At 44.1% G+C, this 114,564-nt stretch overlaps 3 protein-coding genes and 3 long non-coding RNA genes across 10 annotated transcripts; 2 read left to right on the top strand and 4 right to left on the bottom strand.

The window, feature by feature from the left end:
• The first annotated feature begins 4,577 nt into the window (after positions 1–4,577).
• LOC134418572 (uncharacterized) lies at positions 4,578–18,739 on the top strand. Of its 5 annotated transcripts, XR_010027814.1 has the most exons (8): positions 4,578–4,592; positions 5,708–5,753; positions 6,380–6,541; positions 13,671–13,793; positions 15,061–15,177; positions 15,784–15,994; positions 16,383–16,536; positions 17,632–17,756. XR_010027814.1 is itself a non-coding variant. In XM_063157043.1 (6 exons), exons 1-4 carry the CDS (start codon positions 9,923–9,925, stop codon positions 15,881–15,883), a joined length of 555 nt encoding a protein of 184 aa, XP_063013113.1. In that variant the 5' UTR covers positions 9,890–9,922; the 3' UTR covers positions 15,884–15,994; positions 16,383–16,536; positions 17,963–18,739. The 5 variants fall into 5 exon arrangements, 3 of the variants coding, with proteins under 3 accessions (XP_063013113.1, XP_063013114.1, XP_063013111.1); XR_010027815.1 differs by lacking the exons at positions 4,578–4,592; positions 5,708–5,753; positions 6,380–6,541 and adding exons at positions 9,967–10,137; positions 17,963–18,739; XM_063157043.1 differs by lacking the exons at positions 4,578–4,592; positions 5,708–5,753; positions 6,380–6,541; positions 17,632–17,756 and adding exons at positions 9,890–10,137; positions 17,963–18,739.
• LOC134418573 (uncharacterized) lies at positions 13,277–17,790 on the bottom strand. Its single transcript, XR_010027816.1, has 3 exons — positions 17,680–17,790; positions 14,275–16,007; positions 13,277–13,570 (listed from the first exon to the last, which is right to left on the bottom strand). It is a non-coding gene; the product is annotated as an uncharacterized LOC134418573 (long non-coding RNA).
• A 20,707-nt stretch (positions 18,740–39,446) lies between the features above and the next one.
• On the bottom strand, positions 39,447–43,471 carry LOC134419026 (uncharacterized). Its single transcript, XR_010027936.1, has 3 exons — positions 43,343–43,471; positions 42,506–42,580; positions 39,447–39,702 (listed from the first exon to the last, which is right to left on the bottom strand). It is a non-coding gene; the product is annotated as an uncharacterized LOC134419026 (long non-coding RNA).
• Positions 43,472–54,908: 11,437 nt separating this feature from the next.
• Positions 54,909–91,339, bottom strand: LOC134419025 (uncharacterized). The gene is made up of 5 exons (XR_010027935.1): positions 91,244–91,339; positions 90,889–90,957; positions 56,359–56,484; positions 56,168–56,263; positions 54,909–55,038 (listed from the first exon to the last, which is right to left on the bottom strand). It is a non-coding gene; the product is annotated as an uncharacterized LOC134419025 (long non-coding RNA).
• A 283-nt stretch (positions 91,340–91,622) lies between these two features.
• On the top strand, positions 91,623–93,907 carry MAD2L1 (mitotic arrest deficient 2 like 1). Its single transcript, XM_063157040.1, has 5 exons — positions 91,623–91,713; positions 91,884–92,030; positions 92,113–92,233; positions 92,489–92,592; positions 93,083–93,907. Exons 1-5 carry the CDS (start codon positions 91,632–91,634, stop codon positions 93,253–93,255), a joined length of 627 nt encoding a protein of 208 aa, XP_063013110.1. The 5' UTR covers positions 91,623–91,631; the 3' UTR covers positions 93,256–93,907.
• A 436-nt stretch (positions 93,908–94,343) lies between these two features.
• Positions 94,344–98,298, bottom strand: RPL7L1 (ribosomal protein L7 like 1). The gene is made up of 7 exons (XM_063157039.1): positions 98,248–98,298; positions 97,988–98,096; positions 96,266–96,429; positions 95,986–96,123; positions 95,637–95,746; positions 95,244–95,456; positions 94,344–94,985 (listed from the first exon to the last, which is right to left on the bottom strand). The coding sequence occupies exons 1-6, from the start codon at positions 98,262–98,264 to the stop codon at positions 95,248–95,250; spliced, it is 747 nt and encodes a 248-aa protein (XP_063013109.1). The 5' UTR covers positions 98,265–98,298; the 3' UTR covers positions 94,344–94,985; positions 95,244–95,247.
• Positions 98,299–114,564: the final 16,266 nt, after the last annotated feature.

Here is a 114,564-nt window from a genome sequence, read left to right as displayed (position 1 = left end):
CAGCTCTCAAAGGTATAGCTGTTTTACCGAAATTCAATTAATGAAGAATAATATTTAGGGAACAAGAGAAAACACCTCTGTTGCATGTGGAGTGCTAGGAATAGATGGAAAGTTGCCTGTACAAACAGTTCAGCAACTCTGGGATGAATTATAGGAGCATTTGTATGCATGATTGCCCATCTGTGTAAAACAACACGTGCAGTCACACACAGGAATGATGTGCAGGGCAGACCTGCACATGGGGCTGTTATTAACTTGCTCCCGGACAAGCCGTGTCCCATCACATCCGAGTGTGACCCAAGGAAGTTGAGATAAATCTATGGAAGTAACTAAATAGAGGAGGAGGCCTCACTGGGAGGAAACTCAAGGTACGCTATCTCCATCTGTGTTTCTGTGTTTGGGGTTTATTTAGACTCAAGTCAGATTTTGGACTGTTACTTCTCCACTTGAAGTTTTTTTGGCAGTTCCAGGAGGGCTGGAGGCTCAGATCCAGCGGGTTCCTTCCAGCTGTGCAGCCCAGCGGGCACTGGCAGGGTGTGGGGAGCTGCAGGACTTCAAACCAGGGGTGCTGTCAGGAGCTCTGCCTTGCACAGCTCCCCCCTCAAGTACCAGCTGCAAAATGTCAACAGCACCTTCCTCAGAGAACACAATTAATTAGAGAGGCCTAATTAATTAGTGTCAGGAAAGCAGATGTAGCGATTATGGCAGAAGTAAACAAATGTACATATTGTAAATTGTTCTGCAAAGGATTTGTTCTGGAATCCCTGTAGCCCTTTCACTTCTCCCCAGGATGCTATTGGGAAGGCCATCAGGGAAAATGTAGAGATAAACTGCAAATTGATGAGGAACTAACGTACTTTTGTAAGTTTATATCTCAGGAAAACAATCAGCAAACAGACTCCTTTATTAACCCCTTGGGACTTGGGGGTGAAATACAATCCCAATATTTAATTTCCAGATCGTGCAACATCATGTACCACAAATAAGTCAACTGTTTAAAGTCTGTTTAATGTGAGTGTGAAAAAGCAAATGTGGAGCCACCCCTGACTGGTGTTTGAGAGGAGCCTTTAGACTTTGTAAAGGACCTGCACTGAATGAAATCTCTTATACGTTGTAGATAAGAGGATGCTCCAAGCTCAATATAACAGACACTGGAATAGTGAAACACACTTGGAAAACTCAGATAGAAAAATTTCTGAGCTGCCTTTCAAAATTTCTTCAAGATGATAAAAAGGACAAATTAGACTGGTTAGGGATATAGCTGTAGAAGCAAATGGGACTAATGTACTGGAAGAACCAGTCAAGATATTAAAAAACCAAGAGTACTGTGTGTGAAAGAAAATGCATTGCACAGCCAGTGCCATGCTGAGGGGAGCAGTCCCTTAGGCAGCCAGGAGCAGTCACCTCAACAGGGATTTTTACACATTTTCTACACCTCAACAGGGATTTTTACCCTTCACTCTGTGCTATTGTTTGCTCTGCAGGTAATGAGGGCTTTGGTGCAGAGAGGATGGGAGCTGGGATGTACTTCAGGGTAGAGCCAGCTCACTAATTCGTGCTGTGAAGGTGGAAAACATCTCCTTGCCTTGGTGAAGAATTAAAGGATTAAGGTAGGCAGCAGCAGCCTGTGAGCAGGGTGCTGCAAGAGGGAAGTTGCCGTCAGAGGCCACTGCTCTTCCACGTCCTTGTGGTTCCCTTTTCCCCCAGATGATGCTGATACAGGTCAGAAAGAGAGGCTTCCATGGCCCATGCCAGGATATCTCCTTTATTTGTTCAGGTGACAGCATTTCCTGTGCAAAGGACTGCCAGGTGCTGAGCTGCTCATGAATGCTGCTCCCCACCAAGGTGAGTGCATTGCCCTGCTCACAGGAAATATTTGTGGATTTGGGGTTTTGTATTATGGGCTTTGTGCTTATGTGAGCTTCTCCTTGCTTCAAAAGCCAGGATTTAAAGGTGAGTACCTCTGTTTTATCATGGTGCAGTGAGTTGCCAACTTCCTGAAGGAAATGAGCTTGGTTTCTGTTCACAGACATTCACTTCTTTAGTGCTTGTCTGAAACAATTTTTGTTCCAGTGAGTAAATGAGCAGTGAAACAAGTAATGAGAGGAGTGAAGGTGCAAACAGAATAGCTAGAACAAAGTTTAAAAATCATTCCAAACAAAGGTACCCATGGTAGGATGTGTGAGAAGAGGAAAGGCAGCCTGTTCCTGTGCCCAGCCATAGGATGGAGAATCTGTTCAGGCAGCTGACAAGGCAGATGGATAATTAGTGCCATGGGTTAGGACCTGGGCAGGCACTGCTGGTGACCTGGTAGTTGCTTTTGGCACTTTATTTGGAAATCTCTTCCTCCTGCTTTAGGTATTGGCAGAGTAGCATGAGACCGTCTTGCATGAGGGACTAGGGCAGCAGCAAGACTGCTTGACTTTTTTGAATCTTAAAAGGAAAACAAAACCTTTAAAACAATGTTTGAAATCCCCCTTTTTAATTCTCTCCTAAAGTCTGAATTCTCCCCTTTTAAATGGGACAAAGGGCTCTTTTTATTCTTCTCTCTCATTTAAAAAATTACTTTTTTGTGTGCATTCTAATGCATTTTAGAGTTTTTACACGACACCTCTGCCAGCTGTCAGCTTCCAGCTAGAGCTTCTATGATCTGAGCACCTATTCAGGCAATGGTAATTTTACATTAAATAGTCAATGACAGGTTTTACACAAACAGAAAATATAAATAACATCTAGGGATTTAATGCACTAAAAGCCAAGCAGTTCTCTCTAATATCCCATTCTATTGTACTTGTTTGTATTGTAGATAACACTTAAGAGGTAGGGGGGTAATTAAGGTAGTTGAATGAAATGCTGTGATAATAAAGAACATTTTCTTGTTTGTAAGAAGTCATTGGTCAAATCATACAACACTACCTATGCAGGAATTCTGAGTGAGTCTAGCACCTTTACTGCATTTCAGAGCCCAGGCTCATTTGTGGAGCTTGTACCAGTAGATGTCCACAGGCATCACCTTTCCTGCCTCTTCCATTTGCCTGTCCTCGTGCTGCACCCACACAATGCTGCCAGTGCCTTTCCAAACCCCTGTTCTTTTTCAGCAGTCAGTGAATGACAAGCCAAAAGCAAATGGTATCAAATTTGGCTAGGCAGGGCAATGTCAAAATGAGGCCCAGCAGGGTGGTGTGGCTGCAGTCTTTGCTACCTGCCTGCAGCTGAACAGGTTCCATCCTCATATCCTGTACATTCAGCTTAATTGGCCTGGCCCTTCCAAAGAGAGGCAGCAGCACTGATTTACTGCACTGTATAAATGTGTTTATAGCTTGGCACCAACACACGCTCACTATTTTCCAACATGGATTTCCAATAAGCCCTTTGCTCAAATGAGTCTATTAACTTTAAAGTGCCTGAAGGTGAAACTGAATTATGAGAGGCAAGCTTTGGGGATTGAAGCCCAAAGCAGCTGGGAAAGGCTCCCAGAGTCTTCTGTTAGTACCTGTTGTGGTTGATATTTATATTAAGGAAAAATAATGTAGAAAGTAAAAGCAAACCTGGGACACACATGGCCTCAGCCTGAGCTGCCTTTCACTTCAGCTGGCACTCAGACCCATCCCATTCCACAGAATATTAGAGCAGCTCCTGATTTAAGCCAATGTGCAATCAGAACATAACCCATTCCTTCCTCCCCTTAGGAATTTAACTTGCAAGAGTCACATTGCCCTGTTTCTGCAGCGGGGCACCACAGCCTGCAGAGAAGCTCATCTGGCCCTGGTCCCTTGGGCAGTGAATTTCACAGCTCTGTTTGGTGTTCTGCAGAGCTGGGACACACTTCCCTCTCCTCTCCCAGCCTGGGGGCTGCACACAGCTGCTCTTGGAGCCTCTCAGTGCTGCCCTGCTCGCTGCCAGAGGGGCTGGGATTCTTCCATGTGGAACACCAATTACCATCCCTGCAGGGACAGGAAATCAGGCAGAAAGTTTTAGTGGACCCCTAAGTACAGTCCATAATTACCTACCTGTACTTGCTCAAGGTTACATCTCCCCAGCTAAGGAGTAAGACTGATTTCTAGTTGCTAATAGCTTGACTTTATCTGCAATAAGAAAGGAACTCCTTAATACCCATGGAGGGAAAAAAGATTAGTAGAGAATGGAATTAAATTATTAAATTCGGAAAAGTAGAATTTTGGATTAATGTCAGGGGTAAAACTGCCATAGTCATATCTACTAAACTGTGGAATGATCTCCCAGGGTGAGTGAGTGATGGAGCCCCTCAGTGTGAAGAATGAAAACAGCATCAGGCAAAGCCTCAGGAAATCAGAGTCTGAGGAGGCAGCATGACCTTACTGTGGCAGTGCAGGGACTGTGCCTGTGTGGGAATGTCCATTGTCCATACACAGAACCTGTTCCTGTAAAATCTGTTGTGTTGCTCAGGTGGCTGTGATCTGCAGAGCTTTAAATCCTGCTTGCAGTTAACCTGTTGGGAATCTTACAGGCTGATCCAGCAGCAAGCCCTCCGAGGACACCAGTGACTCTGGCTGATGCTCCCCTGTCCCATCCTCATGATGTGATGCCTTAAAAATGCTTCAGACTTGCATGAGGTAGAACATGGGTGTTACTGGGCATTTCTGCTTTAAGAAAAAGTCTGCTTTTGCTTTTACAATTTTTTAATCCCAAGTTATGGGTTGATCCAAGGAACTGTGGCTGCTCTGTCAGTTGGGAACTGCTCCCTTTCCACTCCAGTTACTTTTTGTGCCAGTAAACTGTTTGTGTGGCAAGTGAAGAAATGTCTGTGCACCAAGGTCAGGTGCAGTCTCTCTCTCCATGGAGATCAGCTTGCATTGCCTTGTTTCTGGATGACATCCATATGAAAGACTTGCAGACGTAATGAGAGGATACAGGTTTTAAATTTAAAATTATGATATGCTGTTGTCACATTATTAAACAGATTGAATTTGTGGATTTTTGTAGATTACCCAAATTTAGGAAATAGTATTTCTTAGTGCAGTATTTCTTGGACCTGCTGTGATGAGTAAATACTGGATTGCATAGAGAGTCATTCAGATTAAAGACAGTGGGATTAGATGAGGGAAAATTCACAAACTTGCTTTGTGTAACACTCGGACACCTCACAAGGTGTGAGAGATTTTACCATCCAAAACAAAGGTGTGGACACATGATAGTCATGACCCTTTTAGCTCTTCTCTGGAAATTCTTGTTTCTGCATAAAAGAAGAAACAGGAGCAGAGAAGCAGCGAGTGAGGAAATGCTCCCTCTCCAGTCTGTTTGGACTAAGTGTGGGGGGAGCAGGGCTGCCTGAACCTCACCTAGTGTGTGCAAACAAATCCATCTCCTGTGGCTTTCCTCCCCGTAGACCTGGGGAGAGAACCTCTGCAGGTAAGCAGGACTGCTTCAAAGATATGTGGTGGCAATTCCAGTTTTCCTTTGTACCACAGAATATGTGGAGCCCCTGGATTTTGTCCAGCCTCTCAGAACAAGGCATTCAGTCGCCTGTCTTTAGCTCCCTGGCACCAGTCATGAGGCAGTGCTGACAGACTCTTCTAAGTCTCGTGGTTTGGGTCTGTTCAGGGAAAAAAAAATAGTGTCTCTTGCCACTCATCAGATATGCTGGAGGGCTCAAAAAATAGACACGGAAAAGCAATGGCCATGGCTACTGTCCTGGCTCTTCACAGATGTTGGCTTTCCCATTCCTCAGGTTAAACTGCTGCTGCTTCACAGTGCACTTCATCTCCTGGAATGAGGTTGGTGCCATTCATTTATCATCTGTATTTCTTTCTATATTTGGGATTTTTTATAGTCTGGAAAGCTTATCCCCTATGATTTTTGGTTTTACTTGACTGGTTCCATTTGCATGGTAACTCCCTTCCAATATTTCCCATTGTGGCTCAGAATGGCTAGGGAGCTGCACCAGGTGGGAGAGCCAGGATCTCAGAGGAGCTCTGCAGCACAGGTCCAGCAGAGATGTCTGATCCAGCAAAACTCTGCATCAGCCTGGGGCACAAAATAGAGCCTTACAATGGAATCTTTCATTTGCTCTTCATATTTTCTGCCCTTGCTTTGGGTTTGTTTTCTTCTCTTTTCTTCCCTTGCAATTGTCAAGGCAGCATCTGGGAGTTTTATGAAACAAATGTTACCCATTAAAAGCCCATCACTGCCTGCCAGAAAGGAAAATGGCATCTTATTGAAAACAATATGTAATGGTTATTGCTGTCTTGTTGCAAGTTATGCCCTTGAAAAATATTAGGGACTTATTTAATAGCAACTGATGGTGAGGAAAAGCCCAACTAAACAGAAAATTAACTATTGTATTATCTTTTACACAGCTTCAAACACCATCCTACAAATGCCTGCTTTGTTGTTTTCATAGCTGTGTTTACAGTTGCCTCAAGGACAAGGAACAACACTTCTCCATTATGCTTCTGTTGCCTCAGTGTTGGAGTCACAAATAATTCCTGTCTGGTTTCACATACCAGCCTTGGAGCAGCGATGGAGACACTGGTCCTGACCAGGAGAGCACAGCTTCAGCCATGTGAGTAAGAGGGCTAGAGAACGGGGTCTTCTGCATGAGGAGTGATCTCTCTGCAGTCTTGGAAACACTGTCTCACAGCTGGTTTGAGTTTCTGATTCATTTTGACAGCACCTGACACATTCCTGCCTTAAAGGCCAGAGCTGCTCCTTGCCAGCCCCATGTGACAAATGAGAATATCCATGATGGGTTAATCTGCTCTTCATCAGCTGAGCCTGAGAGCTGCTCTTGCAAAGGGACTGGGGACATTCAGCACAGGCACTTCTGGGGCTGTCAAAAGCTCAGCCTGAGCTTTGCTGAAGCAGACCAGAACTGATGGATGTCATAGCTGAGAAACACTGGGGGATCAAGGCAGGTGCCAAGTTCTCCCAGTCACTTGGGATTACTCTGTCAGTGAACCTGACTGCATAACTAAATCTGCACAGGTGCCCTCCAGACAGAACAGGTTTTGCAGGACCTCACTGGCTAAAGAGCTCCAAAAAACATACTTTGTGTTGTTCTAATCTGTGTTTCTGGAGCTGAAAAACAGACAAAGGAATTTGAAAATATTTTGAAAAACCCTAAACCAACTCAGTTTATTCCATGTATGTCCACAGTGGCACCGCAGGTTTGGCTGGAGTGTTTGGCATAGTAAAATTAATATGGATGTTTGGGCTTCTCAGAGTTTGGGAATCATAGAATCATAGAATCATTTTTGTTGGAAAAACCCCTTATGATCACTGGGTCCAGTGGTGAAATTCTAAATGGGCTTTGGGCTGCCCCCAAAGGAATGACTGCCTTGGGTCTCGGTGGCGCCGTGCACTTGGGGCTGTTCAAAGCTGAGCCCAGCTCAGGAGTGATGTGACACATCATCCTGTACAAAACACTAATCTAACTCTACAAAGGTTCAATCTAAAACTGGTACACAGAAAAACCTAACTGGCTACTTGATAGGTGATGCTCCAGCAAACCAGGCATCCATTGGAATTCCTTCCTGTAGCAGAGCGTTCAGGGGGAGTTCGGTCAGAGCCGTGCCCCGGTGCCCAGAGCCCTCAGGCAGAGGCTCTGAAAGCGCTGGATGGGGTCCGTGGAGTCCCTCTGCTGGTGAGGTGACACCCGCAGTCCTGTGGCAGTGAATGCCCGCAGTGTCAGAGCCACCGGGGACCGGGCTCCTCTCCCCTGGCCCAGAGCTGTGCCGGAGCTGCAGGGACACCAGGGCAGGTCATTGCCCGGTGCCACCGCCCGCCCAGCCCTGGGATGTGACATCCGGCAGGGCACGGGAACTGCAGGGAGCGAGTGAGTGAGTGAGTGAGGGCTCTGCTCTGCTGGTCACAGCTACAGGCAGGGCCCTGTGGGAGCAGCAGGGGCTGCTCTGGGACACAGACACTGCAGAGGGAATTCCTGTCCTTGTCAAAGTCAATTCAGTTGATTTGGATGGGGGAATGAATTCCTCCTCCGAGTCCTCCTCTGTGCAGTCTGTCACAGTTGCTCACGCTGTCCCTGCGAGAGGCAGGGCAGCTGCCATGGCACGGGAGCGCGGCCATCCTTGGGGAGCTGCAGGGGGAGCTCCCTCAGCCTGAGCTCAGGGCCCGGGCGGGAGCGCCCGGATCGTCACCCGCTGCTGCCCGCTCCGGCCTGGGCACCGGGCACCCCTCCGGTTCGCCCGGGCCGAGCGGATCCGTGGGTGCTCCTGCGCCGCGGGAGCGCCGGGAGCCACGAGCGGCATCGCTCCGTGAGCCGGAGGCGGCACAACAAACCCGGCTGGGGATAACAGGATATCACACTGCTGGGCTAACACGGTATTGCAGATAGGCTGCGTTCTATGGCATCCTTTCAGGGGAGGCTCCCTGCCTTCTTATCCCACCTGTGGTTTTCTGCTAGCCTGAAGCAGTTCTCACAACAGAATCAAATGTGTGAGAGGTCCATTCCCTGCCACCATCTGTGGGGATGTCCGCAGTCAATTCCACAACCCTGTGAACTGAGACTAATAAATTGGGCATTTTTCTGGTCTCAGAATCGGAGTCTTAAGTCCTGTGGGTTTTTTTGGGTTTTTTTTTGTTTTTTTTTTTTTTTTTTTTGTTTGTTTGGGTTTTTTTTTGTTTGTTTGTTTTTTTGTTTTTTTGGGTTTTTTTTTGTGGTGGTGAAGGTGAGGAGGGCTCAGGGACAAAGTCTCTGCTGCTGGCACTTGGGCCCAGCCCCATCTGGCCAGGCCCAGGGCTGTGAAGCAGGGACTTGAGCCCTGTGTTTGGGGAGTGCAGAACGAGGCTCGCCCAGGCTTGAGCACAGAGGCCAAGTGCTGCATTTTGGGGCCCGGGGACAGAGCCCAAATTCTGCGTGCGAGTGCTCGGAACGGGAGCCCTGGCCGGGATTTCAGGGTGAGTGCAATGATGCGGTGACTCCTGCGGGGCTGGTTCTTTGTGAGTGCTGTCTAAATGAACCATTTCTGACAAATACAGGCAGGAGCAGGGGAAGAATCTCTTCCAAGGTATTCTGGAACACTCAAGGAAACAGCAAGGACACACAGGTTACAGAGGAGAGAGGGGGTCACTCAGATTCTAACACGAAGCCATTAACCACAGAAACAGTGATTACAGTCTATATCTTACCTGAACTTATACATTTGATCTCATTTGCACTTACAGTTCATAAGCTTAAGATTTAAAATGCCTTTGTTTTGTTCTGTGACTCTTTGGGATAATATGATAACATTTCATACCAGAAGGTGGTGGCCACAGCCAAACCCTGAATTTCCATCACTTAGCTTACTGTTTCAGTGGATTTCCTTACAGGGATTCAGCCTCTCCCTGACCTAAAAGTGGCTTTTTGTCACTTGGTTTGCTTTAAATGCTCCCTGTGCCATTTGTGTCCCTTGTCCAGCGAGGACCTTCCAATGAACTGCGCAGCTCCTTATGCCGACAGCATTTTCTCACTCCTTTCGATGAGTTCTGGACCCTGGCAAAAGGAAAATCCATGGGAGCAACAGTGTCAGGAGGGTGGCTGGTGTGTCTGTGACACGTTCAGTGCTCATTAGGCTGTGACTGCACTAACACTAACTAAAGGGTACGAGAGCACGAAGCCGGGTTCGGCCGGGCTCGGCTCGATTCGGCTGAACTCGGGGCTGCTCTCAGGGTTCGGCCGGGCTCGGCTCGGTTCGGTTCGACCGACCCCGTAATGTTCAGGTTGGTGCGGCTGATCTCGCGTTGGTTCGGCTTATCTAGTTCGGTTTTGCTTATCTAGTTCGGTTCGGCTGAACGCGGTTTCGTCCCGTTCAGTTCACCTCAGCTAAACTCGGATCGATTCGGCAAATCCCGGCCAGAGTCGGCCCTTCGGCTACGCTCGGCTGTTGTCGGCGACACTCGGCCGCACTCGACTCTTCGGCCGTCCCTGACTCTGCTCCGCGGTGCAATGGCGGCCCGTGGCGGGGCGCCGCTCCCCGGCCTGAGCCCCGTGAGGGGACAGAGCGCTGGCACAGCCGCCTCAGCCCGGGTCACCCTGTCCCTGCCCGGGCCCGCGTCCCCCGGAGCGCGCCCTGCAGCGCAGAACGCGGCCTCGGAGCCAGGAGCGGGGCCAATGCCCTCGGCTCGGCAGCGGCGCCGGGAGGCGGCGGGCGGTGCCCTCAGGTGAGCGGCCGGAGCGGAGGGAGCGGGGCCGGGGGCACCGGGGCCGGGCACCCACAGCGGGACGGGGCTGCTTCGGGCGCTGCTGCTGCGGGGGACCCGCTGTGGGTGCGACGGGGCTGTCCCGGCCCTGCGGCTCTCTGGGATCGCGTTCCGTGGAATAAAGCTGGGGCTCGTCCCGGCTGCGGGGGCAGCGCTTTGTTGTGTGAGAAACAAAGTTCACTCCTTAGAACTTCGACACGTTTGTTAAGGGATGAAAGGCAGCGCTGGGGTGCTGGGCTGTTTGCCAGGAGCGCCCGGTTAAACCGTGTTCTCTAGGTTCTGTTCCATTGCAGTGGTGTGTGCATATTCATTAGAGTTTATACATGTTCAAACAGTCCTTGGAGTTTAGATGTTCTTTTGCTTGGTTTTAACCTCCGTGCCATCTTGTGGATTAAACCAATATACTTTATTTCTTCCTGTGGTACCATCCTGTTTTATTTTCACTCCCTCGTTATTTGATAACGACAGTCAATAATTTTTTCCTTTTTTTCGGTGCTCTGGTTTCTGTTTCTGTTATCTTGTGTTTCAGATAAGATTGTCCCCAGATGTGGGAAATCACCTAATTATCTTACACCATTGTCTGAGTTCCTTACATGTAAAAGCGTTTTACCATTTCACAGTCTCTATTATGCTACAGTCTAAGATAGTATCTCTTACACTGCTATTTACAAAAGCTCTGCAGTGCATACATGAACCGACAGATTGGACTTTATCAAGAGCAGTAGTTACAGATTGTGCTCTCTCAGGGTTGTTGTGGTCAGTAATGCTGTGCCACAGCTGATACACGAATGGCAGAGGCAATAACTGCATTTGTTATGTTTCATTCTGGGCTGGGCTGGCTCTGTGTCCCGGGAAGCAGCGGGATGGGGGTCCCTGTGCCCCCCCTGGGTCCCAGAGAGAAGCTGCTCCTGTGGCTGCAGCTGAGGGGCAGTGGGAACCCTGAGCAGTCCTGGTGGAAACCGATGGCAAACCAGGTTTTGTTGGGTTTGGGACTTGCCATTTCCCCTGCTCCGTGTGTTTTGCCTTAGGAAACAGGAGCTGGGCACCGAGACATTTTGTTACCCTAGAGGGGACGAGTTTGTTTGTATTTATTTCCTGAGGCACTGGAACGATTTGGGTCTCAGCTGGCGCCTGAGAGCCTCCTCCTGTGTCCTGGGTGGGGTGGTGGCGATCAAAGGGGTGAAAGCTGGGGCAGGAGGGTGGGCAGAGGGGAGAGCAGTGGTTCTTTGGGGATTGCATCTGGAAAGGGCTCTCAGGTTCCTGCTGGGAGCCCTGGGAACAGAGCTGGGAGTGGCTGAGCAGCGAGGACGGTGCAGCCGGAGTGCTGAGAGTGCAGAGGCTGCAGTGGCTGCTGCTGCTGCTCTCCTGGTGTCCCATATCCAGTGCTGGGCTGGCACCCTCGGGGCAGGGGTGGCTTTTAAATGTTTAAATGCTGCAGCACTCCCTCAGATTGGATGGGTGTGAGGATATCCAGCTCTTCCTTAGGGCTGGGAGCGTGGCAAGGGTGCAGAGCTCATGGTCAGTCTTGTTTAAACACTTGGAATAGCAAAATATTCTAAAACAGAGACTTTGAGGAAATAACATAGGTGAGTCTGTTGCAAGGATAGGTACAAGCTGTCTTTGTTACAGATCCACACTGCTGGATGTTTGTCAAACCCCTCTGGGGACAGACGTGTCCCCAGAGCTCCATGAACCCCTTGTTCCCTGCTGCAGGGCAGGGTGTGCCCCAGCCTCGGGGCTGTGTGGCTCCTCCTGCCTGGAGCAGGGACAGCCTGAGCTGAGCACAGAGTTGGGTTGGTGGAGCAGCTGGGGATGGATCTCTGTGTGCCTGGGCATTGCTGTGGCTGTGTCACTGTCACAGCTGCAGGGCTCCCTCAGCCCTGTGCCCTCAGCAGCACTTGGGGTTCCTGGGCTGGGCTCTCAGTGCCATCAGTGCCATGGATGCAGCGTTGGTGTGGCTGCCGTCGGCCTCTGTGCTGTGCCACCCTCGGCGCCAGGGCGCAGAGCAGTGGGCAGGCTCCGTGCCCTGTGCCAGGGCTGCCAGCAGCACTGCTGGGCACCAAGGGCTGCCTGTGGGGCTCGCACAGAGGGCACACGCTGAGCCCCCCAGCCTGGGCAGTGCCGCTGGCAGGGACCGGAGTCAGCTCTGGGCCCAGAGCGGGTTTGTGCCACAGAGAGCCCCTGGGGCAGCTCAGAGATGGGCACTGCCCTTGGGGCTGGCACCGAGTGCTGCAGGTGATCGTGGTAAGGGGGAACTGAAGCTTTCCTGGAAAGGCCATCAGCTGTGAGGGGAAGCTGTGGAAAACAGGTGCTTGGGGCACTGGCTGGTAGCAGGTCCTGGGCTCTTTCTCTTTCTCTTTCTCTTTCTCTTTCTCTTTCTCTTTCTCTTTCTCTTTCTCTTTCTCTTTCTCTTTCTCTTCTCTTTCTCTTACCTGTTCTTAAGGGGAGCCCAGAACTGTAAAATCAAAAGGAAGGGGGATGTGGGGTGAAAGTTGCTTTTCATTTTTTAAGTGTTGTTGTGGATTTTGGTGTGTCAAGTGGCACTACCAAAACAGCACTGGAATAACCAAACTTTGGGACTCTGCACTTCATTCCTTTAATGTGTTTGTGTGGGTGCAGGAAATGCCAAATCCCAGAGCAATCCCATGTCTGTAACTTCAAGTGCAACATCTTTAAAACCAAGTGCTCAGTGGGGGCTTTCCACGTGGATGCAAATGGTCAAAGGCCTTTCTTGTGTCCCAAAAGCAAAAATCCTTTCTCTGTGAGGTTTTGGAGGGGATTCTCTTTGGGATTTTTGTGATGCAGCATCCCAGGTGTCCCTGCCTTTGTGCCAAGTCCAGTGGTAAAGGATGGAATGGCTGACACGTGGGGTCTGGGATAAAAATGGTTCTGTGAAATTGGGCAAAGAATGTAATATGGAAAATGAGCTTCCTTTTAATGTCTGAAATAGTCAGGAATAAAAATGCTGGGAAAGGACACGTTTGTGTTTGAATTGGTGTCACCTGTCATGGGTAAAACCCATAGGGAGCAATCAGAGCAGAAGTAGGAGTGTGACAGTGGTCACAAGGGTTTTGCAGGTGAAGAGAGGTGAGAATGTTGATCCATGTTCAGAAGGCTTGATTTATTATTTTATGATATATATACTACATTATAACTATACTAAAAAGAAACAGAGAGGAAAGTTGTCAGAAGGCCAGCTAAGCTAAGAATAGAAAAGAATGAATTACAGAGGAGCTCTCTCTGACTCTGTCCCAGAGAGAGCTCAGTCCTTGATTAGCCATTAATTATACACATCCTTCAGCCAATCACTAGTGCACCTGTTGCCTTCCACAGCAGCAGATAACCATTGTTTGCATTCTTTTTCTGGGGCCTCAGCTTCTCAGAAGGGAAAATCCTAAAGAAAGGATTTTAATGAAAAGATGTCTGTGACAGTATGAGCTGGGATCCTTTAACTTCCTCAGTGGACTTAATTTTCTTTTCCTCCTCTCTTTCAGGGCAGGCAAAATCACCAAACTCCTCCCATCTTTGCCAAAAGCTTTGGTGTTTGGGCAGCCAAAGGCAAGAGGCCTCAGCACCAGGGCTCTGCTGGAGGGCTCTGGTCCTGCCCACGCTGTGGGGTAAGTCAGAGGGACACAGGGCTCCTCTTTTCCTCTCTGCTGGGACTGACTGCCATGGGAATGCCATTCCTGCCAGCCCAGCCCCAGCTGTGCCTGCTGGACAAGGGCAGAGGTGAAGGGACAAATGCCAGAGTTCCCTGGGGCTGAGGGAGCTGTGGTGTTGGCTGTGCCCTGAGGGGCAGCTTGGGCACTGCCTGTGCCCCCAGGACTGCTCTGGGGTCAGGAGCTCTCGGTGCATTCCCAGCCCTGCCAGGGGGGGCAGCTGCTGCAGGGCTGGGTGACAGCCTCTGCTGGGGCTGGGGCAGGGCCTGGCACAGGGGCAGGGCTGGGAGGGTTTGGGAGCACTGGGAGGAGAATGAGGGATGGTGCGGGCACAGAGCTCAGCCTGTGCTCTGTCAGCACAGCCCTGCAGGGCACTGGGATCTGGGAACAGCTCCAGCTCTCCTGGTGCCAGGGATGGGCTCTGAGGGACTGGGCTCACCTGTGGCCTCCCAGGTCAGCAGGGACAAGGGCAATGTGGTGCCAGAGCTGGGCCCATCAGGCTCTGTTTCCCTCTGGGAAAGCACAACAGTCTCTGGGCTCAGGTGAGTTTCCTGCAAGTGCTTAGAAGAGCAATCCAGGGAAAAGAGAGTTCAGGAATTGCATCTGCTGCTGGGAACAATGCCTCAGGCTTGTTAGTTTGTGTCTGTGAGAAGTGGGCTTTGGGCTGGAGACTGAGTGGGAGGGAAGGGGAGTATTTAGAAATGATATCAGCATTTCTCCCAGAACTGGGGTGCAGCAGTGATGGGGGTGGTTGGGTTTGCTCTGGGCCTTGTTATTCCTTGAGCAGTTTTTCAATTCTGTTGCATGATTTACTGTCCAGTATCTTTCTACCAAAAACTGACAGGAATTTAGGTTCAGGGTTAGAACTTGGGTCCATTCACTGCAAATCTTGCCAAGGCTGGGGGACTGGGGTGATGGCTGCTCTCAGCAAAGGTTATTTATAATGCTGTGTCAGATTTCCCTCAGTGCTGGGCAGGAAAGGTGAGGGTTTGGAGCAGGAATTCTGCAAACAGGGCCTGTGTGATGGTTGATTTGTTTTGTTTTTCAGTGAGCCAGGGCTGGCACAGGGAATGGTGCAGGTGCTGGTCTGGCAGTGGAGCTGCTGCCCTTTGGAGCCGTTTTAAAGGAGCTCATGGAACATTTTGGGGGCTGTTTTCAGCAATCTGGGTTTAGAGCTCCTGTCCCCAGCCCATTGCTAACCCTGACACATCTGCTCTGGTTTCAGGCTGTCCTTGCTGGAGCACCCTGGTCCCTGCCATCCCCTGGGACACAGAGGGAGCCCTGTCCCAAGTGGCTTTGGCACCTTGGCAGGAATGTGGCAGCAGGCCCAGAGCAGCTGGAGGTGAGAGCTGGGTGTGTGAAACCGAGCAGGGCTTACCTGGGGCTGGGGGAAGGGGAGGAGTTTCCATCCCCCCTGGAGCTTTCCTGCTGGGATGGGGCAGCACAGGGAGCAGAATTCATTGTGCCCCTCCCTGGGCACTGCTGGCCTTGGTGTCTCTGCTGTGCCACCAGACCGTGGCACTTTGCTGCTGTCACTGCCACTGCCACCCCACTGGGGCTGTGCCCTCCTGCCAGCCCCACCCAGGAGCTCCAGGGGGGCCTCTGTGCTCTGTGGGGAGCGTTTGCTGGGAATGTGCCTCATCCCTGGCAGGGTCCCTTTGTCCCTGGGCTGCCAGCCAGAGCTTTGGGCTGCTCGGGCTCAGGGCTGGATTGCCCAGGGCACTGAGAGGGAGCAGCACAGGGAGGGTGACAGAGAGGGGCTGGCAGAGCCCAGCTGGCAGCCTGTGCTGGTGCTGCAGGTGGGCTGGGGGCACTGCAGGGAGTGAATGTCCCTTCCCTAAGCAGCCCTGCAGAGCCCAAGGGCTCCTGGAGCAGGATTTTATTCCTTACTTCCCTTTGTGCAGATTGAGTCTCCAAAGTGCCATGAGCAATTCTTTGATTTCTCTAGGAGAAAACCTCCCAGCAGAGACAGATTGCAATGGAGGCCAGAGTTGTGTTTGGAGCAGGGAGTGCTGAGAGCTGCATCTGCCTGTGCTGCCACAGCCTGAGCACAGCCTGGGAACGGGACTGGGGCATTGCTGATGCCCAGTGAAAGAACACAGACTCAGCCATTCAGCCTGACAGTCCCTCCACTGAGAGCTCAGCACACATCCTCAGAGGTAAGTCCAGCATCTGAAGGAAAAAAAAAATCACAGTAGAAAAAGGTGATTTGTTTTGCTTTAAAGTTATTTCAAGTTCTTATTAAAGCCCAACCAACATTTGCTCTTGATTTTGGTTGGGTGAATAACGAGCAGTGGGCACAGATGATGCCATTCATGTAGCTGCAAACCTGGTGTAACCTAGAGGGGATACAAGAACTGTTTGTGTGGGAAAATGCAATGTGAGGGGATGTCAGGGGGAGTGAGGTGGCATTTGTGAGGGAATTGCTGAGGTCATTGGAGGGAGCCCAGCAGACAATTCCCCTGGGAAATCCGAGGGCCCACAGCCAGGACTCTCCAGGGCTGAGGGGGCAGCCCTGGGACTCACTGTGTGCTCCTTCCTTGGCAGCACCAGCAGGGAAGGGACAAGAGGATCCCTGTGGGATGAGGCTGGAGACAGCGAGCAGAGGAGCAGCCTCGGGCTGGAGAAGGGCAAAGGGACCAACATGGTGTCACCAGGGCACCTGGGAGGAGCAGAATGGACACCTGGAGGCCACATGGAGGTGAGGAGTGGATGGTTTGGGGCAAAGTCTGAGTTAATCTCCACAGAGATGAGTAAGGGGACGTTTAGGAGGGAAAAGCTGAGGTGAGGAGCTCACCCACCCTGGCACAAGGTGTGTTTGCACAGGCTGGGGCCAGAGGTGAAGGTCAATCTAAAGCCAGCCCTGCTCAACCTCTAAATCCCAGGATAACTTGTACAGGCTGCCCACTGAGGGATTAAAACTACATGAAAATGAAACCAAGAGCATTAATGAGATTGCTGGGAATCCCATTAGTTTGCTGTCAGAACTCCTAACACAGTTCTGAGCTTTGATGACAAGAATGCATTTCTTTATTTGGATTATCACTGTGTGGGATATGGGGTTTATTTGGGTTTTAAAGCCCTCATGGTGGCCCTGACACTGCTCAGGAGCTGGTAGGAAAAGCAGAGCCAGAGCTCCTGGCAGGCACAGGGTGTTTTCCCCCATAGTGGATGGTGGAGGAATTGTCTGAGATCTGCATTGTTCCTCTGGGTGATGCCACTTGCTGTGCTTAATGTAATTCCATACATTTAATTCCCAAAACTTCCCAGCCCAGGGGGTTGAGCTGACAGGGCAGGACAAGGATTGTTCTCTGTGTGGTGCCCAGATTTGGGGTTCCCTGTCAGCTGTGCTGAATTACACCCATAGCCCCAAATTCCCTGCTCCATTCCCACTGCAGTAACCTCCCAGTGCCCCATGGAGTGTGGGCATTCCCATGCAGAGCTGCTGCCTTGGACAGCAGCTGTGCCAGGAGCAGCAGAGCTTCCAGGGAAGCTCAGCAGCAGCACAGGGACAAGGACAGGGTTATGTGGCACAGAACTGGCATTTATAACCCTCCCTCCAGTGATGTCCCTGGGGGCACTGGACAGAGCTGCCTGGAACTGAGCTGGTTTCAGCCCCTGAGCTCCAGGATGGAGAACATCCAGTTGGTGTCTAAAGCAGGAGAAGGCAGTGGCCAGATGTGCTCCCAGCCTGTGCTGGGGCAGCCCCTGTGCCCAGGGGGGGACATCTCTCCCTGCAGAAGCTCAGCTCCTTTCAGAGCCTCAGCAGTGGCCTCTACAGATTCTTTTCCCTCAGGAAAGGGATGCACATCCCTGTCTTCAGCACACCTCCAGTGGGACCTACCTGTGAAAGCTTTCCACCACTTGTGCACTTGCAGCTGGATCCTGAAAAACTCCAAACTCCATCCCACTGATTTCCAGGTATCTCTGAGGGCTCCTGCCTGGGATTCAGTATCTGTGGGGGAAGATTGCCTTGGCTGTAATGCTGCTGATGGATGGTGGCCTCAGGCTGGGCAGGAGGGAAGGGATTTGGGGTGGCTGGGACATAGCTGGCAGCTGCGTGGGAGCTCTGAACCGGGAATTGCTGCGTGAGCCCCTGTGCAAACAGCCTGTGCCTCCATTCCCAGGTAATGCCAGCTGCTCCTTGGGCTCCTCCTGGGCTCTTGGTGCTCTGTGTGGGCTGGGGCATTTCCACGTGCCTGCTCAGAGCAGCCCCTGGCCCAGGAGCCACGGTGCAGGCACAGCTCCTCCTGCAGATCCCACAGACACGAGGGGCTGCTGCCTTCAGGAGCTTCTGGCTCCTCCTGCCCTGCGCTCCCAGCCAGCTGGGACACCCTGAGGGAACACCAAGGAGCACGGCTGGCAGCGAGCAGGAGACACCGAGGCCTCTGGGCCCAGAAACAGCCCCGGCCCCAGCGGCCACCGTCACTTTGAGCTGGCAACGCTCACCTGCAGGAAACGCCCCCTGCCACTCTCCAGAGGAACCTCAGGAGCTGTCTGGTTCACTTCTTCCTGGGGAAACAAAGGGACATTGTGTGAGCACATTTACAGCTGCTGGGTAAATCCTGGAAAGGGCAGAACAATCAGGGTCATGGGGAAGAGTTTGGTGCTGACAGGTGAGTGCCAGCCAGTTCTGCCCTAGAGCCATTGCAGGGGCTGGTGTGTAAAGCAGCATCCACAGAAGGGAAGGAGCTGCATTTGTAGAGGAGCTCTCTTACTGGCAGCAGTCATTCCCATCCCATGCAGGACTTTGGAACAACCCTGGGATTGGCCCAGGTGTTTGGAGCAGGGTGCTGACAAGGCCAAAATTCTGTGATCAATGCGCAGCTGGGCCGGTCACTCCTCAGCATTTAACTCAATGATCCTCACAGCTCTGGAAATAAAGAGCAAAGAGTTTTCACTGAGTTTTCCCTCGTGTTTCCCTGGGCTCCAGTCCCACTCCAGGCACAACGGGAGCGGGAGCAGCAACGCCGTGGCCCCAGCGGCCATCCCAGAGCGGCTGCTCCCGGCCGGGGCGCGGGCACGGAGAAGGGGCTGCGGGCGCTGCGGCTCGTGGGGTTACCGGGCCGGGGGAGGGGCGCTCGGTGTCCCCCCGGGGTTACCGGGCCGGGATGGGCAGCGGCGCTGAGCGGGCGGCGATGCTGATGGGATCTCGGGGCCGGTACGGGCGGTCTCCGTGTCCTTCCCGCTTCCAGCCGCGATCCAGTGGCTGTTCCCGGGAAGCGTCGTTCTCCTGGCGGGCACGGCAGCAGCACAGCACCGGCTCCCTGCCGCCGCAGCCGGATCGTGCCTGGAGCCCCGGCGGGACCCAGCCCCGCGCCGGCCGCAGCCAGAGCGACAGCGCCTGTCCCGGAGCGGCTCTTCCCGCCCGCGGTGATGCCGGTCCCGATCCCAGCCCCAATCCCCCCTCGATCCTCCGGCCCCAGCACCCCGGGTACCTACCCCAGTACCCTGCCCGCCGAGGAAAAAGCGGCTTGGCCCAGCTCCCACAGGAAACACCGGCGGGACCAGGACCCGAATCCCCGGGCCCAGATTCCGATCCTACCTGAGCGCCTCGGACCCCGCGCAGCAGCAACAGCAGCAGCCGCCCCCGATCCGGATCTGCGCACAGCGCTCCGACCGCCGCTCCCGCCGCATCCCGAGCCGAGCATCCCCTGCAGAAAGCGGGACAGGCGCGGATCCGCCGGCATTTATGGGCGGGAGGGGGGCGGGGCCCCGGGGGCGGGGCCAGCACAGGTGCGAGGGGCGGGGCCCGCACAGGTGTGAGCGATCCCAGTGCGGCTGCGCGGGGCGGGCCCGGCAGAGCCATTTGCTCCTCGGCGTTCCGTGGGGCAGGTTGCTGCCGGCCGGGGCTCTATATCTCTTTTTCTTTACTTTTCTGTTCTGCATTTCTTTTCTGCTGTATTTATTTTTCTCTATACCTCTCCTTTCCACCCTCCCTTCCACCCCTCCCCCACCCCCTACACCCTCCCCCCCCAAACCCCCTCCCTCCCTCTCCCCCCTAGCCCTCCCCTCCCTCCCCCCCCTACAGCCGCCCCCCGCCCCCTGCCTCCCATCCCACCTCCCTATTCCCTTACTCGTCCCTACCCTACTCATCCCTACCTTACCCTACTCCTCCCTCCTCTCCCTTCCCTCCCCACCCTGCCTTCCCCCCAGCCCCGTCCCCTGCCGCCCTGCACACCCCGACCTCTCCCCACCTTCCCCTCGCGTACCCCTCCGCTCCCCTATTCTCGTTCTCCATTCGCCGCTCTACCCCTTCCCTCGCACCGCGGGGCTCGGGGTGCCGGGCAATAATAAAGCCCTGAGGGCCGGAGCCCGGCGCCCCCGCCCTCGCTGCGGTCCCCACAAGGGGCCGGAGCCGCTCTGCGGGTCCCCCCATTGCAGTGCAACACAGCGCCCCACAGCGCCGGGGCTCCGGCTGTCCCTACATCACACTGGGGGGGTCCTGGGGTGGGGGGCCCCGGTTACAGGGGCTCCCTCGTTAGGAGGGGGTCCCGGGGGGGAGGGGGGTTGGGAGGGGCCCCCTCCGGAGGAGGGCGTCCGGGGGAGGGGGGGGGGGGGGTAACTCCCCCTCCAGGTCCCACCCCCTCCCCCCGAACCCTCTCCTCCGGACGGGGTTCAGCCCCGGCCCCCTCCCGGGGACCCCCTCCTCCGGACCGGGGCCCGGGGGGGAGGGCCGTTCGTGTGGGGTTTTTTTGTTTTACACGTGTACGTGTTTCACGGCGCAGAGTGACGGGGCCCCCTCTGCTTCCCCCCCACCCCACCCGCCCCCCCTCCCTCCCCCCGGGCCCCGGTCCGGAGGAGGGGGTCCCCGGGAGGGGGCCCGGGGGGGAGGGGGTAGGACCTGGAGGGGGAGTTACCCCCCCAGGCCCCGCCCCCCTCCCCCGGAGGGGGCCCTCCCCGACCCCCCCCCCAGGGACCCCCCCCTCCGGAGGGGGCCCCTCCTAACCCCCTCCCCCCCGGGACCCCCTCCTAACGAGGGAGCCCCTGTAACCGGGCCCCCCCCCCCCCAGGACCCCCCCAGTGTGATGTAGGGACAGCCGGAGCCCCGGCGCTGTGGGGCGCTGTGTTGAACTGCAATGGGGGGTCCCGCAGAGCGGCTCCGGCCCCGTGTGGGGACCGCAGCGAGGGCGGGGGCGCCGGGCTCCGGCCCTCAGGGCTTTATTATTGCCCGGCACCCCGAGCCCCGCAGTGCGAGGGAAGGAGGAGAGGGGAGGACGGGGAGACAGGAGAGATGGGGATGGTGAGGACGGGAATGGAGAGGGGTCGGAGTGAGGAGGGAAGCGGGAGAGGAAGGGAAAGGCCGGGGGGGGAGAAGAGGAACGGTGGAGAGAGGAGGAATAGAAGGGAGAAGCGGAGAAGGGACAGGAAGGAGTGTCGGGGGGTAAGGTTTGGGAGGAGAGGAAAGGAGCGTTTCAGGGCGAGAGGGAAGGGGCAGAAAGAAAGGGAATATGCGGAGAAGGAAGGAGGGGTAGAGAGAGGGACAGAAGGGGAGGCCAAAACCTCCGCGCCTTACCTGCGGAGCCCGCACAGGGAGCTCCGTCCGCACCGTGCTCTGAGTGAGCAAATGGCGGTTGAGGCGATTTCCGGGGTCTAAATCACCTCGGCCCCGCCCCGCGCAGCCGCTCTGGGGCCCCGCACACCTGAGCTGGGTCCGCCCTGCACACCTGAGCTCGGGCCCCGCCCCTGGTACCGCCCCTTTTACCTCCCGGCCCCGCCCCGCGCCCCCGGATCTGTCAGGCCCCGCCCCCTGATCTGTCAGGCCCCGCCTACTCTGCCGACCGCCCCCCTCCCCGGGATGGGGGCGCGGCCATCTCTCACGGGCCCGCCCCTCACACCTGTGCCAGCTCCGCGCCCCCACCGGGGAGCGGCCGCGATCCCGCAGCCGGCAGCGCCCCGTGCCCGCGGCCATCCCGGGCCCCAAACCGATCCCCGGCCCGGTGCCGCTTCGATCCGCCCGGCGGGGGAGAGGCGGCACGGCCCGGCACACCCCAGCGGCGCTCTGCCCCCGGGCACGGTGGCCCCGCCGCAGCGCCCCCTGCCCGCGCTCCGTGGCCCCGCCCCTCGCACCTGTGCCGGCCCCGCCCCCCTGTCCTCGCTCGGTGCCGTGCGAGCCCCGCCCGACGGCTGCTCCCGCGGGGACCGCTCGGAGCCCGGGGCGCTGCGGCGGGGCCGTGACCGGGGCCCGGGGTGCGGGGGCCGAGCGCCGCCTGGGTCTGCCGGGGGTCCCGGGCGGTGCCGCCTCTGCCCCGTCGGCATCGGGACCGGGATCGGTATGGGGCGGGGGGAGCCGCTCCGGGCGGGCCTTGGCGCCGGGTCTGACACCGCCGCTCCCGCCCCGGAGGAGCGGCGGGGAACCGGGCCGGGACGGCGGCGGCCGTTCCCCGGTGCAGACTCGGAACCGCGGCCAGGAGCGGGCCCGGCGCGGGGGCTCCGACCGGCACCGTGTGCTCGGGGAGCGGCCCGGCCTGTGGGCTCTGTCCCCCAGCTCCCCGGGCCGTGACATGAAAGTTTGATAAGGAAGAGTTAATCCAGGAGAGGAGGCCATTCCATGAGTCCGTAATTATTTATTTTCAGCTTTCACACATAAACCATCACGAACAGGACGTGGTTATCTCCTGCATCGGCAGGATTTAGTCCCAAGCTGCAGCTCACTGTCAGTGCAGATCCCTGGCAGAAAAGCCGGGGATCTTCCATAAAAACCAGCTCTGTCTCCGTCCCGGGGGTGAGGGCTGGGAGGGAACATCTGGCCTCAGGGGGAGTGCAGGGTGGATTTGGGGGCCAGGGGTCTCCCTGCAGCATCTGGATCTCCATCCTTCCCTCTTTGCTTCCCTCTCGTCAATTGCCCCGGCAGGACTCGTGAGGATCCGCTGGATCTTCTCCTCTTCCTCTAGAGTCTCTTAGGACCCAGAGGATAAGATGCTGAATTCTCCTTTTTCTAGGGACAAAGGGAAAGCTGCACTGTAGGGAGACCCCACGGAGCTCTACAACACTCCCAGCAAAGTCTGGCAAGGGGCCGCAAAGCAGAGACCCCAGCCCAGCAGCGGCAGGAGTGAAACCCGAGGTGCAGCCTGGAGCTGAGCTTCCAAGGACATTTGGCATTGCCCAGCAGCACCGGCGGGTTTGGGGTGCTGGCATCCCAAAACAAGCGTGTCTCCTTCCTCAGGACCAGCCAGTATCCTAAGCACACAGGGCTTTCCACTCACTCACGGGGTGCACGGAGCGCTTTTCCTCCCCTTGTGGCCCGTGGTTCTCCCGCATCCCTCACAGAGCCCGAGGTCTCAGGGCCGCCCATCCCCGTTTGTCCAAGTTCATGATTCAGTCCGGAGCTCTGAGGCCCGGGCAGCCAGGCTCAGGGCCAGGCCGGGGATGCTGCTTGCCCTCTGGCTTAATCCTTCTCCCAGCTGCTGCCCCTGCCTCCATAAAACCCCGGCATGGGACTCCCGGTGCCGCTTCCCTGCCGGCAGGAGGAGGAGCCGGCGCCAGCATGAGGGCAGCCCTGGCCCTGCTGCCGCTCTTGGCCGCGGCACCCCGAGCTAAGGGAGGTGATCCCGGGGCTGGGCCGGCCCTGGGATCAGGGGCAGGCGATGGGGCCTCAACTCCAGGGGTTTTCAGTGGCCTCCCCTCTCCCAGCCTGCAGCCAAACCGCTGGGCAGGAGCAGAGAGGGAAGGGAAGGGAAGGGAAGGGAAGGGAAGGGAAGGGAAGGGAAGGGAAGGGAAGGGAAGGGAAGATGGGTTGGGATCCAGGATGCCGCTGTGGGGTGATGCTGGGGGGACGTGGGATGGGGAGAGGACAGAGCCACAGGGATTGGTGTTTTCCTTCCTAAAGGAAAATGGGATTCCCTGACCCCCCTGGCAGGCACCATTCCTGCGCAAAGCTCACCCTTGGTGGAGACAATGCTCCGCCATCCTTTGCTGCCTTCTCAGCTCCACAGGGAACCCCCCAGCTGCCAAAACCACCTAAAACTTACCTTTGCCACATGGCTTTGTACAAGCGAACACAAATGCCACAAGCTGGGATCGGGAGTATTTTAAATTTATTTTATAATTCAGTTTATTTTCCTTTAAATCGTTCCTTGAGTTAGTTTGGGATGACTGGAACAGGAAGCTCAGCGCGCAGAGACTCTGCCCGTGGCCTTTGGTGTCCTTAACCTCCAGCCGGGACAGCAGGACACGAGTGCACATGCCACGCTCAGCTCAAGGTCTCCGTTCTCTCCCGGAGCCCTCCTAACGAGGGGCCCATGGGGACCCCCCGGCCGGGACCCCTCCTGAGGAGCGCCCGGCCTGACCCCGGTGCGATGCAGGGACAGCCCAGGGCGGGCAGGGCGGGGCCGCGTTGGCATCTGCGAGGGGAGAGCCCAGAGCGGGCCCGACCCTTCCGAACCCAGACAGGGGCGCCGGCTCCGGCCCTCGGGGCTTTATTGTGCGGCGCCCCGAACCCCGAGGCAGGGGGAAAGGGACAGAGGGACAGAGGGCAGCAAGAGCGGAAGTCGGGGGGCAGAGAAGATGGAAGGAGAATGAGAAAGCGGAACAGAAGGGAGGTCAGGGTTTGTAGGGGAGCGGGGCAGGGAGGCGCAGGTAGGAAATGCAGAGGGGGAATGGGGGGTGCGGGTCGGGGTGCATAGGATGGGGAAGGGAGAGGAGGGAAGGGGGGTCAGGAGGGGAGAGGGAGAGAGGTAAGGAGGAGGAGGAAGGCGGGGTAGGGTGCAGGGTCGGGGTGTGCAGGGAGAGGACGGAAGGGAGCAGTGAAGGGAGGGAAGGAGAGATTCAGAAGGGGAGAGGGAGCCGGGTAGGGCGTAGGAGGGGAAGGAAGAAGGGGTAGAGGGGAGGTCAGAGTGTGTGGGGGGGCCAGGACAGGACGGCAGGGGTGTTCAGGAGCGGAGAGGGAGCGGGGTGAGGGATAGGAGGGGGAGAAAGGAGGGATGAGAGGGAGAAACCTCACCTGGGCCCCGCCGGGGAGCCCCGAGCGGCCGCTGCCGCCACCACCGCGCACTGCAGGAGCAAATGGCGGCGGGCGGCACTTCCGGGGTTTATATCACCTCGGCCCCGCCCCGCGCACCTGCCCGGCCCCGCCCCGGCCCATCCCGAGCACCTGCCCGGCCCCGCCCGCGCCCAATTCCCGCCCCTGCCCCGCCGGGACCTTTGCTCTGCGCTGTGCGGGCTCCGGCCCGAGGGGGGCGCTGTCGGCGGGGCCGGGCCGGGGGCCGCACATTGCCCGGATCCTCGCGGTGCCCTGCACTGGCGCGGGGCTCGGGGCCCCGGGCGCTGTCCCGCTCCGGCCGCGGGGCTCGGGGCGCTGCCGGTGCCGGAGCAGCCCCCGCGGTCCCGTGCTGAGCCCGACGCGCGGGGTTGGGCTCTTCCCGTGGCCCCAAACGCGGGGTTCAGGCTCGGCTCTGAGCCCTGAAACCGTCCCGGGCCGAGCCCCGAAACGCGGCACCGCGGCTCCGCCGCCAGCCCCAGAGGCACGTCCGCGCCGCCGGTTCCGAGCTCTCCTTGGGCCGGGTGAGCGCGGCACTGGGCTGTGCCCAAGGCACGCCCCCAAAATACAGGACTTGGTCTCCTGGCTGAGTGACCCTCAAGCCCGGTTGAGTGGTTTCAAAGTCCCAAAACACAGGACTTGGTCTCTCTTCTTGAGGCCCTCAGATATACATTTGGTCTCTGACTTAAGCCCTGAAAAAGCACAGGGCTTAGTCACTCTTCCTGAGCACCAAATCCAGCCATATGACCCCGGTTTCAGTGTCCAAAATGCAGGATTTAGTCTCTGGTTTCAAGTGCTGAACGTGAATTTTGAGACACCTAAATACAGCCTTTGGTCTGTCTTTGGGAGCCCAAAAATGGATCAAGTAGGTCTGGTTCTGAGCCCCTGAAACACAGCAGTGATTTGGGTCTGGGAAAGCCCAAAATTGCCTGATTAGGTCTCAGTTCTGAGGCCCCCAAACCCAGCACTACATCCTGTTCTTAGCCCCTCAAACGCAGTGCCTGTTTTATAAATCATTCTTTTTATATAAATATTCCTCTAACTGCTAAAGCAGGAGGGAAGATCTAACAGGATTTCCTTTAACAGATTTTTTTACTTAAAAATCTACAGAGAAATTCCAGCTTATATGTCCAATTGTCTTCTGGAGTATTTAATAATTCTTCTAAATATATTTCTTTTTACATATAACTGATTTGAACAGAGCAAACTCAGTGTTTTCCATTTGACCTCCAGAAATACTGAAATATGCTTTAATGCAGAAACATTTTCTGAGTAAGTCTGAGAAGTGAAGCAGACAGAACGGTGTGTGCCCGTCTCCTCTTGCCGTTTCCCCGTGGGGAGCAGTGCCGGTGTTGCCGGATCTCTCCCCGAGGAGGTGCCAAAGGGGAGCCGTGAGCAGAGCCCGGAGCGGAGCTGGGCTGATGGTGAAACAACACCCCAGGAGCTCGGTGCTGCATGGTTTGGGCAAGACAAACCCCAGCAGTCTGGAAGCCAGGTTCCTAAGAAGCCTTTGGCAAGAAGGGAGGCCAGTACATCCACCTGCTACAAAAGGTGGCTGTGAGGAACTTGTCCATGCCCTCCCACTGGTGAGACGTTTCTTGGGCACTGTGGGTTGTTACAGCACAGCCTGGAACCAAGACTGCTGGCAGAACTTGTCCTTCCTAAGACTGGGCTACCATGAATAGGGTAAATGTGACTGAGGGTAACAGCCCAAATCCCTGACAGCCTCAGGTGTGGCAGCAGTGGATTTCCACGTGCCTCCAGCTGGGGATTGGGAACCTTGGCCGAGCACAGAGCGCCGAAGGTGCTGCAGACGGTGCCCTGATGAGAGCTCTGGTGTCAGGCACCCATAAAGGCAGCTCATCACCTCTGCCCTAACACTCCACAGCCCTTGGTAACTCGTCTCTTTTTATGGCCCTGTAGGTAAAGGAGTTGATCCTACTGAAACATCCCTGAGGCGGCCAGCAAGGAGCTGTAGAGCTGCTTGAACAGCAGTCCAGATGCACACACGGGGATCAGTGTGCTCTGACAGGGCTGAAGCTGCTCCAGCTCCACGGGACAGTGACACAGAGCAGCCCCAGCAGGGCCAGAAGGCTCTGAGCTGACACCAGGCTGATGGGGAGCAGCGTTTGGGCCAGGATTAGCATCAGGCCCCTCACCATCGCATTTACACTCATTCTGTGTGGATGGGGACTGGTTGACAATTCCCTGCATTCCAGTTTGGAAGAAAGAGTTTTGTGTCTGACCTTTTATTTTCAGTGCTGTGGGTCTGCCTGCCCTGCTGACATGCCTTCGATCCAGACCATTCCCTTCCATTTCAGTTCCAGATGAGGAAAACTAAAGTAGCAACACTGCTCTTTCTCCTGTTATGCTTTTGGCTTAGTGTTATCAAGCTGGACTTAGTTTCTGCTTTCATTTCACTGCTTTCATAAAACTGACTTGGCAAGTTTGGATGACTGATAACTGATAAAGAATGAACTTTTCTCACCCACAGCTGCTCTGATGAGATTTTTTTAAAATCCCTTTGGACTGAACAAATGCAGAAGACATTACTGACAATTGAAAAATGAGATAATAAATCTCAATAAGGTTTTTCATACATATGTACTCACGAAGTCAGAGTTTTATCAGAACATAATCTGAATGCTCTGAAAATTTCTAGAGGCCTCACAAATATGAAAATACTTTTCTCAAAGTCATAGGAGGATTAAAGTCAGAGACAAAAAGACATTACCAAGGGAAAAAAAAAAAAAAAGAAAAAGCAACAAGTTATTGCAGTGTAAGCACCTTAAATAACTGGCATCTGTTCTGAAGCCTTGTGAAACAAACTTTAGCTCTCTGCAATTAAATCCGATGTGTTACAGTATCCTGTGAGATTAGACATCTCTAGGGGATGCTGACAAGCCCTTGGGTGTAGCAATGCAGTGCTGCCCGCTCAAAGAACAAAGGAAAGCTCCTGGGAAATAATTAAAGAAGATTTTGGGCAGCTTGGGATGCAAATACAGACATTTCAGGTTACGCAGAAATAAGCTGGGAGCCCACAGAACATCACCAAAACAGACTAAAGGAGACTGACTGATGTTTGTCCAAATGGGCCTGAAAGGAAGAGCCTGTGAAAGAGAAAGGACAGGAAGCTTTCTGAGTAGCTGTGGTTCCTGTAAACCTCTCCTCTCTGTCCTAATTTTTTATCCTTGTAGTTTGACGATGGAGACAAAACTAACCAATCTTTTCATTAATCCTGAATCCTTCTCTTTCACCTGGAAAACTGACACCAATTATGACTTTAGCTTCATCCTTGACTTACTCAGAATCTTGTTACAGAACAGTACTGGCATATACAAATTTGTTATTTTCACTGGTCTGTGTCTATACTCTGTGTCAAGCAAAGCTTTTCTTATGTTACCTTTTAATGGTCTCCTCATTCCCTTGAGCATGCTTGGTTAGCTCAATACTTCCAACAGTTCTTCATCTCTTGCTACTTTTTGATTCAAGAAGAAAATTTACTGACAAGAATAACAAGGAAAAACAAGTATTTTAAAATTGATCTCTTAATTGCTGATGTCTATCTAAGAAAGCCATCTTCGGGTTATTTTGGCAACAGGGTAAATTTAGAAGGTAGCTGACCTTAAATGAGGCATTTCTGGATAAAAAGCCAGTCAAACTTAAATCAAGACTTGAAAAATTAGGACACAAACTACAGGGAGGAGCCAAGTCATAAAGTCTCTTTCTCTTACAGCCATAATTCACTAAGGGAGTGTTTGAACATTTCCACAACTCCAAGAGTTTGGACAGAAGGAATGGGGAAGGAAATGCATTTTACCATTTAGCCTATACATGGTGGTCTCCTCCTATTCAAAGATGTAAGCCTGAAAAATGAGGAGGTGTGAAGTACATACAGTCCAAGGCATAAACAAGAGACAGACATTTAAATCACTTCTATCCTTTTTTGCATGTAGTGATGTTTAAAACAGTATTGTTTACAACACCGTGTTTTTTCTAAGGTACCTGAGTCCCTCATTACTGCTGAAGCCATTTGAAGGGATTATTCCATTTTTAAATCATTTCTGCAGCACAATGAGGAAATCCCACAATGGCTGCATGAGCATTCTTGCCAGTGCTTGTGGTTTGAGGTGCAGTGAGTTTCCTGGACCACTGTGAGAGACAATCATGTGCTGAAGGTGTGAGCCAGCAATGAATCGGTAAATAGCTGCCCCTCCAGAGATCAGCTCATTAGGAAGCAGAATGAAGTAAGGTTCCTGGGGAGTCTGTGGCACCACACATGCCAAAAAGAGAGGCACAAAACCTTGTTATCTGCTATGACCAAGCAAAAGAAATTTCTACCTAGGCAGGTTCTGTGGTTAATGTTCTGCTCTTGTGCTTTGCCCACGGAAGGCCCAGTGTGTTTTTGTTTATGGTGAGGCTCTTGTTCAGCACATTTCTGTGTGAGTGGCTCCCTCACCCCGGGCACAGAACGGGCCCAGCTGAAATGCCACAGGCTGCAGCTTTCTTTTGGACATGAAGAAAACCAAAAGAAAAATATCACAATTTTTTTCCCATCTTTTTTCTTTTCTGTGTAAAAAGCCTCAACAATAGCTCTCTTATTCAACAGAATGGTGTTGTATGGATATATAACAGCTGGTCAAAAGACTCCAAGATTATTTAGCTTTTAATTAGTTTTTTTGTACTGTTAGTTTTGTTAGTCATAAATAGCTAAATGACACAGTATTTGTGTAACTTAGCAATACCCAGCAATATTCACAGCTTAATTAAATAATTCACATGCCAATCTCTAGTCAGGATGCAAAAAAGACTAAAACACAAATTAAATTTCTTGGCCAATTTCTTGAAAAAGAGAAGCAGGCTCTGTTGAGACATATGGCAAACAATGTTTTCTGCAAAACAGCAAACTAAAACACATCACTTCTCCCACGTGGCAGGAGGCATGATGCATTTTCATAGCACACTCACCATGAGCAGCAGGCGTGTAACTGAGCAGCTGCACCAGTGGAACAGGGAACTCGACTGCCAGGAGCTCAAACAAAAGGGAGGAAGGCAGGACAGGATGAAATACCACAAATTCAAATCACCATTTCCCAACCAATGTTTTTTTATTGTTTATAAATTTGTGAAATGTGACAAATAAAAAGTGATTGAGAATGTCCACTGCACTGAGATCTGTCTCTGCCAACACGTGCATAAGTAGGAATCAGTGCTGGAATTAGCTTCAGTTAAATTAGACACCCATGCCAGGGGGATTGAGGAATGAATATATAGATTTAGCTGCTATAAATCTGCCAGGATTTGTTTTTTTTTTTTTCTTACATCATGGCTTCATTATCTAATCACCCTGTTGGGATACATGCATACTGTATGCAAAAAAATATGTACAGCACAAAAATCCAGAAAGTCACTATATATTGCTTTCCATTGTGTTTAGCAGACATTATCCCACAAGTGAACAACTTCAAATAATAATAGTTTTCTCTTGAGCAGGTTCTCTGCTACAGTGATGTTATTTATCCTGGTGTCACACAAGCAGCATTGTGCAGGGCAACCTACTGGTGATAAGTGTGTCACCACTGTGTGCTATTTGTTCATATTTTTTTATATTTGAAAAAGTGAAACCCAAACCAAACTGCCAAGATATGATATTCCTTGAGAGGAAGAACATGGTTTATGTGTCTCAGCTTTGCCAAAAACTTCTGAAAACCAATGCTTCAGTTTGTGAATAAAGATGTAGGCACTGCCTCAAGCAGGGTGAAGACCACCTTGGGCAGGAGTGTTTTGGAGCTGCAGTGGTGAAAGGATGGGGGTGTGCTTTGTTTTGCAGAACATTTGGGTGTGTATAACAGGCCTGTCTAAACAGAATTGGTGTGTCTGATGGCTGATTCAATGTTCCAAGGAGGTCCTCTATTCAGAACTTGTTTTCCTTCCCACTTACCCTACTTGGTGTATTGTGCTGGATTATACTGGTTTCCTAAGTGGCAGTCACAGCTCCTGTTCATCTGGATGTGTTCTGAGGCTCTATGAAGTTTTAACAAGTGTGAAGGGGGAAAACACTGAAGTATGCAGCCAGTCTGAAGTGGTTATCTTGGGCTTTAACCTACTGTCACCAGCAAGGCACAAAACACTTTTCACAGGCCATGGAAAACTTAACTCATTTATACCTTAATAACACAACAAAAAGCATTCTCTTATGAGATAAGATATTATCTCTTTGTATCTAAAATCTCTTCATGAATGAAAATTGTTATAGTATTAAACTCATACTAATGTGTCTGTGCACATTGAATCTTGATTCAGGACACGTATAACTGAATAAGATACTTGGTTAACTCTTGCACTTGTCTTACTGCTTGCTTTTAAACTAGAAGATTTTATACTTTTCAATATTTTTTAGTAAAAACATTTATTCTCATGCTATTCATTATGGGATGCCAATCAGTTTTCAAAACACTTGTGCATGCTAGTCATGTTTTTCCATGTTTATTTTCCATGTTATCCCATACTAAATTACCCTGTCAATCTCTACCTGCTAGCTCTGTGATGGCAGATGGTGATAAACATCTGCCTAGGCACGAGCATGGTGCTGCACACAACTGCTCAGGTGCTGGGGGAGGGGGGAAAGTTACTGTGAGACCATCATAAAGCAGGGATGCTGTTGCAACAGCAAAGGATTTTCCTGAAGGTTCTTAGTACCCATCTGCAATAAATTTTTATGAGGGTTTGGATGAAATGGAGGCCTGGGCTAACCAGCAGGTTAGTGGTTTGGAAAGCTGCACAGCACACTTACTGGCAAATCCTTGCTTTATCCATCCTGAAAGGTCCTGCCACACTATTTCTTTTTCTAATGCAATAATATAAATCACTGTCAGGTCATCAGCATTCCCACAGTTTTCCAAAGGATTTTTGTGTCTGCCAAAGGTTCCCACTGGACCTCTAGGCTGACAGGATGCTGTATAAGCTCCTTTAATGGAGCATGTAGTGCTGAGCTGTGCTCTGCTCCAACATTCCTGCTCAGAGGAAGAGGTACAAGGAATGAGGTGATCCCAAGAGTTACAGCTTAAGGAGCATATTAAAGACCACCTCTAGTGACAAAATGTCTTAAAACACTAAAGCAAAGCAAAGCAGAATTTTACTGAAACAAAAGCTTCTTTCCTTTCACTGTGCACTTAAGAGAATTCTATATGAGAATCCCAAGGTCAAGCAAGACACTGCCAGGACACTGGAATCCATGCCACACACCTGAGGCTCCAGCTGAAAACAGCTCAAGTGCAAGGTGCGCTGGCCACGTGTTCCCCTGTGCCTTGTTGCTCAGCTTTTCTTCCAGGTAACTTTCCCTTCTCCTTTTCCTAAACTGTGGTGGAGCACTTCCAAAAGATGTTTTAAAAGGAAATATCCTTCAATTCACTGATTATTTTGTGAGAATCTTATTTCCCTGGGAGTTAAGTTCTGCCTTTACAGCCAATACCACGACAGAAGTCCTGACAGTAAGAGGTGGAGTCTCAGATCCCGGTGCTGCCCCTGCCATCCCGCAGCCATGCCTCAGTGCTCTGGGCTGCCCTGCTTTGCTCAATGTCAGGAGATCAAAGCTCCAGCCCTGCTGAAGGGTTTGAAGCACAACAGGCCCTTTTCAGACCATCTCAAGGGCTTCTGAGAGCAGAGGAAACCAAATGCCAGCTAATGGATGGAGGAGGGCCTGACCTGGGGATGAAGTGAAGGGTTGCAATAATCTCCATCCTGCCCTTGGTGCTGTGCAGCAGCTTCCCTCATGTGCTTGGTCACCAGGTGAACCACTCTGAGCAAACCACACAAATTTTTTGCCTACAACACTTACAGCAAAGCTTGGGGTACTGTTAAACGCCTGAATCCTCCCCTAAAACCCTTGCTTTTCATTAATTAATGACTACTTTCATCTACACTATACTCACTGATAAACTTGCCATATTTCTGTGCACTGTCCTTTCTTTGGTGTTCTGATTTGTTCCTTCCAAAAGCAAAAAGTATTCAATTTTCTAGATCTAAAACATTTCTTACTTAAATTACAGGCTCTCTTCTTTGAAAAAAAATTAATGCATGACTTCTCTTTGTTTGGCTTTGTTGTGAGGGAAGGAATGGTCTGGCTGCAGAGCTGGTTTTTTTTAGAGAGCACTGGATGGGTATATCAGTCAGATTTTTGCTTTTCCTTCTTTGAAGGAAAGATAAAACTAGCTAATGAGTTGCAGAGTTTCTCTAGGCAATGGCTTCTCTATGCTTGTTGTTAAAGCCAGCATATGCAGTATTATCCTCTAACCTTATTATGGAAAAATATTTTCATGTCCTTTCCTCAGAGACATTACACATATCTTTGCAGTGAGGAGAAAGTTTAGCTAAATTTGGAATTTTTCTAAAACAACAAAGAGACTATCAGAGTCTCTTCTCAAAAGAACCCATGAGGATTTATTCCCTGATTTATTCCCAATATATAATATCCCAACTGAATGCAGCCATACAGTTGGTATACCATTGGGCTGGAGAAAATCTTGAACTTACAAGACTTAGCACCAATACACCAATGGTATTTCAGCGTGGAGAGAAGAAACAGCCATCTGATTGAAAATAAACCAAACAGTGAATAGAGGTAGGAAAGTTCATCATGATGAAGACAGTAAGTGAAGGAAACTCTACTCACCATTCCAGGATTGTGTACAGAGTTTTTACTCTAATGAAAGCAGCTGCACTGAAATACAGTATGGCACCTGAATATTCCACCTGAAACTGAAAAATACCAGGCTATGTGCTGATAACAGGATCAGTTGAAAGAAACACTGGGGTAGGAGACAACTCTTGTTATGTAGACAAGGCAGGACTTGGATCTGAGCTCTGGAAAGCAGAGGGAACTGAGCAGTAGGCTGTGCAGTCAAGTAATGGCCAAGAAAAATGGAAAGGAACTGAAAACCAGAAAGGATAAAAATAATCCTTCTAAGAAAGTTACTCATCTCCTAGTCAGGATGGAAAGGCTACTAAGGAATGGGTTTGGAAACAGTGGCAGCATATATCAAACATAAGTCTGGTATATTTGTAACAAAGGTACACAGATATTCTACCGTGACTTGGCTATGAATTGAACAGATAAGAAAAGTGCAATCAGAAGTTTTTGAGAGATTTACAAAGTAGCTCTCTGTTTAAAGTGTTCATATGGGTGAAGGAAAGGTGGAGGGTATTTGGAAATGGATCCAAGTTGTTTATAACACAAGCATTAAAGACAGTATGCCTTTGTTTTGTTGGCACTCAAAAAAGATATCTGTCATCTCCACCAGCTGTTCCAGCAAACTCACTCCTCTTTCCCAAGGAAGCTGTGCGTGATTGGTCTCAGGAGCAACTGCTGAGTTCCAGTGCCACAAGTAACACAGAACTGCTGTCTGGTCTCCTTCTCTGTCACAGTCAGCACTGTCACTTAATTTAGATTGTAGCTGACATGGCTCGTGCTTTCAGCTCTAGGAATCCTGTCTGGCCCTTTGAATTGGCCAGGGGACTCCCTGTATAAATACACTTACAGGATTTTGTGTCAAGGGATCTTCTAGTTCAGTCTCAAGAGGTCAGCACATCTTCAGTTTGGTTGACTTCTCTGAAGTGAACACAACAGTGAAGAAAAATCCCACTTCTCCCAGCCCCTAGGCTGGTTAATACCTGAGGTGCTGAGGCATTCAGCCTGACACAGCAGCTTGGCAGGAGAGAAAGTACTTTGTGTCCTTGATGTGTCTGTTTTATGGTACCATCAGACCCAGCAGAGCTCACCACTCAGTGTGCATTCCTACAGGCACAGCTCAGCACCCTGATTTTAAGTTCTAAAGCAGCATATATACCTAGCAGGAAAGAGAAAAAAAAAAACCCAAAAGTGAAAGAAATAAATTCAGAGTCTTAATAAAACAATCAGAAGTATAACAGAAAAAATAATGAAACATTGGAAATTATTTATGGCTGCAATGGATCACTCTCTATGTCTTCACAGAAAGAAAATACCCAAATTACCTCAGCTTTCATAGTTATATTCCCATTGACTGCAGATGAGGAACTTTGAAGTGTATGTTTAAGACTGGAAATGGTTATAAAAGATCAGAGGCTTTCAAAACTCACTGTGTACCAAGTCTAGTGAGTGCAATGCCAAGAGCAATATATGAAATCTGATCTGACAGTTTCATAATTTTCCTTTTTTTGAGGAGATCCCCATGCAATGAAAATGTACAGCAATATGCCAGGACTGAGAATTAGTGGAAAGGACTCAGAGGTGAAGAGTCTAGGCAGTTTCTCACTGGCACAATATTAAAAAAAGTAAAAAAGGAAGAATTAACTACAAGAAATCCCAGGGAGTATGGTTTAGATTAAAGGACAGTCTTTTCAACCAGGCTGCTGGAAGGTTGATGTAGCACTGTTCCTGCAGATGTTTGGAAAGTATTTCACAAACTCAGCTTTTGGAGAGGGCTTCAAAAGGCTGTTGCTCTTCCACTGCTCTGTGCCACCTTCAATTTATCTTTAGATTAAAATAGAAAAAAATAGAATTGAAACAACAGCTTCTTGTTAAATAGGAGGGATGTTTTTAAAGAAATACAGTAAAACATGAGACATTATGGTTCATATCCTGTAGATCTTGTATCTATAACAGGCTGGCACCCCTCCTTTTACCTATATACAATAAAAATGAAGTAAAAGCAAATCTGTCAAAACTCAGCAGGTTTATTGCAGTCCCTCGGTTCATACTCCCTGCACGTGAACAGTGCACAGAGCAATGAACTGCTCTACTGAAATCCTGGGAGTTCAGACCTGGTTGTGTGGTTTGTCTTTAAAAGTCTGATTCAATATTATGCTCTGGCTATTGATTTTTAGCAGACAGTGAACCTGGCAGCTGTTTTTCAGCCCTTCTCAGATATATTCCAAGCTGGACCACGTTCCCTCAAACATTAAGCACACAAAAATGTTACTTAAGTAAGATTTCAAGTAAGGGATCTTGTGTTTGGGCCAAATTCTGGGCCAATTTTCTAAAGTTTTGTTAATTAGTTTTGCAACTTTTTGTTCAATTCTGACTTTCAATTCATGAGGAGCTTTGAGCGTTCTTCAAGTCAAAGAGCAAGAGCTCCACTTTCTCTCAAACAGAAACAAACCTGCTGAGTGGCACTAGTTTAGCTCTGAAAATGCTCAGTGTTGCTGCTTCCCTGCCTGTTCCCCATTTCTGACTTCCTGCATTTTTGTGTCTCTTTCCTGATCATCTCTCAAAGACTCTCTCATTGTCTGGAAAAGGTGTTACCTCATGGCAACACCCAAGGAAACAGTTTCTCCTTTCCTTTCCACATTTCACAGTTGCAAGTGTAAGATGTGATGAGGGATGGCTCTTGTCCTAATGAAAGAGAGTGAAGGTTCCCTTGACTTCACCAGGGTCAAAACTTCACCCTCGGGGACCTGTTGGAGAAATGGGAAGGAATTTCCATTTTCACAGAGAATTTGCAACCCTTAATTGTGTTGGAACCTCAAATATTTTCTTCACGGGGCAAAGTTCGTCTCTTATTTTAGATGAATGTAGTGGATGAGCATCATCTGCTGCTGGAAATTCTTTGTAAGTTACTTAGAACTAAAGCAAGCATAAAAGACAAGCAGGGTGGGAAAGGGTTATTTGCTATTAAACACCAACACAAACCAAGCTGGGCTCTTTGTCTGTGCCCTTCCCCCTTTTTGTTCACACACTCCTTTGCACCCTCCAGACAGCCTCAGAATGCTAATTTTTCAAACCCCTTGGAGAATGAAAACTATTTTAGAAATCAACTAAAATATTATTTTAAACCTTGTTTAATGAGACTGGACCCACATTACAAATAAAGTCCTGATCCCTTCCTTCTAAAGTTCAAAAATGTTATTTCCCATACCCTGTACAACCTGTCACTTTCAAATTCAAAGCAAATAATTGTAACCATTTCCAAAACAGGATGTTTATACAAACTGGGAGGAGGGATTTATGCAGACATGGTTTTAAATAAAAGTCTATTTGTCTCTTTTCACAGATATTTAGGATTTTTCTTTATATAGCAGCAGATGATATAGATGCCCAGAAAGAATTAGTGCAATGATACTGTACTGATAAAGATCTGATTGTGTTACTCTTTGTTGGGGTTTCCACCACTCTCTGAACTTTAAGGTCTTCAATTATTCTGTTTTTCTCAAGGGTAAAATATGCATGTAACCCTCAGTTAGCACTAAGAACAATGTGCAAACCTTCACATATCAAAGATGCAACTACGTGCTTTTGTTTATCCTAATGGTTTGAGAGAAAATCTTAATAAATCAACATGAGATTCCTTTCTATTTTCCTTTTTTTTTTTCTTTTTCTCTTTCTTACATTTTGTTGTCTTGATTAGATAAAAAATAATAGGGGGCTGTCAATCTGTTTTCTTTTCAGGACTTCTCTGTCTCTTTCCAAATTAGTTACAGCCTGCTTTTTGTAGCTTTACAGCCAGCCTGACCTAATTTAATTACCATGACTTGTGTGGCTTAAAGATAAATAGTTTTATTCAGCCTGCCTACTTTTGTAAAAGTTTTCCCTTTCACACATCTCTCTATATTTTGGCATTCAGAATTCTTGTCCTCTGTTCTTCGGTAGGTTAACACAAGGTTGGTTTCTAGCATTGTCCTTATTCTGACAAAAAGGCCTTTGATGCCTTTAGTCCCTGCTTTGCTCTGAGTCTGGGGCCTTTGTGGGACACGAAGGAACATTCACTGGGGCTCAGGAGCATGGGATGGAAAATACAGCCCTGTGTCCATCACCACGGAGAAATCCTCAGAGCTTGTTCCTATACTGCTACCGTCCAAGATTTTTTCTTTTTTCCAAGATTTTAGGAACATACTTCAGAAATCAAAGCTTGAGACTTCTCTACAGGTGATGATGAACTGACATAAGTGGCTAGAAGATCTCCAGTAACATAACTCTGTAGCATGAAAATGCCTTCAAGGTGTCTGAGAACATGAATGCTTTACACAGAGAGGTCCCTGATGCACAAGTCCCTGAAGTTCATGCCAAGACCACTGACAAATCCTTCTACCACCCTGTTGGACACCATTAAATACAGAAAGCAAGCAACCAGATATAAACTCTGAAATCCTACTTAAAAAAAAGGGATCATCATGTTCCTTCCTCTCTGTTAAAATGGAGAAAGATTGGCTAGAAAACCCAGAGTGATGCTAAATGGTTTTTGAAACATCTGATTCTGGTTCTGCTACATTCCTGTAATCACAACTTTTTTTTTTTTTTTTTTTTTTTTTTTTTTAAATCTCACTATAACACTGAGATGGATGTACAAGGACTACCTCCATATAAATATGTAATGTTTTGGCTATGAACACCAAATACACTTTATTGCAGTTCTTCATACAAATGTAAACACAGAATTTTAAGTGTCATTTCTTGGGTCACCTGTGTGCTGTCTTAATGCTGCTTAGAAGAGCCTCAAGCCCCTTTCTTAAAAGGCCTCTACTTGCATTTAAAAAGAGTATATTTGAGGTCCTTAGCAAAGGAAATTGCCAGCACTAATTCTGACCTACCACACGTTTTAACAAGAACAAACTGTGAAACTTAAAAGGAATCCCAACAAATGTGTTTTATGAATACACATGCTAAATTTCTGTTACAATCAAATAAAATGCTAATACGTGCCAGACACCTTGAAGTTGCTCTCCTGTGTCTAATTCTCCTGAGCTGAATTTAAATTATTCTCCCAGTACTTTGCCTCTTGTCACCCTTGTTAATAAACCAACAAAAGCAATTTATACCAATCACACCATAAGCAAACAGTAAAATAAAAACACTTTCAAGCCTTTCCTTCACCCTATTGGACACCTTTACCTAAAATCACAATAATGTTCTATTGAATAAAATTACAGGCATAGAATTTTATTTCAATATATAAAATATTTTGTTTTCACATACCATATTCAAATGCCTTGTTTCAGTATTGTTGGTCTGTTTATCTGATGGCAATATTCCACAGAACTAACATGAAACTAACCTGAATAGCTATAAGGCTCCCGGGAAGCTGATCTGCTTCAGGACAGATTATGACATTTCTGTAAGTGCAGAAAAAAACCAAATCCAAACCTTTCATATAAGCTTTTCAAGAAATATTGCAATCCTCAACAGTTAACACATTTTGAGAAAATTCAAATCTGGAGAGCCTGAGGATGTATTTCTCATACAAACAGGTTCACCTGCAAAGCAGTAATTCTGAGACATCCAGCTGGAGACATCTGAGTGGTTCAACCAGGCTTTCCCATCGTCCTTTTAATGCCTAATGATACTTACTTGGAACTTTTCCTTGACTGAGCTGGTGTAAAACTCATGAGTACAAAGAGACCAGGGCCAGACAGTTGAGGCAGCTGCTATCCTTGCCTTTAATTAACCCCACCTGCTTCCTGTGTGCCATTGCCTGGATGGAAGGAAGAGATGAGCCAGAAGAGACAGGGAAGCCCTTCCTGAAGGGCTCAGGCTCAGTTTACCATGGTAACTTACACCCACAGTCTGATAATAATAAAAAATTAGCACACTGTAAAATAAAGAAGGCACCAGCAGTGGATAAGAACAGCAGAAACAGACACACATAAAATAGGATAGGAAATTTGTGTGGGACATGGAATCTGTGCTGAAGGACTCAAATGAGAGTACCTGGGCTCCTTGAGAAGTTCTTCTGAAAAAGGCAGAATGCTCCTGGCAACAGTGACTGGTCACTTCTGTTCTTCTTTCTAGGAAGATGTAAATCTGCTTCCTTTATGTGTCCAGAGTATTTTGATTTTAAATGCTTCACAAAAGGACACCAGTATGAAAGTACAATGGTCCTTGATCCCATTTGATGTCTATAGGTAGTTTCATATTGCCTAAAAGTAATAAAAGAGCAAGCACAGATTAATTTTAGAAAATATCATTCCCTATTAACATATTTATCTTTGTTAGGCCCTGTACAAAAATTATGTCATAATGAGATATGCCATGAGGAAAAAAAAAAAAGCACAGATCAATTCACTGGTCTGAACGTGGACCAAACACCAACTGCACTTGGCAGAAGCACACATCTGATCATTACTGCAGCCAGATTCCAGGAAACAAAGGACAGAACATGGCACAGATTCCACTGCTCTCATCATGCACAGAAAACAGCTGATATTTTGAGGTTCTGAGGTTACAACACGTGGCTCTTCTAAAGAGCAGACTGCAACCTTGAGGGGCTTGTTTTGTTTTCCAACTGAAATCTGACATGCATTACATGTGAACATTTGGAAGTCGTATTGTTCATCATGCATTACATATAATTGCTTGAACTTTTACAGTGTGCAGTCATTAAACTGCCTTCCACAATAATGGAGCACTTAAGATATCCCTAACCCACATGTGACCCAGTAAAGAGGAGGAAGGATCTAACTCTGCAAGCACTTTGTCCTTCAGCAGAGATGCACCAGTGCCCTCTTTAAATCAGGGTGATGCTTGCAGTGGATAGGAAGCAGGCCACCCGTGATCTACATAAGGATAAATTATTTCTGGCACAGATTTACTTCCCTCCAGATTCTCTGAGCAGCAGGGAGACATCTGACATGTAAAACAGTGGGCCCCAGCCAATTAGGCTGTGACAGATAAGAACCTTTCCTTAATTTGTGTTGTAGGGTTTCTATGTGGTCTGTTCCTTTGATGATTTCATGTTCCCCTCTGACTGCCCTGAAACTCAGTTTGTATCAACTGGGATTCTGGCATTCTTTCCAGGTGCAACAAAGGAATAGCCTGTTTGGAAGGAAGGATGTGTTCCTTGTTTCTGTCTTAGGGGAAGCTATGTTTTATAGTTCTGTTCCTCAAAAAAGCCCAATCTGTGAACAAGGAAAGTAACTATTTGATTATCCATACAAGTGTACCCTTTCAAAGCATCACAGGGGATTCAACCATTAATATCTAACAGCAGCAAGACTCAAGTATGCTGCTTTGGAAATCTGCCCTGCCATAGTTGTGCAGAAAAAGTTCATATTAAAATAGTCAAGAAAAGTTTAGAAAACCTCCCCCATCATGAATATCTTGCATTGCTTTTTATATCTGTTTATTACTACCTTCTCAAAGTTACGAAAAGTAAAATTGTTTTAAGCCAACATCTCCAAGGTGCATAGAGACCTGTGGGGACTGCTAGGTTGTTGAGATGGCAATGTTTTAGTTCCTGTTCAGCTAGAGGAACTTGTAAAATTTTAAATTGGTACTTGCATTATTCCACTACATCAGCAAAAGCAGCACCTCATTTTAGGGGTCAATTTTCATTTACACCCCTAAAAAATTCCCATTCCCTTCAATCTTGTGGCTCTGCATTAAAAGAAAAGGCTAGAAAAGCTTCATTCTACTGCTGGGAGTGGAATATTCTGAGTGGCAGATGGAACAGCTCCTGAAACAACTTGGTCCATGGTAAAGGCAGTAATTCAACAAAGGTTATAGAAAATATTAGAACAAATGTTATAGGAACGAAGAACTACCTTCTCATATACTTCTACCTTAAATTAAAAATTGAAAGGCCTGGCAAAAAAAACCCAGAAAAAAATTTACAATTCTTTTAAGTATAGGGTAGAAATAATTTTCTGAGGTCTTATAGGAGGGATTTTTATTTTCTTCTTCTTGTTAACTTGATGTATTTTTATGTATCCTCAGAAGCTGCAGTCAAATTTCTCACAAAAATTACTTCCAACAAAAGAGGTTCATACTTCTGGATAGAAAACAAGAAAAATTCAGATTCAAATTCCTCCTTTACTTCCATAACCTAGGGCAACTACTGCTGCCTTTTAAAGTCCGCATGCTTCTCCTGTCCCTGGTGATTGTTATTAATACAGGTTAAGGAAAGTGGTGATAAAGATCAATTCCCAACCCAGAAAAGAAACATTGACTGCTTCTTTCATGTCTTCCATAGCCAGTGAGCAGCTCCAGTTTCAAATGATCCCCAGATGTTTACTACTCCTGGTGCTCAAAAGCAGTGTAGGTTTTCTCCAGAGCCATGTTGGGTACTCCTGGTTATCCTGCAGATTTCAACCCCTTGTCCTCAGAAGAAAATGCAAACATCAGATAGAAAGCTTGTGTAGTGTAGAAGTCCCCAAGAAAAATAAACCAAGGATGGTCTCTTACTATTGGCAGCTTAAGCTGTGCCTCTGCACACTAATGCAAGGAACTCCTGCAGAGATGGGTATGGGAGCACTACAAGCTTGTCACTTAATTACAGAGAGATTTAATGATTCCAATAAAAGTGAAATGGCTGAGATTTCTCACAAAAACTATGCTGTTTTTCTGGTTCTTTACAGCAGTGTTTTCCTATTTCTTCTCACTCAGAGCTTGGACACAGGATAGTCCACCTACATTTGGAAATATGATAGCTAACCAAAAAAAAAAATTCCTCCTTAGATAATACAGGATTAAGAATAATTAGAACAATTTTCATTCTACTTCTCTTTCCTTTGCACTTTGTCCTAATTAATCCCTGATGATGTGAAGACTTACCTTTACTAAAGCTTAGTCCCACTGGAAGCAATTATAGTGATAAAAACAGGTTCTTTCCAAGAGCTTGGAATAGATTTTTATCTGAAGAGCCCAACAATTTTGTCATTATTATAAGCAGGTAAGTTAAAGACAGAAGAAGAACATGCCATAGAGGACATTCAAGTACTTTACCTTCTTGAATGTGAACTTCTGCCCCGTTCCTCTCTCCTCTCATCTTCTGAGCAACATTGGCCAAAAGATTTAGTGCTGCAGAACAGCAGAGATGGAGAAAAAATACTCCAAACTCAATTTCTTACAGCTGCTACAGCATGTATGACTTAGAGAATGAAAAACAAAATGAAATGAAATAATGAAAAACAAAAGCCTCTTATCCTCATTTCAGGACAATTATTCTGATTGAGCACTCAAGTAACTGAGCCAGGCTCCTTTTTGATGAATGAGAAGATGCCAATATGACCTAATTGGATTAGTCCACATGGAAATTAAACATTTACATGTATTGTTACAATTCTTTCATGCCAAATAGGCAAGCTTCAAATTGACTTCTGTGCTCACATGCAATGGTGAGAATGAACCAAGTTGTTCAGTCTCTGCAGGATCAGAAACAAAAGGTATCTCTGAAAGGTATTTTGAACAGAGGATGGAAAAATTTGACCCTATTTCCTTTGCTGATAACTGAGAAGGTGGTAGGATGGCCTTGGAAAATGTGCTCCCAGGGGAAAGAGCAACTTTTGGGAAAGATCATGTTATAACACAGCACAGTTCTCCCAGTCAGTGCCCTGGCTCAACATGGAGCTACTCTTTATTCTACTGCAAAAATACTAAACATCTATTTCTGAACAGAACAGCATCTAGTTCACATGTGAAACATTTTCATCTGCTAGCATATAAATGCTGATGAGTGTGAGCTTATAGTCTGGTCATTCTTGGGTACTATTAGCCATAGATTTGTTCAAATGGAACTGAAAATTCACTTATTCAATAACTCCTGACTACATGCAATCTTACTTTTGTCAAAGTCATGTTACTTGCTGAGCAATTTCACCCAGCTTATCAAAAACAGGTGGAAAGGCTCTGAAATGCAAACACCACAGCCAGAGGTCTTCCAATGTAAAGAGGCCAATCTTCCTGCTGTGAAAGCTGAAAAAGACAATAAAGTGCATCACTGAATCTCTATTTACCCGGGAAGGGCACATCTGTAAGCCTTAAGAAGCAAATACAAATTGGAATCTCTCTTCCATAGACCAAAAATGCAAAAGAGACATTAGAACTATGCTGACAATTTGGTAATGTGATTTGCTGAACAGCTCAAAAGCAACTTAATAATTTCCACATTGTTTCTCCCACTTGCAATTCACTTGATTTCAAGTTTTCTTTCCCCATTTCCAAGTCTTTCATCTTTTTTGTTTTACATTTAAAGAAATCTTTAATTTACAGACTTCCCTTTCTTTGCCCCTTTCTTTGCAATCCAGCAACTGTTTGCCTCCCATTTCACCTTGGGGGAAGCAAATTTTCATAATTTGCTATATGGTTATATAGGACAAATGTGAAAATACATGGAAAATACATATAATAATTTCTGAAGTAATTTTTTTAACTTTAAGAATTGCAGAACTATCTTAATCTGAAAATCAATTTCTTTGATAGGGATCGTGCTTCCAAGAGAAATTCTATTGTTAATTAATAAAATTTTGCTCCAAAATACCAATAATTTATAATTAAACATGGCACCACTTGGTTACTTGTAACATCAAGGATTTCCCAAGTCCTGCTGGGGTAAGTTGTCTTAAAAGCAAGATGGACATCAGAGTTTACAGAGCCCTTGTGTAGCCACCCAGTGAGGACATCCAGGGAAGCACAACAGAAAGAAGCTTCCAGCTGCACACCTGCAGCCCAAGGCAGGGATGCACAGCCCCTTCCTGCCCTGAGACATTATACATTGTGTAATTCTTTGTAGGTATTAAGATACAAGGTCTTCATTCACTCTTCAAAAGTAGGTAAAAGCACATCTTAACTGGCCATGACAAGAATGAGACTTAACTGCATGCACAGAATTAAAGGGGATTTATAGACTTCCTAGAAAAGCATCCTTCTGTTTGTCCATCACCAGGAAAGGTGGTTCCAACTCTAAGATACCAACCTGCAGAGACTGTGGAGCTTTTTAAATATTCTTTCATGTCCAAGATTATTCACGTATCATTCTTAGGTGTTATTTTAGTATAGATTAGCTTGTGTTTTCCATCTGGATTCTCAATGAGACTGCAGCAGCAGTGTGACCTCAACCTTTTTTTTTTCCCTTCCTTTTTGAATTTTTTATTACTTAGCACAGATTTTAAGATAGGAAATAACAGCAAGCTTATTGGGCTTGAAGACAATCCCTAGTGCTGCAAACTTTAGCTGGGGTATAGCTGTTAGTAACTCTGTGATCTAATTTCCTAAAGTCAGCCAGGGAGCCCACTTACTCAAAGCAAAATAATCATTAGGGTAGATTTAAAATCCATGGTTTCTAAAATTAATCTCCTTTACTCCATGAAAGAAGGCTGTGAGGATTATGCATCTGGGAAGTTGCAAAGAGCACTCTACTATAGGTAGTTCTACAGACCAAGCTCTTCCCTCTTGCAGATTCCAAGAGCAGTGGGTTTCACCTGCACCATCTGCTGGGGAACTGGGGAGCACTGCCTGGGCACATCCTGGGGACACTTCATGCAGCAGGATATAATTCAGTAATGGCTTCTAGCAGTGAAATGGCACCTTTGAAACACTGGGGTTTGCTGACTGCCTCCATTTGGGCACAGAGTGGCAAAGGAACTGAGCCCACAAACTGCTCCACTGTGTGATCCAACCACACAACTGCCCCTAAAATACAAACAGGGGACAAGTGTAGACACTGTCCTGAGGCAAACTGAAAGCAGCTCAAACAGATGGGCAAAAGTACAGGTGTAGGACACTCTCCTTCCACCTTTCCCACATTTCCTACTCTTGAGCATCCATTGAACTCCTAAGGTATGAAGTATGTAAGTATCTAAGAGTGAAGAATTATGTTTTGTGTCCTTTAGATGAGATGCAAAGTAGCAAATGGGAGAGCTGCTCATTTGTAGGCAGATACATTTTTATTTCATCTGTGATAACTGCATCTCATCAAACCACACCTGACTTAACTACTTCCTTAAAATGTACAGATTTCTGAAATGGAGATCAGGAAAAGTTGAAGGAGCACATTATTGTTTCTGCTTGATCCTTCCTGCAGTGTTCTGGATGCAAAGCCACTTCCTCGTGTTTCAGCATGCTCTCTGACAAGGTAATATTTAACTTTCTTTCAATATTGTTCACCTCTGAAGCTGACTAGGAATAAAGCCCTAGCTGGTGAAAGGCTGCAGATAAAGTGAGTGTGACCAAAAGCCACCAGGACACAACCTGTGCCCTGGGCAAGTGCAGTCAGCCAGGACACAAGCCAACAGAAAAATGTGGTGCAGATGGGCAAGATGATTGCAAAATAAAATAAACAAGCTTTTACAGGAAGCAGAAAAGCAGAATGCTTAGCTTGTCCTTACACAATTCAAGCTACATTTGCCAGTGAACTCGCTTTCAGCTAATAAAGATCTCAACTGACCACATTTTATATGAAATTGGAGAATAATTCATTTTTTATTATAGAAATGAGTACATGAAGTGCTTTGCAGGAGCTCATACAATCTGCTGTAACACTCTTGGCTTACTGAAGAGTTTGAAACAGAGACTGAGCATTTCAGCAAAAGTTAACCCAGCTCAAGAGTCCTTGAAATTGGCTTTTATTCATCACCCATAGATTATCTACTCTCCTGACTACTCCTCCTTTTCTGCACTATTATTATTATTCATGATTTGGCAGCAGCCAAGAAATTTCCCTGGATTTCAGTGATGAAGTGCTTCATTTGTACTAATTGTTTCATTTACTTTAAAAGAACAAAGAAATATGTCAAAGCACATTTACTCTTCTGAGGCCACTTTTGGATATCTGTTGCCAGTTGTTAAGATTTTTGGAACTGAACACTGAAGAGAGAACTTCCAGAAATATTTTAAGTCAGAGGAGCACATGGGAGACAAGGTGAAAAGAGCATCAAAGCTGTTGCATTTGTGCTGCTGCACATTTCACTTGGATGTCACTAATTTTCCCAGATTGCCTTGGCAGATCTCAGGTATGACATGGATTGTACATCATGGGTTGTAAGAATGTGGTTCAGGTTAAGCATACTCTGTCTGCCCCCCCCCAAGAATTGAAAATCATTATTTCAGTGTGTATTTTCCTTGGGCTGTGCCTGGACTGGTATCCATTTACACACTGCTCTCCAGTCTCTCCTCCCAGTGCCTGTGTGGCTAACAAATTAAAGCTTTACTACCCAGAGAATGTAACGTACCTTTTTATTGTAAATTTTTATGGCATTATTTCCTTACTATATCAGTATTCAACAAGAATGTTAGGCACTATTTGAATTCAACTATTTGAATCTTTCTGGAGACTATACAGTTGTTAAGGGATTACAAAATAGACCTCTGTCATTCTTGAAGCTGAGCTTCTTGTCTCACTGACAAGCCACCTGTGATGCTAATTCTGTGATATGTTATAAGCTTTTGTGCAAGAATGAAAGGAGCTTGTTAGGTGCTACAAATGATTAACCATGAGACAAGTAGAAAAAAATAAATATTCACTCCTTTAGTATTTATGAAATTTAAGACTAATTAGTGCCTGTCAAACTGATATTTAAAACCAGAGGACACTTGAATTTTAAATTGCATTACTCTGAGAATTAGCCTGTTACAATACAGAGTAGACAAGTTCATTTGATATTTTTCTTTCTGCAGACCACAAAATAAATAGAATTTTGTGTCATGTCCTTAGGTTTAGTTGTATAAATATTGCTCTTTACCTTGAAGCCAAACAGATTGTAGTTTTTTCCTTAATACTTGAAGAAAGCTGAGGAAAAGCTCTCATCCTGTCAGTTCTGTTTTCTCTGGGAATTCACAGTGAAAGTGTCTTTCACAAACAACTTGGGCTGTAAAAAAGACTTGAGCTCCAGCTCATGGTGTAAGGAGCAAAGAGGATTTTGGCACTCATAAGATAATTGGCATGGAGCTGTCCAGGCTCTCTCCAGTGTCCACAGAAGATGTGAAATAATGGCCAAGAGCAGGTGAGACGAGCCCTATCTTGCATGGGTCAAGAAACAACAACAACAACAACAACCAGCTGACACTGATGATGGCAGGACCAAAACAAAACTCAAAGTACTTCAGTATAAAATCATCACTCCAGCAGCAGCCTAGCACCCTCCCTGATTCTAGGCCTGCTGGCCAGATTTCTCCACAGGGCAGAAAAAATATTATTGAGCACATAAATCATCCTCTGCCCCCAGAGTACAGCCCATAAAGTCTATTTATTGCAAAGGGAGCTCTGTGAAGGCAGATCCTATAACACCATGTTTTCAAAAGGTATTTACCAAAAGCCTGTGGCTGAAGTCCAGGGGTGCAGCTCAAGACCACATGCACAGGCATCTGACAGGCACTGCATTCCCCATGCCAAGCAATCCATCCACAGGAGTGAGCACTTGCTCCAAAAGAGCAAGATCTTTACAATCTCCTTCCCCAAATCCCTCCATCTGTCCACCCTTCTCCTATTTCTCATTGCTAGAGGCAAGGAAATACCCCACTTTTCACTGTAACTCCTCTAGGTCCATGATTTCCACCAGTTTCCTACCATCAGGTTTACTCAAGGCAGGTCCCTCAGATCAACCACCATTTTCTGACAGAGCAGAACCAAGAAAGAGCCCGAGGCTTCAGTAAAACATGCTTGTCCTATCTCAAAACCTTGCTGAGCACAGGTTTCTGCTTTTATTTGCTACTCACATTACTCTAAGAGTTCCAAGCAAATAATTTCCAGTACTCTGGTACATGACACTTTTGTGCAACTTTTGCTCCAAGTCAATGGGTTTTGTTTCTTTACCAATTTTAGACTCTCTTTACATCTCTTTGGTTTTTGTCTTTCTAGGCAAATTAACAGACCCCCCTCACTAGAGTTTGTCAATGTTTTTGTTTTCCTTCTTCTGTGTCTTTTGTACAGCCTAACTCTTCAAGTGGTGTCCCTTGACTTGATTCCACACTGCAGCTTCCTTCACATAGCATTTGCAATGCTTTGATCATTCTCTGCCCTTGCCATTTTGTTCCCCCACTGGGAAACACAGATTAACACCAGAAACTTTCCACTCTAGGTAAAGGGGCAACTTTCTCCTTGGAGACAGACACTGCCTGTCACGTTCAGTTTTACATTTTGCCCTGTTATTGACATTGACAATGAATGTTGGCTACTTGTGGAAACTGGGAACATAATTCTCACCATAAAATTTACCGGAGAAAACTCAACCCTGCAAACAAATTGATGTATACAAGGGGAACAGTATAAAAGCTACCAGCAGGGCACAGGTTTATTTTATGCAGATGTACAGTTTGCATGTTATGGGACTCCACAGCACTCAAGTTTCCAATAACTTCTCTTTTTGCTTGACCAATTTTGTTCATTACTTACAGGTCCCTGCAGAATTCTGAGCTGTTATTACAAACATATACATTACAGAAGGAACACGGCCTGACATGCATAGCTGTTTAATAAGGTTTTCATCAGCTGCTTTTACTGACATTTTTCATTTCTCTTAAGCCCTGCTTTTAATGTCTCAGTCTTCATTTGATACCATGAAACAAAAGAAGTGGAATATTACACAGAATGTGTTCATGGCTGAATATCAAAAGAATCTCACAATGCACTTGAAGCATGAAGCCTCTGTAGGCAATTTCCGTTCCTGTTTGCATATGTAATCTAGACTGGAAATGCTTTCCTTTTTTCCTATATCAGATCAACACCATTTAAAAAATCTCAAAGAATTGAAAATAATACTGAGTTATAAGTCTAACATTCAAAAATAAGCATGTCTGTTTGCATAAAGAATTTGATTAATTTTTCCAAGAACTGCACTTGTGAAACAGTCCACCTCAAGCTGATGTTCAAAAATCACCCATCTCAAAGAACATGAGCCAAAACAAAGTGTCCTTTTATCACTGAGGAGTGATTGTGAAGTTCTAAATTTGAATTATTTGAGCCAATAAGGTTGGTAAAAGAGAAAGGAGTTCTCTATCTTACCAAGATCTCAATAAAGTGAGGGTCTGATGGCTAATTAAGGTCCATTAGGACCTGAGGCAAGTTTCTTCTGGCTCATATCAAAAAAGTACATTTTTGGTGGGGCTACATTTACAAAAGAGGGGTCTGTACTCAAAATCAAATTGTTTGTTATGATCCAACCATTAAAAAAAAAAAAAAGAAAAAAAACCCCTGTTAATTTTCTCAACTCACAGGTCAATACTTGTGCTGTCTCCACATCCCTGGCAGCCAAGCTTTCCCAGTAGAAAAGAGATTGAAAGAAGATCTAGCACATTTTTTCTAGACATTTTTCTGCTTTGGTGGGGTGTAACTCTTCATGAGATGATCATGATATAAAGGGAGAAAGAGAGTGAAGCTTAACAGCCTGTGGTCAAAGGAGGTGAAAAGAAAGTTTTCCTAGGGATGCAATCCTGCTGCAATTACACTTGTGTTCACTTCAGTGGATTTCTATCAATGGCCACTCTTACCACACCTCTCTTTTCCTCAGCTCACAGGTGAGCTCTGCTGCATGGGGCTGGCTTTGTCCCAGCTATGCTGCTCTATGTCCCAGCTAGCTGCTCTATGTCCCAGCTATGCTGCCTCCAGCAGCTGTGATGGATAAAGGATTCAGACACATAACCCCCTTTCCTGCATTTGGGATATGCCACAACATTCTGGGCAAATTCAGTTTCTTTTTTGGATCCCCACAAGTATCAGCAGACACTGTGAAACCTGAGCTGCCTTTGCTCAGATCTGATACCCAGCACTGCCAGAACAGGGTTCTGCTGAAGTGTTCTGGGCACTTTGACAGATTGAAAATGCCAGTGCCAGCATGGCTCAAAAGAATCTCAGAAGTTGACTGTTGATACAATAAATGTGAATATATATATCCAACAACAGCAAACAACAACAAAACAAACAAGCAAACAAAAAAAAAAAAAAAGCTGTGAAGGGCAGGAAGGAAGCTGGGAGAAAAAGACCAGACAGGCTAAAACGTTTGGGGTTGGTGCTCAGTACTGGAAACATTGCCTAATTGTTTTGCCAAGAGCTCTGCATTCATAGGTCATGCAGGATGCTGCAGAGTCTGTCTGCCTACAGATATCTACCCAGTAATCTGCCCAGATTCCTTTTAATATCTGGGGGTGATGATGATGCTGGCCATACAAACACCTACTGGACTTTCTAAGTCCCATCCCGTAGCAGGCCCTTGATTTGGGGCCCCATACCAGTGTGTAATCAGAAATAAGTGCAGCAGGTAAAACACCATCATTCAATAATCCAAAAAACACCCATCATTCAATAATCCAACTAGATTGTCACAAAGAGATGATTAAAACAAGGCCCAGATTCTGCTCTGATGGTCACTTACTCAGGAAAGGAACAATTCTGAGCCTCTTTAGCCTTTGTTAATATAGATATTAACAGTTAGATCCTAGATTTTATCTGCCTATAATGGAGCTCATGTAGTTTCTAGGAGTATTCAGTGACGCTATTTGATGTCACTTTGTTCATTTATCAGAAGCAGCAGTTTTTGTTATTAAATTTTAATTTGCCATAGCATCTATGTAAGACTCTGTCAACTACCAGGTTTTGTATATGTGCTAAAACAATTCTGCTCCTACAGTCAGGTCCAAGTCTTATTAAAATTAAATGGGTATTTTGAGCATGTTTTGAGTCACCTCTGACTATTTTAAGCTTTGGTTTGTATCACCAGACAAAAACACCCCTTAACCTAAAAATAGCCAAGAAATATATAATAATTATTTTTTTTTAAACCTGCAATTTTCAGTGACATTAACCAATTTTCCAGAGCTGCAATGTGACAAGTATGCAATTACATCTGACCAGTGATAACCACAGACACAAATAAGACACATTGAGGCTGACCTTTCTTAATTGAACTTTGCAATCAATTATCCATTGTCTATTATTTACAATCAAGAAGCAATTTATAATAATCATTTATGATTATATCCTATTTTTCTAAATGAAAATGATATCATGGGTGGTTTAGCTTCTTAGTTGTTTAGTCTAAAGGGACTGCTCACTTCTCATCACCTTCACTCCTGCTGGAAAGCACAATCCATAGCCAGGTGGGAAACTGGGAGACCTGAGATGGCTTTAGCCCCTGTACTTCAGCCCATGGCCCCCATCTCCTGTGATGAGAATGACAACACTGAGCTTTCCTCTTTAGCTCAAGTAGAAACAATGGATGTGTTTTATGCCTGAAAACAGCTAAATATATACAAATATATAGCTAATTATATACGAAGTGCTACTCACAAATACACGAGAACAGTTATTAAGGATGGAACACTTACTAATCTCCAAGAAGAGCTTCCACTTCTAGTGGAGAAGTATAATCTAGCTCCCTAATTTGTTTACCCCACAGACATTTGTCTTCCACCCCCAGCTTTATTTTAGCAATTAATGAAATCATTAAAAGTCTTTCTATTGATTTCAGTAGCCTCCAGTAGAAGACTCCAGCCCTGCCTCTGGGAGCTGCTTTCAGTTCTCTTGGCTAAAAGGGATTTGTTAGCTGTGCAGCATTACATATTAATTTATACCACCAGCTCTGACAGTCTGCCTGGGAGGCAGAAAGGCTGTAATTTAATATTTGAAGGTATATTATGTTCACTAAGTGATATGTGTACATTACCTGACTGTAGACGTTAACAGAAAATAATTTTCATATAACAGAGTGCAGTATAAACTAATGAGAAGTAAAGGAATGCTGGTAACCACACAGTAACACAATATTCTCACACGTGCCCCCTGAGAATTGTTACCTCATGCCCTGCCTGATAGAAGTCTACCAACAGTGGGTTTTGTTGTCTCAGGTGACTCACCTGGAATTAGTTAATGCTTCCAAGTGAAGCCAAGGAACATTTTAAAGAGCTCAGTGATACAGTAAATCCTTACACTGGATTTACAGTATTGGCATCACATTTAACTTTAGTATCTGTGGCATTTTTCCACATTAGGTATGAAAAATGACTGAGAGGTTACAATTGTACTCTAGGACATGCCCATACTTCAACTAAAACCTCTTTTTCCTCCTCTAATCCCAAAGCTAAAATGACTTTGTCTTCTGTACTGATCCACCAATACCTCAGGATAAACATGTATATTTGAAATTATATGCGGTAATATGCAAATTGGGACACCACATTAAAAAATCTACTGAAATGACACAAAAGTAGACAAAAGAACAAAAGATCCTTACAAAGCAGACTGCCATTCCTATTGGATATCAAACACCTGACTTTTTCATGGCATGTTTATTCCCTCTTTAGTGTATGCTCCTTAGGACAGAGGATTTCTTACGGCAGCAAGTTCTGTAAAAACTTGCATGCCATAAATTTAGGCAAAAAGCACTGGAAAAGATGCCTGGGCCTAAAATCAATTGAAACACAAAGAAATATTTAGATTCAAGATGCTTTGGATCAGTACATGAGTGCAAACCACCTTTTGTAAATAAACATTTAAAAAAATAATGAAATTAAAAAGAAAATAGGAATATCCTGTGACTTCCTTCCTTCCTTGTATTGTTCACCTGCCAAATTATGTACCTATATAGACATAGATATATCCAGAACTTCTTCTTTCATATTGAGACATCACAGCTTTCTTAGTATCCTTCATACTCTTCCCTGTTTTGCTATTACCTCCAATGACCTATTTCTGTCCATTTTTAAGAGACCAAGTAATCCAACTGCACCTCCTGCTAACACCAGATCTTTACAAATGCATTACAGTGACTCTGAATTCCTGATTCCTCTCACCTTTGACTGAGATCCAGGCTTTCCAAAGGCAAGTTCACATTCTCACATCAGAACAACAGAGTGCTCCTTGGATGTACTTTTTTTGCATCAAAAGCAAACATCTGGCAGTGCCTTGGAAATTGTACTTCACCTTACAAATGTGAAATGGATTTTTCCACAATGTCAGAGGGAATTCACATTTTTAACAGCTTTGTGCTCCACTGGCCCCCAAGAAGAAAATGTCCAGGTTTTATCAACAAGCACAATTACTGTATAGTCCCTAATTATAATTTCCATAATACCTGAAGTAATACACCTTAGTGTAGGCTTAAAAGCATGTACCATAGAAAGCATTTAACTTCCACCCACACTTGTGTATGTATTATCCACATGACTGAATGCATGGAACAGAAGAGCACCAATGAAAAATTACCAGAGAAATAACCCTCTAACCATTGACATGCATAATCATTTATTTTATAATAACTTTATGCAAACTTAAGCACAGCCAATCTTACATAAGCCTTCAAATCTCTGCATGTGCGATCTGAGGATTCTCTGACCGTCATAGGTAATTTTATCAAGCAGTGAGAATTTTCAGAACTTCTCCTCAAAACAAAACTACAAAATCAAACTAAATAACAGAAGCAAAAATCAGTAAAACACTAAGACTAGAGTCTAAATATTACAGAATTATTTCCATTTTTCCCTGGCGGTTTTTTTTCTTTTTATTATTTGAAGAGATTTCACTTGGTGTAAAGTAGAATTTATTCTTTTTAGTCTGGAGCAGAACAAGACATTTCAATGACAAGAACTAAGAAGGCTCTCCAATGTCAGGGTTTATCTGCCAATTATCATGGAGGGCTGTGATGCTGATGGAATGTGAGTGCAGGTCCTGCCACTTTGACCACACTGCCTTTCCAAACCTTGTCCCAAACGGAAACAAAAACCAGTTGTGGCATCAGAAACCTGATTAATTGAGAGTGGCATTCTCAGCCTGCTGCTGGTGACCTAATGACAGGGAATTGCCCTGGAGGTTTAAAGTCTCGTGTCCTTCCCAGAGTGGTAGTCACAGATATAACAAACCTGCCCAGTTAAATTACATTAGCCAACCACTGTTTGCAAACGTGGGCATCACACAGGGCCTGCCCATGGTTTGGCACAGACAAGCACACTCAGCCCTGGCATCTGAAGCTGCTGACAGATTGCCAGCCCCTGGTGCAGATGGTGGCAGCTCGAGAGCGCTAATTACTGATGACATTAATGATGAGGTAAAGGTAACCTGTCTCTCTTTGGCTAATAAACACATGGAATGTGTTTCCTATTGATTTTTTCCCAGACAACAAATTGTTTCTTAGATAACAAATTGCAGCTTTAATGATGGAGAGCAACAAAACCAAATGATCTGTTCTTTGGAAAAATTTGTTTTCTGCTAATTGCTCTAAACAATCAATAAGAGAATTACAACTGGCATCCCCCACTGAGAACAGAAGCAGAGGAGTCAAAGTCAATTAGCTTCCTGCAGTACGATGCACTCAGATGGAAAGAGCCATTACAGCAGAGTGTAAAAGTCAAACTATAAAGTGTGCAGCTTCAGGAACAAAGCAGGCTCAGAGAGAAAGTCTAACAGAGGGCTTTTACATACCTGGGAATTGTTCATGTATCACTGTACTTTCCAGTTTCCTTTAGATGCTTCAAGACAAGGTAAGAGGGCATCCTTGGATCTTGGGAGCCCGGGAAGGCTGTGAGTCCTCAGAAGTCATGACCAAGAAACATCTCAGCTACAGAATAAAAGGAGCAGATAATCAGCTCTGTTTTCTGTCTCAGTACAAAAATGATAAATGTGGAAAAAGCCAAGAACTCCATGGGGGCTACTGAAATATTCTAAAGGTGGCAGTGTAAGGTTTACAAGTGGACTCAGTGATGCTAGGGATCTTTTCCAACTAAATGATTCTATGACCATCCATATCAGAAAAAAATTCAAGCACTAAGACTGACCTATTCTGCAGGAATGAGTTCTCACTGCTGTTTTATTTCATTTTCCTCAAAGCATGGAGTTTCAGATGTGCTTTTATTCTTTAGTAGTATTTTTTATTTTTTGGTAGTTTCAGTGCATTCAATTAGAAAGTAACATTTCAACATGCTTTGTGCTGGACATAACTCATTGGTGTGTTGGAAGACTCAAGTCCCCAGTATTTTACATTAATTCCTTGCACCCTTCAGTGAAAAAACGCATATTTTGCCCTTGAAAACTGAAATCATAGAGCTCTACATGACCCCCTGACTGACTTAAGTTCTCTTCTGGGCCAAGTTCCTCACTATTAGTAAGGAAGGCTCTGGGAAAAGCTACTTGCACGACAGAGCTTGCCTCCCCCAGGTCTCTCCATCAGGACATTTTCCTGCACAATTTCCCTACAGCAATGTCCCTAATTTTATACAGGGTAAAAATTGCTGGCCACCCAAGAGCTTAATTAACTGAGCAATGTTTTCAGCAGTGATGTAATGCTGTTTTTGCAAACACATTATCTCCCCACTGTCTACTTTATGCTGTGGCACACAAAGGAGTCTGCTCACTTTTAAATGCAAAGGCATCCAAAACTTGTGTTTAAGGCCACCTACCACTGCTTTTCCATGAGTTATCAGAAACAGCACAGCCAGCCTATTGAGAAGTGAATAACAGTGAATGGCTGTTCAGGGCTGGGAAAGGTTTACACACATCCTCACTGCTCTCTTTATTTGGAGCTTGTAAATAACAACAGTGCACAAGCCCTACAGCCACTCTTTCAGCACCATGTTGTGACTCCCTCTGTTTCTTTCTACTTGCCTCAGGCAAGGTCAAGTTCTAGTGACCTTTTTTGGCCACTTGATATAAAACTGGCATGTGTGACCTCAGTACAAAGCATTACATACCTTGTACAAAGTGGATAGTACAGTCTGTAGACCATCAAATTCCTGTGACTGGGCTTAGGGTGGTTTGTCTACACACTGAGGACTAATTAAGTTTTGCTGAAAGGGAAAACAAACGTTTTGTTTTGTTGCAAAACACTACTAATTCAGAGACTAATCTGTTGCAAAGCAGAAAAAGGAATGAAAAAAATTACCATATTTAACAATTCTCAGCTCTTCTCCTTGACCAGGATTCTTGTGGAATGAAGGTAACATTCCTCCACAACTGTATGCATAACAACAGTAAGTTAAGCCACCTGTATAACATGGTCCATTTTCCTCTGCAAAAGAGAGCATGTGGTGCTTGGAACAGAAACTTGATACAGGAGGAAACATCTCTCATACAGATTCTTGTTTACAAAGCCACTGACAAAATTTTAAATATTGCTCCGAATGCCTTGCTTACTTTTCCAGCAGAAATGTTTTTTTTTTCCTGTGCTAACACAAGACAGATTTCCATGGAATGCCAGCTGAGGGCTAACATTTGCTCTTTACAACATATCCCTCTACAGATGAGACCAAATTCTGCTTTCCTTCTCATTTTGGCAACTACTCTATAAGCAACAGTTGCACCGTGTCATTCTAAATCACAAGTTTTGCTTAGAATTTTTAGCATCTATCTCATGTTAGACAGCTTTTCTTCCTTAACACTGGGATCTTCATACTTTATTTACAGACACAGAGGGTGGGTTTCCAACAAAACTTAGGTTAGTTCTCACTATGCAACTTTTGTTCTTCCTTCACACACGTGAAGTGTTTCCACAAATGAAAGGAAATCTCTCCTCATACTTTTTGCTCATCTGGGTCGCCAGAAATGCGCTGTGCAAAATTAAATTCCTGCAAACTGAACTCCAGTTCATCCCTCTTCCTGCACTCTGCTTCACACTTTGCTGTGCACACAATGTGGTAATTGCTTTTGCTTGACTTGTTCCAACAGCCATTTTCATGATGTGACAGCCAGGGCACTAATATATTTATGCCCTTTGTAATCGGCCAGCACTGCTTGTAATTAGGTGCAAAGTTAATTAAGTGCAATACATCTAATAACTGCCTGCTAGTAACTGTAAAGTCTGATTTAGCACATAAACTGTCAAGGTGTCAAAATGGTGTGCTAAAAAATAAGTTGCTAACAGAGAAAAATCCTGCTACAAGCCAGAGAAAAGCAGTGACAGTGAGTGAGCTGAAGAAAGGAAAAGCTAAGTCAAAACTTTACTATTTCCAGAATGGGACATGAGCCACCTGCATGCTGATAAGTTGTATCTTGCTTAATGGGATAATAAATTGAAGTATTCTTTTATTTGCCAGCCACTGTCTTCTCCTATAGACAACCCTTTCCTTCAAGAGCTATACACATGGCATAGAACTTCTTAAAGTCTGGAAATAACAGTAAAAGAACAGATTCTATTTTTAATAATGCATAAAAATGGTTATAAGCCAAAGGATTTCACTTCATGTTCACCTAGTTTTGTTTCTTTTATTGCATAAAACACAGCTTTTCTTCTACTGAACCTAAGAAAATATTCCATATTCTTCCTCTTCCTTTAACTCTGATTTGCTCAAAAGTTCCCAGCACCTCCATCACCATTTGGTATGAACTGCAAAATGTTCTTTTCCTCACATTAAGCATTCAGGGCAGCTGCAGAAGGAAAGTGTAGCTAGTCAGCAGGGGCAGAAATAAAATCCCAACAAGTAAATGACACAAATTCTCGACAGAGAATAATGCAGGATGAGCTGTACATCAGGTTAGAAGCTCCAGGGAGCACAACTGCTGAGTTGCACATGTACCACAGCAGCACAAGGTACCTGCAGAGTTCAATAATAATTTGATTATTAACACACACACAGATGGATGAAGCTCACAAAATTTCCTGTAAGATAGGAAGAAGGACAGCATGGGCAATGTTCTGAAGCTTTTTTAGGCCAGCAGATACAAAAAAAATGATGGAATTTGTATATAGAGTGGATAGCTCAAAAACCTCCAGAGATCACCTAAGTTTAAGGGCAACATTTCTACCTCCAAGGCAGTCGCCAGTTAAGCTCTCTTTTTAAAATACTTGACAGAAATCCATGTCAGAGAAGTCAATCTTGGTGGTTTGTTATTATGAACTGATATCTGATCAGGGAAATTATGCTCTGGATTGACATGAAATGAATACTGCTTGTTGTGTGGTGCCCAATGACAAAGGTAAATGCTAACAGCTCTGAAATCCTAATGAATGCCAAAGTACTCTCCCGAGCTCTGATTAGTGCTTGTGTTGTGCAATTATGCTTTTCTATAATTACTGTGAATTACCATCATGATATTATTATTCTCATATTTTCTATTCCTCTGAAATTCTCAAAATTTCCTGCAGCTAAAAATGGATTTCATTTGCATTATCACAAGCTTTGATTGTTTAATGAAAAATAATTCCATGCAGACTCTCATGTTAAATTGTCCATTTAAAATTTTCCTGTTATCTAGATTATGTTGAAGTGTCCTTTCTTTCATTTATCATTTCCTTCTATTATCACAGTCACTGCCCTCACTTCATGCCACATTTCAGAGAGAAAGAAAAAATGGAAGACATTTTTACTCATAGCCTCATCTTTTGCTTGGAAGTCCTTTTCTCTGCATGTTCTCCCTTTTCCATAAAATTCTTTATTTGGAAAGCTTAAAATGAAAGGGAGAAAGGAAAAAAAGAGCTTACTTGCCAGGAAAACGTGGTAGCTATGCTAAAACCCCATTTTTTTTTTTTTTTGTTTTTGATTGCAGTAAGGTCTACAGAATGATACCTTGGACTTGCATGTCAAAGTGAGTACAGTACCAGAACCAGCAAAATCCATTCAAAAGCCAAGTTGCAAAAACTGTGAAAAATGTGGGTTTGTAAGAGTATGAAGGAGCCTCAGAGGTGTGGAGTTGAATAATTTAAAAAAACCACCCGACAGACATGACCTTCGAAATTTAAAAGTATGAAAGCATCCCACAATATAAAGAAGTCACCTGATATTTGAAATATTTCTTCCTACATCTATCAGTGCTACATGAAGTGTGTGTATGTTTAAATAGGTGGACAAAAGGAGATAGAAATAGCATCTATACTTCCTCTATAAATTTAGGGGAAGTCTGTTAACTTTTTCTTGGTTTACATTGGAAGTTTTCATTTCTATTACAACAAAAATGGAAAAATCTTTTGACCTTTGCACAGTTTCAATCATTTCCAGAACTGATATTTATATTTCTCAGTCTCTCACCATCATTTTGCTGCCTTTAACATAAAATTATTCACTACAGTATTTCTACCAAGCACGAATCAGTTATTTTTCAAGCAGATTACAAGCAATTTTCTGATGTATTGAGAAATGATGGATTAGAAGACAGCCTAGATAACTAAATTTATATTATGTGCTTCGCTACATACACGCAAAACATTATTTTCTTTTTTTTTGTCTCCCTTATTTCTTTCCAACCTTTTCCAACTGCTTCCATTTTCACCTCATATATGCATCTGATTTTCCTCTCACATACACAATTCTCCTATGCAAAGTGTTAATAGAACACGTGTGGTCACGATTTCACACTTGCAATATTCAAATAGCTTCCAAGTTAGTCATAGGAAGTTTGACCATGTCCATATGCACTTAAGGAGATGAAAGCCTGGATCAGATGGAAAACAACCCCTTTTAAAAAACCAAAATTCTAACGTGAGGTTATTTATGCTTCAATGATTTTTTTTTTTTTTTTAATTTTCACCATGGATAAAAACAAATGGAAATACTTCATCTCTAACTTTATCATGATGTGGGGGAAATTGAGCCCACATTGAGCATCTGCATTTGAAGGCAATGCTGGAGGATTTCATAAGGACAGCTAAAGAGTGTTGGGTGCTGATCAGGGATGTGCTCTCATGAAACCACAGCTCCTTTCCTCTGTCTGTCAGCATCACCAAGCTGTTCCCATCCTTCCTACTTGGAGCACCATCCCAGTGGGCTGTGTAGATGTCCTGATGGTGACACACAATCCTCTGTGACCCTGTCATAAATCCCAGTTCTGTGTCCAAGGCCATAGGCACAGCTGTGACGCTGATCACAAGATTGCCATCTTGCACACTTGAAGTCACACTGAACTATGCAGGGCTGTAATTTTTAAGTTATTTTTAAGTACCCAAAACAAGATGGAACAAGACAGGGATCAGGGATGGGACACTGCCCTTGCCAGTGATCCAACCTTCTGCAACTGGAGCCACTATAAATGCAAATTATTAGAGAAGCTCCCACCCATACTTCATGGAAACTTCCACTCTGCCACCAACATGGTCACTGCCCAGTCTTACCCCTCATATGGGAAGGTCAGCACAGATTCTGCTCATTTCAAAATTTTTCTTTCATATTACAGATCAGCTCCAAGGGCCTAGGAGAGGAGCTAATCCTACACACATGTGCCTCTGGTGAGATGGCAACTGTCCCTGGCCAAGAAATTAACACCCCTTTTAAAGTTATTCTCTTTATTCTGAGCTTCCAACAAACAAATCAAACCCAGCATTTAGCAATGCATGTTTCACATCACCAAAAGCCCTTTCAGATCTCAAAGCTGTACACACTGTCTGCTGGAATGACCCCAGGCACTCTGTGACAATTGAATTACAAGTGACACCCTCTTTCCCACCCCATTGCACTGAGTTACCTCCACTGGCTACAGAGAGGACTCCACATGCTTTCATGCAGCCAGCAATGTGCTGGACAACAGCAGGAACATATTATTAAATATTTCTTTTATCTTCACTTACAATAGCCACAGATTTAACCAGCCAGCAAATATTTTCCATTAGAGTATTGCAGCCACGAGGTTCCAAGCCTTGGAGACCAAAGGGGTTTTAGGTGGTTATAACTCTCCAGCCACTTTTATCCAGCCCAACCCATTTTATCCACAAAACCTTGAAGAAAATACCCAGTCACAAGGCACAGCACAAGATGAAATGCACACAGTCATCTGGGCTGCTCTGCTCCCTGCTAGACCTCTAGGATATCCCACATTGACCTTTCACTACAGTTTAGATCTTGTTTGAGGAAGTCAGAAATACTCCCTGTGATTGGAGAGACTGCAGCCAGTGAGCTGGGTGGTCCTCTAGAGTCTGGGGCTTCTGGGCTCTCAGGAAGTGATTGAGCTAATCCATCACTGAACTCAGTGGCCTGAGCAGCCATACTGCTGCACTATCACTGCAGTGTGGAGGGGTTTCCTTTCTGGATCACCTGGACTGGCACTGAGGCTGGATCCTCCCAGTAAATACATATTTGTCTGGCTTTTAAATTATCTTTGTATTACTTTGTGCAGTGCTTTACCTGTATGCAGGAAGCACTTTACCTCCTTCCCTCTGGATGCTCTGCAGAGAATGAAGAGCAGCCTGAATGCAGACATGGGAAGAAATTACACAAAGTGCTGCATCCAAATCCCTTTAAACATGAAAATGATCTGATGGGTTCACATCCATTAGCACATGGTTATTCCATTTATAAATTCTTTTAAATCTACCTGGCTATGGCTAATGCAGTGACTCTGAACTGTTTTGTGAATAACTCATGGGGATTTGGGAGAGAGAGTTCTAGTCCAGGATCTGCTGCTTAGCTCATACAGAGTCTTGGACCAATCATTTTCCTTCCTTGGTTACTATTTTCGATTGCAAAGTACAAAATTATTTAAGCACAAGAAGCTGTACCAAGAAAGTTATTATTATTAACGGATACCTTTCTTTTCAAACTCCACTAAATTGCAGGAAGGTTTAAAAACCATAATCAGCAAAAACCATTATTTGTTTGCACTAGGATGGTTCTACCTGTCATCAAGTAAACCATATATGAAACCATGGCCAAACAGCAGTGTGTTTTTCCAGGCAGCTACATACAAGCCTGGAGGGATGCATGAAAAAATTGTCACCCAGTCTGGCTAGAAAGATACCAAAACACTTTGCAGTTGCATACAACTCTAAAATTCTTACTTGAACAACTAGGGACTATAAGGAGTAATGCTCACAGCTTCAATTCCCTGGATCAAACAGCTGTGAAGTCAGAAGGAAGCTCCTGACTGGTTATTTGAATAATCCTTCCAGTGGCAGTCAGACACACAGCACATACAGCCGTGGCTGAAGCTGTGCCATGCTCAGGTTGGCAGGGATAAGATCTTCCAGACAACCCAAGTTATGCTGGAGATGGTGGCCCCAGCTGCCTGCTGACAGAATGGCACCACAGTCACACACTTTGTTACTCAGCTCCCAGGCTGCAGTGTCAATCACAGGGCATGATAAACTAGGCCAGTCACTTAATTGCATTTCAACGTGGATAACTAAAGAATGTCATCTGTCCCAGATAAAACCTGGATTGTAGCCAGCAATCCATAAATCCCTCTGTCCTATCCTGAAGGCACTATGCAGCAACATTTTGGAGTCTCTGAAATGATCTTTAGCATAGAGATGACAGATGAGATCCTGTTGGGCAAACACCACTGGCTACATGGCTACAACACTGAAAGAATACTGTGCCAGGATGTGAGCAAGACTGAAGATGCTGCTAGCTTGAAGGTGTTTGTCTGCTTGTCCTGCATCACATTCATCCAGCCCAAATATTGGAAAGCAGAAGTTTGCAGCCTTACACACAGCCCAAGGTTACACAAATGAACAGTCAGTAATCACAACCAGCACACTGATTGTCTGCCTCTGAGAAATAGCTGCAAGCAAACAAGTGCTAAAAACACTTACAGTCCTCCATAAAATTAGTCATGATCTTCCCATGTAGAAAAATCCCAGGTAGTTATTTGATCTCACCTTCAAATAGTTTTATAGTTTAAGGGAAAAAGCCTTTTGCCTTGATGTAGCTATCAAACAGAACCAATAAGAAACTTGCTCTGTACTACTGCATCCAAACCTGCATTCCAGCTGGGATCTTCACACACATAACACAGTGAGCTGGAATGTGTGAGGGTTTGTTCCATCAGTTTGATTTTTTAAAATTTGTATTTCTCTCTGTTTCCTGCAGCAACTGCTCTCCCGTGTAAAATGTGCAGATATCACACAAGGCAGATTCAGGACCAGCTTATTCCTAGATTGTGACATCCCAGCTCTTGGCTTTCCAAGCCTAGCTTCTATCAACCGTTTAAAGATGAAACCAAGTATCCTGAAATTCAGAAACAAAACCTCTTTCTTGCGTATCTACACACACTATCAGCATCTTTACAGTACTTCGAAATGCCATTTTAAGACCGATGGCCAAGTGCCTGTGAGAGCCAGGAGAGGTTTCCTGGACTCTGGCACCACCTACTGACCCGGGAGTAAAAGCGCCTGGACTACGACAGCAAGTAAGGCCCCATTAATCAAGGAAATACACTCCGATTTCTTCTTGCAGTGTGAATATTTCTATTTTTTCATCAGCGAGTCAGCTTTAAATTACATCCTTGAAAAATATTTTCTTAGCTTCTCATTACTGTTGACATTGATCAGAGTGCAATGATATAATGTAATAGGATCTTTCCAGTCTGTAAGATAACCAGTACAAATAAACAAAAAGTGCTTGCACTGACTTTGCAAGCAATTCTTCAGCACACAGACACTGAGGAGGAACGAGCTGTTTAGTGTAACTGCCAGGAATGTACTTAGCTGTGCAAAATACATTAAAATATGAATGCAAAAATAAAACCTCACACAAAGGTTTAGTTTAGAAAACAGTTTTCTTATTCTTGCCTTCCTAAGTACTTCGTTTTTCTAGACAGAAAATATTCTCCTTGCATTAACAAGGAAACCATAAATGATATGGGAATGTACTTTTTGATTAATATTTAGGCTGAAAATATTTCTTTGAAAGAACAAATGGCAACTTCTTATCTGGATTTTAAGGTTACTGAAAAGTACCAAAGTTGAGTTTCATAAGTTTTTGCCACTATTGAAAATCAACTATTCAAACAGAGACTATTTGTACTAAATATATTTTTTTAAATATTGAAAATTACTCCTAAATGCTGTATAATTTTCAGAGTTATGTGGAAAATATTTTGCCTTTGTCTGTATTTATATACAGACCTCACCTAGCAGGGAAACAGAATTTAAACTTCAGTCAAAAGGCACAAGGACAACTAGGGGTTACAGCAAATTCTGAAGATGAAGACAGAGGCTGGTAAGTAAAAACTGCTGCAGAATAATAAGAATTGATCACCTGTGGCTCTGGGGAATGAAATGAAGACAATGAATACTGTCTTAAGCTTGCTGAACATTCAGAAGAAGAGAGCTGTCATGCTTACAGGGCCCACTGATTAATGCTTGGCTTTAGTGTAACATAAGATTTATTGCATTTTGCCTTAAGTGGGTAATTGAGTAATCCCTCTAAAAAGCAATAATTTTCCCATGAAGTTCATAAAGTTAATACACTTCAAATCTCCAAAGAGCAGAAAAGAAAAAGCTCCACGTCTACCTCTAGAAATCACTGGACATAAATCATCATGCACAAATGTGACTTCATAGAAGTTTGTTATTACAGTGTTTTACAGGAAAAAATAAATAAATTATTTAAAAATAGTGCCTATATACACTCAGCCCAACTGGCTGGATGAACATTGATTCCTGATCTTTTTATACCATAGTAACTTCATTGGATCACTGAATATAATTCTCAATTTATATGGACTAAAAATTGAAACTGAAATGATCCTGACTCAAAATCCAGTTGTTAGTCTTATGGGAGAACAAGTTCAAGCTTAGATTCTTGAAATCAATGGGAAAATGGGGAAAAGGAAAGCAAATTGATATTGACTGGTGGGGTGTTTGGGGTTTACAGATGATATCCTATAAAATGCATGTAAGGCTCAGACATTGAGCCAAGGAAGCAGCACTGTATCATTAGGAGTCACTGCACAGAGGGAGGATGAAATCTTTGTGTCCCACAGTGCAGTCCCAGAGTGAAGATCCTGTCAGACCAGAGGAAAAGCAAGGTGTCCTTTTCTGGTCTGTCCTACTTAAACCAACTTGAGGGGCTCCAAGAAAGACTATATTCCGTAGGGATGGATGTATAAGTGTACAAAGCTGCAGGTTAGACCGGCACACCAAAGACATGACACTTAATTTACACAAAAAAGAAACTGATTAAAAAAAAAAATATTAAAAGCAGCATTTGGAAGCAATGAGGTGATCAGAAATTCTGCCTCAGATGATTATAACAATAAAGGAATTTGAACTCAGTGTCTTTCAAAACCACACAAAGTGAGCTGAAATACATCAAATCTACTAACACCAAACCTACCCAAGTCCTCCAGATTACGTACTTAGAAAGTATCACCTTTAGAGCATCAACTCTTACCACACTCTAGACAGTCTTCTCTTGAGAAAGCACTGAACAGATACAGGTTTGGAGAAGAAAATATCAAGCACTTAGCCACACCTGAGGACACCTACAGCGTTCTTAATATTGAACACTACAACAAAGGTAGTGAAATATTTCAAGTTTCAGTTTCAACTGAAATGTTGACCTCTGCAGGCCCCAGGTAATGCTAGAGTTCAGAGGTGCAGAATTATCCACTGAACCCAATCATGACCACAACCATTCCAACTCAGCTCCTCAGTGAATGCAAACCAGTATGTTCTGGAGCTATGTTGATGGCTCCATGCACAGCCACAACAGATCAGAACCCGGACTCCAGGTTTTCATATCACTTTTCAACCTCTGGGTTCCACCTGGCCATGACAACACAATGGCCTTCTTGCTACAGCGTGCACCTTACACTTCCTGTATTACCCTCAGTGGGTTACAGCTGAGAAAACTGTGATTTCTTTTGCACTAATGAAATGATTCTCAGGCTGGATTGCAGGGATACAATGCATTTCAGACATTCTTCTTCCCTGAATTAATGCACATGGGGCTACTAATGCAGTACTTTTGACAACAGACATCTTTTTTGATGGTGCACTTCATGTAACTTGCCTTCACTAGGAACACCAATGGAAACATTGGAATTCTCTATTCATAGGTTTAAGTTTCACTTTGCACCATCTGGCAATCTCAGCCAGGTATGAAGTAAATTATGGGCCTCCAATAAATTTTCAGGACATTCTCTACTACTTAAGACTAGATAAAAAGCACATTTAAAAAATATGATATAGACATTTTGAATTTGAAAGCAATGTTATCACAACACATAAAGCAAGACAATGAAAGAGGGAGGGCACATTTTGGTACTGATGTGTACTTAGAAAGAATAATGCTTTCATCCTTCAGCCAGTTTTAGCATGGTACTACCTCGGGAATTCTGTGCTAAGAAAAAGGCCAGATGGGATGACATATTGGCCCAACAGCTCTCAGGGAGTAAAGGGATTTGGGGTTGCTCCTATTAGAGTAGATTAATAGCATATCAGAATGGCTACGAGAAACAAGGGAATTGTTGGCTGAAGAAAAGTTACTCAGTCTTGAAAGCAAGCAAGCAGCATGGGCTGCCAGTGAAGCAATCCTGAGTATAAGGCATTACACAAGTGATTTCCTTTGCTATGGTTTAGGAATTCACAGTTCTTACCCATGTTGGTTGGAAACATGATAAACATTGATTTGGGTTTCCATAAAAAGTCATTTCAGTATTTCCTAACTGAGTAGAATTGCTTGGACAAAGTGTTATGCCATATTCTTCAAGGATGGGCCTGATTGGATGTGAAGTGTTTGGGATGCCAAATTTGCATTGTTCATTAACTGAAACACATTTGGTGTCAAATTTAGGAACTGTGTTAACAGAGCATGGTGTAGGAAGGTCTGTTCCAGACAGCACAGCAGATATTAACAGGGAAACCTGGAGAGGGGAAGTCCATGACCTCTAAGCAAATTACAGTGGGGCCCAGTGGATGGAAGTTTGGAATGGCTTAAATATTTTGAGGGGTGAGGAAGGGGATTGAAAACTGGGAGTGAGATAGGAAATCTTGTCAAAATATTTATGTCCCTGACCTAGGCAGGTTAGATCTTCAGATGAGAATCTGTTTGCAACCAGGGGCAGCTAATAAAAAGTAAAATTTATGGTTTTCTCATCGTAAACGCTGCCCCAGATGTTCAAACACAAAGTACATAGGTTCACCACCAAACCAAATGCAAGGAAGAAGATCAATAAAACAACATCAGAGTATCCTTTTACTGGTAAAGGCAGAGTATTTGTCTAAAGAGCAAACAGTGTATGATATCTCAAGTGGCTCCTTAAAACTCTTGCCATAAAGTTATTGATGATGTTAATATGAGAATTGCAATATGAAGACCAAAGACTGCATTTTTTACTCTTCTTCTTTACAAGGGGAGAAACAGAGCAAGTCTTGAAACCTGGACAGGACTGACACTGTTCCTGAAAGGTTATGAGAAGTTCATTTAATAAGAGGAAACCCCTAAAACATAAAACATAGACTCATGATGTCCTTTTATTTGATCTGACACAATGCCACGTGAACTTTGATGCATACTTCAGCAATAAGCTATTTTCTGAATTTCTGCACAGTGTGATATACTGCAATTATTGTACCTGTGACCTCAGTGCTGTACACCACACAGTCCTTGGCTTCACCCTAAAAGCTGATTTTGAGGCAGACTTTGCTGTATCACATTTTATTTTCACACAGACATTGCTATATATTCTGTACAAATATGATTAATCACTGAGCACTCTTCATATTCTACAGCCAAAAGCATCCAGCGCTGTAACTGCTGAAACGCAAGATTTCCCTTGCTGTTTGCTGAGCAAGTCTAAAAAGCCTCAGTCTTAGCTGAAAATGCCTGTTTTCAGTTGCAAATAAGCTTTCTGCTATTATTCATAAAGTTTAGGGCTCAATGCATGATCATGCTAATCCTCATGATAAAACAGCAATAAACTTGCAACCAGTAAGAAGGTGAGTGGTCCCTGTAAACAGTGAAACCTTTTTTCTAGGTTGGTGAATGTTTTTGTGGTCCAAACTTTCAATTTTTTTTTTTTTATATTTTCCAGCAGAGTTTTCTGTCTTTTTTCAGTTCTGAGGCTTAGGAACTCTTCCTTACATTCTACATAAAACTCAGCCTTCCCTGCTACTGTTCATTAGCAACATTAGAGAATTTGTGCTACCAAATATTCAGAGATCATGGATAATATACAGATTAAGCACATCTTGCCTCTAGTAATTTTCTGAGGACACCATATGCCTGGTTCTCCTAGATGGCTTTAGCTGACAATCTAATAAGAAAGAAAGATTACTTCTTATTCCCTGTGAGAGACTTTAAGAGTGTATCTATGGGGGAAACAGCATTGGAAGCACATAAAAATTGCAAATTTTGGTTCTGCTTTGCAAAGAAAATAAATGGAAGTACTTGCCATTTGCTGAAAAGCTGCAAATAACCAGACTGAAAAGAATTAGAAGACTTCTCTAAGATTTTTCAAAGCCATGTTAGAGGACCAAAGGTTGCAGAAGGCTGAGCAAACCATGCAGGGATGAACAGCATTCCATGGCAGCGGTGTGAGGCCCCAACTTTTGTAACATTTCTGACATTTAGTATTACAGGACTATATTAACAACGTTTCAATTGCTAACAATCTGTCCTATGAGTGCTCACGTGCATGATGCATCCATCATTTATGTCTCACAGTGCTCTCATTACCCATAAAAAGGAATGCCAAAAATTTAGGACAGGAAGCCTGATTAATTGTTTTATCCCTGCTGCTCTCCTCTATCTACTGCTGTTCAACACATGAGAAAAACATCTCTGCTCAGACCCAAGGTCCACAGCTAGCTGAGTAGCAGATGCTTAGGAAAACGAGGTATTTAGGGATTTACCCTCTCAGCCACTCAAGAACTGCCTGCTAGCATCTGCTCAGGTGCCTCTTTTCTCTTACTGGAACAAGTATACTCAAAGTGGAGTTCATTTCTCTGGGACACACAGAAAAGGATGGGGGTTTAAAGACAGATGAAGCCTACAAAGAAGCTTAGCTACAATCCTTGTGCTCAGAGTTACATAGTAGCCCACCACACTGGATTTACTCCTACAATGCTTTCTTTGAGTTTCAGCCTCTCCTCTAAACAGCAGTGCAGTGCCTCACTTGGACAGCCCACGTTTCTGGATCAAAATTTACTGCTCTTCCTTGAAGAACACTGTTCTTTGTAATGTCGCTTGTAACAATTGCACTGTTAGGCTAATTTAAATGTAGTCCAAATTTCACTTCCTTTCACATTCCATTTTTGCTGAAATTTGAAAGTAGATGAGACAAATACAGAAACTTCAACGGGAATAGTCTTGGGCAGATGGAGGAAACCCAAATGTGCTCACTAGAGCAGGTCTTGGTCAGAGTCAAAAGAGTCCAAAGGACAGATGTGTTCTTTGTTAATCCTCCAGGAAACCCTTGTGATTAGGAACTCCTAGATCTCCGAAAGGCCAGCCAACTAAAAAACATACATTCTGCTCCAGCACTCAGAGTACTCCATTTGGGAGAATAAGAGGATTGCTTGGCCAGAAATAAGAAAGAACAATGTAAATAAGGTTATTATACATAAAAATCTGAGTGCGTGCCCTGGAGGATGGGAAGATTTCAGTTCAATAAATCAGCTAGGAAGATCTGGCAAAATTCATTGTCCAAATGGCTTAGAAATTGAACAAGATTACTAGGGCAGCCATTTCTTTAAGAAGTTTAAGGAAAAACAGAGGTAGATTCAAGCCAACATATTAAAACACTACGAAAGGCAAGTGAAAGCCATTAGGAAAGAACCTGAAAGCAATTCACTGTGACCCCCAGAGAATATCAGCACAAGGGTGGAGGAAAACCAGAGATATCCAATGAGAGACAAATAAAAGCATCAAGTCATGTGGAATGCAGAAAGCATTCTGATTTTCCTGGATTTTTGCATGGATGAAAATAAATGTCTCTATTTTCCATAATTCTATCATTGTGATTTCTATAACGTGTGATATCCGACACTGCATTTAATCAGCAACATTATTTTAAAACTTCTCTCTTATTAACAATTATTCGTATTCCTGAGGAGATTCCAGTTCACAGATATGAGGAACACAGCTGCTGCCTCTAAATATGGAGAAACACATAACAGTACCAAAAAAAAGAAAATTAATTAGTCAACAGTACAATTATTTCAGCACACCACCTACATACTTGCTTTCAGTATTTCTGCAGACCTCATGACAAAGCAGAAGCATCAGAGGGTGAAACCTCTCAAGTGCCTTGGCTAACTCATGGGGAGCACCTTCTCAGCATGGAGCACATCTCAGAAAACAGTACAAGGTGTTTCTTTGGAAATCTCTGGGCAAGTCAGTTCAGTGGAAGCAGCAAAGCAGCAACTGCAGCAGATGAGAGGAGCTGAGCTGCTGACCCCAGCTGAGGGTTCATTCAAGAACGGAAGCTGATGGAGAACAACAAAGATTTCAGTCTGGACTGAAGGAGACACTGAATGCCCTTGTTGAGAGATGACCCAAGGCTAAGTCATAGAAGTAAAAGAGGAGGAAAAAGGGCACAAAACCCTGCAGAAAAGGAGAAGGGAACAGGAGAGGATCTGCTTATGATGTGCTGAAAGAACAGATAGGAAAGCAGCAGACAAATTGGGATAAGATGGAGGCAGGGGAGCCAGACCAGACATAGTCTCATGCAGACTGGATGGGGTGCCAAAGGGAATGAGCAGGGACAGTGACCAGAGAGGCCAGGAATGCTGGATGGAGCTTCAGTCATGTAGAGTTATGAGGCAGCTGCAACAGCCACCAACAAATACTTGGCTCAAATAAGCACCATATTTAAGTATTGGAACCCAGTAGAACAGAATGGCACAGTAAAGCAAAATCATCTCTAAGGACTGAGTACTGAACAGCTTTATGGCCCATCTGTGAGAGAACACAGCAACTGAAATTATATGTGGACAGCAGGACCCTGGTTACAAAAAAAATTAGTAATACTTATGTTCTCTCATTATGCATACTCATCATCCTGAATGATTATATATTCATCACATCATTTTCTTGTTTTGATTCTTCAGGGCAGCAAGATGAAATATTTCTCTCTAGGACGTACCACTCTTCTATAGCTACAATCTTCCTACCTCAGTTGACTCAAGAGCTACAAGGAGTAGGGAGATAAAGAAATTCAAATTCTTTTTGTTTTCTACTCATAGAGGAAACAATTGATAACTCTGCCTCCACATTCACCCACGCTCGGTCCAAGGGCAGTTCTGTCACTGCACACTTATCAAAAATTGACCCTTTCTATGATGGTGATTTTTTTTCAAACACCACTGAGGGTTTTGGACAGAATAATGTTTACACCAGCAGTGTAACTCAAAAAAACCCACCCCTGTACTAATAATTACAAAATTACATCAGCTAACACATCACTTGGTAACTCTTTATTAGTTTTGAAGATCCAGAAGAGATTTGAAGAGTCACAAGCTATGTAACAGACTCAACTTTGCATCTGACACTTAGCAAAACTGAGACTCGGTTCTGACCCAAGGGAAATTGGAATTTCACACCTAAATGGCTGCCCAGAACAAATAATCAACTTACCTACAGTCAGATCTGATGTGGGAGGCCCTCTCCAGATAAAATCATGAATAATCCCAAAATTAACAGAAAAATGTTTTCATTTACTTATCCACATTCTGACACTCCATTTTTTATAACATAAATAAGTGCAGAAGTTATTTTAAGAAAGGAAGTAAAGACTACAGGGGTCTATGAAGAATTACAGAGGAATGTAAAATATTTTGATCACAGGATTAATTTCTGGCTCATTCATTTCAACATTTAGGTCTTTATCATTTCAGGTGTAGCCTGAATTAACATAGCACGTTTAAGAAAGAAACTCATGTCAGGTAAGTGTTATCTGCCAAGAAAGTGCACTTTTAAAATATTCTTTAGTGTGCAAAAGAAATATTAGATTTCCATGAACTCATTCTTATGTTCTTACTAAAAATTGTGGTGGACAGCAAGTAATACCAGAGTCAGGCCAGCACAGCGGTAAAATATGGGAACACATCAATTTATAAAAAGCAGCATTTGGTTACTATTGTTGCTTTTGAGGAGCAGTCTTGCCAGCTGTCACAAAATGCATAAACAGTTCATAATCTGTAATGGTTCCTCGGACAGCTGCAAGACCATAAGGAACCAACTCTGATTCCTGCAATGAAACACGTTATTTCAGTCCAAAATGGACAGATAATTTAGAAAACATATTCCAAAAATACAGCAGAAAATAAAGACATTTTAAAAGACTCACGGGATTCCAGGCAGATAAAATTCAAATTAAAATGCTTATTATCACTCATTACTTTCCAGAACCTCTCCAGCTTCCTGTCTTCTTATAACTGTGTTATGCAGCATGTGAAGGCCCCTAACAGCCATGGCATAAAAAAAAAAATAAATAAACACAGGAAAATCACATAAATATTCAGACTACACAACACAGCCGTTCAGAGTTGGTGTTTCCTTTTGCAAGAGCTTGTGCAAACATTCTGCTCAATTTCATATCTGTGGGAGTTTGCATCCCCCACATCCAATTTTCAAAAACAAACTCTCACAGAGCCTTATTCTCATAATAAACATCCCCAGCTACATCTCACTTAAATTTTCCATGGTACTGAGTTTAATAAAAGCTGGATTTAGCACCATTATTTAGACAAGAATTGTTAAACAGTTTCTTGTAAAGAATCCTTCTTTTCCATCTGCACTAAGTGAGGCACAGGACTGAGTGTCTTATGATTTTTTGCACAACTATAGAAAATAAGATATTTTCTAACACAAGGCATCTTAAAGATTAGTTTAGTGATTCCAGCATATAAACCCATTCTTTTGCAAGGGAAAACCCCCACTGTTTGCAATAATGCCTTCTATGTGTAGTATCAAATGTAGGAAAAATGCAACACAACATTCAGAAACATTCAGAAATATTTCATTTCTGTGAATAAGGGTCTAGGATTGAAAGTTTTCTAGCATTATGATGAAATTGAAGAAGGAAGTGCTTTAGAAGAGCTTATTTTTGACAGTATGCACATCACAGAAATCAGTTTCTTGCCAAGTATCACATCACACTGTATCACAAGTATCATTGGAACATTTGTATTCATGTTTGAACAAGGCTATAGGTCCTGCTTTTCCAGCCTTTTAAGTACAGTAGGAAACACTAGATTGTGTTTCTTTTAGCAGAAACTTTGATAACAGAGCCCTGTCATGCTTCCTTGCTGAAGTTTGCCCTGCCTTAGGCGGATCTGGAAGGCCATCTGGAAATTAGCAGTGATTAATTAGCTGTGAGCCTATGATGTGAAGAGGGCAGATGAAGAACACAGCACTTCATTGCTCCCAGCCCTGCAAGCCCCACCAGTCCAATGCCTGATCCATGTCAAGGTGCCAGGCTCTACCCAGGAAGACTGAGAAAGATTCAGATTCAGGAATTGTCCACAGCAATTCTCTTTCCTCAGCTGCTTTTTCCCTCAGCTCTGTTCACAACGTTCTCAATGGCAACAAATGATGTCTAAAAGCCACAATGGAAGGGAGCAGCAACAGAGTGTTTTCACCAGAAGTCTTTCCTATCCACAGAACTTACACAAAACTGTCTTGGTTTTATGTTTATCACTTCTAGACATACTCCCAAATGAAAATCTGCATAACACTGCAGTATTATAAAGTTTTTTTTGTTTTTTTCTCTAACAACAGCATTTGCTATCCCTCCTGGCTCCTGTGCTTGCACACCAGATTCACTTGTCCATGTCACAGACACACACACGTGTTCACTGCCTGTGACTTTTCAGCCAAGACATGGAAGTCATTTACCAATATCCCGGTCCTACAAGCATCACAAGTGCAAAGCAGCAGTTTTAGACTGAGAAGGGGGAAAGCAATTCAGCTTTACCTCCCCACTGAGCTTTCCACTCACCATCTCTCCATACACTCTAAGTGGGAAGGACAAGATGAAATTAATATCACTATTGTTATGTAAAAAGCAAATTATTCTGTCATTCTCTCCCTATTATTGTAAGCTACTTTTACTTAAAAACTAAGAAAGATAGGCAAAGAGGTATCAGCTTTGATAAACAGCTTTTCCGGCAAAACAGCTTGAATTTAGGTCTCACTTCTTTCAGATTTATGTATTTAATCTGTATGCATGAGCATCACTGGAAACTACACTTCCACAGGTTTTCCAAAAAATGTGGTCATAAGTAACGACTTATAATTAACTTAAGATCAACAATATCAAAGTCTGGCCAGGAGAGGGCTGGCTAAGAGAGGGATGAATAATTACAGTACATTTACTATTACTGTTGAGACAGAATTTAAGACAGAAGTTCTTCAATAAAAGTTTACAAATATTTAATTGTATTTTGGTCCATATTAACATATAAGGCTCAGTACCTGTTCATCAAATTCTTTTTCTCTTTAAATTACTTGAGAGCCCCTGTTTTGAAACACCAAACTCCTGACTAGGAACACTAAAAAAGCTATCTGATGTCTGCTCAAAGAAATCCTTCCTTCCATAGTGAGACCTGAAAACAGAGTTAACCACCAACTATTTTGCTATCAGCAAATTTGCTGTGCAATTTTCAGCTTGTCAAACAGGCCACTGACTAGCTGTTTCAAACTAAATTTTAAATATTCCAGGAGGAGCCCAAACGTAGAGCAAACCATTATACCTAGTTTGTAAAACCTTTCCAGCTCATCACTATTTTCTAAGTGGATGAGTGTAAAGATCTTTTTTTCCCAACAGGATAAATGACATAGAGACCCAAATCTGAGTGCATCCATTAAAACACTTGAGCTTGTGAATTTTCCATTACAAGGTGAGATGTTCGAGACTTTTGCTAACAGTAAAACAACAACAACAACAACAATAATAATAATACACTAATAGTAATAACAGTAATATATGTGTATGCAAAATGCTGTTTACTTTTCCCTCCTATTCTTCTTTCCTCTTCTGCCTTCTCCAAACCCTCTCAGTGCCCATGTCCTGACACACTGAACTCCCCAGGTTAGGCTGCTTTTGATTTGTGAGGAGAGCTACAATGGTTAATTACAGAGCATGGTCTTCTGTGCCTCAAACATTTTGCATTTATAGGCTCCTGATATAGTCCAGAGCAAGAGGCTAACCCACATTTAATTTGTCCAACACGTTTCTGGTTAAAGTTCCATCAAATGGGTGGCTGGAATCCCTCCGATTCAGCTGGAAAAGTCACTTTGAAGGAGGCGTTTATTAGCAACATTTGCCTCAGCCACAACAGGAGGCCCTGAGGGCCTGGGTAAGATCAGTGCTTGCCTGTAACAGTCAGACTGGGCCATTCCCCACGGGCTGACGTGTCAATAATAGGTTAGATATTAGTCGGAATTGATTTTACAGCGGGTATAAAATTAAAGCAGTGAGGCCGGCGCTCCGCAGCGCCCTGGGGGCGGCCCCATAGCCCCGGGCAGCTCCTTGTGAGGAGGGACAAAGGGACAAGGGGACAAAGGGACAGGGCACACCGCACACAGGCCCTGCCCTCCTCCTGTCCCCACGGCTGCTACAGCAATTCTGGAGAGTGTTTAATCCCCTCTGAAGCTCACATGAAAAGTCAATGTGTGTGTGGTTTTGACTGCAACGTCCCAAACCAGAATATCATTAGCTCACGGTTCTTTCAGCAGTTCACTCTGAAAGGCTCTCACATGAAAACATTTTCAGCAGTAGTGTGAAGGAACATGTTAGGTAACCTGTAACTACAAATATTTATTTCTCTCTTCCTGCCAAAGTCCCTCTTGTTCAATACAACCATTATTATCCTTTCCTGATTACTTCATTGTCCCAAGAAAATTCAATGGATATTGTTTTCAAAAGCTTTCTTGTTCAAATGTTTCACAAAACTAAAGCTCCTCATTGGCAACCACCTCTAAAATTTAGTCTAAGTCTTGAAATGCTCCAGGCACTTTGGAGCCGAAGTCTCAGTGAAACTCTGATACAGACACTTTCTGAAAAGAGACTAGCTCATAAATCACAGAACACTGTCAAAGAAAGTGAAACATTTTTACATTTTCCCCGTTGTAATCAGGTACAAATTCACTAGTCCAACTGCACTTACACCCAGCAATATCAGGTGTAAGTTTCATCCACCCTATGGAAAACCTTGAATGTCTGAAACTTCTTTTCAGTTCTTTTTCTTTTGAGAGAATTGTGTGGATTCTCTTATTTTAGTTTTATTTTCCATCTTTATTCCCTTCTGTCTTTGCTTCCTTTACAGCCTCCTTCTTTGCTTTTACCAGTGTTTCCATCTCCATTTAATACTTCATCATGGTTCCTTTTGCACAAGGCTTCAAAAATTATTTTTAAGCATGTTAGAAACAGGAAACTAGGACTTTAATCTCATGGTGAACACTGTATTCGAAAAAATAAACGCCAGACATCATCTAGAAAAGATGGTACATGATTCTTGTTTCCTGCCTTACTGTTCTCTCTGGGTGTGAGAGTAGAAACCACAGCGCTCAAAGGAGGATCTAGGATGTGCACGGACTGATGGATCCTGGACCCACTCCTCTCTTCATGCAGCCTAGGCCAGAGCTGACATTCTGGGCTGTCAATGCACACTGCTGGCTCATGTCCTGCTTTTCACCCACCCTTTCCAAGAGCGAAGGAAAAGCTGGGCACTCTCTTCATGCATATTTGGAAGTCCCAGGGATAAGAACACTCAAATCTCTGTCATCCAGCACTAATCCACACACTTTATTGTGGTCTTTCTTCTCATGCTATGCTTGTGCAAAGAAAAGGTGCCCTGTACTTTCTCTGCTTATGAGTTGCAAACTAATTTTTAAATCTTTGTGTCAAATGTGCCCTTACTCAGTAGCAGAGACCATTCTCAGGCTCTTCACATCTTACCTACATTTTATATTCACCCTCATTCTCTTCCCTAAGCTGTCATTGAACTATGAATTGCTGGGGGAGGCCTTGATAAATTTTCCTCACTGTCAGTATTAGGCAAATTTTGAGGAAGCAGTGCTGGTGTAAATTCACACCTGACTTTACTGCTACAGTCCTCAGCTGGCATCAGAGTTGGAAGTAGAAATGGCTAATTTCAGTTTCACAGTTATGATACAAGTATTCTCCTCCTACCATACACTGAAATCAAAATAAAGGTGTCCCAACTTTTGCCCTCACTGCCCAGTGCCTGTCCTCTACATTAAAGGAACAGCCCTGATGAGACCATGATTTGATTTACATCATCACAGAACCAACACTTTCAAGAATTATTGGAGATGATTTTTGCTGTGTCCTTGGTGCTCTGCTTTCTGATGAAGTGTGCACAGCACACACATCTGGTGTAACAATCTGAGGAGAGCTGTGTGAGCCATGTGGCAAGGGCTGATGGAAAAAAGAGACCAGGCAAATCTTCTGATTCTGGTCATAGCCAGCACCAAGATGGGGTAATGTAGTTAAAATACGGGATGTTACATGAGTCCAGACACAGCAGTGTGAAATTTCATGTGCCACAAGAAATGCTGAACTTCAGTAGGTGAAGCTTTTAACAATCATGTAACATTTCTAAGAAAATAATTTACCAATATAACCCATGATATGGTGAAACTGCTTAGGCTTCTATGTCTGGTTTTTAAAAAATGTACCCATTTAAACAGATTTTCCCACTCTTACGAAATGAAGCTGCTAGGTTGCTCCCTGGGATGAGGATGTCTGATTAACAAATCTCTGAAGACACATTTCATTTCCACAGCTATCCCTGAAGTACAGCTTTGTAGCCAATTTTACACTTAAGTATCTCTAAATATGATATGAGCTGGTTTTCAAGCTAATAATCTAGCTAGGGATATTAAAGCAGTTTGGAGTATTTTGGTTGAAGGAGATAAATCAATAACCATTTCGAATTATGTAAAACCAGTGTATTTAGATGGGTTCTAAACTAGTACTTTAAATTATTAATGCCAAGACTCAGGCACAGCTTTTCAAGCTTTCAATTTGATTTCAAATATGTGGGGTTTTTTCCTTTTTCTTTTTTTAAAGAGGAACAGGTAGCAGTGGTGGGTTCTGGTATTAATTACACAGGGAAACAGAAACCCTGAAGTAGACCTGGTAGCATTTTAAGAATCCAGCTATTGTGAATTCATCTGGAATTCATTGGGCTACCCCAGGCCATAATAAATTCATGCTGCATTAGCAGTAACATCATATGTACACTAATAGATGTTCTACTGAGATCAGTATTATTTAATTGACTCAAAGGATTACTTTAAGATCAGTTTTCTTCAAACTGTATTTTTAACATGGCTTTCTCCTGGAGCACAGCTTCCCACAAGACAAAATGATGACATCAGAAGAAAAACATGCATAAGAACACAAAATCAGACTATTTTTTTCTCCTTAGGAAAGATACAAAGAGCATTAGAATCATAGAGTTCATCCCTCATATAAACAAATCCATGTGTTTATTTATAATTTTCTCTGTGGGAAACATGACATTTAACTCTCCAGAAGTGAACATATGCAGATTTAAGAGACGTATTAAGATGCAACTTTGTCAAAGTGACGTACCTTACTTAAACTGAAAAAAAGATGCAAACTGTAAAGAAGTACTGAGCAGAATCACCTGCACATTTCTGCTTTCTCATGCACACTAAATAAAAGAACACAAACAAGACGCAGAAGACTTCACTGGTAATGGTTGCATGCTGGGAAATGGTAATTAATGGAAAAACAATACCTTGGTTTACTTTGTGATGGAAAGATGTTCTTAACTGTTTTCTGTGTCTTGTGAACTGTACAGAAACACTGATGTGACTGGTTCTACCCCTTAGCAACTTAGACAGACATAAATCTGTATTTCCTTCCTGAGTCAGCTGCTAAGGTGGACAGGCTGCTCAGCCCTCAAGGCTCAGAGCTTTTTAACAGAATTATTTCTCATCACTTGATGAGAAAAAACTCCCAGGTCTTCCTGGGTGTAGCAGTTGGGCGTCACTGAATAAAGCACAAAAAGTAAAGTTTTTTTGCCAACCTCAGTGATGCCCTGAGCCAATGCTAGGCCAGAGCAGCACTGAAATGCAACCACAGACAAGGACACGTGGCTAAAAGGAGACCTTGTCTCCTGACAAACGTGTGGGCACAAAATTAAAAGCACATGACAGGACTTTATTGACACAAATCTTGCTATTCCAACTCCTATTTTTACTAATTCTCCTCTGGATATCCTGAAGAAAATAAGGCATTTCTGTTTTCCCCCTATTTGAAAATAGCTTAGCTCTTCTAATCTTTTTCCTCTAAAGAAAGAAACCACTGCAAGGAAGTGGAAAAAAAAGACCCGAGAGAGATAAATAGAGAATACCAGGACTTGGCAATTCTGCTTTTCTCAGACAGAATATTCCACCCATGGACAGCAAGCCTTGGAAGTCATCAACTTTCCTTAAGTCAAACAGCTGCACCTTCTTATTCCTTTATTTCAGATTATCATCCTCTCTGATTCTATCAATCAGCTCTTAGCAGATTTCAGGGCTGTGATCACAAAATAAATAGTCTGAAGACCAAAATCAGGATTCACAAAATCTGCTCTCTTAGGAAGCAGGAGTTAAACACTCATGTGTCACGTATATATCCATTACTGAGCCATTCCTCAAGAACTTTAAAGCTCTGCCAGACCCCTTCAAACATTTTTATCAAAACAGCAGAGGTCAAAAAGATGTTAGATCTCTACAGTTTTCATGAACAGGGAGAAAACTTACTAATGTCCATGTGGAAAAGAAATGGTGTCTCCCAATCCTCAGAAGACATGAGATAATTTACCCAGGGGTTATTACAAATGTCCCAAACAGAGGAAAAGGTTGAAGGAGGTTTGCAGCTTAGCAGATCTCAATCAATTTCTAAGCCATTTTAATTGTCCTGTGCATTTTTTAGAATCAATTTCCTACTGTCTCATTTCTCATTCCAGATGACCTGGCAACACTTCCAAGAATGCAGTTCTTACTACTTCAGTATCATCTCATTAGCAGTGACTTTAAATAATCAGAAGGCACAGGAACATACATGCATTTAAAGGAAGTGTAACAGCAATGAATGCTGTGGCTTTACACTGATCACCCATGACATTTCTACACACAGAAATCTGCAAAAAATGCTCAAGTGTCCCCTGGGATAGCCTTTGTGTAAAAATGGGTACGTTGGAAGTTAGAGACAAACTCTTTTTTATACTGAGTTTTTAAAAAGCCAATTTGAGTTAATGGGAATGAGAATGGTTGTCATTGAGACTTGCTTAATATGGCTACTACTATAATTCAGTTTTTCATAGCAAAACAGCAAAATGGACATTAATAGGGAGTGAACAGTGAAAGAATCCCAACTTGCTGGAATTCAATTTTCTTCTCAGCAAACTCAGCCCTTGTGTAAGAGTTGCGAAGGCACTGGGGATTAATTAAACAGCATAAAAATGATCTATTGAACATATGGACACAACAGAGCCACAGAACTTGCTAGTATTTACTAAAAAATCATTCACACAGGAAAAGGAGACCTCCTTTGTGGAGCACATGTGGAAAAGACCTTGTTCCAGTGCCCTCCCAAGGCACATCAACAGCCAGGGAACAGCACAGCTCACCTTTGAAGGCAAATATTCACAGGAGATTCACTGAACTGGAGGGAGCAGAAACAATGCAGCAGCCACCAATCCAATGCTCTAAGGAGACTTTCACATCTCTGCACAGCAGAGAGCAGTGAAGAGAGCCCTGCACCATCTAACACATTGCCATGCATCAAAGGGTCATGCAGTGCTGCTGGCACTGGACCCAGCTGCAAGGACCCTGTACAGACCCCCAAGGCTGTTTTGGGACATGTACCTGCTTTTGTTAGTAAGCCAGCTACTGGCATGCAAGGAAAAGGGGCTGCATTTTGTGGGCAGCTAGAGTGGGGCTGTTGCAATTGTATGTATAAGAGCACCTGAGTCATTTAGTGTACAATACATCCATTCATTAAAGTACCCATTCTGGATAAGTTACTAAAAAGAGAAAGCTCAAGTTACAAACATCCTCTATTCTTGTTGTTTCTGGTGAATTACTGACAGACATCTGGCTCCTCAGGTATTGTGCCAAAGCATATTCCCATTTTTATGAATGCATCCCAGTTTCACTGTTTAACTAAGTGAGCTTGCCCTGCTGAACATTCCCATAGGGGAAGCATTCCTAAAGGTATTCTGATGTGGGTTGTGTTGATGAAGTAAGGCTGAAGGCTTTCCCTGCTTCATAAGCACATGCAATATTGTGCTGGCTGTGTTCATTCACCCAGCTGTACAGAAGAGAGGCTTAGACAGATGATGGTCAAGCCCCAAACCCCACTAATACCCAGTTTCACACACTGTCATAAAACCAGTTAGGATTCTTGCCACTGCTGAGACACCAGAAAGGTGAGAAGCTCTGTTCAGGGCTTTGCTTTCTTAGACAGAAGCAACCAAAGGTGTCTTCACTTTACCAAGATGTCAAACTTTGCTGCCAACCTTGTCATCACCAAGTACTGAAAGCAGCAGAACCACAGCGCTGTCACTGACAGAGAAAGGTCACTGAGCCTAACTCTAGAGAAAAAAATTAAAGCAGATGCATCTGGCAGGCTTTAGTCTTCTACAGATCCCTGAGGTTTCCCATTCTGCCAAATTTCATGAGAAAATGAAGGGACTTGGAGGCTTTCTGTGGTGTGTAGGAGACAGCTGGGGCTATGAATGCTTTAATGCTGCCAAGGCAACAAGATTGCTTAGTGCCAGAACCTTCATGCCCAAAGCCAAAGCCTGTAAGGTGCCCATGGTGTAGAAAGCCCAAAGGAAAAATCTGCAACGCTTGCAGACAAGTGAAGACACCAAATTAAAACTACCAAATTGGGATTTTGAGGCTTCCTCCTTCAAGAAAAAATCTAGTCAGTAAAGTTCTTTATACAAAGCTTTCCTGTCACATTTTTTAAATGGTCTGGATGATGGGGCAGGGTTACCCTCAGCAAGTTTGATAATAGAAAACAGGGAGGAGCAGCTGATGCAGCAGAGAGCCACGCTGCCGTCCAGAGGGAGCTCAGGCACCTGGAGAAATAGGCTGACAGGAACTCCATCAGCTTCCACAAGGGAATGTGCAAAATCCTGCACTTGTGGAAGAATAAAAAAGCCTCCATGCAGCAGGACATGCTGGAGACCAACGAGCCAGAAAGCAGCTTCCAGAAAAGGATCTGGACACCAGGCTGGACATGAGGCAACACACAGTCTCCTATGAAGGAAAGCTGAGAGAGTTGGGACAGTTTAACCTGGAGAACATCCCCATCCCTAAAGATATCCAAAAGCCATGTGGACCCAGTCCTGGGAAATCTGCTCTAGATGATCCAACTTGAGCAGGAGAGGTTGGACAAAAAAACCTCCTGAGGTGCCTTCAAACCTCAACCATTCTTTGTTTCTGTATCTCCTTCAAAGTGCTGGAAATAATGTGTGTTATGAATAAGCCCCCGTTGAATACATGTGTAACCTCCTTTCTATTACCTGGAAAAGGCATCACAGAAACAGGAAACCACCAGAGCAAGTGTGTGTGTGTAGACACACATATGGATACATATATAGATATATAAATATAAAACCTTATGTGAGATAAAATACTGGAGGAGCATGTAAGACAGTAAATACAAAGGAGGAACATTTAAAACCTGACTTGCTTGTGACTATTTCACTTCACACAGCATGTAAATTTACACATTTCCTACTTCCTAACATTATCCAGAGCCATGGTTTTCATTTTCCTCAGATATGGACAGATTTTGATAATTTATAAAATTGGCCAGCAAGCCAATGCCAATTTTAGTATACACATGATTTAGACCTGCTTTTAGTTCAATTGACATTTTGCCTCTTTAAAACACAAAAAGCTGGCCACTGAGGAAAAAGCACTCACTTTTAACAGGATCATGGAAATATTAGCAACAGCAGTCCATAAATCACTAAACATGATTTTTAGATTCTCAGAGAATGAACAGCTAGTGTGTCATATAGAATGGAGATTTGATGGGGAAGGAATGTGTTTTTCTGGGAACAATTATTTTGCTTCACAAAAATGAGTCCTCTTATAAAGGGCATTCCAATTCCAACATAAGCATGGTTTTTAGTGTTCCAGTTAATAATACAGTAAGGCAAATATAAGAAAATTCATTCTCAGGCATGTAAGTGAGTAACAGCACCTTTACCAAATGAAAACAGAAAAAGACTGACCCCACAAAATTTCACCTTAGTGCTGCTAAAGGTACTGATACCTTCATGCTTCAAATCTCAAGGGGAAATAAGGGAGACATGCAGTTCTAATGTCACACTCCCAGACCATGTCCTTCTCCTCCACTCAAAGACTGAGAAAAGAAAGAGGGAAAAGAGTCATGACAGGGCTGAGTGGGGACTGAAACTGCCTACTCTAGCAACACCAAGAGTGATTTAACACAGCAGAAATACTCTGCTGTATAAAGGAAAACTAATGCAGCATGACATAGGTCAGTATTTTGTTTCTGACAAGCTTTTATCCAAATCAGGCCATAGTAACTTGTAGTCACTATCACTTAATAGTGAATAGTGACTGAAAAATGGTTCAGGAGCCCTCTGCAAATTAGAACTAAGTCAAGTTTTCCAAAACTCTTCTGAAGCCACCATGTCAAGAAATGGATTGTGAAGATGAAAGGTGTGCACACAAACACAAGTCACTGCCTTGTCACAACAGCTCAGACACCAACTGCTCTGTATCTAGCAAAGGAGGTACAGCTGGTTTATTTGAGCCTTTAGCATATTAAAAGTTGGCTAAATCATCCTCACTCACAATTCATCATCTTAAGAGATGGGACCTTTTTTCAGGTAACTTAATTCTTTGCCAAAATCTTCTGAGGGTGTCAAAATCCCACACAGCCAGTAGCTTCCCATTCGTGATTTCTCCATGTTACTCTCAAGTCACTCATTTTCCTGTTCCAGTTTATACTGACTACACATCCCTGAATAACCCTCTCAAGCAAGGGTGGCTGATGAATATTGCCCAAACACTGCATTCTTTTACACACCTATGTCATTTCTGGTACTATGACTACTGCAACCCCACCATGAAGTACATGAAACTGAAGAATTGAATTTTTTACTGCATGTTTTGATGTGTTATACAAACTTTTGTTTACAACACTTACCCAACTTTGGCTTTACAGCATCCTGTTTAATGTTGGAGTAACATGTCCACTAAAGCTCCTTTGCTACAGGCTTTTGTTTCAGTCTAGGTTCAGTTTTGCTACTATCAGCATTTTGAAAAATATTTTTTATGAAGCTGCAGCTGAAACAGGAGATGGGAATGATCACATGGATGTCCTCTGCCATCTGCAGGGAATTTAGTTGGATTCTTTTCCCCTCTTTATGAATAACAGTGCAATTTGTTTGGTAAATATAATGCAAAATTTCCAAGGGTAACATGTAAAAACCTGCAGGTCAGCACAGATTTTTACAGCTTCTAAATTTGTGTGCAGCCTGGTTGGCCAAAACATGCCCAAGGACAGAGCAAGGTTAAGGCTGCCATGGAGAGGGAATCTTAAACATCATCAGAGTAATGCAAACCTCGTGTGTGGCAGTAACTGGAGATGGAGCTTTGGGCAGGCAGAGCTCAGCAGTGGGGCCAGCACAGGCAACAAGCACACAGGGTATGTCATCCTGCAGCATTTCAGGAGATTATTGAGGTAATAACAACAGGAGACAAATACCCCTCATTTCTTATAACCATCCAGGGCAACACATCTTTGTTACCATTTCCCACTAATACTGTTTTGTGGGTTTTTAACACAGTTTACAATGAAAATGTTATAGAAAGAAATGTGACTATCAAAAAAATATTAGAAAAAGTTCTCTGTCACAAGTTTCATTCAGGGAAAGAGACCCCACCATATAAGTTTTACGGGTACTGAAAACCTCATACAAAGTGAAAATATATGGAAAATAAAGTAAAAGAAACACAAAGTAATTAGACAGCTGGACTGTGGTTCTGCTCTTTCTTTGCCAGGTTTGACCATTAAAGCTCAATCTCTTTTTCTTCCCTGCTGTCTCCAAATGGATTTTCAACTCCCTTCTGTTCTGTGGCACAGTTTCAACACAGGGGATAAGGAATGCTGCCCAACCAAACCAGCTTAAAGCCTGGTGATGGCAACACTTCCCTGGGCATGGGAGATGAGGCTTTGAATTTCTTCAGGTTGTACATGCTACTGACCCTCAATTTTCTCAGTGTTAGATGACTGTTCTCATATCATAGTTTTAAATGAGTGTGGGCTCTATCATCACTGTCAAACATCAACAAAAAAACCTCCAAAACCAATAGAGACTCTGTTTGTGAAAATAAAAGGATGTCAGTGCACATCTCCATGGTAGAAGCTGCAGAAACTCAATGCACATGAGCTTGGCAGGACCATTAAATCCTTTTGTGGAAATTTGAAATCTACATCCAAACTGATTAAGCCAAGTTCATACAAAGGTAAGCAAGGATGGAAAAGGAGAGTGCTGACTCCCAGCTGCCACAAGGGAATTTCCTCAGTAGCCAGAGTGACCTGACCCTTCTGAGACAGAGTAAAGATCCATTCTGAATTAGGTGAAGTGTCTAAGAGAGGTGAAAAGTCTGTGAGGCCAAAGCTGAAGGAAGAACTCGCATGCCGAGACAGCAAGGAGACAGAGAAAGGAAAACGGAAAAGACCACAAGGTCGATTTGCCCCCGACTTAGAAATTCCTTTGATAAAGAAGAACTGGTGCTAAATGTCACACGGAATGAATATGTATGAACTTATTGTGAAACTGTATGCATATGCATTTGGAAGGGGGATAAAAGAAGACCCGAGGTCTTCAGACGCATGCATGCCTTGTTGGGGGACTTGCGTCTGGCGAGCGCCGTAAATAAACATACCGGGCTTTACAACTTTTATAAAGTTGTGAGGTTTCTTCTTTTCTCCGCAAAACGCTTCAGGTAAGAATCTACCCATGGTCTACCTTCCACTGATGTCAGATTACAACCAAGGAGTGGCTTACCTTGAGCAATAATGCCATGTTTTCACTCAAATCACATTTCAAGGAAAGAAGACTCTAAGGAACAATTAACATCCAAGTGCTACTCACATTAGCAAGCTATCTGCTTCCCATTTTTACACTCCTAGTAACATCACATCAGGAGGTTTGGATGAGACCATCCACTGTGCACGAGGCACACGTAACTGCTTTGAATTTGAATTTTGAAATTGGACTTTCAAATGTTGTTATACCCTTCTCTGGTTTTTCTCCTAAAAATTTTGCTGGTATTGACTAACAGCAAGCAGTGAATCAGATGTCCTTCTGGGCTCATGAATGACTTAGAAAACCAAGTGCATTTGTTCAAATTGTACCAGCAAATCCTTTCTTCACATGTGATACAGAATTGTACAAGCTTTGGTTTGTACCTGGTACTTCCCACACTTACCTCAGTGCTGTTCTTGTGCAAAGACAGCTTCTTCAGTGGCTGTTAAGCCATCAGTGCTAGCAATCAGATATTCTCTGATTTCCAGATAAAGATATTTCTAACAGTTCATGTTACTTCTGGACCGCTCATGTTTGTTTGTGAACCAGCAGAGCAGATGAGCTCTGACTGAGGCACACACAAAGTTTAGGAGTCAGGCATTCTCTCCATGCTCTGGGATGAGCCTTCCCAAGGAAGCAGGGTGCACTGAGAGCTGCAGGTATGGGGTGGAGAGGAACTGCTCAGGGTACAGTCCCAGCCCATGTGGCCTGTGTGCTTCATAAAAAATTTTACATCATTTAATTATTATGACTCACTGGTGACAATTTCTTCTTCTTTTTTTTTTTTTTTTTTTTAATGGTATACGTAAATTTCTCAAAACATATGGAAAAGGATGTTTTTCTTGAAATAAATTAACTTAATTGAAGAATTCCTCCTACCACATAGGAATAAATATCTTTAGAAAGTCATTCTTTGCCATTTTCTGTCCAATACTTTGGAGAAAGATTTTGAGTATTTTTATGCCTGTTCTCAGTAACGATCATCATTCTGCCAACAGGACACCTAACCTGCCTGGAGATCTAACTGTAGAAAAAATGCATAAAGACTCTTCATTTTCAAGTGGAAATAAAGGAAACATGAATATTTTTGCCTCTAATATTTCTAAAGCCAATGACATGCTTTTCACAATGTATTTCCCTCTTCAGTCATCAAAAGTCTCAGGCGTTATGTAAGTTGCACTTGCATTCCTTGTTGCACAACCAACTGAACAAGCCCATCATGGTTATACATCAGGGCTGACACGATTAGAAAGCAATCACAAAGCAACAATCCCCATCTAACATGTTGCAACCACACAACAGAATCTATCAAAATTCCCTGTGGTACCACCAAGGCATATTTATTATGCTACCAATCTTCAGGATTCTGTTCTCCTCAGTTTCTGATGAACAACCAAAAGTCTCTGTTGATAAACCTATGAATGATAAATCAATGTTCCAGGGTACTTAAGAAGGCTCATTTTGAATTTAAAGCTAAATTTCCAGTAATACTGGCTAAGTAAATCTAAGCTACCTGAGAACTCCCTAGTTTTTCACTGATTTATTAATATGAAAACTTTAGATGTGACAGGAGCTACATTGAGATGTGAGCTGGACTAACATTCACCTTTCAAACTGCCAACCTTCAGGTTGGGGATTAAGTAATGATGAGGATTAAGTTGTAAAGAGCAGGATTCAGTGGATTTCACATACCTGTTATCAGTGTAACAGGACATCATCCAGTACTAAGAAGTTCTCAAGGCACAAAAAAGTTTAATAAAGTCCTGTTCTTCCCAATTCTGAAACAGGATTCCTATCCTCACATGAGAGGTTTAGAGATAATAATTTCACTGTTAATTTGTCTTTAATGCAACAGCAACCAAAGGTAAACACGAAAACTGGGCATTAAGCATCCCCTTGATTCTGGAACAATGATGATAAAGCTAGAAAAAGGTGTAAAACTAGTCAAGTACCTAACACTGAAACCAACCCATTGCACCTCCAGCAAAAACTGCAGGGGTGCAGATATCGCGTGTGCCTGCTGCCATCTCCTGGTCGTTCAGAGGTAAAACCGTCACTAATATTAACTTTTTTTCCTTTAGAAAAATGTCAGGTCTTCGAAGGAACGCCTTCCCCAAAACCGGAAAAAGATACCACTTTATGTTCTACAAAAAGAGATTTCCAAAGTCTCAAAATCAGCAAGAATTTATTTCACTGTACAAGGTAGCCACAACCTGGACACAGCTACTTTCAAGCTAAATAGAGTTCTAACATTGGATTAAGTAAAGAAACATCAAAGCTCTCTCATTTCATAAAAGAAAGAGGTGCTTACCTGACTTATTCTAATTTCAAAATACATTCAGCAAATTAACTGGAAAAATTGCCACGTGGCATTCAAAACCAAAGGAAGTCCCTTTGGAAAGTCTACTCATCACATTAAAAGTTACAGTGCAGATTATGGGCTCATACTGACTCATTTTAATATCCATTTCTTCTCATGAATACTTAAAGTTCAAGACAATCTTTCACCCCTTTGGTGAAGGGCACAGCATTGATATTTGTAATAATATTCCATGTTTTATGTTTTAAAAATAGGATTGGCCAACTTGAAAAGATTTTCACAGCTGACAAGAGGCACCTGTACTTACCTTGCAAACTTTGGTGCTACAAAGACTGTTGAAACTTTCATTTCATAAGCTGTTTTGCTATTCTGGAGAGAACAGACCTGTGCACATCCTCCTGAAGGTTACAAGATAAATAAATAATGGGAATGAACTCCACAATGGATTATGCCTCTTAGTGTGCTGGATGACTATGGGAATGTGACCTGACTTGCCTTAAAAAAAAAAAAAATGAAGGCCTACAAATCATTTGGATTCCCCATGGTTCAGTGACAATTGCCATGGGGAAACAATCACTGAATGTTGCAGAAAAGCCAAGCTAAACACAGAACATTTCCTTTCACAGAAGGAGAATCAAAAAAACCGTGTCACAACATCAAGCTGTAATTGAGAAACCGAAGAGTGACTGAAGAGTTGTAAGAGACCCAAATTAAATCCAACCGAGATTTCACATTCCTTATGAAAATGAAGGTTTTATCATGAGATAATTAAAGCAAGAACAGCCAACTCCTGGTGTGCCAGCAGTAAAACCTAGCCTGTCCTCCTGGTTGGTGAGAGTCCCTTGGAGCAGGTCAGGAAGCAACCAGTCCCACACAAGCCCCTCACCCTCAGCAGCATCCCTGCAGGGCTGCAGGTCCCTCCTCCTGCTGGGCACCCCCTGAGCACCAACTGCAGGCACTGCCATGGAGCGCGGCCAGGAACACAAACAAGGACTTGTGTGCATGTCCCATCACACCTGGCTGGGCCATGTCACACAGCAGCTGCAGCTTACTGACACCACAGAACAAACAACAAATGCCCAAAGGTTGGGCAAATTGCACAAAATGCGAAGGTGCTGGAGAAGGGAGCACACCAGGGGAGAACCTGGTGCCAATCATGGCACAGCACCAGAGAGAGAAAAGTGACCCAAAACTCTGAAATGCCAGGTGCAGGAAGCTCAGAGTTCTACCAGAGGTCACAACCACTCTCAGTGCCTGCCAGGTGAATCCTGGCAGCAGCAATGAAGAAGCAATTAAGTCTGCTGCTGATAAGCACATGCACCTGTGTGTGTGCAAACCATCCAAACTGAAACACAGGGACATCAACTTGCTAAACAAGAAACACCTGGATTCCTTTCTTGTGTCTGGTAAAACAGCTACAGAAGAAATATCTTAAATATTAACCAAAAGCTCTACTATTCTTGCCTGGTCTCATGCTTTCAAGTTATTCTATTTATCACAAGAATGAGCAGCTCTCCAAAAGCAAAATGGACAAGAAGCTAAGTGTAGGAAAAAATCCCAGAGGGCTGTAACCATTTTGGGATAGATAAATAAAAGCACCGTAGTACATAAGATTTTAAGCAAAATAGCTGATATTCACAGCAATCCAAGTTCTAAAAGTTAAGCTTTTAGTATATTTCCAAGGTTATAAAAATGCTTCCATTATTACAACCTTGGAAATATACCACTCTTACTCAGAAAATATTTTATTCAGAAGAATTATGTATAACACAATCACTAGTGAACAAGATCCAAAATAAATTTCCCGTGGTTAAATTAAATTATTCAGACCCTTGCAGAACTTCAGCACATAACTTCAGGACTATACCATTTGTTTTAATCACAGCAGCCTGACCCCTGAAGAAAACCATGCTTCCTCTTGGATCCAAACTGGAACCAAGAGAAAGCCTAAGCTCTTGTGAAAATGTGTTTTATTACAATAAAATAAGCAATCACACCATCAATTCACTCTCTTAGCATTTGGCCCACTGTACTGTGTAATGACCATGTGGTTTTTTTCCTCAGTGTAAATACTTCTGGTTTGAATGCAACTTTAAGACTGTTCATTTTGTTTCTTTCAAGGGCAATATGGGTATCTAACACAAGTATGCCTCAGATGATCCTTTGGAAAAATCACATTTAGGGAATAATTTCATTTGCAACTATGCTGTGCCCAGCAAAGCCATTTATTTTCATTTTCTTGCCTATAATTGATTTTATAACCTAATTAGCTGGCCACCTTGTTACTATCCCAACAGATCCTAACTTCTCCACTTCCTATTATTAACATAGTTCAACATTTCCTTGGCTTGCCCAGCCTCTCTTACCTGCTAACCTCTGCCACAGCTCCCTCCAGGTGATGGCCACTGCTGGCTGCCACATCTTCCTTGGTCACCCTGTAATAACAGGACTGAAGTTGTTCGGCCAAGTAGCAAATTCCCTCCACCAAGGCAGACCAATAACCCAAATGCTTCTTAACCCTTTTTTAAAAATTATTTCTGGAATTATTACGGATTGAAAGAAAAATTGTTTATCCTACTTTCCCACGTTCACTCCGCCTGCTTCTTCAGAGTGCTTGCAGAAAAGTATTTTTTATTTGAAACAGCAACTGCATGACTTACACCATGAAAGCCACCAATAAATAATAAATTAGGGTTGGTTCAATTCATAACTGGAAAGTACCATTTTTAGGCTCGCAAAGTCGAATAATCTTGGAAACGCTGAAACGCAGCTTCGCACAGCATTCCCGTGGCAGAGCAGCTCACTCGCTCAGCCCCCGCTCCGCGCTCCCCTCAGCCCCGCCCACACACGCAACGGTACCGGCACCGGCCGGGCAGTTTAACAAGGCGGAAAAACCCCTTCTTTCCCGCCAGGCAGCCACGGAAGCCCGCAGGCTGCCGCCCGTTTTTCACGGGCAAGGGGCCCAGGGAACGGCGATTCCCGGAGGGAAGGCCGCTGGTGTCGCCTGAGGCGGCGCGCGCCCCCCTCAGCGGCGCTGCGCGCGCGGGAAGGGGCGGGGCCGGGCGGGGGCGGGCCCGGATTCGAACCGGGCGGCGGGGAAGCGGCGGCCATGGCGGCGCAGCAGCAGCTCGGCCGGGAGCACCAGGGCATCACCCTGCGCGGCAGCGCCGAGCTCGTCGCCGAGTTCTTCTGTGAGGGGGCCGCGGGGACAGCGCTGCGAGAGAGGGAGGGAGAGAAGGAGGGTGGGAGGGGAGGTGGTGAGGGGGTGGGAGGCCGCGTCTTGCGGAGCGACATGGCCGCCGGCTGGGGCCCGGGGTGGGTGCGGTACACATCCCTTTCCCTCTCCGTCTAAATCGTGCAGCCTATGGAATCAACAGCATCCTGTACCAGCGGGGCATCTACCCCCCCGAGACCTTCACCCGCGTGCAGAAGTACGGGCTCACCCTGCTGGTCACCACGGACCCCGAGCTGGCCAACTACCTCAACAACGTGACCGAGCAGATGAAAGGTGCGGGCCGGCGGCCGGGCCCTCCCTGCGGTGTCCCCGCCGCCGCTTCTCGCCCCCTAAGCGCTGCCCTGGCTTCTTGCAGAGTGGCTGTACAAGTGCATCGTGCAGCGCCTGGTGGTGGTCATCTCCAGCATCGACAACAACGAGGTCCTGGAGCGGTGGCAGTTTGACATCGAGTGTGACAAAACTGCAAAGGATGACAAGTGAGTACCGGGGCAGGCACAGGATCAATGCCATGGACTTGTGCCTTCAAACCTTTCTCAGTGCTCTACCCTCTGCAAACCAGTCATTATATAACTGAACACACAAACAACAATAAAGGCAGAGCAGCTATCACTTAACTTTTTCTAAAGTGTCACTACTATTCTAAAAATACTGTAGCAAACTACCAGAGCTTAACAAAGAGAGCACAGTAGAAGTTTCAAACTTCTCTTACCAGAATTTTCTTATTTTTCCAGTGGACCACGGGAGAAATCTCAGAAGGCAATTCAGGATGAAATTCGCTCTGTCATCAGACAAATAACTGCAACAGTAACCTTCCTGCCACTCTTGGAATCTGCCTGTGAGTATCTCAAACTGCACTAAAGAAATAAAATGCTTTTGAAAAACCTCAGTAACTTTCCAACTTTAGAAAATATTTTCTGATTTTCTGAGGCTCTTTGACTATTACACATGGTGTACCATCAGGTTTGTGAGACAGTACGTTGTTAGACTGAGATCAGGACAGAACTCTGGGTGGCTTAATGAACTTGAGGAAATTAAATATGTACACCCTGAGGAATACAAGTTTTCATGAATAATTTGTTCCTGTAAAGTGTTATACAGAGCTCATTTCCACAGCATTTTAACACACTTTAAAAAAATTTACAACACAATTTTGTTTTTGAGAAAACTATAATGGCCTCATATGAATATCTTATTTTAACGATTTTTTTTTCACATAACTAGTATCAGTGTAACTTCTGAAAATCTTGGTCCTTGTCTCAAGTTCTAGAAGATGTACTTCAAACCTGCCATCTCCTTATGGTGAATTTGTTCTCCCTTGCCCCCAGGTGCCTTTGACTTGCTGATCTACACGGATAAAGATCTGGCAGTGCCAGCAAAGTGGGAAGAGTCAGGCCCACAGTTCATAGCCAATTCAGAGGAGGTTCGGCTGCGCTCCTTCACCACCACAATCCACAAAGTCAACACCACGGTGGCTTACAAGAAGGATTCTGTTCCCTAAGATGCAGGGGCAAGTTTTGTCCTGTCACCTTGTATAGTTCCTGTTCATCATGCAGCTAAGCTATGAGCACATCATTACTGTCCTCCTGATAAAGCATGACACAAAGACAACATGCCTGTCTGTGAAAATGTGACACTAGACTAAGTTGGCATCATTTCTAAAGAAATTTTAAGGTCATAGTCAATTTGTACTTTACTGTATGAGATAATCCAATAGTGTGTTAAAACCACTGCCTCTACTAGAAAAACTGCCTAAATCTGGGATTAGCTGCTAGAATTGTGTTCAGATCCTGTAACTTTGTATTTTAAAATTATTTTTAAACTACACTCTGTTAGCAGTCTTAAATTCTCTGCAGCAACTAAAATAGTCTCATTCCTAGTGTGCCAGTTTTCATGTTAGAAGCCTGGGCTGTTTTATTATCAGAAATAACCCAAAAATGAATCATCCAAACAATTCTTGTACTGCTCTACAATGGAAGCAGCTGTTCATCAGGAAAGCTTTAAAGACATGAAACCTTGTATCTTAATGACCACTGGGCTCTAGTTCTGGGGACAAAGTTGTTCTGTGTACGTCTGTAGTGTCTGTCTAGCATTTTCTATGTTTCTATTCTTGTTTTACAGAATAAAGCTTCTAGTTTTATAGTGTTCTCTAATTCAGAATCTGCAGTCCTTTGTATTTCAGATGGTTTTATGAATGCTACATCATGAAACAGTTTATAACTGCCACCCAAGTAACATCCAAAAGGCATCCTTCTTGTCTTGTTACTTAACTGTTTCCTTCCTGAGTCTCCAAGTGGTGTGGAGTCCACAGGAAATCCATTCATGGATTAACAGTTTGCCCCCACCTAAGTCTTCAAATAACAGTTTAAACAGTCACAGTGAACTCATGACAGTGCCTTCTGTATTTGTTGAACATCACTGGACTCTTCATGTGTCCTTACCCATTTCTGTAGTGGAAGAAATTAGGGATTTAAATATCTGGAATTTTCAGACTCTTCCATGGTTTTCTTCACTTGCTTCACTAAATTCATTCCAGCCAGAGTGTTTGACTGGTTTTTCCACTCTTTTACAGTGATTCTGTTATAATAATATAATTTCAGAAGTTTATTTTAAAAACATCGATTACATATACCTCACCCCATGACTGTATTACAACCTTTTCAGGCTTTCCTATTTCCAGGAAATAATTCCCCCCAACAGTCCCAATCCAGCAGATGTTTAAAAGAGAAAAAAAATAAAAAAATCTAGCCCAAAAAAGGGCTCTTAAAATCAGGAACACAAACCCCTTAATTTTTTAAAAATAAATACAATCTAGGTACTTAAAAAGTGACATTATTCACTGCTAGGGCTTGTGCTGCAGTAACAGAAGAATACCTTGGTGTTTTCTTTTACCTGTCAGCACAATTGTGACTCCACTACCCCTTCATCCCCAGAAGCAGGTGCACATCAAAGAGTGAAGTCTGCAGTAGTGAGCATAAAACCACTTATTTTACAGAGATGCAAAAGTGAAATTGCTCCAAGAAGCTCATTCTTGTACCAAACAGAATTTATCTTCTTCTTTAAGAGGGGCCAGCCCAAAGTCCATCTCCATCATCATCATCTTTGTGTTTCTTCTTTTATAGAGGCACCAGTCAAGAGAAGTTGCATACAGATCACTCCACGTAGATAATATCCATGAAAGGACCATGTGAAAAGGAACAGGTCATAGATCCTGAAGTTTTCACAAAAACCCTGCAGAACAGGGAAGAAAATAAACAAGAAAGTAATATTATCTCCCAGGAACCAAGCCTTCATGGAGGTGTCCACCAGCATGTGCTGATTCCTAATGGGACGCACACTCTTGATTAGTTGCCCCTACTCTGAGGTCACTTTTGCAGAGTGACCATCAGAAGCAAGGGAGCACCCCCTTGATCTTCAATGGCAGCTGGTTGTCCTTAGGACAGGGAATGCAGGGTGAGCCTCAGAAGCAGCCCAGCAGGCACTGCTCACCTGACTAGTTGAGCTGACGGATGAGCTGGTTGATGGCATCCCCTCTGAAGCCAGGCTTGCCCATCTCCTTGAGGAAACCCACTCTGTTCCGCGACGCGTGCCGAGCCACCGACAGATGGAACGGCCACAGGAAGCTGGTCACTCTCCTGAAATACTTGCCAGTGGAGTAGATTTCATGAATAAGGTCCTCCAGGCAAATGATACCACAGCCCCCTGCGTGAGAAAAAAAAAAAAAAAAACGAAGAGATGTCCAGCTGTATCATCTTTCCCCACACTGACTCCAGAATTGCCAGACCTCCAGTTTGGCAAGATTTTGTCTCACCCTTTCAGGTCAGACTGTAAACTCTCAACACCTAACTCTTTTCTCCTTAGTTTTCTCACCCTCTTCCTCACCTAAATGTTCCTCTATCAGCATGTTGTCTGTCAGAGGTACCCTCTTTTTCTTGATCTTGGCTTGGCCTCGTTTCAGGATGAGCTCTCGTACAGACTTCAGGTTAGGCTGTCTGTACAGGAACAAAAATCAGATTCTGTAACAGAGACACAGGATGCAGAGGGAAGCCATCCCACTTCTTTGTGCAGAGGTGGTAAAGTAACAAAGTCATGTCAAGAACAATGAGAACAGAGACAATAACAAGTTTTAGACATAAAGCTGATTAAGTTGTGACCATTACTGGAGAAGTGAAGAATCTGTGATAGCAACTGGAGAATCCAATGACCCCCAGGTCAGGGGAGGGGTACATACCCCCACGCCACGTAAGGCTCCACGATCCGCAGCATCTTCAGCGACAGCGGGCTCAGCTTCACAAACACGCCGGTGTAATTCTTCTTCAGCCGCAGCAGCTCCATCACTCTTCTCACCCTCTTGGTCACCCCCTTAATGCTGGGCAAAACAGAACTTATGAGTAACCACATTTCTCTAAAGGCCTCACATCACCTGCAATGATGTCTGATGTCTGGGCTGATCCCACTGCCTTGGTGTGGAAATGACACAACAAAGGGCAGCAATAAGGGAAGGCTCTCACTCCACAATCCTCACGACGAAGGCCAGCTTGCTCTCCTGAGGCGCCGCTGCCGGCCCAGGCCTCTGCTCCATGCGCCTCAGGCGGGTGTCATCCCGGCGTTTGCGCCATGAATCCCGAACAAATGTCTCCAGGCGCCTGAACTGGATCTGCTTCCCCTTCTGCTGCTGCAGACAAAAGGAAAACAAAGTGAGGTTTACATCTCAAAGGCCAAACGAAAGGCAGAAGTAGTGAACAATGTCCTTACAGCTCTGGAAGCAATAAGAAAATAAATTTGATTATTTAAGCCCAAGGGAGGCAGAACTGAGGGACAACACATGAATTTACACGCAACTGTTATTTATGAACAGTGAACAAAGAGTTTTTCCCCAGGAAAAATATAAATTAGGGAAAAGACCAGGGAAGACTTCTAGGCATAGCTACACACACAGTTCAGCAATGACTGGAAAAGCCAGAAACAACATGTGGGCAAAACAGATGCTACAGCAATACCCCAGTGTGACTCAAAATTACCCTCCAAGAGAAAGTAACTGCATTTAAAGTCAGTTTCTATACTGACACACATGCAAGAAAAACTTCAAACATTCAAGTAACTATTAAATATTGCTGATTTAAACAGAACATCTGGCTCACCTGATAAAAAGTCTTTTCATCATTACTAGGAAATGGAAAGCTCCTTTTTAGAATTAAACAGATGTTTAAATGTCTCTCTTTAGCTTAGGTATGAGTACATCCACCAACACTTACAGTGTTTTCTCATATGAACAGGACTTGAAAATGCACAGCATTACACAGTTATATTTAGGATACTGTACTGGTTAAACGAGCAGGCGACTTTAAATTAAAGAATTTAAAGTTGTGTGTCTTCTGTTCTATTTCACCTCACACATCACCCATGAAATTCCTTTGAATTTTCAAAACAGGCAGACCTAATAGAAGTCTCATCACTAAGATTCTTTTTGCAATGACAATCTTAAGGAGTGGCTATTTAATATTATTGCTTATGCTCCTACCTTGGAAATACAGCAAGTTACTGATGCTCTTAAAAATGTAAACATGGTATCAAATAAAAATGGCAGGAGTTTTGCACACAATCCCACAAGATTCACTGGGAAAGCTTTAAGACAGACACCTACTGTATTAGCTGGGGTACATCAGAACAGGCCTGAGATTGGGAATTAGAAAGGTCTGCTGTGCTCTGCCAGTCTGGAAATGGCACAGTGTGCACAGGATGTGTCCGCACTAGGACATGTGCGACTCCTCAGGCAGAAAAGGCTTCACCATGACCTATGCCGCTCCAACAGAGAAATAACTCTAAAGGCACCCTCAGAAAAGCACGGCTTCCATGCAGGGTTTCAACACAAAGGTGGTTTCAATAAGCGAAATCCCAGGGCAGCAGAGACAACTCAGTAGTGCTGCAGCTTCCCACATGTGGCTGCAAACACCTAAACACCACTGATCCAACAGGAACAACTCACAGTCTTGCACTGATTTGTTTCGGTGTAATAACCTGTACAATTCTGTCCTCTTTACAAGGCTCAGAGACTCACGGAGAAGAGGTTGAAGGACTCAAGCGCCCCTCGGAACCCCGAAGACGATCCCTGCCCACCCGCGGTGCTCGGACACCCCCTCTCAGGGGCCCGACCACTCGGACGGAACTGTGACTCCCTGCGGAGGAGGACGAGCTGGGGCTGCAGGCCCAGGCTCCGCCGGGACCCTCCGTACCTTGCGTTTGTTGAGCAGCGCCTGCTTGGCCTGGGTGGCCTTGATGGCCAGGTACGCCTTCCTCTTCTTCAGCAAGTTCTCCGGCACCAGCGGGATCCGCCGCCTCGGCCTGCGGGCGGGACAACCCGGTTACAACCCGATCGCATCCCGGCCCCATCCCGCATCCCGACCCCTCTCGGGCAGCCCCCGTGGCCACCCCCTGCCCGCGGATGGCGGCGGATCCCGCATGCCCTCCATTTTTCCCTCTATGCCGCACTTACTCCTCCAGCTCCGCCATTTTGCCGGGTCACCTCTGCGCATGCGCGGGGCCGGGGCGGGGCCATGGCCGCTCTCCCTCAAGCGCCGCTGGCCCGCGCGGGGATGGCGGAGCCCCGGGAAGCGCCAGACCCGGAGGGACGGGACGCGCTGCTGGCCGGCCCTGCACTCGCCCAGGGGCATCCACAGGCGGCGAGCCCGGGACAGGAGCGGCCGCGGGAACACGCGGTGTGACAGCCGCATCACCCGCAGAGGGTGCCAGAGCCTCACGCTCAGCCGGTGGTGCTGGGGCTGTGCTCCTGGTGCGGGATGGAGGAGCGATGTGTGACTTCTACGCTCTAAAATAATTCTCATTTCCACTGACCGCGGTGTCCTCTCACCGGCGGGGAGCTCCAGCCCTGCCGGGAGGTTCGGTGGTGCCGGGGTTCCGCTGCTCACCTCGGCGGTGCTGCAAACCTTTACAACACTCCAGATCAGCCACTTCTGTTTTGACACCTAAAACATCAAAATCTGTATTTAGGAACTCGATCCCAAATGCCAGGAAGAACAAGCCGTCGGTGAGCAAACCCTGCTCTCGTATCCATTTTTTGGATATGAGAGTTAAAAGAAACAAGCTTATCAAACAGATAATCTGAGATTTTCCCCATAAGTACACAAATTTCACCTTATAAAAAGAGCTGCAATCCCTGGTAACTCACAACAGAGCAAGTTGTAAATTACCAGGGATTTAAATTTACAGATGAACATTTAAATGTACGGATGAACGTGCTTTGTTTGACAGGAGGGAAATGCAGACAGGCTCTGGGGCATTCCATCATTAATGGCCAGAAAACAATAAGTCAGTAAATATTTGAAACGCTGTTGCTATGAAATATCTCCCAGCACAACAGCATTCTGAGGCTGAGTTGCTAAACTTTAACCAGTGGTTATATAGTTTTAATGCATGGATATTCAAATGCCCCTGTTTGCAGGGATACCCAAGAAAAGGGTTCCCACTTTCCTAGACAGCAACCTGTTGTACACTGGCCTTCAGCACTCTGAGCTTCTGCACACAAAATTTTAGGGCTCCGATTCCAAAAGACAAGTCAGGAGATGAGGTGGGATATCAGAGGTCCACGAAACTTCTTATTTTCTCATTCCATGGGTATGAAATGCCATTAAATTTATTTCAAATCCCACAAAATCTTTATTGATGCTGTGTGCAGTCTCAAAACAGCAAAAGGACTTTAAGTCCATCACTCTCATCATTGAAATATGCCCCGCTCTGAAATCCGTCTGTAATAAATTCTTTACAAAAAAAGCCAAAGAAATTATATTTTGTTTATTTCACTGCTAATCTAATCTTGGGAATATTTAGATAAGGAAGTGCCTTGTGATCTCAAATAATGCCTATTTTCAGACCTTTTAAGAAAAAAGTTTACACAATTTTGAAAGATGCCCAGGAACTACTCCATACACACACTCAAACCAATAATTAATTGAGAGAAAACCTGGGTGATCCAAGACTTTCTTTCATGAAAATAACAATCACAAGGAGATAGACTAATATTTCATTAAAACATTTTGGAAAATCACTGTGGATAGAAGCATGGGCTTATTATTTTCAAAATAAGCTTCCTTAAGACAGGCATTTTTGTCAGAAATCCTGCCAATTCACTGCAAAAGGAGCAATGTGGGTATAATGAAAGATGAGACTAACATAGATGTGTACCCTCAGTTTGAGGCAGCTAATATGTCAAATTGAAAAGCCTAAAACATAAAACTTGTCTTTGTGTCTCCCTAGAAAAAAAAATTAAGTGGAGCAAACCAATTCATTCTTTAGTGCCACTAATTTATCAGCATTAATGGAAAATATTCCAGTTTCAAAAGCTCAATTTTACAATAACTGTGGTAAATAAGTCCTTGGAAGAAAGGCAGGCTACTAATAAAGCCCTGGCACTACCCACAATTATTGTCTCTGGAAATTAGATCTGGAGTTTGAAGTTACAAATATTAAATTACAAAATATCTGTAATTTATATCTGTCAGAATGTTCTGACATAGTCTAAAAGAGTGGCAGTACCTATTTACAAGTTTCCAAAGTGAAACATCTGTAAGAATTAAAATGTAAATTGATTTTCTTTTACTTCTAATGCACTTGTAAAGGCATGGCTAATGAACCTGAAATAGAAAAACTGTTTTTCAATTACAATAAACAGCAAGGGAAATAATTTATTTTTCTGTGTTGTCTATAAGAGAGTGCACATAGTGGCTGCAATTTGAGTGTACAACAAATTTAATTGTATCTTTAAAGAAAAGAGGAGGTAAAAATAGACATCATTATATGTGGGCTCCACAGGTCTCCATGACCTCTCTCCTTCTTCCACAGGGATGAAAAGCTGCATTTTATTTGGGAGAAAGACCAAATCAATTATGTCTGAGATGAAAGACAGTGAGAACAGAATAGGAGTCTCTCCCACACTCAGTAATTGGGAATCCTACCTCCTACTAGATTACTTTTTAATTGAACTTTTGAGATAATTATGCCATTTAGGTTGTGGAAGCATATTAATAAGTACACCACAGCATAAAGTATTCATAAAGATACTACAGACTGGGGAGCCATAAGAGAAAGAAGGGAATCACCTAATGAGGGGGTTTATCATGTCAGTGTAGACAACTCAATAGGAGATGCTTTCTATGGACAGATAATGTTGTCTGTCCTAACCCTCAGTGATTCTGATACAATGGTGTGGCTGGCGGATGATAACTTTTGTTCTTTTTTAAAAAAACTAAAGCATTTGATTATTTTTATTTATAGTTACTGACACAACTACATAATATCCTTTTGCAAGTTCAGTCTTGGAGATGAGGGAAACAACAGAAACAGAAATCAGAAAAGGATTAAAACATCATAAGTGAGAAGTGACCTGCAGTAGTTCATATGAAATCACAGCAAAGTAGTTTCACTGGTTTGCAGCAAGGCTGAGCCCTGAGTGCTGACAGTGCAATAGGGCTATAAAGGTCCTCTCACTTTTTTTCCCTCTTACTTTATTGGAATATTTGATTTTGCCTGCAATTATTAGTGACAACTCCCCAGTCAAGATAAAGCTACAGAGTGTCAGTATTTGGCCAGGTAATACCAGAGAGATGGAGAAGGAGGGATGTCAGTGGTCACCTGTAGCTCTATCCCAAGAAGGGGGCTGTGTCCCTTCCCACAGCAGAAACAAAGGAAGGGAGGAGGAACTTGCAGGATTCTCCTCATGGCACAGCAGATGTTACAAGGCTGAGTGCTAAGGCAGTGAGACAGCAAATAAAAATCAGTAAATTAAAGTGCAGCAATGTTTCACAATTTTTTCTATTAAATTGTGGGCTCAAAGTGAAGTACTAAGCTTGGGAGTAGGATTTTGGCATTATTAGAGATAGGTAAAAATATCAGCTTAATGCTTAGGACAACAGAACAGTAATTGAAAATTATTGGAGAAGGTGTAAAGAACAAAGCAGAAACTGATTCCACAGCATAGCTTCTCATACCCACCCACATTTTGGATGCTTTAGCTTTGGTCAGTCATCTTTCTTTCATCTGTCCATCCCATACCTCCATCCACCTTCCCCCAGGACAGACCTGGAAAAGATTCAAAGAAAGAAGATCAAACAGGGAATAGTTTCCATCTATGGAGCAGTTACCATAGACTGGACCTGCCAGCTGGGAGAAAGGTGCCTGAGGGAAGATAAAATAGTCAGTAAAAGGATAAATGCTGGGGTAATTGCTCCCTCTTTCTTTCAGCACAAGAGGAAGAGAACTCAGATGAAGGTAGCAGGAGGCAGGTTCACAGCTAATATTTTGGTATTTTCAGCACATGAACTTGTATTGAAGAGCCAGACCTCTTAGCCACAGCAGGAGCTACATATTCCAGCCATGCATTCCCACCCACCTGCCCATTCCCCAGTGGATCTGGCCTTTCTGCTAGCTCAGCTCTAAACTTTCCATTCAACTGAAATCTATCCCAGTTTATATTTGTCCTTGCTATTCTAGCCCAACAGTAGGAAAGGCAAACAGAAATCAGTTTCTTTGCCTGCATACAGAAGAGCTCATTTATTCTGAATGCCCTCCCTTCTCCCCTGTTCAGCTACACTGTGTCCCATTTTCCTGCCTTTGAAGTCCATCCTTTCCAGTCTTTGAAGAGCTCTGGATAAATGAATCCTGTTCCTGCAATGATCTGTTATCAGCACTGTTTAAAAGCTAGACGAATGAGGCAGATCTGCCAAAAACCTGAGGAGAGGTGGAATAAGTGAGAAGGGAATCAGTATCTGTGTAGCTCTGGGCTGCACTGCTCAGACCACAGCTGTGGGGAGCAGCTGCAGCAAGCAAAGCCCAGCTGCTTGGTTCTAGCACCCTGGGTCATCACTGTCCAGCTGTAACAGTGATCCATCAGCTGGCAGACTGAGACTGCAGGGGCACTCCATCACCTGGAAAAAGGGGGTATGAGATGGGGGGGATGCCTCAACTATAAACAGAAATCCAAAGCAACAGTGCTGCTCCTCTGGGCTGTGCTAAGCAAGACTTGATTCCTCCCCAAGAGTTTTCTATAACCCCTGGGGGGATCAAGGCCTTTCTGTATCAGATGCTGGATTCTCACATCTGAGAAAGTTTCTGACCCAAGAGACTTAGGAAGAGCTCCTGAAGAAACAACACATCCTGTTTCTAAACCAGTCAGCAGGATAACAAGCCTGTCTTGCTAGCTACAATTTTATATCCACATATTAATTATATTGTAAATTTTTTTGTACATTGTATAGATAAAGTAAAAGATTCTTCATCCTTTTTTTCCTAATTTTAATAGTAAGAATAAGCTTCTTCCTGTGAGTACACAAACCCAATAGTGAAAGAGAACACCCAGGTGCAGGTGTGCTTCAAACAAATGTTAATTATCAAAATTACCAAGTAATTGTCAAAAGGTTGTCATCTCATTACAGGGGCTCTACATTGTTGTCTCCTTATCACAAAAGTTCCAGACCCTCTTGGTGTTCCTGGTAGGCAGCCCCTCACAGCACTGACTCTCTCTTCTTCACACAGCAACCACCCAACACCAGTTCCCTTCTCACCCAGCCACCCCACTCTTTTACAGCACTCTTCTTCTCATTGCTTACAGCTGTGGCCTGTTAAAATCAGGCCTGTTACTAATATTTGATAATTGGCCCAGCTGCAACTCCTTAGGGGTAAGATTACTTTCTGCACAATCCTAATTTTTCTTATATTCTATCCCCCTACAAATGTTAATTCTCAAAACAGCCTCTCCCACCTTGGCACCTGACACACTCAAGTTGTAGCTAAAAAATGCTGAAAAACACATGCTCTTTTTTTTCTTTAAACCAATTTTGTCAAGGCACTGCCTTTTATGTAAGAGTTGGTGCTATGTGACGAGGCAGAGCTAATTAGGCAGGTAGGTTTTATCAAAGAAGAGAAGGCTCTTAAATCTGCAGCAGAGGGAAGAACCTGACCTACTTTGTGTGTACCCTGGTGCTTTTATTTCAGGTGTTTTCACAGTCTTCCTAAATTCCCCATATAGCCAATGTAGAAAGGCTTTGGGTATTTTCATACACCCTAATTTAATTGCTTTAACTCAGGTTTCAGTATCTCCCTGTCAAAGAAAAATCATTCTTCACAGCTTTTTAGACAGGAGATGGAAATGAATACCTTCAAACTCACTACATTCCCCAGTCTTGAAATCTGTACTCAGAAACACTTTAATGTGAAGAAATGGGAAACGATGGCTTCTGCATCTCTCGTTCTCTTCAGCTCCAGACTGGCTCCCTTTCTGGGAGATAAGCTTGAACAAAAACATGTTATCTGCAGGATTCAGGGTAGAGATAACAAGGTGCAGGGTAATGGATTGACCAAATGCACTGCTGCAATGTGATTCTGCTTCTGGTGTCAGGAGAAATGTGGGCAGGAAGAGGTGCCCATTCCAAGGCTGGGGCTGGAGCTCAGCTCCAGGAATTTACCACAGCTGTTTCCAGCTCCTGGCAGGGCAAGCCCTGGCACTCCCTTCTCCTTCCCTTTGTACCCTCATTTCTGTGTGGAAAAAGTGGATGTGCAGGGCAGGAAAAGGCCAGGAAACATTCCTGCCACACCCTAATGAGGCCTAAGAACTGCTGACTACATTGCAGCACAGACCTGCATAGCCCAGGATGTGCTCTGGCCCCAGTATTGCATTTTGATCCAGAAAAGGATTTAATTCAAAAAGGTCACTTCTTCATGGATACTTCAGAACCTGGAAGGCACTGCTGGAATTCAACCCTGTTATCTGTTTGTAATGATCTGAAGACACCTGGATTTAGTGGTGTTTTATTATTGTTTTTATTATTATGGATTACCCACCAGGTTTCAATAAAAATACTTCAGATGATGAATAGCTCACGAATTCCTAACATCACTTTAAAGGTTTGCTTTTCTGAATTTGCATTGTGGAAGTGCTCCCTTGGGCATGTGTTTTTTTGTTGCTGATTTTCTTCTCCAGTTTACAAGACACCACATCTACAAGCTGCTTTCTGAATAATCACATCTACCTTTGAGGTGTGGACACTTCTGCCAGAACACATGGGCCACTTCCACCGCTTTCTCTTTCTACAAACAGAAATTCACCAGCAAATTAATGTACGGTTTCCCATATGGAGCTAAAAGGGAAATTTCGGGGATTTAGTGGAACAAATGGAAATATTTTTTTCTTCATTCACCCTAATTAAAATTAATATCACTTTGGCTCCAACTAACCCCAGTGACTGTAAGGAAATGAGTAGCTCAAAGCAGCAGCTCGCAGAGCTGAGATGCTGCTGCACATATGGCCCGTGTGATCACAGACTGTTCCTGACAAGAGCCCAGATGGGTTACAGCAAGCAGACACAGCCACGCTTTAGCCCCACTTGTTGCTGTTACTAACTTGTTTCTCAGGTTCACTCTGCTTCTAACTGTGACATACTTGTCTCTAGTAGAGGTGGCCTTTGAGCCATAGTAAAATCTATGTATTGTATAAGTGGTTTTGCCCCATCCTAGTTGTTCTAAATGGGCTGCAGCTGTGGTGTCCTTAATTGGGCAGTAGCTGTGGCTAGTGAAGATAACTGGGATAAAAGGGGGTGGGCTGGCTGGTTAGGGAGAGCCTTGGAGGAGCCCTGGTGAAGAAGCAGGAGTAACACTGCTGTGTGTGAGAAAACCACCCAGAAGGTATGGGATTTTAAAAATGTGATAACAATGATATGATAATAACAAGTGGTGACCCCAACATGATAGAAGATAGGACAGCTGAGAGCTGTGGCAGCCTGAGAGCTGTGAGAATATGGCCTTTGAGCAAGGAGCTGTGTGTGCTGTAAATGGCCTTTGAGTCATGGGGAAATGTATGTATTGTACTTTAATATCTGTATTGTGTTTGAATACCTGTAAGTAAAAGAAAAGGGGGAAATATAGTAGAGGTGGCCTTTGAGCCATAGTAAAATCTATGTATTGTATAAGTGGCCTTGCCCCGATCCTAGTTGTTCTAAATGGGCTGCAGCTGTGGTGTCCTTAATTGGGTGGCAGCTGTGGCTAATAAAGATAACTGGGATAAAAGGCTGGCTGGTTAGGGAGAGCCTTGGAGGAGCCCTCGTGAAGAAGCAGGAGCAACACTGCTATGAAGAGCTGTGTGTGAGAACCACCCAGAAGGTACTTGACTTTAGAAATATGATAATAACAATATGATACAGCACTTGTCCATTGTCTATTTTCACCTTAGGCGGTCTCTTCAGCTCAGCTAATTCCTCAGTGTTTTCTTTCAACTCCTCTTTTAATGGCACAAGTTTTATTATATAAAGAAGCCTGATCAAGAACTGTGCATCTTTAACAGGTTTCTCCAAACATATCACACCCTCACTGCAGCAGTGGCATTAATATTGCCTGTCACACCTCACAGTCCTTTGAGGAAACTGCACTATCTGCCAGTAAAACCTTTCTTCATGTTGTTCCCTAAGTGATCACTGAGTCTCTCACATAAATATATGCAACAGGAAACATTCTTCCTGTTCCTTTTTTAACTCTAATTTGAATAGAAATATCTATTTTGTTGTTTGTATGCTTGATAGGTTCTGGGGCTGCTGCTCATAAGGTGTGAAATATTCTCTTTCATCTCTTCAAAATTCTATTAAAATCTAGTGCTTAAGTTACTATTCCCCTGAGCTTAACCCATTTTAATAAGTTTTAGATGCTTATTTGGTTTCTAAAATTTATTCTCCATCTCCTAAATCTCTTTCCTTGCTTTAGCATATGCTTTGGAAGACACATGCCTAGAATATATTCAGAAAAATAATTACCAGTGGTGCAAATATAACAGTTTTGCTTTGTTAGCAATTCATTTGATGCTGCAGTTCTAATGCTGGTGTTGAGCAGACGTTAAACATGGCAGAAGGTTTATTCATGAAGAATGAGAATATCAGTCTATTGCAAGTCAGCACACTTTTGTACCTAAAAAATACCAGTAGCTTCTTATATCTCTGTATTTGTGGTATCAGAGCTCTTCATAGAGATTTCACACTGCATTGACTGGAGAGAGCTCCCCTTCCTTCCAGAAGTGCATTTTAAGCTGAAATAGCAGCTTTGGCCACATGTTCTGACAAGAGAGTGTATTTTGTTACTTTCTGTCATCAAGTCTTGGATCTTTATTATGCTGACTGTAAAAGGGGATAAAAAAATAGAACTATGCTAAACCTTAGTTTATGTAACACAAATTTAATAGGGAGCAATTAAAGCAGAGCTAAAATAGAAATGTGCCCTTTAGCCCAAAACTTAATGTCAGCTGAACTCGTGTTCTTTCCAACATAACAGGAGGCCATGCTAATTCTGTAAAAATGAACTTTTTAAGTTACACTTACTTAATAGTAGCATTTTCATTAGGACCAACAAAAAAAAAATTAAAAGAAAAAAAAAAGCTTAAGATTAAATCTTTAAGCAAAAATATTCCCACATATATTACTTGCCTAGGAAATTATTCACTCTTAAAAAGCTATTACTTATTGGGATAGTCATAATTCTTTGTGAGCTTTCCTTTTTTCATTTGGTTGTTTCAAACATGTTACTTTTGAGAAACTTGGTCTCATGATTTCACTGAAATCTGAGTTAAACAGTTTCTTGGGAGAGAGTTTACGAGACAACGAGTGCTGTGGTTTGTGTTAAATTAGGTGTGTGCAACACAAGTGATGCCATGATCAATGTGACAGTTGGACACAAAGATCCCATCTCCACAGGTGGGCAGTGAAGTCTCAGCCTGTAATGAACAAATTTATTGCATGCAGTAGGTAAATATTTGTTGTACCAAGTCTCATAGTTGCTCCTCTATTATTTTTTCCCCAATCTCATTAAAACTGGATTATGGCTTAATATTGCTTTATTGTCTGCACTCTGCCTGCACAGCAAGACTGTTACTTGAGATTGTGAAACGCTTCCACACTGACACAGATGAAAATTACTCTCAATTCTTGTGGAGGCAGAACAAGAGGAGAAATAGATGACCACAGAAGCCTGGCAAGCATGAAAATGATCCTTGGCTTTCTAAGTGGGACTGAAAATTCAAAAAGGGACCAATGAAGCATGGAAGAAATAACCCTAGAAATGCATCTTCACTTACCAAATGTTACTGCACCAACTTAAGAAATCTTTGCAACAAGACAAGCACTGGCAAAAGAGCTCTGTTTCCCCAGAAAAGGTCTCCACTTCTCTGAATGACTCAAGTGTTCACTTGCAACTGAGGGAAAACCTCCTGTGGTGACCAGTTCTGAGCACTTTATCATCAGCTCTAGGAACTTCCCATAATTATGCTCTGCAGGTAAATTACCATCAACATAACAAACACAGCCAGACATTAAACATGAACTGAGAAGCATCTGGAATCTTTGAAGAGACAGAAAAGGTAATGTGATTAGTGTTGCTCTGAAGATAGCTGTGAAAGTACTTCCTGTTTGAGAGGATTTTGCCCACATGTCATCCCAAGAATAATACCAAACAATAACTGACATTTCTGCAGGGTCTTTGGAACAAGGAGCTTACAGAACAGAAATGGAATTGTTTCCAGTTACCCAAGTTTCTTTATCATTTATGATCAGGGTCTCAAAATCAATGCTCCAGCTTGAAGCTGTGCCTCTTGGCAGGGCAGCATGGCATTCATGTCACCTGTGGCAAAAGTTGGGAAGACTGCCTGACAGACAAGATGCCCATGATCATTCGCCCACTGTGATTTAATCCCTTGGGGCTGGTGCAGGGAGAGCTGCTTCACTTCCTGTGCTTTTCACACAAGAGTTAAAGGCCACAGGAGTAAGACCCAGATCCAGCTTCTTCCTCTATCTCTTCCCAGCAACCAAATTTCAAGTCTGAGGCACACTCCTGTGGAATGCTGTATCTGTTTGAGAACAAATTAATTACATGCACATTAGAAAGGTGAGCAAATTAAAATCCTCTTGCTTTATACATTTGTGTCCTCTGTGTTGAATTTCCTGAGAGAAAATGGACAATTAAAACTGCACAGAATTCCTTAGGAACTGCCAGTAGCCGTGTGAGAGCCAGCACATGGATGTGAGGAGGCAGCCAGAAGGAATAATTCCTTGTGAAGGAATAATTGAAAGGAGTAACAGGGAGTACCATATGGCCACAATGGAGATGTGGCCACAGGCAGCGTGGAGCATGGAGCCAGGCCAGCAAGGGCCACAGGTGCCAACAGCTCTAGGAACCACAAGAATAAATCCCTAAGGAAAGAGTAGCTATACCTAGGACATGGGCATCACTCAGTGAAGAATCTGGACAGAGAAATCCTGGAGGATTTTGCTGCATCTGTGCAAGATAGTTCTGCAAATCCAGCTGTGGGTGGCTGGGGACAAATCAGGGTTGTTCCTCTGCCTCAGCCATCATTGTCTGCAGTGCAGTTTTTAAGCTAGAACACTTCTATGGGGTTTGTGCTAAAGCAAGGATTCTAACTGGCACATTGACAATGAAGACATGTATCTTGCTCTGATGCTGTGACAGGCAGTATTGGACTATTTATCTGTGGGCAGCACTGCCAGGAGCCCCTGCCAGCTCAGCTTTAAGGGCCCCATGAGAGCTGAAAAGATGGTCTTGTTAGGACACATTCCTGATGGGAAAGGAATCTTCTTCCAGGTCCTGTCCAGACACACCAGGGCTGTTCAAAGCCTGGCCTGGAAAAGAAGATTAATGCTCTTTCACACTGGCTTGCATGTTCTTTTATATTACCACATATCTAGAAACAACACATTTGACAAAATAAACTCAATTTTAAAAAGCCAGGGGTGAGGTGTTTATTGTTAGTATGTCCTTTTACTCAGAGATAAATGGTTAAACTCTTCCCAAAGTATCTGAACACTTAAGACAAAGCTGCTTTTATGACAGCAAGTTCAGTGAAGATTTGGGACTCCACTCTTCTGGATACTGAATTCCCTTCTCTGAGCTTAAAGCCAAGAACTGGACACTGGGAGAGCTGAAGCCCTGACTGTACAGCAGAGGTAAAGCACTGCTTACCCACTATATAAGGAATAGATCTCCAGGTCTGCAATCTCAGCAAAAGAAGGAAAACTTACTAATAAAAGTATAAATGCAGAAGTGTTTATGGGACATGTTATATAACACTCCTCTTCAAGTTTTGTGCCTTCCCCTGTGCTGACAAACACCATGAATCGTTTTATCTCTCTGCCCCTTTAGATTAAAGGGAGTCTAATTTTAAGAACAGAAACTGGGCCAATTTCTTATGATTTAAAGCTATAAATTAGCATTCATATGAGCAAAGACTTTGCATCCTGTTCTGTTTCCTGTTTCTGTCCTACCTTCCCCCCCAAAGAATATCATGCTCTTTTTTCTTTTTGCAGACTAATGCTGGAAGCAGGAGTAGTTCCACAATTTCAGAGTGCACTTAAGAGAGAAAAAAATATATTTTTCAAATGCTTTAATCGGAGAATTACACTAAAAGGCTTAAGTAATTTTTATGATGGTTGAGGTAATAGATGGCATCTGCTTTTCTCTGCAAATAAATGTCATATAGCAAGCCTACAATCCTAAAAGATGTGAACAGCTGCTAACCAAAAAGAGGCCAAAAGTTGCAGTGGAACAAAAAGCATTTTCTTAATATATTGTAAGGAAGACAGTCTGGCTTTGCCTGTTAACACGACGAGATGATATTAGATCCTCATATAATCCTCAAGTTGAAAGAAAATGCAAATACAGGGAAACCTCATCCCAACCCATCCGAAAGAGTGAACACAGCAATGATGCTGCTGTCTCAAACACACCCAACTTCCATGACAAATATAAGACAATAACATATGTTTAGGTACAAAAAGGGGTTTTGCTACTTTCTCCAGAAAAAGGCGTGTTTTGATAAATAGAATTTCTACCTCTGGGCTTTAAGGGCAGTTTGTGTAAACAGTTTGATTTCTGGTTGCTGGGTGCTGTGCTGGAAAGGAAGAGAGGGCCAGCCACATAGGAAGCAGCTGACAGCCGCCCGTGCTGTGGGAGTGCATCCCTGGAGTACATGCATGGGAGGGAGCCAGCTTTGGAGCACTGTGAGAGGTTCAGCTGGCAGCACACCAGGAACATTTTGCTCCCAGCTCAGAGTGAGTATGGGAAGAGTATTGGAAAATAGAGCACCTTCACAAGATGTCATTTCTCAGAGTAACTAAAAGCTGTCATGGCTTGAGGGAAGAATGTAGGGGGAAAAATGGATCAGGAAAGAAAGTCTAGGGAAAACACAGGAGGAGAAAGAGTGTGAAAACATGGCAGAAAAAACAAGAAAAGGGGGTTAGAGTAGGTGGACAAATTAAAAGAGAATAAACAGAAGAAAAGAAAAAGGAATAGAAAGGAGAAAAAGATCAAAGACCTTGGAAGTGGAGTGGATCAAAGACTTTGGAAGTGACCATGTTTGGGGCCCAGTGGCACTTGCAGGGAGAAATCTATCTGGTCAACTCAAAGGGCCTGCCTGAGGTGATTTTCACCCAGCCAAGCCTTATGTGAGGTTTTGCTGCCCACATGTGTCAGGGTCTCCACACAAGGAGCTCCATGAGGGAGAAGGTGTTAGGGCTGGGGCAGGGTCTCAGCCAGGAGGGGACACCCAGCCATCTGCACATGTATTTTATGGGTTATTCCACTGTACACCACAGTCCTACCCTTTCACAGACAGCACATCTGCTACTCCCAATCTACTCTGCCTTTGGTTCCCCTGTTTTTCATAGGACCCATCTCTCCATCTCTTCAGGGGATATCTTTCCTTTCCTTATTATATCTCTCTTTCACAGCCTGGAAAACTCAGCTTTAGAGATGAAAGGAGAGCAGCCCCCCAGTATCTACAGGAAGCACAAGCTTGTCTGTCCTCCCTAGGCTGTGGGGAGCACTGGTTCCCAGAATAAGCCCAGTCCAACAGGGAAAGCTGGGCTGAGGCAGAGCAATGCCTGGTGTCTGCTGGAGTGCAGAGCCACCCAAGGACAAATTCATCTTGTGGTTGTATTCAAGGCTTCAAAATCCGCTTTTGTTTCCATAAGGAATTAAAACAAACTCTTTCAAACATTTCTATGACATAGAATTGTGTTGAAACATCTGTTTTCCAGCTGAAGATATTTTTTATTACTCTCTTAGTTTGGATATGACCAAGGACACTGTCCTAGACCCTTCCAATCAAATATTTTGTTGTGAAAGACCATGGCTGTTTTAACTGACCTTTTCCTCAGCTCACTGCTCAGATATGATACATACAGAATGCCCAGTGAGTAACTGAAAATTTTCTTTGTCTCTACTATGTATTTGTCTACAAATAAACTACCTTACACTCCCTAAATAATTGAAAAATACAAAGAAAGATGCCATTTATTACATTTTAACCGAAAAATAATTTGGCTGATGCATGACTAAAGGATACTTCACAACCTCCTATTTCTTTATTCAAGAAAGAAAGGAAACTTGAAGCATGTTTCAAGATCTATTTCACAAGGGTTAATTTAATTCTTGGCAATGCAACTCAAAATTATTTTAGATTCAAAGAAAAGCTGGGCTAGAAGAGAAAGAACCAACTTGCAGGAAAGGCAGCTTTTGGGGTAAGACCTGAGCATGTTGTCTTCTGAGCTGCTGAAAACATTCCACATAGGAAAGGAATACTTGGTATTAGGGTTCCAGCCAGCACCAAAAATATGGAAAATGAAGATTCAGTGGGGGTATAAAAATACATTTCATGCTAATTATTTTTTCACTTATGTTTCACCTATAGAAGTAATTTAGCATTGTAAAAACCTTTTTTCAAAGGGTCTGTTTAGGTATTCACTGTTAAAACCAGCAATATTAACCTACTTATTTTTTACTGCTGTTTTAGTTCAAGTAAAATAAAAAAAACTGTTGTATTTCAGATTTGTAAGCCTCCAAATGGAAAGCTGCTACATTATGATGGAAGTTATTTTGAAATATAAAAAAAAAATTATTGCTAAGGATTAAGAATCTGCAAAGTAGTGAATTGAACTCCTGTTTTTTCTTATTGAGGAGCCTGAACATTAAATTTCTACGGCTGTTTTTCTTATCCCCTCATCTGTGGAAGTCTTTGGAGTCCAGTAGGGATTCTAAGGACAAACTGAGTGAACATTTTGTCTTTGCTATTTCCTCGGAAGAAGAGAACATAACTTTAGATCAGTTCTGTGATCTGTCAAGTCTTTTGAACATAAGGAATAATATTAAACATTTCCCAGAGGAAAACAGATTTCAAATCCATTAATTTGGACAAACTGTCGTTGTGTGGACAAACTGTCATTGTGTCTTCTTGATGTCAAATCTCATGTAAGAACTTGATTTCAAGAATGGTCCTTTGTGGAACCTGCTCAAGGAGTTGGAATTTGAGCCGGACAGAAAGAAAATGTTTAAAAGCGACGCTGTCTCTTTGGCTGTGGTAGTTTTGAAGAGCGTATTTTAGTTGTGGAAAAAGATAAATATTTTCTATCTTATTTTTGATAATTTAGCTTTCAATTGATCATTTATAACAGTAGCCTATTTCCAAACACCTATCCATACAGCTTTTGTTGAAGCTTCACAGCCAAGCTGAGCTCACACAGCGCTGGGCAGCTCCTCCTTGCCCTCATGCAGAGGCATGGAGCCAATAGAAAAGAGGGAGGAAACCAGCAGGAAAACCAAATGCCAGGCTTGCTTCTTCCCTTCCCCTCCATGGCCAACTGACACCACACAAACACCTCTTAATGTTACCTCTACACATACAGCATTCCTAGTGCTTCTGCTGGGAAGTGCCACAGCAGCAAACAGAACAAACCAGCATCCCTAAGAACCCAAGTGGAGAAGAAGTCTGGGCTGTGCCTTAGGACCACAGGAGCACTGGGAAGAGTCCCTTCCCCACAGGGGCACAGCAGTCACTCACCCACATCCATTGCTTTCTTCCTAGAGTGTCCCTGCTGGGACTGCATGACTGCCACAAGCTTAAATCTCGTGCGTCCCACACAATATTCCTGGCAAAATCTTCCTTCTCAGGGGAAGTGTGATAGGCAGATAGATCAGAGATTGATTTTGGCATCCTAGCCTAAGCTGAGTAAAATGGGAAGATTTAAAAAAAACAACAACATAAAAAGCATTTTAATTAAATAGGTGGCAAATTTCAGGTCAAATTTCTACCTAGATCTCACTTTCACAAAAAGATTGTTCAGAACAAAAGGCTTCTGTTTTTCCTTTGTGTGCACTCCTGCTACTGAAAAAGCCCAAGTCAAGATTTCCAGACCTGAGTGCCCAAGCTCCTAAATGAGAAGTCAGGCCCCTGTAGCAGTGTCAGGAATTTGCAGGTGGCCCCAGGCAGGAGGCAGTGACCCCACAGAGAGGCAGCTCTGGGTGCCCCAGGTGACTCTGCCAGGCTGGGCCAAAGCACCCCTGCCCCAAACCCCTGCTCATGACAGCATGGTGCCATTTATTTTGGCTGCAAGGGAAGCCGAAAATAAAGAGCCTAAGAGATGTCAGAAATTAATAACTTCTTAGATCAAGGCTCCAACCAGTTCAAAAAGTTTTTCTGCTGACAGTAGGTTGTTTTCAATGCTAAGAATGAAGTATTTATCTTTATCCTTTGAAGCTGTGCCATTCATACCAATAAAGACAAGAATCCTGAAAGGGATACTAACTAAAACAAAATGCCTGTTCAAAATTAATATATTTTTCTGTTTGAAACCACATTGTACACAGAGATCCTTTGGAGCACTTTAAAGACAAAAGCAAGAAAAATAAAGAAAAAACTTGAAACCATTCTGTTCCTATGCACCAAGCAGTAATAAAAAAATAGAAAAGTTACATCAAAATG

Source organism: Melospiza melodia, chromosome 5 (assembly GCF_035770615.1).
Source record: "Melospiza melodia melodia isolate bMelMel2 chromosome 5, bMelMel2.pri, whole genome shotgun sequence".
NCBI classification, from domain to species: domain Eukaryota; kingdom Metazoa; phylum Chordata; class Aves; order Passeriformes; family Passerellidae; genus Melospiza; species Melospiza melodia.
This window is presented reverse-complemented; position numbering and strand designations above follow the sequence as displayed.

What these genes read in the sequence shown, in the direction of transcription:
- LOC134418572 (XM_063157041.1), top strand. Translation starts at nt 17,361, where the DNA reads ATGTGGCACAGAACTGGCATTTATAACCCTCCCTCCAGTGATGTCCCT. An exon ending in TCCATCCCACTGATTTCCAG is followed by an intron (nt 17,757 to 17,962) that starts GTATCTCTGAGG and finishes CTCCATTCCCAG; the next exon opens with GTAATGCCAGCTGCTCCTTG.
- MAD2L1 (XM_063157040.1), top strand. Translation starts at nt 91,632, where the DNA reads ATGGCGGCGCAGCAGCAGCTCGGCCGGGAGCACCAGGGCATCACCCTG. An exon ending in AAAACTGCAAAGGATGACAA is followed by an intron (nt 92,234 to 92,488) that starts GTGAGTACCGGG and finishes TTATTTTTCCAG; the next exon opens with TGGACCACGGGAGAAATCTC. An exon ending in GCCACTCTTGGAATCTGCCT is followed by an intron (nt 92,593 to 93,082) that starts GTGAGTATCTCA and finishes CCTTGCCCCCAG; the next exon opens with GTGCCTTTGACTTGCTGATC.
- RPL7L1 (XM_063157039.1), bottom strand. An exon ending in CGCTGCTCAACAAACGCAAG is followed by an intron (nt 96,430 to 97,987) that starts GTACGGAGGGTC and finishes TTTTGTCTGCAG; the next exon opens with CAGCAGAAGGGGAAGCAGAT. An exon ending in TTCGTCGTGAGGATTGTGGA is followed by an intron (nt 96,124 to 96,265) that starts GTGAGAGCCTTC and finishes TGTTTTGCCCAG; the next exon opens with CATTAAGGGGGTGACCAAGA.